The following is a 142561-nucleotide window of genomic DNA, read 5'->3' as shown; positions in this document are numbered from 1 at the left end:
GCGCTGGCAGCTCCCGGTGAGCAGGGCAGGTGCGATGGTTCCCCCGCGGCTGCAGGGGGCGCTCCGGAGCGAGCTCGGGGAGCACGCGGCACCGGTGCCCTGGGATCCGGGAAGGGATGGAACAAAGGCTTCACAAACCCCTGGGCAGCCGATCCCGGTGTCCGGCTGGATCCTCGGGAACGGCAGGCTGGAGCGGGAGGGACGAGCACAAATCCCGGGTGGCAGATGAGGGGTATCCAAATGGGGAACCCCCCAGAGGTCTGGGCAGGCAGGGCGAGCAGGGCTACAACGTAGCAAGGCCTCGAAGCAGTGGCGGGGCAGGGCGGCCACAGCCCGGCCTCCAGCGGGGCAGGGAAGGTGGGCCAGGGATCCTGGGGTCTTTCTCCGCAGAAGGAAAAGCAGCCAACGAAAAACAGCCTCCCTCTCCGGCGTTCAGGACGGACTGCCCACACACCCAGGTGAAACAAAAGAGTAGCCAGATGCACCCCACCCTCAATGGGTAGCTCTTTGTTTTTCTTAAGTACCCAGCAATTTGTCCCCCTAGAAACACATATGGGGAAAATTCCTTTAACAGAAAAAAACTAGGAGAACTCCTAAAACCCCAACATGGGGGCACAGCTGGGGTTGGCACATCACAGGGACCCCGCGAGGCACAAGAGGTGTCCAGCTTAAAACTTAAAACTGTGTGCCAGAAACTGCTTTAGACCAGTGAGCTGGGAGTGAGGCGCATTTTCATGGAGGAAGAAGTAGGTTTTAAGTCATTCATAGAACTATAGAATCATGGAATGGTTTGGGTTGGAAGGCACCTGAAAGATCATCCAGTTCCAGCCCCTGCCATGGGCAGGGACACCTTCCACTATCCCAGGTTCCAACCTTGCCTTGGACACTTCAAGGGATAGGACAGCCACAGCTTCTCTGGGCAACCTCTTCCAGGGCTTCACCAGCCTCACAGCCAAGAATTTCACCCCAGTATCTCATCTAACCCTGCCCTCTGGCAGTGGGAAGCCACTGTCCCTTGTCCTGTCACTCCAGGCTCTCGTAAACAGCGTCTCTCCATCTTTCCTACAGCTCCCTTCAGCCACTGGAAGGCCACAATTAGGTCACTGCAAAGCTTCTCTTCTCCAGGCTGAACAATCCCAACTCTCTCAGCCTTTCCTCATGGCAGAGGTGCTCCAGCCCTCTGATCATCTTGTTTTTAACAATAAAGGAGTGAAGGTATGGGCACTGTGTCGCTGTTTCCCTGAACTTTTGTGCTGCTGTTGGGCTAAACTTCCCCCAGCTCCTTCCCCTGCAGTAATTAGGATTCCATATTTTTTTAAAATCTTTTTAACATTCCTCATTTCAAAGTTAATTTGCTTTGAGAACAACCCAATTAGAGGTGAATCACTCTCTATATGTGCAATTCTGCACTAATTGCTTTATTTGATCATTTTATATTTATAAGGTAAATGCCTTATTTTCTTTAGGAGGGAGCTCTCGCTGCCTCCCACCTCTTGCAGCTCAAGGTCTTTTCCATTTGTGGGTGGCTGTTGGCAATAAAGAACAACGTTATTATACCGTTGTTCAGAGAATTATGTCATTTGCAAAAGAATCACAGTGTGAAGCCACCGCAGACCGTGTGAGGGGAGGCTGCGTGGGGGCTCGGGAGAGCAGGGTGTCCTCTTTGACATCATGGGCGTGGAAGCTCGGATTGAATCCCTGGCCCAGGAGGTGTGGAAAATACTCCCATAGTTTGAAACAGTTGTCTGTGGCCCTGAGGAGAGATCTGGTAGCTCATCATGCCCACAGTTACTGAGTGTTCACGCTGAACTTTACCCGCTCGTGATCCCGTGTCCTGGGGTGTTATTTTTTGGGATTGAAATGGGTGTCTCCAAGTTTGCAGCAAAGATAAAACAATAGTTATCATCCGTTTTGTTACATGGGTTTAGGACTGATTCTGAATTGGTCCACAGTGGTCTTTAAATAAAACTAACTGTAAGACATTTTGCTATCAGCAGGAGTGTGAAGCCAGGCCTGGGTGAGCCAGCTCGGGGTGGCAGCTCCAGCTGCTCACAGCACTTCTTCAGGCGCTGTTAATGACCATCAATCCTCACCGCCAAATTAACGCCCAACATTTACCGTTGGGATGTTTATTACCTAGGTCGGGTGCAGCAATCTTATTGGAAATGTGTATTTTCCCAGTCCTGGTTTTCCCTTGGAGGGGGTTGTCCTGACTTTGTACCCATCACTGTCGTCCCAGTCCATCATCTCCAGAAAAGAGTGAGCATGCTGTATGTATGGATCTAGCAATAGAGAAAATCTGAATCTAAAATATTGAGGAGGAGGGTAAGGGTGAAGCAGAGAATGGGTAAAATTCCAGACTGAGCAGTGGGAGCAGCTCATGAACCAGGCCTGGGAAGAGCCAGATGACTGTGCCAATCCCTGTTTATGTGGCATTAAAAATATCTATCTGCTTAAAAAAATAACACAGTAAGTGATGATGGCATGTTTTGAGGCCTGCAGAAAGTTTTCAAGGGAGAGGAAGAAAGTTCTGTTTGTTAGATTTTTAATGTAATGAATAAATCAATATTTAGGTGAGTTTCCTGGTGATATTTACAACACTGACACTTGAACTTTTGGTTTATTTATAATTCCAAGGATCCTGTATCCAGCTTAGTAATATAAATATTGCCACCTTGTCCCATTTCAGAGCTGCAGGCAGCACTCTCCATCCCTAGCAGAATCCCATCTACCAGCCCAGCAGCAGGGAAAGAAATTGGCACCAATTCAATTCATTCAGGCTGGAAATAAGATCGGGAAATACCATCACCTTAATTCATTATTATTTTCACTATGTGAGTTGTAATCTTGTCATTATCCTTTATGCCAGCCTTAAGATCATTCTGTTCTCCAGGGAGTTTCAAATGTTTCTTGCCAGGTAGCAGCGCTGGAACTCTGCGTTCTGGCTGGCACAGAGCCCTGGGGGAGATCAGGGGGCCCTGGTGTCATTCGGAGCCCATGGAGCCCCTGTGAGGCTGCAGAAGGTGCTGTGCCCCTTGTGCCACCTAGCACCTGCTGCTGTTGTTCCACAGGTGCGTGTTAGATCAGGCTGCTTGTTAATTCCATTGTGTCCCTGGCAATCATAACGCCGGGCATGGAAAGCCCCGGGGATATGGTCAGACCATAAGGAAGTCTTGAAATGTGCTTCCTTACCACTGGCTGTGTTTGAAATAAGGAGATTTTGTAGTAATTTCCAAACCCACTGGACCAAGCAGACGCAGGGTGAGACCTTGGAGCCTGCAGAGCCAAGACAGCTCGAGGAACTCATTGGGAATGCTGGTTCTTTTGGCCTTGATCCAGTGAAGTCTTGTGCTAACTGGAGGGCTGGGACAGGAGGCAGGGAGCTCCGGGTGAAATCTGCCTGCCCTGTCCTGCCCTGAGCAATCCCTGGCAGTTCTGCCCTGCTTCCAGCATCCCTGGGAGTTCTGTCCTGCCCGCGGCACCTCGGGCAGTTCTATCCCAGCCCTGATCAGGGGCCGGGCTGAGGCAGGGCTGGACAGTGGGATGGAGAACACGTGCTGGTATGTAGGACAAGTTGCTGCAGCAAAGCTCTGGAAATCACTGTAATGCAGAGGGAAAATAAACCAAGCCCTGGGAGGTGCAGGTGGGGCGAGTGCCCTGGAGCCACGAGCTGGGACCCTGTGGGTGCTGCTCCCGTGGCTGCCCTGGGTCCCCAGCAGCTGCCGCAGCCCCAGCAAACACGGAACTCCTGCATCCTGCAGGCTATAAAAATCCATGATGGGGAATATCTGTAGGAGCATCAATCTTCATGAATGAGGAGAAGATGGAACAGGGGAGTCACGAGTGAGTTATCCTGTCACTCCTGACAAATGGAGATAAATCGTGTGACACCAGCTATTTATTTATACACTTCGCTGGGTTTGCATATGGGTGTGAGCAGGAGGAACAGCGTCGTGTCACATGTGTCACTGCTGCTGCAAAGGGCTTTGGTCAGGGTGAGTTTTGGCTGGTTTTCACTGTGTATGGTCACAGCAGGCAAGGACTGGGTTCCACAGAGAGACATCAGAGAAGAGCTTTTCCAGCTGATGCTGTCTGGGCTGGATCCCTTTGTTTCCTGAAGCCCACAGTGCTGTGAAGATTGAAATCCGTAATTTTGAGAGCTCTGTATTGTTGGAACAAGGCCCTGGTGGAGGTAATCCCTGATGTTTTGCAGTGCTTGAAGCACACGTCTGACAGAGGGAGTCGGGAAGCTGCGGGATGTGCATAGTGGACTTTGCATTATGCATCTCAGAGGTGCAAATTTATTTTCAAATTAACCCTCAGCTCAGTGCAATCCTGCTAATCCTTTCAGAAAGGCATGAACTGCTAATCCAGCTGCTGCACAGGTCTTGCAGATCTCTGAGCAGTTTCCCAGATTCCTTTCCATGTGTAAAAGGAAATTTGTATTATTTATATCAAGAGTGCAGTTGAAATTGGGGGTGACTTTTGCTTCTCTGGAGGGGTTTCCTGGGAGTGAGCTGGTATGAAACCTTCCTTCCAAGCTGCCTGAAACAGGGGGCCATTGCTGCTGAGTCCTGCAGTTTCCTGGGATGGGGATTGCAGAAGGCTCATGTGTGTGGAGCAGTAAAACGTGTTGTGCTAGTGCAGGACCGTGACTCGTGCCTGCAGCAGATTGTGCAGATGGGGATCAAGGCAGGGAGAGGCTGGCCTGGAATGGGCTGGAATGGGCTGGAATCGGGAGGTGCTGTGCCCTGGAGCAACATGCAGAGACACAGCCTGGCTCTGGTGGTTGCCGTTACCTTTCACGTTGATAAACTGTTATCACTGAATTATCCTCAGCCTGACACAAACTGCACATGAGTCAGGTGTGAAATCCATTACTGCCTGTCTCACACCTGGCCTTTGGAAGGAGCCTGCTTTCCCCATTAGATTTTGGCTGGATATTGCCCATTGTTTCTCCTGGAACTCCTTCTAATGGACTTGGACTAGAATAAAATGACAAAGAATCAGACAAACTGACACTGAATTTGGGGGGCTGTAGAAGCCTGTATTGCCTCTACTTGGCCTTGTTAAGGAACGGGAAGTCTGAGTGGCCTTAAAGGTTTGTTCGTTCAATGACTGATCCATGAGCTGGCTTCTTTGCTAAAAAAAAAAAAAAAAAAAGTAATTTTTGTTTTGGAATAAATTCAGTACACAAATGTCATCACCCAGGAAAATATTTATTGTGACCAGCACAATCACTTCCCTGACCTCTTTGTTTTTATAAAATCACCCAGCAAGGCTGCTTTATAATTTACTATTGTTTTATTAATTTTATCTCACTATTCTTTCAGCAATCATTCCTGTCACAGTCAGGGATTTGTGATCCAAGCCAGCCAGCCAAAAACCCAAACCAGTTTGCAAACACCCAAACAAGAACATTAATAGGCCAGGGTTCAATGCTGTACATGAAGTGTTGGTGTCTCGGCTCTCCTGCCAGCCCTGTGGTGGGGAGACATCCTTGGATGCTGAGGGTCCTGCAGGGCTGGACACGGCTGAATCACCCCTCAGAGCCTCTGATTTACTGTGAATGAGACATAAAGGGTGCCCTGAGGGGTTGGTTAGGGGATGCTGCCTTGGGGAAGAGAGGAAAGGAGCCCACTGCCAGCATAACAAAATCGCTGCCCCTCCCACCAATCCTCCGCTTGCTCTGTGCATCAAGGGTTTCTCTAATATTTCTGGCTGGAGGGTGTGTGTGTTCAGATTTATTTATTTATTTAATATTCCACAGACACATGAGATGAGGCCAAGATGTATAATTTTCTTCCCACTCCCTGTGCGCAGCCACTGAATTCGTCTTAATTTCCTGCACCGGTGCCCATGGACTGGGAGCTGGTTTCTGCCCCCCCTGAAGCGAATGATGCTGTTCAGGAGCTCAGGTGATTAAAATGGGCAGACTCCAGCTAGGCACAGAAAAGGGCATTTTCTCATGTGTGTTCTCGGTGTAATGCAGCAAAAAGCTGAGGGACTGTGGGTTGATGCAGAGAGATGGAGGGTGCCTTCAGATGCCACCACTGGTTTGGTCTGTCACCACATGGAGTCACGGCAAAGCTGAGCCCCAGAGAACCCCCCTACAAACCTCAGCCTCCCTCCCTTGACTGTACTTGAGTTTTTCGATTTGCAACCCCTTTTTTCATGCTCCGGTTGTGTATTTGTGGGGAACCCCGGAGTGTTTTGTGTAGGAAGTCAGAACAAGGCTCCTGCAACCCTTGCACACTGTGGAAATAGGTGCTGACACATTGTGGCTTACAGCAGGGGAGGGATGGAGGGAGGCAGGACATTTCCCATTAAAAGAGGATCTTTGCTTCCCTCTTTATCCACAGCCTCCTGCCCAAGCAGAGCCCCTCGGCTCGGAGTGCCTGGGCCCTTGGACACTGAGCTGCTATCTCCTGTGTAGAGTTAGAATTTCACAGAATCACAGAATCATGGAATGGTTTGGGTTGGAAGGACCTTAAAGCTCATTTTGTTCACGGCAGGGATACCATTCACTGCCCCAGGCTGCTCCAAGCCCCATCCAACCTGGCCTTGGACACTTCCAGGGATCCAGGGGCAGCCACAGCTTCTCTGGGCACCCTGTGCCAGGGCCTCTCCACCCTCAGAGGGAAGAATTTCTTTCTAATATCCCATCTAAACCTGCTCTCTCAGTGTGAAGCCATTTCCCCTTGTCCTGTCACTACATTCTCTTGTAAAAAAAATTAATAGAAATAAATAAAGTAAACAAAGAGTGTTTCTTGGGCAGTTGAAAGGTCGGCAGAGATCACAGCGTATCATTGCTGATTCTCAAGCATCTTCTTCTGGCTTCTTGTTGATCCCCGGACAGAGAAGCCACAAGTGCAGGAGTTGTGTCTGTCCTGCCCCACTGAGCCCCACGGGCAGGGCCTGTCCCTGCTGTAACCAGCCAACGTTTGTGCCTGCTGCAGGGGATAATTTTTTGTTTATAGAAAAATCCATAAGGTTTGAGTTATCAAGAGCTGTGCGCACTAGTGGGAAGGACACAAAATCAATGCTGAAATATTGTCTTATTTAATGGCTGCTGTAAATAGCTCTGTTATGCTTCTTTAGGAGCAGTGAATTATGACACAGGGTGGGGGGACAGTGGGGTGGGCTGGTTTGCAGCCCAGAGCCCCACGAGCCCAGCCAGCCCACCTGGTCCTGGGGGAGCTGACAGGAGTGTGTGACAGAACAGGGGGAATGGCTTCCCACTGCCAGAGGGCACGGTTAGAGGGGATATTGGGAACAAATTCTTCCCTGTGAGGGTGGTGATGCCCTGGCACAGGGTGCCCAGAGAAGCTGTGGCTGCCCCTGGATGCCCAAGGCCAGGTTGGATGGGGTTTGGAGCAACCTGGGGTAGTGGAAGGTGTCCCTGCCCATGGCAGGGGCTAGAATGAGATGGGCTCTAAGGTGTCTTCCAACCCAAACCTTTCTACGATTCTGTGATACCTTAGTTCATGGGGTCATGGGAATGAATTTAGTAGAATCACAGATGCCACATGCAGGGACACTTTCCACTAGACCAGGTTGTTCCAAGCCCTGTCCAACCTGGCCTGGAACAGGGATAGGGAACAGGGATGCCCCTGGGGTGGGGCATCCATAACTTTTCTGGACAACCTGTGCCAGTGCCTCACGTGTTTCTTCTCCCCTTCTCCTTTTGTAAGACGTGTTTAGAAACATCACTGAGGCTTATAAATGAGGCTTTTAAAACTGTTTAAATACCTATCATTTTTATGATTTGTTTCCATGTCATTGAGTGCAATTATCTGCAGGAGAAGTTCTTTCTAGAATGTATTCAGGTATTTTGGAAAGCACTGGCCTTTTCCCCTCTTTCTGGAAAGGCCTGAGGTCTGGGTTGGGGTTATTGGAGTAACCCAGCTGTGTTTCCAGCAGAAACAGTAATCACTATCAGTAAGAAGAAAATAATATTGCAAGATTCTTTGCTTGAAAGTCAGAAGGAATTAGAAAATCCTGCTCTGCATCGCTCCTTGAAGGTCAGGCAGGCATTGCTCAATCCAATCACATGTGCAAACTCCAGCATCTGAGGGCTCACAGAAGCTGATAAAGAGTTTTCCCTGAAGTCCTGCTGCAGCCTGTGGGATCGTGCCGGCATCGCCTCTGTCAATATTTAACTCTGGGTCAATACAGCTTGATGTTTGGCTTAACAGAACTTAATATCTGCCGAATGTCAGCCAAGTTCCTGCAAGTGCAGGAGCTGCCTGGTTCTGTGGGGAAGGGGTTCCTGGCTGAGGAGCAGAGTGCTGGGGGAGCACCCCAGCTCTGCTCGCAGCTGAGGGCTGTGGGAGGCTCCTGCTCCTCTCCACCCCAACAGCCAGGACCGCTAACCCAGAATGGGTTGCTGGGGCTGTGCAGGGAAGAGGGAGCTGAATTTCAGGGGATGAGCCTTTCACTGGTGCACGGGCCAGTCACCAGGCAGGGCTGCAGCTCGAGGAGCAGCAGGCTCTCAAGGCATCTGTCCCTTTCTGTGTGAGCGGCTGGGGCTCATGGAGCTCCCTCTGGCATGGAAGCTGCACAGCATAGAATCATAGAATGGCTTTTGGGCTGGAACGGACCTTAAAGCCCATCTTGTTCTAACCCCCTGCCGTTGGCAGGGACACCTTCTATTAGACCAGTTGCTCCAGTAGAGACCCTCTGGTCCCATCAACATCTCCAACACCTTGTGGGTGCTGCTGTTTTTCCCTGGTTTTTTTGTTCTCATGAAGTTTCCCCTTTCCCTGCCCAGCAGTGATGCCCTGAGGCTGCTGGAGGCTGCTGGCAGCTGCGGTAAGGCCATCACTGCCCCTCTGTCCTCCGCTCAGCCTGGCACCGTCCCCTCCTCCCCACAGCCCATCTCTTTGGGCAGCAGTTAGCCAGAGACAGGGGTTTCTTTTTATTATGATTTTAATATTCATGACACATGCAAATTAGGAAAAAGGTAATTGTCCCAATTAGCACTAAATAGGTTTTTCTCACACATTTTGAATAATTTGATGCTTCAGCTTATCTCATAAAAAGTTTCCTGGTGGAACCACCTCAGCCTCGGTGTTCATACAAGAGCCTGCTGAGCCTTGGTAATTAAGCTGTGATTAGCCAGCTATAAATACGTGGGGTGGAATTCTACATTGAACTCGTAGGGCACCCGGAGATAATAAAGTGATCAGATCAGTGAGCACCTCAGGTACAGCAGCAGTGGTGGGAGGAAGCATTCGCTGTTAATGGCAGGTCAGCTGCCATGGGTCAGTTCCTCTGGGCTCCAAGCTGTGGCTGAGTGCTGGACCAAGGCTGTTACTGGTAGGTCACTTCCACTGAGAGGCTCCCACCAGCATTTCTTCACAGAAAAGGTTGTCAGGCATTGGAATGGATTGCCCAGGGAGGTTTGGAGTCCCCATCCCTGGAGGTGTCCGAGGAATGACTGGACATGGCACTCAATGCTCTGGGCTGGGTGACAAGGTGGGCATCGGGCGAGGTTGGACTCAGTGATCCTGGAGGTCTTTTCCAGCCTCAGTGATTCTGGGATTCTGTGATTCCCATGCAAGGGAGAGTGGTGGTGAATTGGCTTTTTGAGGGGGTGGCTCACTGGGTTCCTCTGTTCCCCCTGCCCCCTGGGGATTTGGGCTCCAGAGATGTGATGAGGGGTCCAGTGAGTGAGATCCTCCTCCCACACAGAGCAGAGGACAAGTCCTGGCCTTGAAACCAAGGGCCATGAGGTTGTGTTCGTTCACCCAGAGACATGACGGATCTCGTGGCCTTTGGACCCAACTGCAGCTGTTTGTGATGTCAGGGGATGGCTCTCCAGTGAATTACAGCTGATACTTCATCACACACATTATTCTGGTAAGGAATAGACTGGAGGAAGCCAGGACAATTTGGAGAAGAAAGCGAACTGACAGTTCCTGAGTAAATGATTCATTATTCACTCAGCTCTGGCTGCTTATTGCACTTGCCCTGACTCCTGAACAAAAGTTGGCTTGTTTCAAACCCTGCTGCACTCCTATTTCTCTGCTGTGACATGACCTGGCAGCTGAAATGTTCATGAACACACTTATCTTACGGATTAGAAGTTCTGTCAAACCCGATTCTGTGAACTGCTCACAGGAAATTTGTATCAGCTGCTAATTTCCATCCCCTTACGTCTCAAATACCATTTGTGAGCTTTCTAACTCAATGCTATTTCTGTTTTAAAAGCACTTCAGGAAAACAACGTGGGATTATTTGGCAGGAGGCAGTTGTCTAAAGCACTGTCAGAACAAGCACTTTCTCTTTAGCAGCCTCTTTCCTCACCATTACAGCTCCTGCAGGGGCTGGTACAGACTCGGCCCCTTTGGGCCTGGCACTAGAGGAACAACGTGCACAAAATCCTGATGATTTTGTAGAGTTTGACATACTGTCCTGGAAGTGTTCCAGTCATGTGAGTGAGGAGGCAAACAGGGAAATCTGAAACTCCAGAACATTGTGCAAGAGCAAAGAGTTGGATGCAAAGAAGTGCAGCAGCAGAAAGGGAATGGCAGAGCCCCTGTGCCCAGGTGAGGGGAGACACAGAGGCGGAACAGAAAAAAATGAACCAGTTTATGTAAAATCAGAACTGAGCAAAATGTTCACAAAGAAGATCCCAAACAAAATTCAGAGGAAGGAAAATAAAGATTCAGTCAGGGGCCTGCACTCAGGACTGTGATGTGTGGGCGGATGTGGTGTTTTCCACGCCGGCCCTCGAAGTGAGTCCAAATACCTGTGAGCAGTGAGATCCAAGCTGCCAGCAGGAAACTTCCCGCAGAGGGCTGTGAATGCATCCCACGTCATCCAACAACTCTGCTCGCTGTTCTAGCCCGAGGCAGTGTTAGAATAACCACAGAGAGCGCTAGCAGGCGTTAGCTTCGGTTTGGGCTGCTTGGCACAAAGAACCGTGTCCCTGTACGTGCTTATTCAGACTGGGAGGGGAGATGGAAATGTTCCCTTTCATTGCTGATTTCTCCATCTGTTTTCTGTCTCTGCTTTGTTCGCCTGCAGCGCTGCGTGGGTGCTTGTTGAAGAAGGGCGTTCCAGAGCCCTTGCACAGTTTTCCTGGTAAACACAATTTGATAGTCACTTCAAGTGGGGCTTTTGCAGGGTTCTCACATTTCATTCCTTTATGCTCTGCCAATCCAGCCGAGTCCTGCTGCTCCTTTTGTTCCTCTGCTATTCCAGCCCAGCCTCTCCCCCACCCATGAATGCACCGAGAAGTATTTTTTCCAATTTAACACTGACCAATTTTTATGCGTAGCTGTAAGTGGGTCCATTAGTGCTAGTCAGAGGAAAGCTGAAGAACATTTGGCAGATAATTGGGCCTGGATCCATCAGAAGGTCCTGATGTGGAGCCTGCAGCTCTCTGTGCTGGTGAAACATCTGTGTAAAGAGCTCTGCAGATGAGGCTTCGTTAGAACTGCCCGTCACGACAGTCCTCTTAAAGCTCTCAATACACCAGGGACTCCTCTGGGTCTACCCAAAATAGCAACTCTCCACTTAGGCAGCCGTGTACTGAAACGGGAGTCGTCTCATTTACATGTTCTCGGCTGTAGGCATGACCTGAGCCTCTTTGTGGGATGTGCTGAGCTATCAAAGCCTCACTCTTCACAGCTCTCGTTAGTCCTGGAGGACGTGGGGCTGGAGACGGCACCCAGCTGTGTCCCCGAGCTGAGTGTATAATTTTCCAGCCACATCTGGAAAGGGGCAGATGTGTAATTGCATGCAAATGGTCATTTGTCACAGTGAAACTGTCTTTTCCAGTACATTATCCTTGAAAAGAAGACTGTACCTTTGGATGAGGAGATAATTGCAGTGTTTGTGGAACTGAGCGACAGCCAGATAAAATCTGGGGCACTTTCCCCAGCTCTGTTCAAATTCTGCTCATTCTCAGCCTGGCACACCCGTGCAGCTGCCCTGGGGCCCCTGTCTCATGCCTGACCGTTGTTTCCCCAGGCATTTTCCAGCTGTGCCTATGCCCAGATCTGCTGCTCACCCGCTGCTCTGTGCTGGGACCTGCTGCTGGCTCGGGACCTTCTGCACCCTGGCACTTGTCCATGGCACAACGCTCGTGGCAGCTCAGTGTGTGCCTCCAGAACCAACATAAGGTTTATTTAAGTGACTGTCAGGGGATCACGGCTTTCTCTGAACCAACAAAATGAACCTTCCGTAAGTCTTTTAAAAACATTCAACACAGAGAAGATGCAGAATGAACCAGAGCTGATGGAAACCCTGACACTTCTCTGCGTTTCTTGCACAGGGCATAGTGAGTTCCTCCTGAATCTCCAGGCTGTTACAGCCTGATCACGTCAACTGTCCTAGGATCATCCAAAGGCATCAGCTCTTCAGAGTCACCCACCAGCTGTGCTGTTCTGCTGCTGTCTGCACCCCTGCCCTCTCCATCAGCACAGGGCAGTGTGTCATGCTGATGGGTCCCACCTCCTTGTCCATCACCAAACACTGCACACGCTTGTGGTGTCAGCCTGGGCTGTGGAGAGGAGGTGTGGGCTCCCATCCCTGCTGATTAATCTGGAAGAGACATTATTTAAGGTTATTGTTGCACCACTGAGATGAAGTCAGAGGATGCTGTTGGCTTGCTGGGATGTGGGATGGTGTTGTGCAGGATGAATACGCACTGAGGGTGATGCTGTGCAGGATGAATACCAGCGAGCAGGGAGATTTCAGACATGCATATTTGTTTTGTGGATCATCATCTGTTCCTTCTATGTGCTACTTAAACTGGCTGTTGTTATGCAAATCCTGTAATGTATTTAGGAGTGCTCTCCGGAGATTTCAAATGGCATCTAATCTGGTTAGCAGATCCATTCCGCAAGAGACCTGGGTAACGTGTTCAGCTAAAGATGAGATATTGGTATTTTATGCATGTGACTAGCGACAGAAGCTGTTTTATCCCATTCACCAAGCACTTACAGCACTCTGACTGACCCCAACCCCGTGGAACTGCCAGGAAGAAGAATAAACACACAAATAATGGGAACAAGCAAGTACAACGTATTTACAGCTCCTGACAGTGCGTCGGAGTCGCTGCAAACTGGGAACTTGCCTGTTCTCCTGAGTTAAACAAGACTGGGCTGAGTCTGTACCTGGATGAGAAATCCAGGAGCTCCCCGTGCTCCTAACTCTCGCCCTGCCTGTATCGCTGTCATTTCAGGCCCCAGTGCACCTTCCCTCTGCCCCCTGGATTTAATTGTTACCGGTTTGAATTGCAAACTACCGGGGAGTTTTTTTGTGCCTCCGGATTGATGAGAGTTCCACGCCCAGGCTTCTTCGTGATGTCCTTCTGTCTGTCCACTACCTCCTTCTTGGGCTGTGGGATGTTCAGCAAGAAACAGATTCCTGTTTATTCTGTTTTTAATACAATTATTTTCATGCAAATAAGTGTTTATATTTTACTGGTTGAACTTAAAAACTACGTGTATCCACTTGGAATGCTCCACTTAAACCTCTTATTTCTAGCCCAAATGACAACCCAGACTTTTTGACCAAATGGCACTTTAGTTTCTGTTAGTTAAAACAAATGTTTCTGACTTTTCTTTTAATGCTGCATTAGAATTGGATTGCGAGATATAAGCTCAAAAGTATCTCACTGAAATAAAAAATGTTAATTGAAAAAGTTTTTACTCTAAATTTAAATTTAAAAGGCAAATGTCTTCAACAAAGCAACGTGAGCGATTAAATAATTTTGATCCACATGAAACACTTTATCAAATTAATCTTTCATTTGAAGACTATAAATATAGTAACATTCACATTTGTGTATTCTGGAAATGCAGAACAGGTTTGGTGGAGTTCTTGTTCTTGGTTTCTTGCGGCTCTGGGCCGGCTCCTCATTCCCATCTCCACCATCTGCTCCGTGTCTCCTACCCCAGAACTGTCCCACGTTCCACTGTAATGTTCCTTGCCAGATGACAGATTTCGGGGAGCTTTAGTAATTAGGAACTCCACTCTCATCAAGGAAAATAATTAGTGTGAATGCTCGTGGTTTACTAAAGCAGCTCAATTAAAGAGAGTAACAAGCTTTTTACAGCAACAAAGGAGAGACTAAGCAGGCCTTGGTGAGTAAATAAAGCTGTAATCAGTGTGATTAATTTAAAGTCTCAGGAAGGCATGAATTGGATTGATATTCCGAAAGTCTCATGTGTCTCATGAGATCTCAGAAGAAATCATTCCACATTTTAGGGCTAACATGAGGCCTCGTTAATTGTGAACAAGAAGAAGTAAAACCTGACAAATGTAATTTGCTATTAATTTCTTCTGGAACACAGATTTTCATGAGTGTTTCCGTGGGGCTCCTAAAAAAAATCTGTGTATGTTTCCTGGCTAAAATAAATTCAAGAAAAGTTTAGGAATGGACTGGCTTTTAACTAGGATCCTTAAAACCCTCTCTCATCTGCATTTTTTTCTCCTGGCACTAGCATGGGGACTCCCCTGTGCTGTTTCCGTTGCTCAAGGAATCGGTGCTACTGGTATTCCTTCTCTTACACCTGAAATTTGGCTTTCCTCCACAGTTAATTTTGGTATGCAACAAACCCTAAACAGCTGGACAGGAACTTGGACTGTAAATCATAACCAGCTTTAATTTAGTTCATTTCCCACTGGTGACTGATGGTTTTGGGTGCTTTACTGCACTTCATAATAATTTAAAGTGGATATTTAGTATGTCTATAAAATCTCTTTCACGAGATTCCGGGGAAGGGAAGCTGTGTAAATACTCTCCAGGTTTTTGGTTGGGTTACAAACTGTTGACAAGTCAATCTACAAAATAAGTTGTTCCTGGGGGTGGAGGAGTTACTGAACCCTTTTGGTTACATGGAACCCATTTACGGAGGTTTCTCAGCTTTCTCTGATTAAATCCAGACCAGCTTAATGCTGAAATCAGTCTTTGAGCCTGGGAAACATCCTGATAATGTTTCAGTCTAGAAATGTCATATCAGACAATTCTTGCGTCTCCTTTTGCTGCAGAACACAAGGATTTAACAATTTCCTTTGGTAAGTATTTTTCATTCTTTTTCATTTTTCTAGTGTTTCCAGCGTTCTCAAATTTTCTCCTCAGCATTTTTTAGTGGAAAAAGAAAAATCATTTGAGTGTCTTATAACTGATGATTTCCACGACAATTATCTGAGAATAAGCACCTCTGATTGCTGGGTCTTTCCCTTTGCAGAAAGCAGAGCTCAGTGATTTAGTGCAAATCCAGCAGCCCCTGTCAGTGAAACCCTGGGTGCACCTGGCTGCGTAGTGAGGTGAAACCTCCTTCTCGAATTACAGCTCGGCTTCTGCTCATTTAGTTTTGTTTCTCCAAGTTTCCTCTTGCTGAATGTGGTAAAATCCTGTCTCGGCTGATGAAAAGAAATACTCCAGCGTTGTGTCAGTCTGCTGTGGCACCCTGGAGAGAGACTGGCATTTGCAGCAGACATCTGAGCAGGGAGAAGCAAAACAGACCCTGATTGAAAATACAGCTGGATGAGGACGGTCCTGATGTGGTCCCAGCAGCCACTGGAGACATGGAAATGTGGGGGGTCAGCGGCTGCATGGGCAGAGGCAGGAGTGATGGTACGTGACAGGGCTCGGGTGTCCTCTGGAGAGACTCTGGTCAGACCAAGGTCAGCCTCCAGTGGGAAACCCAATAAGAACTTGCAGAAGAAGCATAATTCTAAATTCTAAAATATATGAAGTTGTTGCTTTGCAGTGTTGCCTGGACTGGCTGTGGCTCTTGAGAGCATCCTGCCCATGCGATGCCAGCTCATCCTCCATTGGATACGGATCCGGGACATCCCCACGCTGCCACATGCCCTCCTTGCCGTGTTCCTGAAAACACAGCCCCCCTTGAGAGGGAATTTCATTTGCAAGTTTTCAGGTTTTGGATTATCCTTCCCAATCCCCTGCAGTATTATGAATTATTTTCAAATTTAAGTCGAGTGTTTCTGTGAACCTTGCCCATGAACTCTGCAGTAATTTGTATTGTAATGGGGAGGGCAGCACGGCACGGAAAGAACCTTTCCATAAATAAATGCTGAGTGCTGGGGAGCACCTGCAGCAGGAATGAAAAATCAGAGGCGATGGGGCTATTTCACCAAGTTCAAATTCCAACCAACCTCCTTGCAGCAGAGGAAAATACCATTCCAATACCTGCCATGGTGTTCATTTGCACTGGAGAAGGATCAGCGTTTGCATTAGGTTCTCCAAATTTTGATAACCTCATTTCCCCTGAGGGAGTTTTTGGGCAGGATAATGTATAGCCCCATGTTGTGTGTTCCGAATTCCATTTGCGAGAGATCAGGATTTTATTGCCAGAGCAGCGTTTAAAAATTGCTGTCTCTTTTCTCAGCTTTGTGGGAATTTACAGGCCCAGAGTGGAAAGAAAAGGATTTTTTTATAAGATGTAGGCTTGATTTTTATTTATTAGTTTTGATGGGAATCTTTACCCCATGGATGAATCTTGCTAGTTATAAAAAGTAGTTGCTGAGAACACCCGGCTCCTTCCTGCAGTGGTGCTGGAGCTGGAGCTGCCGGTGCAGGGCGGGTTTCCCAGCACAGGACGGGCTGTTCTGGAGCTGAAACACCCGGTGGTCTGAGTGCCCAGCCACCAGCATCGCCAGGCAGGCAGCTCCAAAGGCAGCTCCAAGGGCGAGTGCTCAGCTTTTCCTAAAAATAGGACTTCTTTGAGGCGTTTTAAGTTTTTTTCCTTTATTCCTGCCTTTCTGCCATCATCGAGCAGCTGCTGGGGCAGCCGAGTCTTGTGCTTGGGTACCTCCCTGCAGCTGCTGTTCCGTTGCCGGTGCCGCGCCTTTGGATGCCTGCAGCACCTCGGCATCTCAGCAGTCCTGCAGAGCTCCTCTCGGCATCCTGGCAGTCCTGCAGAGCTGCTCGTCTGTTCCTGCAGATGGATGATGTGCCTCAGTGGCTGGAACAACTTCCTCCTCACTCTCCTCCTTTTTACCCTCTTCCTCCTCCTCCTCCTCTTCCTCCCAAGGCTCCTTGCCCCAAGTGCTCCCTTGACTCACTGCTCCCTGTTCCCTGGGATGCCAGATTTCAGGGAGCAGGTGGTCTCTAGGATTTGCCACCTGTGCCTCGGTGAGGCTGGGGAGGCTGGAGGTGTGAGCAGACATGGTCCAGCGCAGGCTGGGCTCCTGGTCCTGGCCAGATCCATTTTGGGGATGTTTGGGTGCTCCCCGCTGCTGGGTCAGCTCTGTGCTGGGCGCTGTCTCTGAGCTTGGAATGTGCATCAGCTTTCCCACTGAGTTTTCCACTTGTTTTTGAGTTAACCAAGCATCTCTCAGCGTGTCTCCTGCTCACTGGTCTCCTGAAGGATTGAGGCATTGATGCAGATCGTGGGAATTATTCCTGGGATAGTGGTTTGGGCTGTTCCACTCCAACCCAGCCATGGGCTGAGATCCTTTAAACACACATGTTCCTTTCCTGAAGCATTAACAGAGGAACTCATTAATTGCTAATTGCTGCTAATTAATCCTCTATATGGTTTCTTATGTTTATGAACAGATGAAGTAGAACTTTCCTTCATCGGCGCCTTGAGAACATTTAAGCCTTTTGTGTGGCTTGTTATATCAAACTTCCCAGTTATATTTCAAACTTCCCAGTTACCAAAGGAGACAGTAATTTATTGATATCCCAGTGGGACGAGGTAACTGCATGTTGGTTTTCTAGTCCTGCTTTACTTCATGTATTTTCATGTCATATGGCAAATTAACTCCAATTTCCATATTTGCCTCTGAGCCATGGTCCCTGTGAGGCTGCTCTCTGAGGTCCCTTTGCCCACATGGGTGACCTTTTAAGAAGTCTTTACTCCAGCTCTTCTCCCCTCAAAGCTCCATTCTTCTAACCCAGCCAAAGAATAGCAGCACTGGCTCCACAAATCTCATCAAACTTGTTGCTTCTTGGTAGCAACTGGAGATAAAAGCATGTTCCCTTCCCTCCGGGGGTAATGAAACTCCCTCCTGCCTCCACTTCCTGCATTTGGCAGGTCTTTGGGAGTTTATATAATCTGGCAGCGATTCTCCATCTAAACCCTGTCCAGCATTTCATGCAATAAACTTAATGGACTTTTCCATCTTGGAACAGCTGAATCCTTTCAGAGCAGCTGCTCTGGTTTATTGGTGGGCTCATTAGAGCACTGCCACTGGCCCAGGAGGGACTTTGTACATATCCCAGTGTGGAACATAAACTGGGCATTTCCAGATGGTCCTGCTTAAAGGCTGGGAGCCCCGGTGGCTGGGATTGATAGCTGCGATTGCAGGAGCTCAGGCAGGAGGCCTGGGGAGATGGAACTGGCAAGTGCAGGGAAAGCCAGAGGGCAAGGGCAGTGTGCCGGGCCCTGGCTGGCTGGCAGGAATGCTGTTCCACGATTTCCTGTGGGATCTGTGTCTTTTTGGGATAGGAGATTGTGTTGGGAGGCTGAGCTGTGGGTGTGTGGGTCCCCGCAGCCCTGCCAGTGAAAGTGGCACTTCTCTCACTACTACATTTGGAGAAAATCTAAACAATTTGAGATTGTTTTGAAATTTTCTTTGGAGGGTTTGTAATGAAAATTATTCCCCCCAAGCAAGAACATTGCCCTTTCCACGCAGCTCTGTTGTTTACTTCATCCATCATCCTTGCTCAGGAGCTCAATTCATAGGAGTGCCCTGACTGCTTGCTTGGGTGTGAAAATTGAAATTTCAGTTCTTGTCCTTGCCTACAGAAGTCGCCTAGCCTGTGCCCATCGGTGAGCTAGTCCAGACTGTCTCATCAGACCTCAATTTGCAGGGGAATAAAAATTTCACCTTTATTTTCTGAGACTGTTCTGCAGCATTCACCTCAATCACACTGTGATGGAAAACATTCAGGATTGCACTTGTTTACAGAGCCTTTCTAGTGATCAGCATCTCCTGGGAAAAAAGCCTCAAAGGAGTAAGAATAAACTCAAAAGGTTTCCAAATCTTGTATTTAACATTCACTATCATTTTAATAGTTCCTTAGGTCCCAGCTGGAGCACTTGGACATGCAGAACAGCCCTGAATTGCAGCTGAGCTGGAGGAGATGAGAGTGAGAGGAAAAGCCTTGTGCAGCCGGTCTGGAAGGGCCAGGTCCTCCGAGGAGCATTTGGAGCACAGGCTTTGGGATAATTAGGGCTTGTGTTTGGGTGAGCCGGTGCCAGAGGCTGCTCTGTCCAAACTGCCCCTACTGCAGACCACAGTATGCTGTAAATCCTCTTGGAAATGAAAAACTGAGCCCACAAACAAGTGACTCAGCCCTCAGAACCTCAGACGGTTTTGTTTGTGTTATTTTCATTTGCCTGGGTAATCGAATTTGTTGGAATTAGGGGTTTGTCTAGATAATAACGTTTTCTCACCCTCTGGCAGGGGAGCGGGCTGCGGTGAATGCCGATGTGCCTAGTGCTGCATGGATTGGAATAAACTGGCCCTTGATAGCATCAATTACCCACTCCTGATGGATGGCTGCGTGCAGCCTGCCAGCTTTGGACTGCACAGGATCAGCTACTATTTCTCTCTGGTAGAAATGCTCTGAAGAAAATGTAATTCCAGAATTGGTGTAGACCTGTGCACGTGGAGGGACCCCACAGCAATGCTGGGGACAAGGACAGCCTGGCACCCCCTTAGTGTCTGGGGGTCCCGGGCAGTGGCAGCCTGGCCAAGCACCCATTGGTGACAGTGTTCTGCTGCACGTCTGTGCCAGGCCACTCAGTAATTGCCTCTTTGCTGGTGTTCCATGGGCATTGCTGGAGTCAGGCACTGCCAGAGCTGTGGTGACAGGAGCAGGAGCACCTGTAATGGTTTGTGAAGCACCTCAGAGGCTGTTCCCCACCTGGATCTCCAGGGTGAGGCTGGGGAGGTGGATGACAAGTGGTGGCTGTGGTTTGTAGGTGTGAGTGTAGGTGGTGGTTAAGCCATGTTGTACCCGAGCCCAGTCCTGGTGCTGGGGAGGGATCCAAAATGTGGGTAATTGGTGCTCCCCAGCTCTGTGCGGGGGAAAGACTGCAGCAGCCACACCTCTTGGTTCCAGCTTCCCCAGGGTTGCTCAGCCCAGCAGCAGGCTGGGTGATGGTTCCTGGGGCTTGGGTATCTGAGGAGCCCTGGCCAGAGCTGCTGGACTCTGCCAGCCCCACAGACACAGGGACCCTGCTCATGTTCCCACTGGATTTCCAGCCAGGAGGGGAGCAGGGCCTCTCTCTGCTCCAGCCACAGGAGCTCCCCACGGGCTCACTCTGTGGGCTTGGGAGTCTCTCGCCATGCAGGAGCAGCCAGGGGCAGCTTCAGGGAGGTTTGGGGTAGAGACAAGGTGAGTTCTGAGCCATGAAAGTAGCGGGACAGCAAGGGAAACTGGAAATTAGACGTGTGTATGGACAGACTGTGAAGCCTGAAGTGTGAGCAGGGGTGGAGGGGTAGTTACGTTGCTGATCATCAGGGACCAGAATTCTTGCTAGAAGACAAACTATCCCAGTTGTATTACCTATGGTAGCTGCATGACCTGCAGGATGGATTGGGATTAGTGTTGTAGTAACAACCTGCTGAGCAAGCCCTGGCTCCTCCAGCCTCTCTAATGCTGCTGTGAAGCAAAGGAGTCGTGTGTTCCCATGCTCTGCTCCTGTCTGAAACAAGAGTGGCAAAGCCATTAGCTTGGAGCACATTCCTTAATGTGGCATAAGCAGCTAAAGAAGACGTATTTATGCTCCTTCATTTGCAATTGATAATCTCAAGAGTGAGAACTGGTAATAAATTCCCTCACTGGGGCTCCTCTCCCTCCAGCCCCACCACAGAGGGGAAGAGCAGCTCATTTGCATGAGATAATGAAACTGCAGTGAAATAGTAAAATTGCAAAGCAACTTTGTTTTAATAATGACAGATGCTTCTTAAACACTTCAATTATGTCTCTCTGAGCTGTTTTAGCAAGGCCACCGAAAGGGAGAGCACTATTCCTGAAGTACTCGGAATAAACCTCATTCCCTTTCCACAACATCTCCAACTGAAAACTTTTCCCTTTGTTCAAATGAAAGCATTTGGCTTTTTCCTGGCTCAGGACATGCCTGTTTCAGGTCCTGAGAGGGGATAGGTGAGCGCTCCCAGGCAGGTCAACCTTCCAGAGGTGGGGTGGTGTGGGCTGTAGGCCCTGGGGTGCTGGGATCCACCATTCCTTGTGCTGTCCTATGGGAATTGTAAAAATGGTGCCAATCTCCATGGTTCATCAAGACCCTGCAGTGACACAGTGTCTGTACCAGCCTCAAGTTCCCCGAGCAAAACTGGCTCCCGAGGTACTGGGTACTTTGCTATAAAGAAGCAGCGAATGGTGCATCCAACAAAGCACAGGGAGCAAGATAAACACATTAATGGAAAAAAAAGCCATTATGTGAGCACACAGCATGCATGGAGAACAGGCAGAGAGATTCTGGGCAGCAGGGGAGGATGAAAATAAGACACCTAGTGCTGAAGGGTAAAAAGCCTGAGAGACTGGAACGGTCTGTGCCTGAAATCTTTCTGCAGCATGTTTTTGTATTTTCCGCAGTGATTCTCCAACCCTGTGCTCTGCTGTGTGCCCCCTTCCCTCCTCTAATGGTGCCCTTTTCCCTTCTGCTGGGGACCGTGCTCTGGTTCCTCCTGCCTCCCTTTCAAGCCCATGAAAAAACACCTCTCCAGACCTGCTCCTCCTCTCAACCCGTGCAGTCTCTGGGCTCCGAGGTGTTACCTGTGTCACAGTCACTTCGCTAATTTACGACAGTCATTTCAAGGCACATTATATCCAGAGCCCATATGTTACCTCACCGCTGCCAAAAGAGTTCTTGTTTACTAAGCTGATGCTTTCAGCGTGCTCAGAGTGTGCTAAATAGCACCATCGATACTACTTAAAATAAAAGGTGTCAGCACCTTGTCTGCCCCTGCAGATTGCTCAGCGCTCTCAGCTCTCAAATGTCCCTGAGCACCAACACCTCCAGCGGAGCTGCTCCTGCCACTCCCTCCAGCACCGGGGCCTGATCCTGCTCTGGTCCAGACCCATCCCTGCTGCTCTCCTGTGCCCCATCTCCCCACGAGCAGTTCTCGGGCACCATGGCGGCTGTGACAAGAAGACAGTTCTTGGTTTGGGGCAGGATGACACACTTCTAGGTTTTTAATGCTCTTATTGTCTGCAGTTACCAAGGAAAGCCAGGGCACGTGTCTGCAGCTGCCGGTGCTGCCCAGCTCTGGCAGAGGAGCAGCTCCTGGGGCGTGCAGAGCCCGCACAGAGCCTGTCCCTGTCACCCAGCGCAGCTGCCTCCCTAGGGTCTTCCCAGTGCAGTCCTGAGCTGATGTGGCCCTTCTGCTGATGGGCCAGACTCCTGCTCTCCTCCCTTTCCTTGCCCTTCTGTGTAGGACAAGGTCTTTCATTTTTTTTTGGTGTTTTCTGCTTTCTTTCTTTCCCTGTTCACCTGAGCACAGCTCTCTAAGCCAGAGGCTCTGTTTTTTCTAGTTATAAGCATAATGTTAGTGCACAACTCCAGTCCTATGGTTGGTGGGATATTTCAGTTTCTGGTGGAAAGCATCAGATGCAGAAGTTGCACAGAAATTCTTGAAGGGAAATGTCACCAAATTCTTCCAAATGTCACAATCCAGTTTGGATCCAGGCCGTGTGTCTGGAGGCTCAGGGCAGGTTTCTTTTTGTGCTATTCACCTTTCTGCTGGGCTCCACTTCTCACTGGCATCACCCCCTGGTTCTGCAGGCCTCAGCTGACCCTGTTCCCATTCTGTTCCCCCTGGAAAGGAGAATAATGGAGGGGTCTCTGGAGGAGGCTCCCCAGCTCCTGGTTGTGCTGCAAGTCACTTCAATTTCTCATCTGTGGAGCTGGAGATGCAGGTGGCATGAACTGGGATCAACCTGTCATGCTCAGTAAGCTGGGTTGGGATGAGATAATGCCACTTGTGGAAATCTCAGGAATATCATGAAAGGCTCCTGATGCCGGACATACAACAGTGTTATTAAATGGAAAGTTATTACATGCAGGTGCTGCTCCCTGTTTCCATGGTTGTTTGGACCCTGTCTTAGTGTTGCAAACACAGTTCTTGTACCGTGCAGGGACTGTCCTGCCCAACCCACTCTGGCAGGCACCAGAGGAGATAAAGGATTTCCTGCTGCCATCATTCCCTCTGTTCCATCCCCAAATTTCCATTAAGGAAATCGGGTGTATTTTACCTGTGAAAACATTCAGGTCCAAACTTGCCCGAGTCCTCCCTGAGTGGCAGAGACTTTGTCTGGTTTGTTTTGGGGAGAAGGAAAGAGTTGGTGTTCGTAGAGAGCAAGACTTCGTGGACATGGTGGCCAGTGTCAGCTGCCTGTCCCTGCGAGGGGGCACAGGGATGCATCACAGCACTGGCATCCAGGGTCAGGAGAGCACCTACTCGCAGATGTACAATTACCGCTTTGAAATGCGATTTTGCTGGATGAAATCTGGGTTAAAAATTGTTCTCTGCTGAGCTGAAAATCTAAAATGTCTGAAGGTGCCTGGCTGGGATTGGGAGGTGGGAGGGTGGGAAGATGCCTCTCACCATTTCCTGATTTTCTCCATATTTTGCCCAGAGGGATTAATTGGTGCTCAAAGGGAACCAAACTGCTGTTTTATGAGTGAAATCTGTTGTCTCATTCATTATTCATTCGGAGGTGATTGGCAGCTTAGAGGCGGTGGGTCACAGTCAGTAAAGGGTGAGCTGCTGACTGACAAGGTTAATTGCTGCCTCGCGTTATTGCTGATAACGATTTATGTTGACAATTCCTGGTATTCCTGGCGCAGCCGGAGGTTTGTCACGCAGGGTCAGCCGGCGCTGCCCCATCCTGCCCCTGCTGTCCTCAGCAGTTGGGAGCGGCCGTTCCCTTGGCACGTGGGAAGGGATTTTGTTCCCAGAGAAGGTCTCTCATGCTAAGTGATGCAGAAGCAGCTTTGCAAAGGCATCCGTTGCTTTTGCCTTTTTTCCTTCTTCTTTTTGCCATGTTCTCTGCATATTGATCAGGGTTCAGAGCATAAAAGTGAGGCTGGGCTCAGCTCTGCCGATCCCCCCTTGGCGCCAGCGTCAAAGCTTTGGTTTTCTGGGGGCTCAAGTGAATAGAGATGTGAAAGACTTTTGAGGGTGACCCTTAAAAATAATTAAAATGGGAAGGAATTTTCTTTATTTCCCAGTGTGCAGGGTGGGCTGTGCCACTGAAGCCCAGAGCCACCCCTGGGGCTCTGCCTCCACTTTTGGGGTTTGTTTTATCGCTGCTGGAAGGGCACAGCTCCAACCACACTCACTGCTCCCATCCCAGAAACTGCAGAACTCCCTGCCTTGATATAATAAAGCAGAGTCATAAAGATTTCAGACTAATAAACGCTGGCCTTTAGGGTGCTCTCAGCTTTTATCGGGCTAATAAGATTCTTGACTTACATGGAAGGGAAGAGGCAAACAGAGCTTTTATGAACCCGATCGCCTTGTCGGGGCTCTCAGGCTCCGGCACCTCTCTGTGATGAAAAGCTCAGGAAGCCTCCAGGCAAACCACGGTGGGAGAGAGCTCCTGTGGATAGCTCTTCATGGAATATCCAGGCTTAATTACCTGTCTGATATCAAACTGTGGGAGGTGTGTGAGGGCAAGGAGAGCTGCACTGTCTGAGCCTCATTGTCTCTTCCATCTCTCTGGCCAAAATTCTACCTCCCCTTCCCCTCTATGTGTTGTGCTTGAGACCATGACCACCACCCCAAACGTGCCACAACCCCCTTGGTGAGCAGCACCAGCAGCAATTCCCAGGTGTTTGGGTTCAGTTGGGAACTGGTTTTATCATCACCAGCTTTGTGACTGAAAAAGCTGGGATGTCGTTAAACAATGAGAGTTTAGGATAGAATCTAAGCAAAAGGGAAGATGTTGAGTATAAACAGGCATAAACGTCATTATTTTCTAGAAATTATTTATTTAAAATTTAAAACCATATTACTTCATACAGCAAACTGTGCACTTTGATATATCACAGTGTCTTAAAAAGGAAAATAATCAGAACTTTTTCTTTTTTTTTTTTTATTTTTTGGAAATTGTATTTACATCAGCCTAGAATGATCAGCAAGTAACACAGTTACTATGAAACCAAAATTGTTACAAAATGTTTACAAAAAACTATATTCATAGAAATTCTGCATGTCCACAAAGGAAAATCCCCTGAATGTCACGGAGACTATTTTTTCCTTTTTCCCACTCTTTTCTGTTTTGTTGTTTGTTCTTTTTTTTTTTTTTTGTCTTTTTCTTTTTTGAGAAACATGTCAAAGTAAGGTACAGAGCAGAGGGCTCGTGATGCCAATGCCTGGGAATTCTCCTGCCCTGCCAGCCCCGAGCACTCTGTGGACTGTCGTGCCCCACGGTCACTGGGTGCTGGGGTAAACACTGGGTGAAGCCACCAGGATCCACGATGTCCCTTTGCTGTGACCCCCCCAGAGAGCCTCTGTGCCAGCACCCGGCTGAATCCTGCTCCCAGCAGCCGCCACCGAGGTGGAGCAGTGGGTGCCCAGAGCTGGAGCTGGTTCCTCTTTGCATATTCTGTCTCTCTGTGGGTTTGTCCCCTCGACATCAGACCTGACACATGCTGTTGGTTGACTCCAAACAGAAAATCCACCCCAGGGAAGCTGCTGGATGTCCCTGCTCTGTCTCACAGGAGAGTTGAACGGAAAAAGCAAGTGATAAGGGGACGGTGAGCCAAGGTGACAACAGTTTAGATACAATTTAATAACCCAAACCTGCTTTTTCTGTATTTCCTCCTCAGTTTTCCAGTCCCTCTGCCTAAGTGAAGAAAAGAACCAAGTTAAACAGCGTTGGAAGTCGGATGATTTCAGACGTGAGTTGTCGCTAGTCCCAACCAGGTCACGGACGCTCACAGAAGGCTTCGAGGCTTTGTCATGGGGTCTGTCCCTTCCCAATTCTCCCAGCACATAGTTGTGAGGCGTGGGGCTCGCTGCTCCTCCTCTGGGATGAACACACATGGCTTTGGGCTCCAGGACCAGGAGCACACACGGAGGCACGGGAGAGGCTCCGGGAGCTCTCCTGGGTGAGCTGCCCCCGGGTCCCGCAGGAAGGCTGAGGGCTGAGATCGTCCACGTTCCCTCAGGTCACAGTGAGCGGGGGCCAGGGGGAAGGGTCTGTGCCGGGCTGGGGTCCCAGCAGCTCCTCTGCATTGTTTTGGGCGCTGCAGAACGTTCCCTTATCGAATGTCAAGTGTTTCAAGGATCAAAACTTCAACACAAAGCCATAATGTAGATGCAGGAATTTGGCTGCAGTTCGTGGCTGATTTAGGAGTGTAGGGACGGAAGGAAAGGGTTCATCTGCAGGGTTTGATCTGGCTGGCAGTACACCAGTAATTCCAGATGCTCACCTGTCACATTTGTGAGTAAAATCAAATCAGGCTGGTGTCAATAAATAAATGGGGTTTGTGGTATTAACAGTATTTATTTATTTTTTAAAAATCTGCGAAGAAGCAAAACGAATGCTGATTTCTGTGGTATTTTACTCTCTGGACATTTAAAGCCAGTTTCAGGTTTTGTTTTCATCTCTGCTTTTTTTTAGAGCTTAGAAATTCACAAGGAAAATATAAAATCTACTACTCTGACAAGCCTAACAATTTGCAGAGGAGTACAGAAAGCATGTCATTAGCTTTTGGAAGCTGCCCCACACTTCAGTCTGTCCTCTGCTCAAGGTACTTGGGCAGCAAACTATTAAGAATCTGATACCCATTGCATTGGCAGCTTTCACCCCTAATTTTTCATGGTTTTTGTGAAAAGGTGGAAATGAATGTAAATTCTTTGCATATCTTTACTTTAGTCAAAGTATGACAAATCACCTGGTTTTGTTTGGAGTCACTCTGTTGTTTCTTTACATCATGGAAAAGCAAAATAGGGACAAACTGTATTCCATGATGGGGTGGGGGAGCAGCTCTTCCCCCTCGAGCTAATTTACTAATTCTGCTCAGCTCGAGACAACCTTCCTGACTGAGCATGGAGAGGAACAGGTGGGGAAAAATCCAAAATCAGCTACAGATGGGTTTGTTCCTTGGGGCGAGGAGAAACTTTCCAGAATGGCCGTGCTGCTTGGGAGGGCAAACGGGGTCAGTTCAGCGGCCGGTTCCTGCAGTGGCCACAGCACCCGCTGCAGCCATGGCACAGAGCAAGGCTCTGGGTGCAGAGCTTGGGCACTGGCTGCTCCATCCCTGCCCCGCCTGCCTTCCACACAGGTGGGCACAGCTGGGGTCCTGCAGCAGGTCACTGTCCCTCTTACCCCTGCAGAGGAAGGGCGCTGCTGTTTTCTACACCACCAGTGTTTAAATCAGAGCTTTTAAGCACCTTTGCATCACGTGTGACACTCTGGGTTACAGTGGGCAGAGGAATTTCCATTTGTTTAATTTTGTGAATGAATCCACAGTGTCCCACTGGCTGCCTGCGGGTCCCCTGGCAGGGATGGAGCTGAGGGACGCTACTCGAGTGTTACCTTAGGTCAGCAGAGGGCTCTTTGGTAATTCTGCCTAAATTCATCTGCAGGACCAACCTTCTGGGTTAAGCAACCTGAAAATAAGAACACAATTCATGGAGGATTTCCTAAAAACATTTTAGTGTGTGTTTGCTGAAATCCCATGGACAGGCTGCCTGAGGGATGGCAGTTCGTGGTCAGAGCAGGAGGGACCCCAGGCTTGGCTCTGGCAGCTCTGCTCCTCCCAGGCCAGCCCTGGCCCCGCAGGCTGAGATCCATCTTTCAGGTCCTTGATGCAATGGACAGCACTCAGTCCTAAACCAGGCCCACAGTCCCCTCCCAGTCTTGAGTTGCATTTCAGTGGTGCTGAATTTCATGGAAATCGGTAGTTTTGGCTCTTGGAAGCAGCTCTGCTCCTGCTGCTGCTGGAGCCCGTGGACCTGGGTGCTTCCCATGCTTCTCTGCAGGATAGACTGAGCTTTGCAGAAAGAGCAGAGACGGAGCTGAGGACCTGGAGATCACGGTGTCACCCTGGGCTTGGGCTGGAGCTTGGCACGGGGAGTGTGAGTGGTGTCACTCGGAGGTGCAGAAGGTCCTGGGCATGCCACGCTGTGCCCTCCCTGGCCCAGAACTTGGGTCCATTCAGGCTCACTCCCCCCTTCCCAGTCGGCTGCCCTGGATCTGCTGAGGAACGTGTGTCACCTTCTGCCACCATGTTCCCAGGTGGACATCCCACTCTGGATGGCTGCGGCCAGCACAGCCGCGAGGTGAGGGGCCACCACGAGCTGCTTTGAGGGCAGGCACAGCCTCGACCATCCCAGTGCTTCCCAGATGCCTCTTCCTTTCCGGGACAGTGTATCCAAAATGTGCTCTGTGTGTCGGTGTGGATCAGGTGCTGACACCTGACCGAGTGTTCCTGTTTATTGCCGTGCTGATGGAGCCACGCTCGGGGCTCCTCCTCACCCACTCAGGGTTGGCTCAATTCTGCTTCACCTCCGCGTGTTTTCAGTGTGTAAACATCAGACTCCTGGGTGGTGGTTGGACTCCATGAGGCCTGGAGGATCGAAGCATTAAAAAAAAGGAATGAAAAGTAACAAAACCAGCGCAAAAAGCCCCAAGACCCACGTTACTGTCCGTGCTTGGAAGTTCTGGCTCCTCTGCGGTGATGGATGCAGCTGGGTTGCAAAGGCCTTGTTCTTGAAATGAACAAACCAGGCTTTTTTTTCTTTTCTTTTCTTTTTTTTTTTTTCTTGTTTTTTAATCCATTCTTCCCTAGTTAAGGGTGCATCCAGCCTTGTCTGCCACAATTCCTTCCCCCCACCCCCCCACTCCCATTCCCTAGGGAAACACAGGTGCCAATCCGGTGTTGCAGGTCATGTTGTCCTTGCCGGGCAGCCGTCGGTCGTTGAAGGTGTGCATGTTGATCACCGCGTCCGTCTTCACCATCACGGGGGGCTGGGGCTTGTGCTTGACCCGGCGCTGGCAGGTGAGCGACAGCCGGATCTCGTCGGCCACGGCGCTGCAGAAGGAGCGCTGGGGACAGCGGGGACAAAGCGCTCCGTTACTGCTGCAATGTTCTGCTCCCCCTCTGCGAGCAGGGGGGCTGGAAGGGCTCAGCAGAGGGTGAGCATGAGGTTTGGGGCTGTTTCAGGCATCGGCTGAGCTCTGCGGGACCGCGGGGCTGCGTGGGCACCTTGGCAAGGGCTGTACCTTTGACAGGCTAAATCCTGCACAAGGGCAGAGCTGCAGGCGGCTGCTGGAGCTCTGGCTCTATGTGATCCCTGGGGGGAGGCGGGGCCGGGTCTGACCCTCCTGCTACTGGGCAGCTCTCATTTCTCTGTCTAGTCCACCGTGAGGGCAGATCGCTTTGATTTCTGGTCATGCACACAAATAAATGCACGTTCCACTTACTGCATCGGGACACCCACGGAAGAGGAAGAGCATAAAAGCAGTTCTGTTGTTTCCTGAACAGATCAGCCACTGATGGGCTGCGTCTGAGAGTGTGGCAAAGAGTTGGTAAAACAGTGTGAGGCTTCCTGGTGGGCCCTGACTCGTTGCTCTTTGAATGGGAGTGGGGAGAAGGCATGTATAGTCACACCTGGAAGGTGCAAGTGATTTCAAGTGGATGTAACAGCTGAGAAAGGCCCGTCCTAGGGACTTCTGCCTATATTTTAATGATTTATTTGTCAGCTTGCTCTAAACTACCCTACAAACGTGTCCTGGTCTGGCTGCTGCAGCAGCAGATGACCCTGATCAGAGCAGACATGACTTTCCCCCAAGTGGAGGCTGTCAGAGGGACAGACCAGTGAGCCCCTGGGGATGGTGTTTTAGGGGTGCCAGGCTGGATCCCTCTGCCCCCTCCCTGCCTGTCTCTGGGGTCAGCATGCTGGGCTAAGGGGGCTGAGGGAATCAGAGGGAATCAGTACCTGCTCACGCTCGGCCGTTTTGCGCAGCTTGTAGATGAACTCCACCATGGCCACGAAAACAGACAGCACCAGGCCGGCTGCCAGGACGATGAAGATCCCTCCGATGTTCTGGATGCCCAGAGCACTGGCCTCCTTGTTCTCATCCTCAGGGCAGCCGTTCCCCCGCCACCACTTCTCCTTCATGACGTGGAGCTTGTCCTCCTCCTGGAGCTGCAGGATGGCAATGGTGATCTTGTCCCTGTACGGTGACCCTGGGGATGGGAACACCATTATACACAGAGGGAAAGTGGGACTAAAATCCCACCAAGTAGGGAAGGTGTCTGTGTTAAGCAGAGCAGTTCAGACCTCTCTTCAGCAGGCAGACAGTGTAAAGTCTGGTATTTGGAATTTTGCCACTGGGAGTGGATTATCTTAATCACCCCTGTTGTGTTTGCGGTAACCGGCCCCCCTCGGGGTACCTGCAGAGCTGTCACTTACCCATGGGTGTCCCAATCCCATAGCCTTTGGTGTCAATGAGCCCCCCGATCTGGGTGAGGTTGCAGTTCCTCTGGGTGATGTACTCGATGGTGGTGGACTCCATCAGCAGCGCGTAATCGGCCGTCAGGGTTCGCTGGATCCCCTCCTCGTTGTTTTTAACCAGTGCCGTGGGTTTGCTGCTCATGAAAGCCCACATTTTTTCAAAGGTGGAAATTTTGGATTTCTGGAAAAATGATATGCCCCAGCCCCAAAATAAGAATGAATATCCATTTGCTGAAAGCTGGTATCTTTTCAGTAAATAATAATAATAGTTGAGAACAGATCACACAATGGAGCAACCATAAATTTGACTTTGTCTTAAATACCTCTTTTCCTTCACTGTCCAACATTGTTTGGATTTATGTTGCCATAAAGTGAGACATAGGTTGCAGCAAACATCCCACTGTGCATGTGCTTCTGGTCCTGAGGAGGAACTGAGATCCTGCCCAATGCCCTGGAGGCCCCCTTGTCTCACAGGCCATTGTTAGATCTGCTTAAATGTGTTCATTTCCTAACCAGGATTTGTTTACCCTGTAATGTTTCTACATGCAGCGAGAACAGGGAGGGTTTTGGAGGACGTGGTTTTCTCTACACTCTATGATATTTTTGTCTTTCCTCAAGCATGGCAAGGAAACATGTCTCCTCTGAGATATGTGCAACTGCCAAACAGATTTAACGCATCCATGTAAACAGAAGCACAGAGATATTCAAGAAGATTGTCTTATGGCTAAAAATAAACATGGATATTCTTTCACTATCAGCAGACATTCTGTTGCAAAGGAAGGAGTATGTTTCCTAGCTTGCTATTCGTGTGAATGTTTTTTTTCTTCTAGAAAAATGTGTTGAGTGAGAAGAAATATGGTTATTTTACGTCTTGCCATAACATTTGAAATGTACCATTTATCTACGAGCACCTTCTGAGTTGTCTCTGTCAGTTATCACAAAAGTCACAGAATCACAGAGTCCCAGAATGGTTTGGGTTGGGACAGACCTTAAAGCTCATCCAGTTCCACCTCCTGCCATGGGCAGGGACACCTTCCACTATCCCAGACTACTGGTCAGAACTGGCTTTAGTTTAGGAGGATTCCCCAGACAGGCAGAGCAGTGTCCTCTTGCCCCTTCGCTGGTCCCAGTGCTCCTGTGGGTCAGTGCTTCTGTCTCAGACCAGCCCTGTTCCTCCAGTGGGCTCTGGAACAGCACTTGGATATTGAGGCTTGTGTTTCCACCGCTGCCGGCTCTTTTATGCACCGTTCTTCTTTTCTGCCCAATTTCTTGTTTTTCCTAGATCTCTTTTTGCCTTCTTATTTCATAAGAGGCAGCTTAGTCAGCCAAACCTCCTCCTCCACTGTGCTCCTCAGCGAGCCTGGAGCTGGCTGATAAGTCAGAGAGCTGATAAGTCCCTGTGCTTTGCCTGGAATAAGGGCGGCCGCTCAGCAGCCGCTGCACGGGGAATCGCTGCTGCAGAGCTGTGACTTCAGCCGTCGTTTATCTCTCTACTGGTCTCTGTCCTTCCATGAGAAAGCAGGAGATGGAGCCCCAGCCCAGCCCAACTGCTGCTGCCACAGCTCCCCTCCATTTCTTCAGTATCACCCAAAATGTGCCAGCATAGGTTCTTCTGATAAAACCATAATAAATAAAGGTGAGGTAGCTAAAAGTCCCTTGTAATGCTTCGTATTCCAAATGCTTTTCCCATCCACCTCCTTTATTCCAGCGTGTTTAGCAAAAGTTAAACAAAAGCTCATCACCCCAGAGCTGGGTAGTGCAGTGCTGTTCAAACAAAGGCTGTTCCTCTGCCTTTAACCCTGTGGGCCCCTTCTCCTGACTGAAATACCCAGGGATTCATTTCTTCTCCATTAAAGCTCATGCTTGTTATAATCCACTTGATGAATGCACAACAGTGGATGTGCCGGAGCAAACTTCATTCAAGAGGCAGGATAATCTCCCTCGCTTGAAAATCTGGACCAGTGCCTGTAAGGTAGATTTGTGGCATCTATCAAACCTCAAAGAGCAGCAAGAAATGTAGCCTCCAAAAGGATTATTAAATATCTGTACATTACAATGGGTAATTGAAATGAATCGTGTGCTCGGCTGGCTGATAAGGACTTGTTTAACATTTATATAGTTCACATCAGAGGCCTCTTGGTTCCTTGGCTGTCCCTCTCTCTTCTTCTCGTTCTGCATTTAATGCTCCCTGGGTGTTGACACAGAGCTTTTAACATCAGTGTTCTCCCAGTTTAGAGCAGAGAGCAAAATAAACTGGCAAAAAATCAATAGGCTGCATTTAGTGAAGCAAATGGGACTTGCATGAGGCACTGGACCTCTTCAGGCGACTGAAATTACATGAGACAGGGTTCCCTGGAAGAGAAAAACCACTTTTCTCTTCTTCTCTTAAATCACTGCTCCTGACCAGCTTGAAAGGATTTAATTGTGTTTGGGATGCCAGGAAGAGTCCAGATTTCTCACTGCTGGCTGTGCTCCTTTGAGCCCAGCTCCGGCCGTGCCAGGGGTCGAGCACTCCTCCAGCTGGGGCACACCTGGGTAAGGGCTGGCCACGAGAATGGAGCTGCTGGTCACTGCTCATTTGTGCCTAATGAACAGCTGGAACAGAGATCCGGGCACAGGGCCAAGACCCCGGCAGGGAAGATGAGGTGGGGGGTCCCTCCAGGAGGGAGGTCAGGCCATTGGTGCAGCTCACACACAGCCCTGGTCAGGGCAATCTCGGGCTCTAAAACCTAATAAGAACACTGCTTTTCCAAGGGAAAATTCCCCAGCTGGAATTTCCAGCACAGCCCTCACAGGCTGATAGTTTGCTAAAAACCTGGAAGCAGCTGTCAGTCATTGTGAGAGTGATGTCAGTCATCTATCCCAAATCGCAGGAACAGCAAGGGCAGGAGCGTCCCTGCTCCAGCTCACACTCAGTTAAGCCAAAGAACATGTTTTATAGTTGAGGGAAAAGTTCATTTCTCCCTGTCCTCCTCTCAAATACTTGGGTCACGCTGCAAAGGCGTTGCTTATCGATGGGAATTTGGATGTCGTCAGCCAGGACTGCACCATGGAAAAAAGCAAAACAATCTTAGTCGTAATTTAGTAATAAAGAATGCCTTAAATTGTGTTTATTTTGCTGATGTTTTTTTCTGTGTTCTTTATTTGTATGTGCATTTGATTTTGCTGGACTCCTGCTTTTACCACTGTTTACCTTAAAAGATCCTTGCTGGGGTTAGTTACTGGTCTGATCTGGTATTTGCTGTGCTGTAGCTGGGTGCTAATTTCTTCTTGAGACATTCCCCATTTACTTTTATGGGCTTCTTAAAAGAAGCATATCTCAGTTTGTTGTGGATAAAGAGACCCTCCTGTGCCCCCACATTTTCTAGAGGGTCTCCAGGTCCCCTTCAGTGACAACTTTGCTGCCAAAGGTAGATGAGGAGGGACTGCTTGGGTGCTCTGAAGCATTAAGATAAATGGTCTGACACTGGCTTCTTCCTGGCACAGAAGATCTTGTGTCAGGAGCTCCGGGATGTTAGGACTGATGGAGATATTACTAATTATCAAGGGCTGGTGCTGCAGCCATGGCTCACACGGGGGGGTCGAGTCTCATTCCTGCTCACATCTCTCCCTCCAACACATGTGAGTGGAGCTTCTCCTTGATTTGTTCAGGATAAATAATACCAGAATCTGGTCTGCTGTGCTCTGCATCTTAATCACCTCGTGTTAGTGCTAAATGAGATGTGTGTGTGAAAGCCGAGTGCCAGCCCCTCCGAACGCAGCGATCACAGCGACACTGAGAACGCCTCCGAGTTCATTCTTCAGAGTCACAGCTCAGAAGCCACCTTTAATAAGCAGTTCTGCAGGGCCAGTCACCCAAATCAATTAATGGAATCGTTTAGAGGAGCCCCTATGAGGCACCTTGCCAAGACATACACGCTTTTTTAACAGCCAAATTGGCACGAAAGGAACTTTCAGGCTTAAGATTTTCAATTCCATCCTGTATGAAAAAATAAATTGATTTCCACCAACTGAAGATACTTAGCCTTGAGGATTTAACATTTCTGTATGAGTGAGTATCTGTACACACATACGCACACTCACACCCAGACTCCAAACTGCACGTGAGGCCTGGCCTTCCATTCAGAGAGACAGCATCCTCTGTGGGATGGGAAGGATTTCTGGCACGAGTTATAATGAACTCTAGATGCTGTTCCTAAATTGAGTGATCTGTGTTTATTCCTGTAACTCAATCTGCATTGCCAGGGAGTAAACACCTTCTCAAAAGTTCTTTTCATGAAGTCCAAATCTGCCAGTATGGTTCGTAAAACTCTCTCTTCTTCCCATTTGCCATGGCTGGTTTGCTCAGCTGCATGGGGCCAAATTTTGTGGGAAAAGCATCCCTCGCTGTGCAGCTGTCCCAGAGGTGTCTTGGTTCCATTGGGACCTTCTGCAGTGTCCCTGGTGAGCTCTGCACGAGCTCTCGGGCAGCCTGAACAGAGGTCGAACTGGTCAATGCTTTGGGAACCATCTCATGGAACAGCATGGAAAGGCATCTGCCTTCATCTTCCTCCCATTGCCCATTGCTCCCTAAGATCAGCTCCCAGGATGGTGCTCTCCTCCTGCATTCCTGGGGGGGATCCAGCATGGACTGTGATGGGCACTGACAGAGGCTGCAGGGCCCGGGTGTGCTCAGGGTTGGTGTGTGCGGTTTGCAGCTGATTTAACACAGAGAGATGAAGGAGCGCGTTCCTGCTATGAGGGGAATGACTTTGGGGAACAGCCATACAAGGAGCCAGGCGGTAATTTGGGCCAAGTACAGCAGGTAATCCACGGAGCAGGTGAGATCCTCATTTGTGTGCTGCCATCAGCCTTTTGTCCCAGCAGTGACAGCGTGTTCAGAGCTGCTGGAGTGCTCAGGCTCTGGATGTCCAGGAGTGCTCTAGGACCCGTGGCTGGCGTGGGCTGTCTCTGCTGGTGATCCCTGGAGCAGAGCAGAGGAAGGGGAGGGAAGCCATGTGCTGTTCCTCCAGTGCCACTCATCTGAGGGAGTGTGGATCCTCAGCTGACACCCGGTGCCCGGAGCTCTGTGCTGTGACAGGTGTCCCCATGGAGGTGGCACTGACAGAGCAGCTGAACCAAAACTACTTCAGGAATTACCCAGTTGAGGACAAAGACCTTGCTGGGGGCTGGCAGAAATCCTGTCTCTCCCACGTCCCTCTGTACTCGAAGGACAAGTGCACAGAGCATCCCACATGGGCGCTCCCACTGCTCCAGTAATGGAAACACTTGTCAGAAGGGACATTCCTGAGAATTCATCTCCATACAACAATGATAATAAAAAGGAAAAGGAAAATATGCTGCATCAATAAACCATGCCAACGCTGTTAGAAGCCTGAAGTATGATTCTGATGGATAATGATATGAAGCAATAAATATACTGTGTCCTGGTGACTGTTAAAAGAGATAGTTTCCTTTTATTCCCATATAAAATTCATATTGGAAAGTGCAGTTAAAGCACACAGTTATAGCCTGCCTTTCCCTGCTGGCTGTTCCAGGTTTATATGGCTTTGGAAGATACCACCACGCATCTGGCTGTGCCATGGACAGAACTGCATGGACCAGCTCCACTGCAGCAGGCAAATGGGCCCGCAGCAGCAACTGGGCATTCCCAGAATCATTAAAGATCAAACTAACCCCTCCGTGGTTCTTTATCAACCTCTGCTGCTGCCTGTCAGAGTCAGGACAAGGATTCAGGGAGGACAGTGGCTTCTCAGCCAGAGCAGAGCCAAGAGAAGTTGCACAGGAACAATGCTCTCTCTATTATTAAAATCCAGCATATTGATTTCCTTTAATGAGTCTTGGCAATTAAACTGCTAAGGCCTCGTCAAGCTGCCATCACCCCGCGCCTGCTCAAATATTGCAGCAGCAGGCACAACCTGCTTGGTAAAGCCTGAACTGTGTTTGTCCCATGTGTGTCCTTCTGCATTAGGGTGGCGGAGGGGGAAGGAGCCAGAAGTGCAGGGGAGCCAGCCCCCATTCCTGAGCCAAAGCCTGGGATCTGCCTGGGGCCTCTTTCCTTGCCAGGGTGATAATTCCTTAATCACCCCTCATTTCTATCCCTTAATTCTCTCTCTTTTTAAGCTGGGTTTTTACAGGCCAGTAGTGGTTTTAAAGGTCATTTTACATCTCTTAGTTTCTTTCTATTTTTGAGGCAACAGTGGAATCTGACTGACTTCTGAATTTAATTATGCTTTAAATAGAAGAAATTAATGCAATTGGATTGTGATGCACAGGTAGTGTTACCTTGCCCTGGATCTCAAAGGTTAATAAAACTGGATTACCTTGATATGAATACCTGAAGGACAAAAAAGGTATTTCAGCTATACAAGATACTGGTCAGGAAGGGCACTTTGCACCATCTGTCCAGCTGTGGGTTTCATTTGGGCTCTCCTCTGTCCCTGAAGGCTGGCTGGATCACTTTGGGGGCTCCATGGGGCTGTGCTGGCAGAGGCAAGGAAGGAGCTGGGTGGGTCAAATGTGGAAATTGGGAAGATGCTTTAGGGAATGTAAGATTATTCTGTAAGACTTTAATGCAAGCTACACTTTGGTATGTCCTACGTTTTAGGGTGACTGAGCCAATATTGGGTAGAGCCTCCAAAACTGTAAAATCAGTTTAATTTTGTAACTGTGAGCTCAGTTAACAATAGAAAAGGGGAATTTAGCCTTGGTGGGACTCAGGTAAGTGACACTCTCAGTGGGCAAGATGTGAGACTGAAAGAAGCTGTGTGGAAGGAGCAGCAGGGGCGGCTTGGGAAGCTGTCTGTCTTTGGATCTTTGTTCTGGCTCCTGATGGCCTCAGCATGTTGCATCTCTGCCCAGAAGGTAGAAAGCCTCTGCCCGGTCTCACCTTGAAGAAGGTCATGGTAGCTCCATCCTTCACTGCTCCATACTCTATTTTTGTCTGCTTTGCCAAGTCATCTGCCGAGTCGATGGGGGATTCCATCCTCTCCACCGTCAGGAAAGCCGCAAGGTTGGCCGTGTAGGACGAGATGATAATTAGGGTGAAGAACCACCATATGCCACCAATGATCCGTGTAGACAGGGCTTTGGGCATCAGCTCCGAGCCTGGGGTGGGAGAGGGGAAGGAGGGGAGAGGAAATAGAGGGAAAGGACCCATTTCATATATCCATATGTACATTTCATATACATATATATATATATATGAGATCAGATTTCGCTATCAAAACTGTTCCAGCTATGTAATTAAAGCCAACTGGTTTTGAGGCAAATTATCCAGACATCTTACATGCGATGACATCAGTGGGGTTTTTGTAGCATTTGCAGAAAAACCCTCTCCCTTGATTACTGACCTTGGGTACAGTGCCCAATTTACAGGAAACATCCAAACTGAAGTAATTAACTGGGCTGCTTTTATGAGATTTAAATAGCAAGCTATTTATGAACTTTTATAAGTGTTTTGTTCTGCCATTTAAAAAGGGCTTTGCTTTTAAACAGATTATTTTCAAAAGACTCACTCTGGGGAGTGTGTTCAAATACACAAGGTTTTAAAAAAATCAAACAGCGAGAGAAAGGAACTATCAGGGTGCAGGGCTTTGAATGCCAGTTAGAAGTGGAGAAGCAGGAGATGTTACAGCATAAAAGGTGTAGTGGGTCTGGAATGACTTTTACTGAGCAGACATGAAGGGCTGAATGGGCTGTGCTATTTTTCTAATCACCCAAAACACCTTTTAAAGCCAGGCAAGAGCTTTGGGTTTGAAACAGCTGTGCTCAGAGGATTTATCAGCCTGGAATGTGTAACAAAGATTGGGCTTTGCAAAGCAATTTTAGGCAGCATGGCATCAAAGCGGAGCATGGGGCGTAGTTTTGCTCCCTTCAGAGTGCAGCAAGGAGACACCAGGAAGAGGAGAAGTCCTGGATATTGAGGGTGCTTTGGTTCTCCTCAAGATCCTGTTTCTTCCCTCTTCCATCTCCGGCCCTTTGATGCATCGGATGCTGTGACATCAGTCTGGCTTTGAAATATTTTTCTTCTTAGATGCAGAATTGAGTTAAAAAGAATATAGCTCTTTTCATTTATCAGCATCTGATAAGAGAGATGATTCATCCTGCTAAACCATCTTGCTGGGAACTGTCACTGTCCATGAGGGCAGCCGAGATCCAGGAGGAATCTCTATTACAGGCGGCAGCGGTGGCAGTGGAGCTCGGAGCAGGAGCTCTGTGCCTGCCACTGAGCCAAGGCTGTGCTTCTTTTGCTCTCTGGATATAACCAGTGATACACGGTAAATTAAAGTGTGACAAATGTTTGACATTTTCCACTTATTTCTATTCCTGGATTTTCTGCAATTAGATCACAGCTGAATTTTGTTCCTTATTCAGAGCTGCTCCCCAGCTCCCCCCCTGCTGCCTTCTGAACAGATTTATTCTACTCATTCCATTGCTCTATTCCATTCACACACAGGAATGTAATCCCATCCATATCCCGTTTTTGAGGTCCCTGTCATGGTGGCTCACCAGTGCCACTGACAGCACTCCTGAAGGGCTGCTGGGCAGAGGCTCCCAGGGCAGCTCCTCACCTCTGCCCTGGGCTGGGGGAGCTTCAGGGCGTCTCACACTGCTCAGAATGACCAGGGGAGGGGAAAAATGGGGATGGAGCAGAGGGCAAAACACCCTGTCTGCTGGAAAAGTTGATTTAGAACAGAGAGGGCCATGTCAGAGATCCTGAAACTGAACAAATGATTTGAATAAACAGAAATAGGAATCTACAGAGTCTCTGGGATGTGAGGAATGAAGCAGCTGAGGGAGATGAAGGCAGCATACCTCCTTGGAGCAGGCTGGGTGTGTGCTCAGCACTGCAGGGGCCAGGAGGTACCAGGAGGTTGCAGCCAAAACAAATTTTAAATTTAAAAAACCCTAACAGCAGGTGGGCGCTGCCCTACCTTGCTGCATCAGCGCTCCCATCCCGAACCAGAAGCTGTTCAAGAGGGTGAAGTTGTTCTCCACGATATCCGAGCCCGGGTTGCAGGGATGGGCGTCGTACCACTCGTACGGGCTGAACCTGCGGCACGCACGGAAAGCAGAGTTTGTTAGTTGGGATGTGGCAGGACAAGACCCTAAAGGAACTGGAAAAAAGGAGTCTCAATGCCTCTGGTGCTGCTGTGCAGGGGCTGCCCACCCTCTGGTGAGCAGCTTTATACAGAAAAAGGCAAATTCAGCCCAAGTCACCCACATGGCCATAAGTCCATGTCCTGCATTCCGGAGAGCAGAGAGACCTGGGAAGCCAAGTTCTCCTGAGGTGTCTCAGGTTCTCCAGAGCCTTTGGTCACTTTGGATCATCTCTTCAATACTGCATCCTACAACAGCACCCAGAGCTCGTGAGAGTGGGATGGGATGGGATGGGATGGGATGGGGTGGGGTGGGATGGGGTGGGGTGGGATGGGATGGGATGGGGTGGGATGGGGTGGGGTGGGGTGGGGTGGGGTGGGGTGGGGTGGGATGGGGTGGGATGGGGTGGGGTGGGGTGGGGTTGGGTGGGATGGGGTGGGGTGGGATGGGATGGGATGGGGTGGGGTGGGATGGGATGGGGTGGGATGGGGTGGGGTGGGATGGGATGGGATGGGGTGGGGTGGGATGGGGTGGGGTGGGGTGGGGTGGGGTGGGGTGGGATGGGGTGGGGTGGGATGGGATGGGATGGGGTGGGGTGGGATGGGATGGGGTGGGGTGGGGTGGGATGGGATGGGGTAGGATGGGGTGGGGTGCAGACACGTTACCTCCCGTATGTAGCAGTTTGAAAAAATGGGGAAAAATGGGAGACGCCTCAGTCATTCTGCAGCAACAGCAGGGACAAACTGTGGTATTTCAGGAGATTCCCCCACCAATGTGCACGGGAATCAGGGTGGGATTTAGGTCACTGAAAAGTAGAACTTTCCACTATCCTGACAAGCAGGAATTTGGCCCAGTCAGGGCACTGGCAGAACACTGGCGTGTGGTGACAGTTCGCTGTGAATTGCTGTGTCACTTGGCCCTGTGGTGGGTAGTGGGAGAAACTTATTCCCTGTGGGGATGTATTTCCATGGATAGCCCTGTAGTTCTTGAGCAAGACTGATGGAATTTTCTACGCATATCTCTGCAAATTCTGCCCAAGATTGGCAGGCAAGCACTGCCGGGAATGAGCTCATTTAGCCAGGATCTGGGGAGGATGCTCAACAGGAGAGATGTTAATATTTTTAGAGCTGTTTATTTACATTTTCTGAGAGTCCCAAATTTTGCAGAGATTAAATTAAAAACATAATTGGTATAATTGCTTTTGAACCAGGCATTAATTATCATCTCCGCTTCCTTCTGGAATCCCTGGAGATTCACAACAGCCCCTTCTCAAAGCCCAGCCCACAGCCTGTATCAGGAGATGTTTCCCTCTGTAATTCTCTGCCAGATGCGCCACCACCCAAGGAGATGGTTTGTGGCACAATTCCAGGGGTGCCCTCACTCAGACAGTTGGATGTGTTTGGAGAAGGGCCCCAGCTCTCTGCCAGGTCCCTCCTGGCACTGAAACCTGCCCTGGGCATATGCCAATGTGGAGCCGTGGCCCCGGCATGTGACCAGAGCAGTGCCAAGCATGGGAGGGGTCCGTGGGGAAAACCATCACAGAGGATGGACAAGGCACAGCCCACGGCTCTTGTGGCTTTAGAAAAGATTACCCTGGGCACAGCTGTCCCACTTTTTGCTTCTGTTTTCCACCTTCAAGGTACACTCTGATGAGCTCTCCTTTCCTCCCTGGTTATCTCACCTTCCTGAGGCAGGGACTGTTCCCTGGGCTGAGTTTGGGGTGTGGAACCACAGGTCTTGCTCAAGCTGCACCCTGACATTCCTGCTTGTTCATGCAGGTGATGGTTGGGCTGTCCTTGTTGCTCACCCTCCTCTGCTCTCTAAATCAGAGCAAATCAGCAAGGAAACAAGAACCAGGCTGAACTCAGACCTGGCTTTCTTTATATGCTGCTTATTCCTTGTAACTTGCTATAAATCCACACCAGAGGTGGATAAAGGATGGTGTCTCAGTCCTTTCTGTCGGATAAAGCCAGAGTTCAGGAATTAGATTAAAACTTTCTTGGGCTGCCAATGAAAGACTATGAAAAAGAAAGGGAATGGGTAAGATCAATGAGCCTGGTGAGATGACACACTGGAGAACTTCAAGGTCTGAGTGAAAACCTACTGGTGCAGCTCAAATGACAGAGAAATATTCAGAAACCTGCAAAGCAGCAACAGCCTCCAGTGTTTGAGCAGAGAAACCATTAGTGGAAGCAAGAGGTAACGAAGGAAGGAGGGAGAGGAGCTCGTTGACCCCGTAGAGCTCAAATCAATGGGGGAACTCAGGATTCTCCGTGGCTGGCTTCCCTCATCCTCACATCACAGTGGGCTCTGAGAAATATTTCATCAAAAACTAGGATCATTCTCCTGTCTCTTTCGGCCTTTTGGCAGGGAAATTGAAGCATTTTGAAGAAGTTTAAGAGATATAACACAAAATACTTTTGAGTCTAAATTGCATCTCCAGAGAAATTTCCAATGGATGACCCAGTCCTCGCTGCAATTAGGATGAATATTAAACCCACCCCCCCTGCCACACAGCCGAAGGGGCTTGGTGTAATTTGGAGGCCGTGTGAGCCCGAGGACGGGAGGCAGTTCAGGCCAGCCGGGTGCCACAGCCTCCAGACACATCAGCCCCCCAGAGACCTGGGAACAGCCGGCGTGGGTGGCTCTCCGGGGGCTGGGGGTTAGGAGCAGGGGCTCCATCAGTAGCGAAGAAAGACTGATTAAAAAGACAGATGGACCAAACCCATCCTTTGCCTGCCTCTAAATAGTTCCTGAGTCTGTTTTAAGTGGCATTGACCTATGGTTATGGCATGGGCAGAGGACTCTGGGGCCTAGTTCAGAAGACTCATGTCTCTGAATTAAGGCTTTTCTATTTTGATTGCGGTTTTCTTCTGAGAATTGGATTTCAGAGGCCTTGCTGGGGTCAAAAGCAGATATTGTTTCCATTACTTCTGAATGCAATAAATATTTTCCCTGTGAAATCTCTTGCTTTCCATCTCTATGTGTTAAAAGACCATTCCTGAAGAACTTTAATGACCCTGAATACTTGGTGTTCTTTAAAGAATAGGATGACAGCAGAAACATCAAGAGCAAAACATGAAAAAGAAACTGTAATTACAATATTTTATGTGTTAAATTTAATCCAAAAAATAGCCTGATAGGGAAAAATTGTTCTATTGCATCATAACAGATGTGATGCAGGGAGATGCTGAGGCTCATTTCAGAATAAAACCTGAGACAAAGCCCCAGTTCTTCAGGTTTTCATCCCTCAACACCAGCCAAAAGCCAAGGCCAGGCGACACTGCTGTGCTCGGACAGAGCATCTGGACATCCCTGTTTGTGCAAAGTGGTGTCTGAGGGACTTCACCTCAGGGCCTGTCCCAGCATTTCCTTCAGCCTTTCTGCAGTGTTTCATGTGCAGATACCATTTGCACATTTACATGCTTTGAAAGTGGGATCTGGACAATTTGGGCTGGATCTGGTCATTAAGAGCTGGGAAAAATAAGCTCATAAATGTAAAATTGTGTTTGAATTATCATTGCGGGCCACACGAGCAGGCTGGTGCCTGGTGCTGCTAAAGCCAGCGGCGTTGTGGGAGCAGAGCCCACTCAGCTGTGCCCTGCATGGATGACAGGGACAGCCAGCCAAGGGCTTTCTATCAGCCATCACAGGATTTTCCTCTTCATGGACCTTGGCTCCATTTTTCCAGGGGAGAGTCTTTCGCTGCCGGGAGCACCTGGTTATCTCTGACACCCTTGGGTGAGGAGGCGTGGCAACGACAAGGGAGGAGGGCAATTGTAGCTGGAATCTTGATCAGGGAGAGCCCTCCATGTCCTCTGAGAGGAAAACACAATGTCCAGCTCTGCCTCCGTGCAGAGGAGGGACCAGAAGACGTACCTGCCTCTCCATGCACATTTAACATGCTTTGAAAGTGGGGTCTGGACAATTTGGGCTGGATCTGGCCATTATGAGGTGGAAAAAATAAGCCCCTAATGTGAGCATTCCAGGTGCTCACAGCACTCACGCCCAGCTCACTCTGCTGTTCTGTGTAATTAGAATATGACAGAGTGAATGCAGGAAATCTGCTCTAAATGCCACCCTGGACCTGAGGGCTGCTGAAAATTGTAGATTTCTCATACCATCAGGGTTAATGGAGTCTGCTTGCTCCAGTTCTGTATCTGATCTTTCCTCTGACTCTCTAATGTCAGTGGATGAGGGAGGAGGCTGAATGCTCCCAGGAACGTGGAGCACAGCAGACCTTGGGGGAGAGGGTCTGCATGGACCCCCGGACCAAGGCAGCAGGGGCAGTTCGGATATCCCCACTGGTTTAAATTCAACTGGAAATAATGAGAAATGAATCAAACTGCAGAGTGGGCTGAGGAATCTTTCTTGGACATGGAGTTTATGCAAAATATTCCATCAAGGGCTGTGCGTGGTCATGGAGGGCAGCTGACTGCACGAGGGGGCAAGTGCTTTGTTTTGATTTGAAAAGGTGGGATCATGGATTGAGAGCAATCCTGGACTGTGTCTCATCAAAGGTTCAGTGGAATTAACAAGACATGCAAATATATGCAAATTCTTCCTTTAAACATAGAGGATTTAAACATGCTAATTAGATGCATATTAATTTTGTAAACAGACACATTGTCTGATCCATAGCAACGGCTTCTCCATTCTTTTGATATAGGGAAGGGCTTGCGTGAGCTTTACTGGTGGAGGGATCAGAGACAGAAGTGGAAAATGGTGTGGGAGACAGGAGCTCTGTGCCCAGGACCCAGGAGAGACTGGGAAGGGTGTGAGCAGTGACCGAACAGGAGCATGAATGGACAATGATACAGAGCAGGAGAACTACCCTTCATATGCCAGGAGGTGCTGATAAGATGGAAAGGCTGCAAAATTTCTAAAATCATGAAAGAAAGTCCATTTTAAAATTCTTTCATACTGGAAGTGTGTGAAAGTGAGCAGCCAGCCCATGGTGATGGACCAGAGGGGATCTCAGCAGTGACACGGGTTTGATGCTGCAGCTCCCACCAGGGACCAGCGTCCCCTTACCTGGCTATGACAAAGAGCACGCAGCTGACCCCCAGGTAGGCGAGGAGGATGTACATCCAGATGTCGGGAGAGAGAGGGTTGAGGAAGGAGAACACGCTGGGGTTGGTCCCGTTGGGCTTCCGGTACAGGATGCTGACCCCCAGGGTCATGAAGGGCTTGGAGAAATCGATGGCTTTCTCCCGGACATGAGTGATGGTGAGAGGAGCCACGGCCAGGTCAGCTTTCTGCAAACAGCACAAAGGGAGGGGACACAGGCAGGGAGAAAGGAGGAGTTACAAACCGAGGTGTTTCCATCCCCTTGGAGACACCACAGCTCTCACACAGCTGAAACAGGCCAAAATGCCCCAAAGCGCAGCCCTGGGGTTGCCCCCTCCTGTTGCACATGTGGTACACATTTGCTGTGATACACAGATGTTGGGGGTACCATGTGCACCGTAAAAACAGCACAACCAAATGGAGGCGTTACAGCCTCTGCAGCTTCTGCCCCAATGTGACGAGCTCTTCTGAAACGGTCAGAAAAATCAGATTTTACCATGTTCTAAAGTGCCAGTGACCCTTGCTGTGCTTGCTCCTCACCACAAGACTCTACAACAGTGAGTAGGCTGTGTGTAAACCCTGCTGTTGGCAGCAGTGGTTTGTTGTTGTTGTTGTTGTTGTCCTGCCTTTCACGCTGATGCAAGAGGAGAGGAGAGTGTGGAGGAAGGCTACTCTGGATGGAGCTGCAGGGAGCCATACTGTGGCAGCATGAGATAAAAAGGTTCAATTTCTTTTCCCTCAGTCATTTCATGATAGATCTTGAGAGGCTCAGTCTCAGGCAGGAATGCTCGGTGCCTGCTGGGTGGGAGGGAGGGAGGGAGGTGTGGAGGTGAGACCCTCTGAAGAAGCACTATTTAATGATGGACTGCCCAGTCCACCCTGCTGGAATGGTCTGAGCTCCATGAAGAATTTCAGCTGAGCATATTCTTCATCCTGACAGCTTGTATGAATTGTGTTTGTTTCTATTTCTGTAATTTAATAATTTCTGTGCTAATTCAGCGAGTGACCACATACACCCTCTTTCTGTCGGTTAAGAGCTGCGTTCATTCATCTCACTAAACATTCATCCAGGTTCTTAAAAGCCACAAGTAAATACATCCAAGGTTTCCTCAATATCACCCGCCTTGCCTGAGCTTTGCAAATCATTCTTTGGGATTGTGAACTTCCGAGGAAACGCAGACACATAAATTACAGCTCTGAAGTTGAGCAGAGCCTCCCCCCATGCCAGGAGCCTGGGCAAGATTTATTTAACATCTGCTTCTGAAAATTAAAATTCTAAATTACCCATGAGTGATAATTACCTAGAGATATGGTGGATTTGTCATTATTCATGAACTTTAAATCAATACTGGCTGGAACATGCTTTGCTCCAGCAAGAACTGGGGGTTCACTGTAGGAACCAGAGCAGATCCCTGGCCTGTGCTGGGGATAAAGGTTGTACTAATGGTTTCATTTGACGCTGCCAATCTGTGATGAAAGTCAGTGCAATATTTATAAATAGAGGAATCTGGGCCTTTTACTCTAAGAAGAATCTCTGCATGAGCTTTTGTCCATTTACACGTGTGTGTGTGCGTGTGCGTAAGGGACCCCCTCTCCAACAAGCGCAGCCTTAGAGCTCCTGAACAGAGGCCTTCAGGAATTATATAACAAGGGTAAAAATGATGTATTTTTGTTCTAACGTGGTTCTCCGGCTGCATCCTGGTTGGTTTCCTTTCCTTCTCACTTTCCAAATGGAAATACATTCTTACATCAGCCTGGTACAGGAAGAGCCCATTTCAGTAACTGGCATTTGTCAAAACTTGTGGAAAATGGGAACAATATTTTCCCAGTGAGCCCATTGTGCCAGCTGTGGTTGTGGTGACATGGATAGAAGCTGAAGGGGCTTGGAAGTGGATGGGCATTGGTGGCTGTCTAGCCTGAGGTGGGGATGTTCTGCATCCTTGAGGCCATCCTGGCAGGTTTGGAGCTTGACTGCTCCCACCACCTTACAGCACACCTGGAAATTCTGGCTTAGTGCTCCCCACAGTCACAAGGCAGAAATGGCAAAAGAAATGCAGCATTTTCCCTCCTCCATCACTTCTGTGTGGGTGTCCTGACTCACCAGGGAAAAGCGAAGAAGATGTTGAAGGATTTGGCTACGGGGTTTTCTGAAGGAGGGAGCAAATGTTCTGTGGTCAGAGCTCGCTGGCGATGGCTGGGCTGGAGGATCCTCGGCCAAATCTGACAGAATGATACAGTGAGCTAAAGAACGGCCTGGAGTTTGTGCTTTGCCACAGAAAATGAAGAGACAGAAATCTGCATGGATGCCCAGGGATCCAACTGCTTTAGCGCAGAAATAAAATTTTACTGTGTCACTCCAGCAGCTCCTGTGATGTGCTCCCAGCCCTGTGTCCTTGCAGGGAATGTCACATGCAGGCAGGACAGAGCACGGATGCAGGAGCCTGGGCTGGGGTGTGTCCTGAGCAATTAGAGGCAGCACAAGGCTGCACTTCCATATCCTTTTTATCAATGCAGATTTTTCTGAAGGTGGCCTCTAATTAAGGGTTTGCTGACAGAGAGGATCTAAATCAAACCCACCAAGGGTGAAGCTTTGATTTGTCGTGCTCTGACATTCCAAACTGGGCAGTCAATTACCAGACTCTGGTTGCTTCCTTCACTCAGCCCTGACTCTTGTGCTGTTGCACAGTCAGGTGGTTTTTATTAGAGATGAGGAATTAGAGCAAGTGCCAGTGGCTTAAAGACCCTTGTCCAGCAAAACCACTTAAGCCTACACCTCTGTTTTACTGGAGCTCACACGTCTTCCAAGTCTTGTGCCTGTTCTTAAGTGTTCTGCTGAATTGAGGCCAAAAAGATGAATTCTGCCAAGGCAGCTACACATCAAATGCAGACACTTCTCCAACGCACCTCCAAGGCTTTGGATCTCTGTAAGTATCTCCACAGATCTCCTCATTCACCCAGTTACAGCGCTTCACTTGGCTGGAACGGCTGTGAGTTCACTGGGCGTTCAGCACAGGGATGATCGTATTCGCTGCAGAGATATTTGGCTTTCATCAGAAAATGCCAAGTCTTACCTCCAAGTTCTCAGTTATCAGGGAAATGTGGCCTGGGGGTCAGGACAGCTCTTGTGCAGCCACGGTCACTGTGGGAATCCTGCGGCGCCTGACCTCGGCCAGAGCCAACCCACGGGCAGTGGCCAGTCATGGCAGAGCCCACCAACAGCATAAGCACCAAGGTAAATATTTATTCAAGAAAATAAGCTGCCTCTGTGCTTATTTTGCCAATCTGCGTTAGGTATTTACATAAACTAATCATGTGTGTGTTGCCTGCAAGACAGAAATAGTGTGTGTGTGTTTTACTGATTTAATTGTTACCCAGGCCTGGCGGCATCGACGCTGTCATCGCTCGGTCTCTCTTGCCACTGCCAGCGCTGGGGCTTCTGCCTTGGGTCCTATCTCTACTTCCTACTTTAGTTGCTTGGCTGCTGTGCCCTGCTCCTGCTCCCTGGCCCCATGGTCTGCTGGGCTCATGCCTGCATCTCCCTGCACCTTTCCCTGCAGCAGAGCAGCCCTGGGTGTCCTGGGGGGTGGGGGATGAAGGGGCCTGGGCTCTCCTGCAGCTCATGGCTCAGAGACGAGGGGCTGCTCCTGGGGCAGGTGTGGGAGTGCTCTGTGAGAGCCCTGTGCCTGCCCAGGGATAGGGAAGCACTCACTGGGAGCAGAGATGCCCAAGGAGAGCAGGGTCAGTGTTAACTGTCTGATTCCAGCTCTTAATGGCTGCTCTGGCAGTCTCAGTCTTAGACATAATTTTTGTCAATGGATTTATTCAATATAAGAGGTGAATTAAGATGTCAGCAGGAAGAACCTAGCTGTGAGCTGAAGAGGAGGAATGAGGGCCATGAGGTCCTGTTGGGGCTTTTATAATCTTCACTTTAAGGAAGTTCTTCAGAGCTGGAACTGCCATTAACTGTACCTGAGGGATGTGAAGGCTGGAGGAGCCCGGTGAGAATGGAACTGCTGTGAGAGACAAGCCCTATCCTATGGATTCCTGGCAGGTGAACCAGCCAGCAAGGGGCAGGGACACCTGCTGAGGCACACAGAGAACTCGGGGCTCTCAACATACAGATCCTTCACCTGGATCCCCGAGTATGACCCAGTTATGAATCCACCCAATTAAAGATCTGAGCACAAAAGGAAAACCTGTTCTGCCTTATTTCCATCCGGTCCCTAACAGTGAGGTCCTGCAGTGTCTAAATAAAAGGTGGAGGACACTTCATCCAATGAAATTATTTTCTTCCCTATTCCTGGCCCAGCGACATCCAAATGAAGCCCCAGTTCATGACACTTGAGATAAAACATTCGCCAGTGCAGGAGCATTAATGGGGAGCTGGCAATGTGGTGCAATATGTATTTCTGCCAGAATTTACTGTCAATAAATGTCCACTTATTCTGAAAGAGTTAAATCAACTGTCAGGAATCGTCCCTAAGGATGGATATTACAACGCCTCTGCAGTTACCATTGGCAGGGATTTCCATTAGAAACCCCAGTGTTTGCCATATCTGTTTTATTCCTACCTGAAGTTTCAGATTGTGGCAATTTGATGTGCACTGTCGCAGCAAAAGACGAGTTTTATTTGTGAACAAGTTTGTGCAAAATGTCCAGAACAACTCATTCTGCTGGTTTTATGGGATTCTGCCCACAAACAATAGGGAAGATTTGCAGGCGTTGCTTTGCCAGACAACTGGAATTTATAAATCAGAACGGATGGGCCACGGTGTGCAGTGGAGCTTTGCTTGTATCAGTAATAATTTCTATGAATAAACATCAATAGCAGTTCACTGTTGCTGAAAGGAGGAGGTTTGGCAGTTGTCAGGTTCCCTGTTTGTTATGAATAAAGGGCTCAGGAGCTTCTCTGCATCACCTGGGTGCCCCAGACCTCCCTCAATACCTGAGTTCAGCTCTCATGGCCCTTCTAATCAAGGCTCCTCTGCGGGAATGGCCGGAGAGGTGACAATAAGCAGTAGACTGTAGTGAGGAGAGGCTACTTCTCCAGGGAATGGACTGAACTCCTCAAAACAGGGACTTTTTGTGCTGAGGATGAGCAGCAGATGAAAGGCAGCGGGGCAGGGCTGTTGCATTCAGCTGCATGAGGCTGTTGTCTCTGGATCTGCTACTGGGGACCTGCCGGACAGGGTCATGCTGTGGCTGCTCTGACTGCTGTTGCTTTTCCTGTTTATGCTTAAGGCCAGACTAGAAACACAGGGATTTTACAAAGGATCATAGCCTGAGGCATCCCTGCCTGTGGCCAGGCATGTCTGGATCAGAGAGAGGGGAGGGGGAGGATGCGCGACTGCATCAAGTCCAGAGAGCTCACTCTGTAAACACCTCTCCTGGCACATGATTTACCTTTGGGGTGCCATGATCTACCCATTGGTGACAGCACCTTTGTCCCCCAGACACTGCTGTCATGTGCCCACCTGGGCCACCCTATCCCAGCTCCTCTGAGGTGCATCTCCATCCCAGTGAAGGCCATCGTGAGGGACAGGTGCCCCTTGCTTTGCTCATCTCCTCTGAGGTGCATCTCCATCCCAGTGAAGGCCATCGTGAGGGACAGGTGCCCCTTGCTTTGCTCATCTCCTCTGAGGTGCATCTCCATCCCAGTGAAGGCCATCGTGAGGGACAGGTGCCCCTTGCTTTGCCCATCTCCTCCTCTCCAAATTTCAGCCTCAGCTCAGGCCGAGTTGGCTGATTGCCTGTATGCATAATCTGCCACTTCCACAGTTCCCAGGCCCTCTAAGCAAAAATAATCAGCATTTTAGCCTATCACTTCACCCTAGGAGCACCCCCTGCTCTGCATTCAGGGAGCCCATAGCAGCTCTGCCCACCTGTGTCACAGCAGTACGGGGGGCTCCACCTCCTGAGCTAAGTGGGTCTTCAGCAGTGCACTGACCTTCTGCAGTGAATTAATCCTGACCTGGGTATTTGGACCTCACAAAATCCTGCCTGCTCTGTGCTCCCACCTGAATAATTCCAATCTGTTTATGAGAAGGAGACACCGAACACAGAGGAAAGCCAGCTCAGATACCAAACTCTGGAAATGGGCACCCCTGTTTTCATCACTACAACTCGATTTGAATGCTGTCTCTAACACTTTTCCTCCTGTGCCTGAAATAAGCTTTATCTTGCCTGTTGCAGAGTGTCCATGGCTTGTGCCTTTCCCCACACCATGTGAAGATGCTGCTGAGGAAGGACCCATCTGGTTGGAATTTCACTTTTTAAGGCTTTACATAAACACAGCTATAAAAAGCAATGGCATGCAGATAAAGGAGCTAATGGCTTCATGCGGGGCCTGGGCAGTGTCATCAGTCCCTGCAGGCACATGCCCAGCCATGCAGGACAGAGTGAAGAGCAGCATCTCAGTGTTAGAGCACAACTTGCAAGAAGGGGGTTTGGCCCTTTCCTGCTGCTGTGTGTTGATTTGCGTTTTAAATAGTTATCCAAGAAATACTACAATGCAGATTTGACCACGAATTTTGTGTTATTTAATGAGGTTGCTTCCCAAACCTCCTTCTAGTCTATCTCAGTTAACTGACCACAGCTTCAGGAATGGCTGAAGCCTCCTGAGAGCCCTGTGATGTCTTGCAGGACACTGGAAGTGACATGGTTTGGGCTAAATGGCCATCTGGCTTCTACTCCCTTCGGAGGGATTTGCTCCTTGCGAGCCCTGCACTGCAGTGAGAGCTCCGGTGGCTGCTCCCAGCAGCGGGTGCCGGGTGGAGGAGCCGTGTCCCGGGGGGCTCTGCCAAGGGGCGCAGCCGCCGCTCCGCGTCGGTTCCGATCTGTGTCACACACATCACTCGGAGCGGCAGAGCACCAGCGCCTTGCACTGGGACACCGCCACTTGTCTGGCTCTGCAAGGCTGTTGTGTAAGAGGCTCTAAAGTCTGTATTTTGGGCTGCATGGAGTTTTCCAGAAGGAAAAGCACCAAGGCAGCTTTGCAGAGCTGGTGATATGTTTCCCCATGAGGCGGTGTCCTGCTCCCCAGGGCTGTCCTTGCCTGCCCCTGCTGCTCTCCTGCTCCCTGGGCTGAACCAGCCGAGGGCTGCAGCGCTTGTCGCAAACTGATTAAGCGTCACTTTGTCCCTATAAGGGACATAATCATCATCAGCTGCACTTTACAGATGGAGGAAGCAGTGCACAGAAGCAACTTGTCCAATGTCATTTAGGGCAGAGAAGGCAGATCTGCAAGCCCAGCCCAGCTCCCGAGCCACTCAGCAGCCCCTTGCTTGACTCTCCACACACCGCAGTGACTCACTCACCCAGCAAACACATTCCTCTCCCATGGATGATAAGAGCATCACAACTCTACAGGGGATTATTTTTGTGTCTTTGCTGCTTAGGCTGTGGATTCAGAATGTAGCCAGGACCTGGAGGTGGTCAAGGGCTGCCCCCCTTGAGCAGGATACTCAGGAGGAGAGCACTGTGCACTGCCTGTGCTGTTGCCTGGGCTGCAGAGAGCAGGGATTCTTTTTGTCCTTAGCTTTTCTTCCAGAGGCCTTCTCTGGGAATCAGATATTCAGAAAAACACCAGCTTTCCTCACCTCCGTATTTGGGCCCCTGGGATCACAGGATGTGCTGGAGGCAAGATATATAATTAGGAAATTGAGCAACCTCTGGCCACGAGTGGCAGTGTCAGACTCGGTGACGCTTTGGCGGCTGCAGGAGCAAAGCTGCTGCAACAGGTTCCCTGGTGTTTAATGGGCTTTTGGAAGTGGCCGTGGAAGGAGAAGCACAGCTGCTGTGTGGCAGAGGGAGCTCCATGTCCCAGGAGATTTTAGAAAATAAGTTGCTTTTCTAGAAAATAAAAAATTAAACTGTCCAGTGCACACCTGCTCCCGCAGTCTGGATACCTCCTCTGGACTGGGCTGTGTCTGGGACATGGCTGGGCTCCCCAGGCTGCATTGGTGCTGTGCCCTTGCCCATGTTTGTCCTCGGGGGTGAGAGCAGCTCACGCTGCCAGCCTAGGACAGCCAGTGTGCCCCGGGCCCAGGGGAAGCCTCTTCCCTCTCCACATGGCCAGCCTGTGTCCCTCTGTGGGCAGCATCCGGCAGGGAGAGGCTGTGCCTGGAGCCACAGAGCCCACTTCTATGCTGTGAGAATGGCTGTTTCCAGGAATTTCAAATGAATATTTGGAAGAGCCAGACACAGGGATATTCTTCTGACAGCCCGTGTGACAAGGAGCCAGGCGGGGTCAAGAGCTCGCTGCGGGTATTCCAAGCCAGTGAGAAATGGTACCTGTCCCACCCCAGAGAGCCAGCCCAGGGACAGCTCCAGGGACAGCCTGGGCACAACCTGGCACAGATAACCCTCAGCAGCCACCCACGGGCTCACTCACGTGGTCGATGAGCTCCTTGATCATGCCATTCCACTGCCCCTTCTCATCCTGTGCCCCATATTTCCCGTCCTCCACCAGCCGGATCTCGTAGGAGAAACCCAGGATGACGGCCAGCTCCTTCAGGAGGTCGATGCAGTAGCCCTCGAAGCGGTCATTCCCAAACAGGGCTGTGTCAGACTTACGGAACATAACAAAGGGCTCCTCCTGCACAGGGAAAGCAAAAAGTCCCCATTCAGGGTCAGCTGGAGGCAGGGCCACCTCTGCAGATGAGCCCGAGCCACCCGGCACCGGCTCTCCAGGCAGGGCTGGCACTGTGACATGTTGAGAATAAATTAACTTTGCACAGCACATCAGCTAATTAGCAACCTTGTTTACCCCACAAAATTTAATTTTGTCTCTTCTGAGCAGCCAACTGTTTTCCATTTGGTAGGATTTCAGGGAGAAAAATAACCATTTCATGCTCTGAAAATGAAGTGTTAGAAACAGTAAAAGAGGGGGAGGATAAACTCACCCCCGAGCCCTGCACCCGGTAGCTGCCATTCACCACAGTGAGAAGGAGGCTGGTGGGTGAAATTCAGGGTCAGGGAGCCATGCATGGCTGGGGCCACCCCAAAACCTCTCCACTCAGGTCACTGGCACTCCTCTGTGCCGGCACTACCTGACGGACACGGGGCCCTGCTACTGCCCAGGGAAACTTTGTGCTGCCTGCTGCACTTCTGGCTCCCTGGGAGAGCTGGGGGTGTCTGAACCAGAGCAGAGCTGAGCACCAGCACAGGGGAGAGAACTAATGCAGTGACCTGTGGATCCCTCCCCTCAAGCAGGGGCTGGCAGGTGAGCTCACACAGCGAAGCCAGAGTCCTTTGGTGCCTCTCAGGCTTGGGCAGCCACCGAGGACAAGGAACACTGGGGAGCCCGAGGGAAAAACGTGTGGAGGACAGATGGAAATGGGAAAGATGGTGGGCAGCAGGCAAGAGCTGGAAGGCAAGAGGAGGGTGAGGTACCTACAGCGAGTCCCTGGCTCAAACTGGGGGTGTCTGCAGGGTGCCTGTCCTTGCCATGGGGTGGCCAGTGAGGGAGGGTGAGGGAGGGCTACGCTTCGTGCTGGCAAACACCCTCTGTGATTTCGCTCAGGCACAGGGGGCTTGAAGAGGTGGGAGGGCAGGTCTGGAGCCCTCATTAGAGCCCTGTCACATTGCCTGGTTTGGTGGGGCATGGGTGCCCTGCCCGGGGGTGCTCTGAGGGGGTGGCTTGGGGGCCAGCGTGGGGCTGTGCCAGCCTGGAGGCTGGTGGTGCTTGTTTCTGCCCGCCTGCCAGCTCCCAGCTCTGCCCTGGGGTTCTGTGCTCCCACAGAGAGGCAGGAGCTGCTCCTTTGGCCCAGCAGCAGGGTCAGGAGGGGACGTGGCAGCACATGAAGCCCCATTTGCAGAGCTCTAAAGCCCAACTGATCACATCACGCCCATGGAGTTTAACTTGGCACGTGCAGCTCGGCTCAATCCTGCGCTCCCCCGCCGCCTCCTCGGCTTTCTGCTCTGGAATTAGTGCTTTGTTTGTGAATCAGCTGAATCTATGGATCTTGATATAAATACGCCGTCTCCAGAGCAGCCATAAAGCACTATTAATTTTGGGAAGCGCTGTAGGGATTACATACATATTTAACAGCCGAAGCACTGAACATTAGGACGCCACTCGCTTCAGTAATGTATCTCCAGGTCTCAAACATTTCCTAGGGGGTAATTCTGAACTCTGTGAACCACTTATTCACGGACTATTTCACAATTTATTACTGAAAATGGCCAGACATCCAATTCACAAGCTCTCTCAGTTTGCTAATCGATTTCTCAGTGAAGGTGCCCTCAATTTCATAACTTCACAGTTCCCATATTGCTTGGGGAGAGCGGCGCTGGCTGCTGGGGTAATATTTCTCTTCCAACAAGTCACTGCAATATGAGCAAAAGGGGAAAAAATAACCTTTCATGCTTTTTCTTTTAAAGGCTCCTCCTATGGCTCTTCTCTCGTCATTTACAGCAGTGCAGAACTACAAAGGGGTGTTGCAAATGCAAATAACATCTAAGGTTGTATTTTATGTTTTAGACTCCAGCATATGCAGTGCAATTACTGCAGAACTCAGGTCTGAGCACATTCCCTCCTTCCACGGGCACGGGGATTCAGGACAGCTGTGGTTCCAAGGTGGAAGCCCTGTGGCACGTGTGCAGGCCCATGGAGTGGCACAATTAATGGGAACTGATATCACCCTGTGCCTTATGTAATTTGTACGTGCTTGCAGAGCATGAGATGGAAATGCTGCTTGAAAAAATCCTGTCAAAGGCAGATGGCTGACAGTGCCCTCCTGGCTCCATCGTTTTGCATTATGCCCTGGCCTTTGAGGTATGGTAGGTACCATGGCCTGGACCCAGACAATTCCACAGCCATGGAAATGTTTCATGGGAAAAAATGCCATGTGGTGGATGGGAAGTTCAGTAGGAGGAGTGGCTGATTTGCATGGAAAGCTGCAGCATCATCTGTCTTTGGCTTATGTTCTGCTTCCACCCTGCTAACCCCTTGCTGAGGGATACAAGACCTTTGGTTCCAGCCCTTCTCCTGCCCTAGACCAAGAGTTCCCTTCCTCTGTTCCCCTCTGGGCACCTTGGTCCCATTCCTTTTATGATACAAATCCTCACTACATCAAGTTACATCCTTTTGGGAAGGGAAGGACATCACAAGGCTTCACACTGCTCCAGACTGGGGAATGCATCCCCAGCTGGCCCTTTTACATTCCCTGAAAACATGGAACACAAAAGGGCCGGAAAATATCCCTAGGCAAGCCCATAACTCAGGTCCAGATTTGGGCAGGTTGGCCAAGAGCTGATGTGTTTTGTTGCTTCCCGGTGCCACGCCCGTGCTGCGTAACAGCCGTGCAGGAATCAATGCCACCAGTCATGAACTAGTCAATAAAAACTCACTGAGATCCAACACCCGCTGTCAGATCCAGGAGTGAGCAGGAGAACAAAATACAGCGTGGCACTTGGGAGCGGAGCTGGATGACGGCATCAGGGGATGATGACCGGGGATTTCAGAAATACATGCCCAGGAGGGGGCAGACAGACAGTGTCACAGCTGAGCCAGGGGCTCTGGTTGCTCTTGGTATTCTCTTTGGTACCAAGAACACTCTTACCTGAGGTGGGCAGTGCTGGCCAGCTGAGTGCCCACTGCTGTGGCCCTGCCTGCCCGGGCACTGGGGGCACGGTGACATGGGGCTGTCCTGGAGATCAGCACGTGCAAGCCCCCTGTGCCCTCTGGCATGCAGGGATCGATCGACAAGGGACAGACCCCCAGCATGCAGGGATCAGCAGGGGATGGGCCCTCGGGCATGTAGGGATGGGCGGAGGAGGACTCTCCAGCATGCAGGGATGGACAAGGGACAGGGACCTGGCTGGGCAGAGGAAGCAGAAGAGCTCAGCCAGGACGAGCAGCAGCTTCCTGGGCAGGGCAGGCGCCCGAGTGGGACAGGGGCAGCTGAAGTGGAGGAGCTTGGCCAGGATAGCACCCGTGGTTCCCACTGGCCTGTGCCAGCCTTGCTGGCCACCACGTGGGGGCTGGCAGCCTGCTGAGGGGCGGAGGCATCAGGGATGTTGCAGGTCACCTATGTGCAGGGACATGGGGATTGGGTGCGCCATGAGCCCTGCCCGCGTGCAGGGCCTCTCCCAGCAGATCTGCACTGGGGTGCTGTGAGCTTTCAGAGATATTGGATATCCCTGGGGTTCGAGGGGGAAGGACGGTGACAGGCTGGCAGTCTCCTACCAGCACTGTGGTGACAATTAGAGATCTGTTGCTCAGTGAGTCCGTGACGTTGGGCCCTCGTCCTTTGGAGATTTCCGTGATGTTCAAACCATCGGAAGGGCTCCATGCTCCAACCTGAAATGAAGCAAACCAACACAGTGAACCCCCATCTCGAACTCCTCAATCCCTACCTGCATTCCTTAATCCCTACCTTGCATTCCTCACTTGCTCCCAGCATCCTACGGGCCTGGAAAAGGGAACTTCCTTCTTTTGTTTGCAGTAAACAGCAGCAAAACTGGAATTACCATGTAATCTGCATTAACCCTTCAGCTGCAGGTCACTCCCGTGGCACATGTTCCACAGTCCCTGTGCTGCTGCAATGGATGAAACTGCAGGGACTGGAATTTAGGGGCTGAATGCATGAACAGTTTGCAAAGGCGCTGTATAGAGCAACACTCAAACCACACTAAAGAGTCAAATCTGGGCAAGGATAAAGCACAACAAAAGAAAAATAACCACAAATCTGAGTCCATTCTCTTTCTTTTCTATTTCCCTGCCAATTTGCTTTAGTGGGGAGGACTAAAAATGACTCTAACAGCCCTGCAGATCCCTGGTAGGGACCATTCCTGCTCCCTGTGCCGTGGCAAATCAGCTGAAGGTTTCTAACACATCTCTTGGCAGGGCCCTGGGCCCCCCTTTGGGAAATCCCTGCAATGGGGGTCTCAATCGTAGCTGCAAACCTGGAGGAGTTGGTGGCAGCAGCCCTTTCCAGGCATGGCACAGGCACATCAGCTCCATTTCAGGCGCTCTGTTTTCTCAAGCTGTTAAATTTTATAAATTATTAGACTTTAAAGAAGTCTATTGATCCAGAAATGGTAAAACATGTCTCTATTTAAGGAAGTCATCTGGGCGAGGCTAAGCCTGTTAACCTGATCTCCACGGTGCAGGGGAGGCTTTGGGACAAACTTTGAAGGCAGGAGTGGCTAAAGGACTGTGACAGTGAGATAAAATGTCAGGAAAGCTGGAGGAATATGGGAGTGCTGCCAGCAAATGGAGCAGGGTGGCCATGGAGCCAGCCTGACAGCAAGAAAAAAACAAACCCCACCTGGAAATGGGAACAGAACAATCCATCTGTAGGGTCAAACTGCAAGGTGGGACATGGAGAGAAGCCAAAGGCAGCCAGCTCAATCCACTGGGGAGACAGCAGCTTCCCATCTTTTATTTATTGCTGTTTTTAAGATTCTTCAGCCTCTTCAGCAGTCCAAGGGGAGAACTTGGTTTTACTGCATCCCCAAAAAGAGACTTTGTAATGAGCAATGCTGCCTGGCAAAAAAATTGTCATAAATTCTAGAAGAGTTTCCATGAACTTTGTGAAAGGTTTTAAATATTTCAGGTAAAACCGAAGCAATCCCCCAACTCTGCCTTGGATCACACAACAGCTGCAATGTCAAAAATTATTATTACTGTGGATGGGAAAAAACCAAGTCCAAGAGGCCCCAACTTGCTGCAGTGCAGCCCCAATCACTTCTGTCTTGCTACGTTTTCTTTAAGAAAATTAAATGCATGGCACTTAAGACTGAATTAATCAGTTTAAAATATTAAAAAAGGAAGAAAAAGGAAAAAGTGCGTTAAGAGAACTGTGTGAGTCAGATAGTCAAACTATATGTAATTAGGATTTGGTAATACTCCTGTAATCCCTGGAACATCCAGGAGGTATGAGGATCAGGGGTTCAATCCTAAAGCTCAACAAACATAAGCTGTGATACATAATGCACAATCCGGCTGGGATTTGTTTGTAGTTGGGCGTTTTGTTAGTTCAGATTAACTATTGACAGAATTCCAGCTTCAACAGAGATTTGACATCGATACTTTAAAACCCCTCTGGAGCTGACACGAAGCTTTCAGAAAAATAATAGTGAGAACTGTGAAATCTCTGAATTATTGGAGACAAAAGTTGATGGGGTTTGTGTCGAGGTTTGGCAGCTTCCAGTGGGCTTGATGTGACAGAGGACTGCAATAACTCCAGCTGGTGCCAGCTCTGCTCAGCACACCTGAGGGGTGTTGGTTTGACAGGGGATACTGCGGCTCTGCTTAAACATTTGGATTCACATGGTATCAAAGGCTGGCACGTTTTCTATTACCTGACCAACACAGCTCTCCAGCAGTGTGTCGGTGCTGTTGGACTTCAAAAAGACGTGTTGTTATTTTTGGGTTAGACTCTGTAAACAAAATATTTTGTAAAAAAATAAGGCTACAAAGGCCAGCTCCTGCTCAGTTCTTGCGAGGCAGCAGCATCTTCCCCAGCCCCGTCCTGCCTCCTTTCTCAATCGCAGCGAGACTGAAGGTCACTGGGTTGATTTGAAATGGTTTCTTTTTTCCGTATGTGACACCAAAACCTCCTCAGCAGGAGAGGGCTGTGGTGACCTTGAGCTGTGTTACCTGAGGCACCAAGCTGCTGCTGCGGTGGGGAAGTGTGGCAGCCATTCATTTCAAAGCCCAGGAAAAACAAACGGTGAGGAAGGGGGATGGGGCACAGGCTGGTGGGTCCCGGGAGCCTCATGGTGCAGGATCCGTCCCCTCCAAATGGAGGATTGATCCATGGCTGCCTCCAGCCCTGGGGCTGCCTCCCTGTGCCGAGTGATTAACTCCCTGGACAAGTCGCCTGTGCTCTCGGGCCATGCACAGGTAATTGAAATCCCTCCCTGCTGCCAGCCGGGTGTCCTGCGGGCTCAGAACCTGTCCCCCCGCCCAGAGGCACAGACCCAGCACCGTGCCCGGCTGCCACAGGCACCTTGTACCTGTCGGAAAGCAGACTCTGCTCTAGAAAGGGCCTTGCTGCCCTGCCAAATTCCTCCTGTACAGGTGATAGACACCTGTAGCAGAACAGGGACACAGAGCTGCTCACAGAGTAGTCGGAATCACAGAACTTCTTGGAAATCACAACTCCCTGTGTTCCGGCCACTCGCTGCTCTGTCACCAACCGATCTCACCTTGAAACCTGTGTTCTAAGGGCTTTGAAGCTGTGCATGTTGCCTTTTTATTTTATATTTGTTTTTTTTAAGTAATTGAAGAGAAGGAAATTAAGTCCCCAGGCACACCTGGGATCAGATTTGCACATTAGCATGGTTTTACTGTGCCCAGAGGAGTTCTGCACCAATTTTGAGGACCCAAGGCTGCAGCCTTCCTGCCCTTCACCCTCATGACACCCTCAGCCAGCCAGGCAAGACTACACTTTTCTTTTTTCCTTATTGTCCCTTAGATAATAAAAAAAATACCCAGTGCATCCTCCTGCGAAATCCAGGCTGTAATAAACTGGGGCCATTCCCAAGCCTTGGGCAATTTCATAATGGGAAATGACACCAGATGATGATCTCTAGAGCTATGGTCTCCTTGGGGAAGAACTGAGGGTTTGTGAGCCAGGCCAGCGAGAGAGAGTGGGACAGGCGTAATTCCTGCCTGTTCAGGGCAGGGAGGGGTTAATGGATGTTCAGAAAGTTTCTTTTGCCTCCACTATCCCAGGAAAGTGCCACAAGCACTTCTGCAATCTGTAATCCCACGCACTGGCTTCAGGGCGAGTGAGTCATGGTTGAGCATGGAAAAGGATCTGAGAAATCCCACAAAGTGAATATCCTTTTATATAAACCCCAGAAACCTGGAATCAATACAACACCAGCCATTTCTCTGTTGCTGAGCACCAGCATTATCCTAGCCACATGCAGATAAGACAAACCCTACTTACCTTTTCAAGGCCGTCTTCTTTGAGACTGATGATATCCAAATCAAAATCTGTCCGTAAACCACTGGTTTTATTAAAGACGATTCGTCCCGTTAATCCCTCCCATTGGGCCTGTGGAAGGGAGAAAAAGTAGCAGGGCTGTTACTTAGTATCATAAATAATCTTTTGCCCTCCACTGTATGTTCTTTTAATTAGTCCTTATGCTGGTTCTTTCTCCCTAAAGAGCCTGATTAATTAATAATTCCTCCGTCACTGCTCAGACCGCAGACAGAGCTGGAGATTTCCTTAACTGCCTTGCAGTCCTTGCTACAATTTCTGTTCACACCTTTGTGTTCACCAGCTGTTGCAGGACATGATGACTCAGTAGAAAACGACTTGCATTTATCATGGCATCCTTGTGTGCTGCATTTATCCTTGTAGTGCTGATAAACGCCAGCTGCAGGGAGCCGGGACTGGGACACTCCGGTCAGAAGTAATCCCTTAGTGCATGAACTTGCTGTGCTTCCAAGGTGTGTGGAAGCTTAAACGCTGGGAGTGCTTCCTTCTGTCCTTCCAGATGCAAAGTGGAGCAGAAGAGGCCAAGAACGTGTCTGTGCAAGCAAGGTCTGAGGTCTGGAAACAGGCACAGGAGTCTGGGGGCACATGCTACTGGTGCCTCACTTCAGTTTTTGGCAGCATAAGGATGGGGCAGGTGCCCACTGCGACTGGGGACATCCTGTTCCCAGAGATTTTCAGTGCTTGGCTGACTGAGGTCCTTAACAGCCCGGCCTGACTGGGACCAGGAGCAGGAGCTTGGGGTAAAGATGCCTAAATTCAATTCCACAAAAATTACTCTGTGATTCTGTTTCTTTCCCATTGTTCGCTTTGCAGCACGCCTAGAATGAATGTCTCTGATTTAGGAGGTGATAGAACCCCCAGTGCCAGGTGCTCTGTGTCAGCAGAGCAGGAGCTGGGGGACAGCGAGGTGTCCGATGCCTGGGGGCGGTGCTGGATGTGCTGTAGCATCCTCCTGAGGAGGATGCTCCCGTAGGAACGCCAGGCTGCTGCCACAGTTTGCTGCTCAGCAATCACATCCCAGCAGTGGGGAGCTGGGCCTCGGGGTCTCTCCCCTGAGCAGCTCCGTGCAGGCTGCTCACGGGAAAACGTGTTTCCTTTATGGGTGGGAGAGCTTGAAATACTCCAGTGTGATCAAGGTGGCATAATGTATTCTCAGGGGGAATAACTGGCATTTCTCCCGGTAAATACGCTCCTCTGGCTCTCCCTCATTAATTCCCGAGGAGCAGCGACAGCCTGCTCCCAGCCTCGCCGCCCTGGAGTCCTGGGAAGGCTCGTGTTTGCTCATTTGGGCGTGCAGGTGGTTTGCCTGTGGGACGCGCAGCCCGCGGAGCCCCCGGGAGCCAGGGAACACACGGCGTGTTTGAGGTGCGCAGCCGGAGCGAGCTCAGCTGCGCTGCGAGCACCGCGCACTGCGGGAGCTCGGCCGGGGCACAGCGCGTCCCCCGCGCTGCTCTGAGTTTACCGGAGCTTGGAGAGAGCAATTCCTCCGTTCCGGTGGCAGCACGGAGGAAGCCGATCCCTGCAACGGGCTGACACGGTGCCAAGAGAGGAAAACAACAGGCAGGGCTGGAGTGTGAGGCGCAGGGTGATTTGCAAAAGGTGCCAACCAAACAAATTGTGTACACTCTGTTTTGGCAACCAGCTGGTGCTCTGCAGAAGGGAACAAAGCATGCGAAAGGAGAGAGAGGCAGAGAGGGGAGAGATTCGGTCCTCAGTGCATACTGAGAGAAAAGTTCATTCTCTGTCTGCAATGGAAACCACGGTCCCGTTCTCCTCCCGTGGATCCGTGTGCTCCATGCAGCTCGGGCAGTGCCAGGTGGGCACAATCTCACGTCATGGATGGATCTGCTGGGGTCAGCAGGTGACACAGCAGCACAGACCACAGTATCAATTAGCAACGTGCTCCACTCTTCAGTTTGAAAACTTTGGGGATTTCATACCCAACCTTTGAACATGGCCCAGTCAAGTGACCAGCACGGCAGCCAATTCCATGACTTGCAGATAAGAGGTTTGTCACAAATACGGCTGTGGCAGGGTTTGCAGTGTCTCCCTGCAGCTCTGCTTTCATTTTTCCATGGGCAAGGACTCCTTTTTGCAGACAGAGCAAAACCCGAGGTGTGGGTGCAGGGGTGTATGCTGGGGGCTCATTGGGAGGGCTGGTCCTTGTGCTGTGCTCTCTTGGAGTGCCCACTGCTGCTGATACCCTGCTCTGAGCCAACTCGGGGCATTAAGCCAATAAACAATTCCATGGGCTGAACAGAGAAATGGTAATGCCTGGAATCATAGAGGGAGAGAAGCTGGCCCTTCAATCCCTGGCCCCCACCTGCTGAACCCCTCCCTCGGCCAATGCCATTCCCTGGCACTCGGGCAGGGACAGCCCCAGCTCAACCGTGGGGTTCAGAGGCACTGAATGCCCTTTGTGGACCCCAAAAACTGCTTCAATAGAAGACAAATGGCTGTTGCTCAGGTATGGAACAGCCTTGGACGGAGTGGTCCAGCTGCTTGGAGAGGCCAGAGCCAGTCTCAGAGACACATGGGAGGTTTCAGCTCCTCAGGGATGTTTTGGCATGGCTGCACAGGTGTTATTTTGAGGACAAAGGCGTGATTTTTCCTTTCTGGGTGCACTCGGCAGCCTGGTGCATGTCTGTGCTTCCATCCAGTTGTACCCACCCGTGCAAGGGTATGTTTTCTAACCCTGGACCTGCCAAGCCTCCACCACTTGCCTCTGGCACCCCACCAGCTGTGCTGCTCCTCCTGGGGAACATTTATGGTCAAAAAATCACGCTTTTACCTCTTTTATGAAGTTCATGAAGCGGGCGCCGAACCTCCAGGCCTTGTGCCGGTGGCACTGCAGGGAGTTCACGGTCATCTGCGGCGCGCGCTGGTAGCAGACGGACACCACGTGCACCGCGTCGTACAACAGGGCAGCGTCTGTCTAAAGGGAAGGGGAACAGCGTTGGTGGCCGTGGGGTGTCGTAGGAAAAGGTGGAACCCCCTCTGTGTCACCCCCTGCCAGCCCCAGGGTTTCTCTGTCCGTGTTCCCTGCTGATCATCCCTTGGCTCTTTAGACCAAAAGCTCGGGGTTCTGTCTAAAATCAGCGATTCTGGAAGTGTCATTTGTCTCTGATTAACTCTTCGGGTTGTTTCTTGCACATTTCCTGCTGTGGTGTCAAAGAGGGAGGCAGCGACTTCTAAATGTAGAAGGTAGTAACAGAGTTTTCTTGTTGAGTCTGTTTTGTCTGAGTGTAAAAAAAACAACTATATGAGAACATATTTTCCACACTATTTTTTACATGGGAAAATAAGAAACAGAGATGTTTGTGGGCACACAATTTTCCAAAAATGACCCAAACTGTCACCAAAATCAGGACCTCATGGCTTTGTGACATATTCCAGCATTTCAGTGATCTGACCTAGGGAGAACTTTTTTTTCTCCATATAATGTGATGATTTTAGATTCAATTTGAGATGCCCCATCTCACCTCCAAACACGGATCAAGAGAATGTGATTTATTTTTCACTCTGATGTGGTAAGACCTCCTAGTGAAAATACATTATTTGCTGGCTTCACAGAGCCACAAAACAGATGCGAGTGTAGCAGCAGCGTAATAAACCACAATAAAACAAAATAATACAGCAAATAACTGAGCAAACATCTAACAGGACGTAGCCATGGAGAAAATCCTCCAGCACTGGCAGCCATCCCTGTGACCTTCCCTTCCCTCATCGACCAAGCATGAAGAGCAGGAGCCCCACCTGCATCCGTGGGTGGGTATGGACCTCAGCAGGGACAGGTTTGTGAGTGTGGGGCTGGGGGAAAGGGGAGGCAAGGATATGTCCAAGCAATTTCATGGTGAATTACAGACTGTAATGCCCAGCTGAGTCCAGGGCCCCACTGGACAGACACCTGGCAAACAGAAATCCAAGGCAGGATGCCTCTGAGAAAGCAAAGAGGGGCCGGGAGCAGAGGCAGTGCTGCTGCAGGCACAGGAGGGCTCAGCCGTGGGCAGCCTGGGGAGAGGCAGGAGCCTGCAGGAGAATGGGGGTCTCTCCTCTAACAACTAAAACAACAGGAGGAATCTGAGGAGCCATTTCAAGGTGAAAGTCTGGGAGGCTTTGCCACTTTGCAGGGCTGGTTCTGGCAGATCCAAAGGAGAGGGAAGTAGGGAGCCAGTCAGCAATTCCGGGGGTCGGAGACAGCCTCGCAGGGAAGACAGATGGGCGAGCAGGTGCTGTACCTTCTGAGCAGTAACTCAGCAGAGCAGAGCTGCCATCAGACCCTAAAAGGAGTCATCAGAGCTGCAGCACAGCTCATCTTTGGGCATTGCTTTGGCGCTTTCTCCCTGCATCAATCTTGGCAAAGTGCCTGGCCCAGCCTGGCCATGTGCTGTGCTCCCAGCCCAGGGAGCTGGTGTCGCACTGCTCTCGGGGGCAGCTGGAGCCCTTTGGGACAGGTCCTGGCTACCTGCCTTGTCTGGTGGCAAATCTGTTGGCAGCTGGGCCTGAGCAGGAGCATTACCACAGCAGTGGGGTGTGGGCTTCACCCCAGACTTTGAAGGACAGTTATTAAAGAATGCAAGAAAATACCTCAGGGCAGATACCTGGGATGAGGTGTTACTGGTACAAGAACCAATAAAAGTAACATTTAGGCCTTAATGACTGTTCCTGCCCTCCTTACCACCCTGCTCTGCTTCCCAGACCCCTGTGCCCTGTTTGAATTGCCCGTACCATCATCACACCATCGAGAAGCCCCAGCTCTGCCTTGGGCGCCGACTGCAGCCGCTCCATGGACCACTTCTCAATGATGGAGGACACGTACGGGTTCTCCACGTTGAGGATCCGGAAGCCGGTCAGGTTCACCCCAGAGTAGCGATATGGTTCTAGGTCTAATGCATAAAGATCCTTAAAAGAGAGAAACCGGTTTAAACATTTTGTTTAGCTTTGTTTTGTTTGAGTTTTCTGCATCGCTTCATGTCTGTGTTTGGAGTGAGACAGCAGAGCCTGCAGGAGGTGGGAGGGAGGACATATCCCTCAGGAATTCAGAGGATTGTGCTGTCTGTTGCCGTCAGTCGCTGCTTGCAGAGGCCTGTAGGTGTTGGTGGAATTTGGGTGCCGTATGTGCAGGTTCCCCCACACGCAGCAGGAGGGAACTCCTACCAAAGAGCCAAAGAACTTGGTCTCTGCATGAAAGAGGCGAGTGGATTGTGGGGAGAAAACCAGAATCACTGCCTCTGACCCTGAAAAAAGAGACTTGCAACCCAGGGAGGGGGGACAAGGCAGAGTTTCTGTGTCTGAAGCTCCCATGGGCCTTTCCATGGAGGATTTGCTGGGAGTGCTGAGGCCCACAGGGTGCTGCGGATGACAGAGTCACTCTGAATGCAAAACACCAATTTGCAGACTATCAAAGAGGAACTAAGACGCATTTCTTGACATTCCGACCAGCCTACACAGTCTGCAGATGAATGAGGGTGCCCTTTATATGATGTAAAAACCAGAGCCAGGCAGTGCTCAGCCCTGCTGGCTGCCAGCCTGCGAGCATCACTTAGCAGACAGCGAGGGGCACTGGGGGTACTGGGGGGCACTGGGGCAGCACTGCTGTGGTGCAGCTCTTGGCTTTCCACATGTCTGAATATCAGCTTCAGGGCTCAGGAACAAGTCTGAGTAGTTTGGGGTTAGACAGCATGTCAGGAGCATGTGGCAGCTGATCTGCTCCCCAAAGCCAGGCAGCTCACCCAAGGGGGTGAGTGAGGGAGTGCAGTAAGATGGCAGCCAGGGGTGCCTTGGTTAATGGGAACCATTTGTTGGATGGGACATATTTAATCAGTTTATCCTGAACAACTTCTGCAAGTGTTTCATGGCAGTATAAATGTGGGGAGGCGGAAAGGCAACACCACAAGTCTTCTGCAGCAGAGCGTGGGGTGCATATGTGGCATTCATTGCTTATCACAAGGGCTTATCAAAAAGAGGTTCAATATGGTATGAGATGCTGTGGCTGTGGCTGTGCTGGGGCTGGTCTGTGCTGTGTGATAGGGCTGTGCTGCTGGGACACAGCTACACTGTGGGGCCACCCAGCTACAGCACCCATCTGCCCACGGAGGGCTGGCGAAGTCCACACAGGCTGCCCTAAGCAAAGCAAAACAACAGCAGCACTTGCCAGCAACTGAGACATCATTCTCCATGAGGGAGTGAGGGTTCTTACGGCTGTTTTGGTTTAATAAGCTTTGGGGGTTTGATCTTTTCCATAAGCCTGGCCCCAGCCGCTGCAGCCCCAGAGCTCACTGCTGATGGATGCAGTGCTCAAATCTGCAGGTGCAGCAGGGACCAAATCATTAATCACCCTACAATGGAGGTCGGGGCTTGGGGTTTTGGGTTGGTTTTTTTTTCCCCTGAAAAATTGCAAGTGCAAACCTGCATGTTCTGTTAAAGGGCATTGGGAAAACCAGTCCACAATGTTGACTTTTGAATGACTTAAGGGAGTTAAGGGCAAGTAACAGTGGTTTGACCTCAGACAGGTGCTCATGTCTCTGGCTGTGAGGGGGGACAGCAGTTCTGTGCCTGACCTGCTGGAATGGATCTGTTTTTTCAAGATTCATTTTTAATCAGACATTTCAGTTTGTATCCCAGAAACTGTTGTGAGGAAATAATTTTTTGTTGCAAAAGCTGATGATTTCCCCCTCAGAATGTGACCATATATGACAAATCACATCCCCCAAGCTCCAGACCCCATGGTCTCTGTTGCCCATCTGTCAAACCACCAGCCCTGGCCACCTCTCAGATCCCACCAGTATTTTGGGTGCTGTCCCTGCCCTGCTGCTCCCCACTGACCCTTCCTTTCACCAAGTTCCTATAGAAACCAACCTCTCATCAGGTCCCCCCCTTGGTTCCAGTTTAAATCTCAGCTGCAGCCTGATTTATCACCTCCTGGAATCAGAGGATAATTCAGAATACCAGCTGAGTGTCAGGATGTGGGGAGGTGTGGATGAGAATCATCAGATCAGTTTCTTCTGGATTTTCTGCTCCTGCACAGCCACAAATTGAAACATCTGGTTCTATTTTCCACCTCATCTACATTCCCTTTCACTCATTATTTTCTGTACTGCAGATTAATTCTCCCCTCCACCCTTTATTTTACTCTCGGTGTTTCTGTGACGCTCTCCCCCATCTCCAGTTCGCCCAGCTCGGGCTCCTCGGTGGTGGCAGCAATGCTGAGGACTGATCCTCAGTGCATCCTCAGTGGGAAGCTGGGAAGGTGGGTGTCCAGGAAGGGCATCCCTGTTGCTGCCTGCGGGTGAGGTGTCCCCACAGCTCTGCCCCGGGATCTGGCAGGGGGGCATTGGCTGTGTCTGCAAAGCCCCATTTTACAGACTGCTGAGACAGCCCCAGAAAAGTGGAGTTCTGGGCTTCTCCCTGCAGGGGCTTTGGGTGTAAAATCTGCACGTGACAGAGACCAGGGCTCATCAGAGATCCTCCTCCTGCTCCTCCCCGTCCTCCTCCTGTGGTGGAACAGGCTGATAGGGCTCTTCATGCTGGAGTCAGTGAACTGTAGTCGTGCTGCCTAGCAAAATGTTGAAGCATTTCATGCCAAGTGTTGATACACTGTGCTCAGTATTGACTGGGGACCTTTTAGAAACATTCAGTATAACATAATAGACTAATTCATTAGCACCCCATGGGTCTCGTACTGGGGAAGCTGAAGCACAGGCATTGCAAGCTAGGAAAACATTGCCTTAAGGAATGACAGATTAAAATATCTTTCCCATGATATAACTGTTATTTCAGGAAAGTGGCATTAATTGTGATTGCTTATCTATTAATTTATTATAATTCCTCTTTTCCCACCTCCAGGCTGTACCTACACATGAAATGTACTCCAGGCTCAGCTGGGGCTGATTAATAGGAGGTTATCTGGGAAATGCTTAAAGCTGCCTGGAATAGATAATGGCAGCAGGGGTAATTAAAATGTCTTTTGCATTTGAAAAATAAATTTTGTAGTTTTTAAGGGTTAGTTTAGTCTGTTTCTTTCCTAAAGGCAAAAAGATAAATTGGATTTTCAAAATCACACAAAATTCAACAGTAGAGTAGACAATAGCATCTTAAATGGAGACAAAAGTGACCCTGCCAGGAAAGCCAAATGCCTCTCAGAGTCAGAGAGGAACTGGCCCATGCTTAACAGAGGGGAGTTAATGTCAGGCTGAGTTCCCTTCCTGCAAAATAAACCTTCAGGACTGAAGCTTGGATCACAGCAGGGCTGCTCCTGGCTGCAGAGGGGTTTCTGGGGGCTCATCCCCAGCTCCTGCTGTATTGGGGTCCCACCAAATCCTGGGTGGAGGCTGCAGCCTTGCACTCTCCCTGTGCTCATTGTCAGTGCGTGGGGAGCTGCACTGAAATCAAAATGACTGGAAGGGAAAGTAAAACCAGAACCCACATCTGTGCATTCCAAAGGAGTGACCTGTCCAAGGTCACTGGGCTCTGACCCTGACCTGCAGCAAAGTCCAGCCCTGCTCTCTCCTTCTGGTAGGGTCCCAGATCTCCCATTTCCTTGCGTTTCCCACCCCATCACGGTGCCATGCACTCCAGGATCAGACCAGTCCCACCCTCCCGCTCCAGCTGCCCCCTCACATTCCACCCCCCATCAGGAGTGTACAAGGTGTGTCCAAAGACAGATACTTACCAGAGTGGTGAAGATGAAGTGGTAATATTCTGTCATCATCCCCATTGCCATAGCCTTAAGGAGAGTAGGGAAAAGAGGTTAGTAAAGTGGATACAAGAATATAACAACAGCCATGCAACATAAAACTCAGAGCTCATAGGTGAATGTGGCAGGAGAGACCCGGAAGCACTGGGACTGGATTGAGGATTGATCTCATGGAACAGTTAAGCCATGCTTTGTCAGCAAGAGGCACGTGCTCAAGTGCTGCGCTGAGCTGCGCTGTGGTCCTCAAGCTGTTCTGAAACAGTGGCAAAGCCTCAGTATCCAGCTGCCATGAGGGCTGGTGGCATCTCTGGGTGACACGGGTTGTCCCTGGGTGTGCCAGGATGGTGGCACTTCTCCATGCTCATGGATGCATGTGACAATGCAGGATCCTCCCGGGCCGCAGGATCCTCCAGGGCCACAGGCTCTGTTGGCACAGCTGTGAGAAAGGGGGTCACCTTTCCTTCTCCAGTACTAAATGAGCAGCCTCACATAAACCTGTGCAGACTGACCATAAATAGCCTGTTCTTATAGTTACACATCCGTGTAATGGCCAGGAAGCCAGCTGAAAGGGTTTTGATTCCTGACACGTGTGATTCTGAGCCTCTGCATCCCCACCTTCAATCCCATTTGTGCAGTGAGTACATGGAGCTCCTGCCTCTGTCCCTCCTTCCTGGGCACAACACTCAGATCCTAACTTAGGGCCTGGTTTAGAAGTGGGTCAGTGAAGGTGTAGGCACAAGGATGGGGAGTGGGAATACCCCGTCCCTCAGCTTTTGGAGATCATGGTCCAGAGGGCCCTTGGACAGCACAGCTTGAGATTCTCTGCCAGCCCCTGCACGGAGGAGGCCTTCTGCAGATTGCTGGGATTTGCATAAGTGAGCACTGGAGAGAGCAGACTGTCCTGGAAGCTCTTTCAGAGAACAACCATGGGCTGAAGGGCTCTTGGCTGGATGACCATGTCCGGGCCCCACACAACATGGGGGAGAACATTTCAGTCTATGAGAAAGGTCACCTTGAAGCTGGTGGCTGGTGAGAGGAAGACTCCCGTGGGTTTGGCTGGGATGCTGACTGTGTGAGCATGTTTTCTGGAGAAAACACATGCAAGAGCACTTTAGAATCCCCACTGATGGGAAAGCGACTTCAAGTCCCCCCAGGAAATGTTTGCTTCCCTTGGTTTTTTTGCTAAAATTACTAGGGCGGAATTTACCTCCGAGGAAGGAAGTGACAGTCTGAAAAGAAGTGAGATGTGAAAAAAACAGCAAAAAGGAAAGGGTCTGGATTGCAAGCCTAGATATTTTGACTCTGGAGTGTGATTTCACCCCAGGTTTCCTGCTCTGGAAGTAGCTTTTAGAAAGACTGGGGCTGTCCCTGTGGCCATTCACCATCCTGTTCCCCAATCCCTGCCTGGTCAGTGGATCCAGGGGGCTGCAGTGTAGCTCCCTCCCTCCTGCACACCCTGGTTCAAAGAGCTGAAGCAGGGAGTGGTACCTCAGTATGCGAAGCATCAGTTAGTGATGGGAAGCCAATCTGGAGCAAATAATGAGACCCCGCTTCAGATTCTACAGCTGGATCATTCTGGCCATAGCTGAGGAGCCCAGACACACTGCCAGAAGGAAGCTCCAGCTTCCCAGCACTGGCAGCCTGGGGCAGGATGCATCTGGGTTTGTGGGGAAATGAATAAATGATCCTCCAGGTGGATAAGCCACAGGCAGTGGCCAGGATGAGAGCAGGAGCTGACAGGCACAGCTGTGCCCTGCGGAGCACAGCGGCTGCTTGGGACAGTGCGGGGAAGCCTGGGAACAGACCCGGAGTGATAACAAGGCACCAAAACTGAGCAAGGCTGAAGAATCTGGGGTAGAATGGGAAAGCCTCACAAGCAGGACTCACTCTCTGATAGGTTTCTATATGATTTGCTTTCCAAGAGGGCAAAATAATGAATGGTTTGATGTCTGGTCACTCCAAGGGACCCAGGCTAGAGCAGTACTTGACAGCGTCATCTGTACAGTTGTGCCAGCTCATGTGGTGTTACTCATGGATTACTAATTTACTACTCCAGTTAAAAAAAACCTGCCCAAATGATCAGAGGTGTGCTGTGGGAGCATGGAACCTTGAATCCCTGGGGAGCAAGTTCCTGACTGGCATGATGGTGTGTGCACTGCTCAGTCAGAAGTGCCTCAGCCAGCACAGGCTGTAGGTGCTCAAATCTTCTGTGTTATCTGAAGATGTGCAATGAAAATCACTGTGAAGGAGTGGAAATTTTAGCACAAGTCTTGTGAGAACCTTGTTGCCATCCACGAGGCTGCATGGGGGTGGCAGCAGAGCCAAGAGACTCGACTCTGTCCAGCCAAATGTCTGCAGAGCTGGCTGGTGTAGTGACCAAAATGTTACAAAAGGCACATAACAGCAATAAAATATGAATATTACTGATTCTGGCATAAAAAGAAGTCTGGGCCTTTCTCCCTGTTGTTTTTTTTTTTTTTTTGCAGTCCATTATTTGTTCTGTGCACTGTTCTTCTACCACTGCTCAGGGAAGCAGACTCCCAACCTCCAGGAGATGGCTTTGCCTAGCTCGTACTTTCAGTGGAAAAGAGCTGTTTCACAAATGAAGGTGGCACCTCTAGACATGCATTTCTTGCTACAGGTAGAAAAGTGAGGGAAAGATAAGGTTTCTAAGCTTCTTAATCTTCAGCACATGCAGGTGACCTGCAGGTCGTGGTGCACTGCTCTGAGCCTGCCCGATGTTACACACCAGAGTGGCCAGGCATGCAGACCAGTCAGGCAGTGGTTTGAGTTTGTGCAACTTCCCAGACTCTGAAAATACTTCACGGTATTTCCCTGAGTAAAAATACACTGTGTTATATTGCTAAGCTGAAATCCATGGCTTCAGGTCCTGACAAAACCCCGACACACAGACAAACCCAGCCAGAAAGACTTAGAGAGACTTGTCTCCCCTAGTCCCCCCTCTCCTCCATCTTCCTCACTCTGCACTGGTGGTGATGAGCTGAGCAGATGGCACAATAAACTATAATAAACTGCGTAATAAGTGAGCAGCACCAAACACAACCAGCACGGGAAAATAACTGGCAGGAGACAATGAGCTCCTTCTATTGCTTCCCATAATAATCCCTCCCAGGCTTTCCAAGTTCTCTGAGCATTTCCCTTCATTTTGCATCAAGCAGGCTGCAGGAGAAGGCTCTTGCCTTGTGCTCAGTTTCTCATCCCTTCAGGGATTTATTTAATCTGTGTGGTGGTGTTGTGCTGAGCTGATAGGAGCAACACTTCCACCGGCTGGTTTTTAGCAGCTCTGTGAGAGCCTTTTCCTCTGCCTCATATTGACCCTGAAACCCAAAGGCACTTGGGAATGAGGAGGAGCTGGGGCGAGCAGCAAGAATGCCAGTGGAGGAACTTGTGAAGGAAGAAAGGACAGAGCCTAAATGAATGGAAAATCACTGACATCTGGCTTAAAGTCCAAGAATTGCAGACGGTGCTGGGGAAAGGACAGAGGATGCTGTCCCTCCTGGCTGGGCCTGGCTGGCAGAGCCACAGGTACCAATCTGGATGGAGGGGGAAGAGGGAAGAGAGAAGAAGGAAGCGGGAAGAAGGAAGAAGGCTGGGGCTGTGCAGCTGCAGGGAAAGGCACAGAATTGTCAAGCACCAGCCTGGGCCTGGCGCTGCATTCGGCACCGCCCCTTCTCCTCCTGTACCATTTGTTCGTTCTTACCCACAGCCACTGTTTGGTACTTCCAGTTTTTCTGTGAAAACTCCATTTTCTGTAGAAATCCAACAGTGTCCTTGAAGGATGGGCATGCCGTAGCTTTTAGTGTGGCTGTGGATTGTGGCCCAAGGGAAAGCTGCACCCCAGTGTGGGGCCACCCCACACCCATGGGCTCCACGGCAGCCACTTTGCTTTCCCCCTCGTCCCCGCTCACCTGCTTGAGGATCTGAGCTGCCATCAGGTGGCTGCAGTCGAAGATGATGCGAAATTCCCTGCCCCGCTTCATCTCCTTGAGCAGCGGCCGGGCATCGTCAGTGTCCAGCGGGAGCTGGCGGATCTTCAGGCGGATGTTGTAGCGGGACGGGGCCATGATGAGCTCCTGCAGCCGTATGAGGCCTTCAGGTGTCACACAGAGACAAACCCACAGTGTTACAGGTCTGCTTTCCCCACGGGCTGGGCCACAGCAGCTCAGTGCTTCCCCTGTTCCCCATGGAATGAGACCAGGACCTCCTTCCCTCCCTCCCTCCCTCCATCCATCCCACCCTCAAATGGCCATTGCTAAAGGGTATCAAAGCCAAGGTGTCGCACGTCAACCATTAACCCCAGAACAGCTCTTCTAGGACAGAATGGCTTTTCCTGGTGCTTCCCTGCCACTGCTGCAGCCAGTAGAGCTGGATGGGATCCCTGCACTAGGTAGGAAGGGGAGAACAGCAGGTTGGTCCTAACCTCTGACACTTCTGGGATTGCAAAAAAATTTTCTTAAGCAGATGTGCCCTTGAGAAAGGACAGGATATGATAATCAGCTACACAACAAATTAAAATCTGCATATTTACCATGCACAGCAGCAAAAGGAAAAAGTGACTATGCGCTTGGATTTATGAGTCGCGTAGATTGTAACGGTCACTTAATCACAACTCGTAACTTCCTACTACCCTCAGAATTCATTCCTGTTTCCTGTGCAAGGCAAAGAGCCATGGTGGATGCAGCTGAGCAGGAATTATTGGAATCTGGTGTTGCAAGGAGAATTTCAGCAGATGCCTATTGCAAAAGGGAGAAGCGTGTCCCTCTGCATAGTAGAAGAAACACATTAGAATACGCCACGAAGGGAACATACTGTGACCCACATTTGCAAAACAGGAATGTCAAACTGTGTTCTCATCAGCCCTCCCCTAAAGAAACCATTTGGTTTAGTGAAATTAGGTTGGACAGGCTATCCAATGTGGCTTTTGTTTTTTGGGGGGTCTATATCTAGTGCTGTGCAGTGCTTTGCTTTGTTTAACCATCAACAGATTTCCTTACATGAAGAACTTTGCCAGCTCTGTGTTACAGAATTATTCAGAAAACAACAAACTTTCCAGAACTGCTTTTGGTTTTAGCTGGGAACTGCTCCCTCCATGGCCACTGCAGACAGGGGCTTTTCTGGTGCAGAGGGGCACCACAGTCCCAAAAGAGCCAGGATGAGATGGTCACCCCATGTCAATGAACCCCCCCATGACCCTTTGCCAGCTCGTGGAGCCAGGAGTTCCCCACTTTCTGAGAGCTTTGTGAATGAAATGCTGAGAAAGATCCCAGGGCCTCCCACAGCACCACTCAGAACTCCTGGGAACCCGTCACTGCACGGGGCGTCATTTGGCTCCTGAGAGGGTTCATTGGGAAAGTTCCCAAAGAGACCCAAACCAGAAAATCTCCGGGATTCCTTCTTTAACCCCTCCTTTACCCACCTGTGCTGTCGTCGTACACCACCGTGGCTGACCTCCATTTCAGATACTGCACAAGGTCCAGGATGGCGTGGCTCAGGGAAGCATAATCAGGATACAGGTTGACATAGAAAGTGTCCTTGTTATCCAAAGGGTGGTGCTTCCATCGGAGCTGTATGTGGGGGACTTCCAGGGCATTGCAGATAGACTGGACTGCATTGGTGCAGGAGCCTTGGGAAGGTCCAAATATTGCAACGACCCCCAGAGCGAGCTGGTCACAGGCTGGAGGGGGAAGGGAGGGAAGTTGTCAGCAAAGCCTTGGGGAGCTGAGTGGGAGGCAGCCCTGGGCACAGCCCTGCTGCTTGCCCTGGGCTGGGGCAGTGGGTAGACAGACACTTCTGGGCACTGACCCAGCACTGATATTGGGTAATTACAGCAGGGAGGAGGCACAGAGAGAGAGAGAGAGAGAGGAGGAGTTATGCCAGGTGGGTCTGGACCAGTGGGTAGAGGCACAGAGGAGTCCCAGGCTCCTCTGAGGGAGCCGCCAGCACAAAACCATTTGAAAAGGGACAGGGGGTCACTGGGCTGGCTGGGAGCAGGTAGCTCCCTCCTGGTGATGTCCCTCCAGCAGCAGCCAGCTCAGGCAGCAGGTTTCCTTTCTCCCCAACCAGAATCAAACTCCACGAGCCTGCAGGTCACCAGCTCACAGCCTTTGCTGTGCAGTCCCTCCCCTTCGGCAATTCAAGTGTGCTGCTGTTATCCAGTAATCAAAAGTGACTGTTATTAAGAGAACAGAACATCCATGCGATGGATGTGAACACTGCCAGTGATACAGTGACACAAACACAGGCATGGCCTCCAGACCTTCGCTCAGGATTAGAGCAAATGCTGAAAGGAGTTTTGTGAGGTTTTCAGAGGGAAAAAAGGTAGTTGTTCCCCTTGTATTAAAATGCCTCTGGAAGGTCAGCTCCGGCAGGAGTTCTCATCCAGATCACTGGTGAGAGCAGGACAGAACAAGCTGCTGGTCTGGAAACCAGACCTTTCGTACGCTGAACAAATGGCCACAAAGCTGCTCAGAAGTTTGCTCTGCTCTTACCTTTCTTAGTTGCTTCAAAGCTGTCGTGGAAGTGTATCCTCTGGATATCATAGGTTAGGGTTGTGTTGGGCAGCAAAGTTCTGTTCCTGTTAATGATGTTGGCGGAGAATCGGAAGGCATGTTCCTCGGCACTCATCACCTGCGGGTTGGGGCCATCTGCGTACTCAAAGATTCCTCCTGCAAGATAAAAAAATCCACCTTTGAGCTGCAGTTTTTTTCATAAACTTATGCAGCAAGGATGAGAAAACTCTTGAAACGTTTGCAGATGGAGCAGGGCTTGCTTGAGGACCTGTCCTGTACTGAAATGAAGACAAGAAGACTTGGGATTTTCTTACATCCTGATGCACCTGAGAATGTTCAGGATGGCAGCTTTGTGGGGCAACAAGAGGCAGTTTAAAGTCTTGGAATATTTTTATGAGCCAGATAAGTGGCTTCCCATAAAACTATAGGACCAGACCTTGGGAAGTAGACAGGCTTATTGCCCAGCTGCAGGGAGGCTCCAGGTCTGTGCTCTGAGGAGTTACTGGGTACAAAACTGGCACTGCCCTCCTCTTGAAATCCTCCTGCCTCATCACCCACCTCTGGTCCTCGCACAGGAGACAGGCAGGGCAGTGCTGCTGATGGCTATTTTTAGTGCCATTTTCAGTCCCCTTCTCCTGTTTTATTGTTCCTCATGTTTAGTTCTCCATGTTCTTAATTCAAGCCAGCAGAGACCTCTGGATCTGCCTACCCTACAGCTCCTCTGCTCAGTAATGCATATCTCGGATGCAGCTTTCCTGTGTCCAAAAGTTGTTAATGCCATTACACCTCCCCAAGGGCAACAAGCTCATGTCGCAGCATCGCTGGGTTTTTTGGCTCCGTGTCTGTGAGTCTTGTCCTCAGTTCCCACTGACAGCCACGCTAACTGGAGTGACTTGGTGCAGGCATGGGTTATGTAACGATGTGTCCTTGTCTCTGAGATGCAGGAGCCATCCCGCGCCCCTTGCAGAACCACAGAAAGACACAAACCTTGCTCTATCTTATTCAAAAGTAAACCAAAATAATTAATGGATGAGTGAGATAAGCAAGTACAATTGGTAACAGATGGTCTCAGGGTTCATTAGCAGAAGGAAAATCTTCCTCTTCAATTTAAGATAGTCTTCAAATGTTTTGTTGTAGACAACAGATGTCTGCTCAGCCCTCCTGGCTTTCAGGCAACGCCATGAATCCTTCTCCAGCAGCTGGAGCACATCTTCTATAGTTTTGTGGCAGTTTGGTGTTAGCCAGGAGTGCCAGTTTGGCCAGAGACACGCTGACAGCTTCGCTGACGGCCGTGCTCTGGCTGTCCTCCCAGGAATGTGACCAGAGCCATGGAGTGGATGAAGCACAGGAGTGATGGTTGGAGATGTTCTCAGCAAGGAAGCAGAAGGACTTGCAAAAGGCCTCTGACTTTCTGTTCCCCTTGATCGTGACAAGTCCCTTTCCTCCTCTTCCTCTGCAGTCTTCGTGCATCTGTGTCCCCAGTCGTGAACTGAGTGTGGGAATTAATTTACATTCATAGACATAAAAAAGTTTGAGCTGTTCCCTGCATGTCTCTGCTAGAAAAAACCACTGAACTCGGTGCTAATTTTGGTAATAGGCAGAAGAATAAAGAAAAAGAGGCTGAATGCTCATTCTGGAGCGTCATTTCAGTCTCACGTGATTTTCAGCCAGTCACTCATGGGCAGGTTTTCAATCCAGAATGCTGAACAGCGTAGGCAGGAGTGTAGCAGAATTGTCCACGTGCCTCATTCTCACTGGATTATGCCAAAACATTTGGGTTTTGACTGGTGCAAAGAAAAATTATTCATCCACATCAAAGTTTGCACATGCTAGCAGCTCAATTTAAGTTTCTTAGGGCAGAAGAAGGTTCATATACATCAGACACAATAAACAAAACTAATGTGAGTCTGAGATTCACTCCTGTCTTTCTGTTCAAAGCTTCACTGTCCAGACTGTTTAGAAAGGGATTTTTTGTTTTACAGCATCATCCTGAAGTGATAACTGATTCATGTTACATTGATTATCCACTAGCTAGCATTAGGCTTTCTCCCAGCCCAGCACTTTCAGAGTTGCGCTGGAGCATGTCTTATTATGAGAGAGTATAGAGGGGCTGGGTATGTGGATTATCGGTGTTTGAGCCTAAATAAATTCCCATTCCAGACATCCAACTATATATAGTTGGATATAATAGGCTTTTTGACAGGAAAGAATTTTCTGTGCAGCCACCCAGTACCTTGAGTTCAGGGCCAGGCGATGAGAGAGCTGACAGGCAGAAGGGATGCATTTCTGTGTATTTCCCATTGCTGGGAGCACACTGGGAATACACTGAGACATTGGGAATCTCCCACAGCTGCCGAGGTGCTGAGGGCAACCACCACATGCCCCAGCCTGGTCTTTGCTCCAAAACTGGGGAGACTGGGAGCAGCTGATGTGAGATCTGCACTGCTGGCACAGCGCATCCCGTCGGATCCTCACATCCCACACTGCCGTCCCTCTTGGCTGCTGTGCCGCTCCTTCAGAGACGTTCATTCCCATCATTATTTAAAGAGCCTAATAACTAGCTTGAAACAGCTGATTAATGCATAATCTTCATCATGATTACACAGCATAACTGGCATTAATTTGCAAAGCCAGCTAATTATGAAAATAATTGTTGCAGTTCTTCCATTTGAGCAAAATGGAGACGCTCAGCTCGTGGTATTGAGACTGCGAGAGATGTGACATCAGCTGGCTGATGGCCTGGCTGGGGGACCCCAGGGGTCCCCTGCAACCCTCAGCAGGAGAGATGAAGGAGCAGGGCTGGGCAATCTGCTGCTGAGGGCTGGGCAGTGGTGGGTAGCTCCACTGCAAGTGATCCCACATGGGCCTTGGGCAGAAACCTCATCTGGCTTCACTCACAAACGAGAATCATTGGGTGTGAAAGTCCACAACAAAACAGTCTCCACTTTTATACACCACCTGTCAACAAATCCCACCTGAGAGAGGAAAACTAAAGCTCCTTTAGTGTTGCTGTCCCTCCCTAAACCTCTGCCCTATTTTGGAAGCTAGTTCCAGTGCCTTGGAGATCACTGGATGCTCTGTGGTGCTCATGGCCTTTCCCCCTATTTCCTGTCTGTGCAGGTCTCAGCTTCTCATTCCTTCTTTCTTTCCCTCCCATTGCTTGGCAGAGAGATAAAAGATGGCCGTGACAAGGTCTGTCATGCTTTGTGACATCCTCCTGAGGTTCGTGAGAGGATTAGCTGCCTGATTTATCTGTGCTGTTCCTTGACCAGTCAATAGAGCCCGTGGACTCCCCACTGCAGTGCCATGTGCTGTTCAACCCATGCTGAAGTTTATCAATTCAGGTTGACTTTGTTTGCATAGATATTTTTCCCTGGAAACCCTCTTTTTATGCATGTTTGTAGTGCCTTTGGTGCAGTGGGATCTGGGACTGGAGTCAGCCTTGTAGGAGATGCCTCACACAAGCTGTTGATGAAGGCTTTCAACCCTTATCGCTTACTTTTCCATAGTTTTTTATGAAGTCATCCATTATTATATCTGACGTCTTGGGTTTTAAAATCAATCCCAGGCAGGTTAAATAATTATTCAGTTGTCTTTTACTCTTAAAGCAGACTAATTGCTCTCTGGAGAGTGTTAACCAGCATATGGGAAAACACACTAATTACAATCAACTTCATGTCTGACTGGTTTATGTTATTTTATTTGATGACCTCGACATTGCTGCTAAGGTGAGGAGTTTCCAAAATCTGAAATGAGATTCCAGAGCAAATGCCTGAAACTCCCTTTGGATCTAGACCAGAGGAGCAATAGTGGGGCCAGGCTGGCAGAAGGAGCCTGGCCTGGCACAAGGGGAAATTTGGCTGAAAACCACAGAGGGTCTCACTCGGAGTAGCAGAACTTGAGCCTCTCTTCAGGGTAAGACCTGGATCGCACAGAACACTTAAAATCCCTTTGATGACAATCAGAACAGGCCCAGGTCTGTCTGCGTCCAGCAAAGCTGCACTGCATTCCTCTGTCCCCAGGGGTGGTGCTGGAAGACCTTGGGAATGGCCCCAGAATGGAGCTGGAAAGACACCTGGACAATGAGCTGGGAACCATCCTCCACTACTCCAGTGATCCCAGAACGTGGCTGCATGGGCTCAGTGCCAGTGCAGTTATTTTTAGCTTTGTCAAGAGCTAAGTCAAGAAGGAGAATGTATTTTAGGTTTTCATTTCTCCCCTCTTTTGCTTTTTACCAAAACAAACAGCTTCATTTTCAGAAAGAAAATTCCAGCAGCCCTCAGCATGTGGTGTGATCTCTTATCTTCTACTCCTTATAAATCATGGAGTTATTTAGCTTTGAAGAACAACTATTTCTGATAACACTTTTCTCTCCCCCGCTGACAGTGTTGTTCACACATTTAGACAGCTCTGACAGCCTCTTTCCGTGTGACATCCGGGAAGAAATACCTGGTTTGAGACAGCTCTTACCGAGGATGGAGCCAGCGGAGCTCCGCAGGGACACGGGAGCTCCCGTTGCCTCTCACAGCCCTTCCATGCCCAGAACTGTATTTTTTGTGGTTTTTTTCTCTGAGGTTATAAAATGTTTTTCCTCTTGCCTTCTGAGGCATGGAATTTGCCCTCTTCTGAGGACAAATCACGCTGTTTTGGGGACAGTATTAGCAAATGGGCTGATCAGGATAGGTACACAGAATCGAGTGCCTGTTCCTGCAGGATGCTGCTCCACAGGTCCCTGAGGTAGAGAATGGAGAATCTGTGGAGAGTCTTCCTCACAGAGCTGCCTCCCTGGGAAGGCTTGGAGAACGACACTGCTGCTTGGCTGACAAGTCCAGTGGGGAGAATCTCAATGTCATGGCCCAAGACCCCTGAGAGCTGCTGTTTATACAGCAGCATTATGTAGAGAAATGAGACAACACTGCTGGGAAGTGAAAGAAAGTTCCCTGGAACATGAGGTTGTGACTGGGAATGGGGCTTCAACTCCCAGAGCTTGCCCATCCTGAGGGACTGTGACAGTCTCAGGTGCAATAACAAGGATGCAGTGAGAGCAGCAAAATCCAGAAGGTAATAAATATCAGCAAAACAAAAAGGGAAAGCAGTGACAGATTTATTCAGAAGTCTCTCCTTGCACCTTCCCCCAAGGAGCTGCTACTGTGAAATGCTCTGCAAGCATGCTCCAAGGAGCTGGTCCTGTGCTCAGCCCAGCACGGAGCAGAGCCCCCAGGTCTGGTGTCGATGCCAGCTGGTCCCAGAAACAAACCCACCCTATAAACTGATGAGTGAGGAAAGCAGTGCCAGGAGCTCTGGGGGCTCCCACCCTACCAGAGCCCTTGTTACTCCTGGGAAGCCCTTGCCGACAGAGAGGTGCAGTGGATCCCCCTGCCTCAGCCCCCCACAGGCTCCCATCCAGCCCTATGTGCCAGATGGCAGCATCCTGGGATGTGCCCTGCAGCAGGACCATGGAGCCGCTCCATGCCAAGGCAGTAAGCACAACTTGAAAACTGATTGAAACAAACCTTCTGGGAAGGAGCTGAAAATAATTCCCGCGGTCTGTCAGTGGGTTCTTGGTTTTGACAGAGAGGCAGGATCTGAGTCCTTGTCCCCTTCAACTGCTGCTGATCATGCACTGGCCCTGTCACTTCAGCATGGCACTGCTTAATGTGATGCAGCACAGCCACGGATCCAAAGCAATTTCAGGCTTCATCAACACGCATCACGCAAGAGAGCCCCTGTGCAGGGCTCGGCGGCCCGGGGGCTGAGCTGGCCCTGCCCATGGGAGCTCCTCGCTCTGGATGCTGATTGCTAAAAACCCAGGAGCAGGATCTGCCTGCAACACAGGGAGAGGATTAACCTCAGAGCCGCTGTGTCTGGATCACTTACGCTCATACTCTGCCTGCGTTCACTGTGTGTCTCTTACAAAGGCACCAGCCTGTCCCTGAGCTGCTCCCACCCTGGCAGCTTCCTTGGCTCTCAGGTCCAAGGCCTTTCCACCTGTTTTTTCTGAGGACCCCAGTTTCATGCTGCCTCCATGGGCTGATGAAGCCCATGACATACCTGCCCATCCATGAACTTTCCCTGGGTCCACGATACCCTACAGAGAGATGGAGCCAAGTAGGGGCTGTGCACAGCCCCTGTGGGCTTTCGTTTGGGCGTTCCTGAACTCTCCAGCACACCTGACTGGATTTGCTCCCCAGCATCCTTCCAAGAGGCAGAACGTGGAGCTTGAATCCCCCGTGAGCTCAGAGGAGGGACAGGCACAGTGGGGTGGCCGATCCCCACAGTGTCCAGGAGCTTGCTGTCCCCAAACACCCTCAAACGTGACCAGGAACATTTCTATTTCAGCTGCTGTGACTCTGCATCGTGGGGCCAAACCTGAGTGGGAACAGTCCCGCTGTCACCACCCTGCCACAGCCCCCACACTGGTCACTCTGGGGGTGTCCCTCAGACCCCACGGTGGCTCGTAGAGGAGCTGATGGACAGAGATACATTCCCAGTGCCTCTGATTCCACCACATGGTGCAGCAGGAGGAAGAGCCAGGTACTTGCTGAGTAATGCCAAGAAAATGAATTCAACCAGAAAATCAGATCCGCAAAGTGTGAGTGTGTCCCACGAGGAGGGATTTCCCGCCTGCCAGGACAGAAATCCCATCACAGCAGGTTGATCCATTCCCAGGAGACGGTGTCTCCTTCTTTTCTCATTCTGGTATTGAATATGCAAAATCCTATTTCATTTGCTCTGAATTAGGCACTTCATGTCACAGGGGGTGACATTCTTCTATGTATAAGCTGCTTAACAGATGAGCAGTCAAGTGGCAAAGCAATACATTATTAATGCTTCTGGTAAAATTAACTGATTAAAACCACTGGAGCTAAAATGTATGTATCAGCACTTTACTGGCACTAAACGAGGAATTAATGGAACATGGCGGGTTGTGTTTTTAATGAGCAGTAGATAGGGAAGGTCTGGAAAGGTTTGTCACTGCTCCTAGGGATGACCTGTTGCATCCTCGGCTGGACGTTGGCACTGCTCGTCCCCATGGGCCAGGGCATGGCCAGGGCATGGCAGAACAGGCTGTGACTCCTAGAAGCAAACTTCTCCTCATTGCAAGCCCTCCTCGTTTGGCCTTATTGGCAGCGTTTCCTCTGCCATGCTTTGAACAAGCTGTTCTGGTGTTGCACGTTTGACATCTGAGGAAGAGCGTTTACTGCAGTGGCAGAGCGTAACCCCGACCAAAGGAGTGGATCAAAGCGCTAATCTGAGATCAAAAGCCTTCAGTGGTGCTACAGCAGAAATAAATTAAGTTAGCAACAGATTTCTTAATGATATTTAAATTTCTAATTTGCATAATACATGATTAAAATGAAATGGGCTTTTTTTTCTTTTTTTTTAAGCAGGCTCAATTAATTTAAAAAAAGAAAGCAGCATCATACTCTCAGAGGAACAGATTCCCATCAAGATAAAGGCAAGGAAAATGCCACAAAACTTTTAATTTACCAAATATTCAGCTCAGGAAATGCAAATCTCCCAAAATGACTGTGAAGTTGCAGCCTGAGACCTCCCTTAGGGGCAGATGTCCCAGTGACCCCCAATCCCACCGTTGCCCTCAGCACTGGCTGGGAAAGGCTCCCACAGGCTCTGAGTGGTTTATTTCTCTGCAAAAGGGAGATCTGGCAGCTTTGGGCTACTTGTGCTTGTCTTGTTATCACTATGGGACACCTCACCAGGTATCTGGGCTCCCTGGGATTATTTACCAGTTCACATTTGTGTGTGAGCTGCCACAGGCACAGAATTAAACCGTGGTGTCAGTGTCAGCCTCCACCTCACTGCCAGGGAGGGGCAGCTGGACTGGACTGTGCCATCAGCCCCAGGCTCCCCCATGCCTACCCCTGCCCTCCTGCTCTGAGCAATGGGCCCCTCCTCCCCAAAACCTCACTGGAACAGTCTAAACTCAGCAGATGTGTGCTGGGAATCACTGATGGCTGGATAAATCAGGCACACTCAAATGTCACTTCTATGGCAGTGCTTTGGGCTGAGATCACGTGTTACACTGTAATATATGGGGGAAAAAAGGATTTGAAAGCTTCAAATTATTGCAGATCTGTGCCACAGGGTTGAGGTGATGCAGCTGGAAGTGTATTTTCTGCGGTGTTTCACGGCCCTGTGGAGGGATCTGGGGTGTGCATCGGGGCACAGCTTGGGCCAGGTATGGAGCAGGGAGTGAGGCCACCCTGACACATAAATCCCAGCACGTGCCAGGAGCGATCAGCTTCTAACAAAGCCTGCAGGCTAATAGAATACTCTGGATTTCTCTTTACTCTGTGCTGGAGAGCTGAGGGCTGGCCTGTGTCCCCCTGCACACACTCCCCCGTTTGGGGCTCCCCACCCAGCAGCACTCCCACTGAGCAGGTGAGTATTTTTCCCATTTATCCCAGTGCAAACTGGATCCAACTGGTTCATTTGTGAAAATTCACTGTAAACTGAATACAGGGCGCTGGAAACCAAAACCACTTCTTTTGGGAAAAAAAATTGCCTTCTCAGGTAAACTGGATTTTGCAAATCTCTGAGCTCTGCACTGGGAGAGCCCATTGGCCGCACACAGACCTGCCAAACTGAATGAAAATGCCAAGTATTGTATGTTCATTAAATTCTTCTCCAATATTCATTGCTAAGACCCAGCTAATAGATGTTAATACCTACCTGGCATGTAGCATATATTAGACTTAAGAAACCTACATTAAATGCTGTTTTCCATCCACAGTGTAGCCAAACACCGACAGTCAACTGCTTGTTTTCCACTCTTGCATTGATGCTTCCAAAAATTGGAGTCTTGACTAAGACGATGCATTGAATGGCAAATGCAGTTCTGCAAATATTATGACATATTGTTTGTCATCTGCCCTAAATATTTAGCAGTTCCATTTTACAAGATTTTCGTGCCACATGCTGAGTATTTGCTCCTGATAGATGCTAAATTTGACTGATGGAATAGATTCCATTCAGGAGCTGACAGTCCCAAAGCCTTGTCAGGATCTTTGCTGTTGGCATCTTCTGTTTAAATGAAAGCAGAGAAGAAAAAAAAAACACAGCATGCCCTGGGAAAATTGTTTCTGCTTAATCCCATCTCCTCTCCTCAGAAAATCCTTTTTGTAGAAAGAGATCAAAGGTCTGTAATAGATTTCAACAGGTCTCCAGGAAGTGCGGGATGCAGAGGGAGCGTGGGGCTCTGCAGGATTGACCTGCCCCTGCTGCTGGTGCTTGGGGCAGCCAAAGGTGTAATTGGGAGATTCAGAGACTGATTCTGCCTTTTCCTCTTCCTATTTTAATGTTTTAATGTTGTTAAGCAGAGGGAAAAACCAGACTTTGCCAGGATGTGGCGGTTGCTGGGCACAGGAGATGGGGGAAGCACAGGGGCCTACACTGGGACTTGTTGAGAATAAAAGCTCACAATTTTTTACAAATTCCTTCCCAATCTACCTTAACTGATGTCTTTTATAATGGGAAAGATCTGTCTGGGGAGGGCATTTTGTAAACCTACAATCTTCAATATATTTTATGAATTATTATTTTCCCTCCCTTTGTTTTAAGCCTCCCCCCAATTTCTTAATTTTCAATTCTGAATGCCCAGGGTAATTACAGCTGAAAGATTTGCTGGCTTAAAAGCAGCACTTTATTCCAGAGAATGAAAGGGAAAAAAGGAACGACAAAAAGATCTGCTCTGAAAAATGCTTTCATTATTTTCCTGTCATCTGTACTCTTGGTTTACAAACAGCCACACACAGAGCAGGGGATGCGAAGGGACGTGCTGGACCTGCCCAGCAGCACGGCTCCAAAGGAATTCCACATTCCCTAAATGATCAAAACCAGCTATTAAAAGCCTATTCTGTCTCACAGAGGAACAGGCTGCCCACGGAGGAGCAGCTGGCGTGGGGCTGTGCTGGCGCCGTGGGCTGAGCACGTCACTGTGCTGGCCTCAGGGAGTGTGGCCGGGGCTCCCGGTCACCGTGCTGGGTGCCCTGCCTGCTCCCAGCCCTGCTGCCAGCCTGCCCTGGGTGTGGGTTTATCCTGCTCCTGCCTCTTTGCCCAGGGTCAGGGCTTGGCACGTGCCCTTGCAGAGCTGGGTATTCACAGCAGAACGGGGTCCTGATCCCATCTGTGCTGAGCTCTGCTCCCACGGGAAAAGGGCTTTGGATTGTGCTGTGGGAGGGGACCAGATCCAAACACCATCTGCGGTTTCAGCTGCCCCATGCTGAGCTCTGGGGAGGGCAGGACCCCACTGTGGGCACCCTGCTCCAGAGAGGTGACGAGCACCCTGTGCCATCAGCACCGCGTCAGTGCCATGGGCACCGTGTTCCTGCACAGAACTGGGGGCCACTACTCCAAAGGGTGATCCCACTATCAGAGGGACCTACTGCCAGTGAGCCCACTGCCAAAGGGATCCACTGCCAGAGTGATCCCATTGCCAATAATGCCACCGCCAGAGGGATCCACTGCCAGTGATCCCATTGCCAGAGTGAACCATTGCCAATGATCCCACTGCCAGAGTGATCCCATTGCCAATAATGCCACTGCCAGAGGGATCCACTGCCAGAGTGATCCCATTGCCAGAGTGATCCCATTGCCAATGATCCCACTGCCAGAGTGATCCCATTGCCAATAATGCCACTGCCAGAGGGATCCACTGCCAGTGATCCCATTGCCAGAGTGAACCATTGCCAATGATCCCACTGCCAGAGGGATCCACTGCCAGTGATCCCATTGCCAGAGTGATCCCATTGCCAATAATGCCACTGCCAGAGGGATCCACTGCCAGTGATCCCATTGCCACACTTACAGAGCTGAGTGTCTCAGTAGAAACTGAACCAAGTATCTGCTAATGAGGCTGAATATTCATTATTATGACTAAACACAGTGAATCACAAATTAAAATGGGTAAATTATTAATTGGTACATCAGAAAAGGGGGAATTAGAAAAACATTCCAATTCTACAGGAGATGGAAGAGGAAAACTTTATTAAGAGATCCAAACCCAGTTAAAACTGGGTATTAGTCATTGTGCAGTGCTTCACACACCCGTTTGTCACTCGTGACAGTGGATGTCACTGTGCCACTGGCAGCTCAGCACTGACCTGACCCTGTAACTGCTCACACCAACCCCGGAGCCTTGCTGTTTTGTGGAATTTGGAGATTCAACGCTAAGGACAGTGTTGCCTCTGCTCCGGTGTTATGAATTACCAAGGATTATGTGTTCAGTGGCTTCCATTGATTCATGCAGAGCTAATTAATGGGATACATCACCCTATCATAAACATGAGCAATAACTCATGCCTCGTTAGCACCAATGAGCAAACTGCTCCAGGGAGCAGGCAGGCCTCTGGAAGGGTTAATGGATCTACTGACTGAAGTGAAACTTCTTTTTGTTATGGAATAGGGGTTTTTTTCTGCCATTTCTTATATTTTAGGTGTGTCAGTATCTCCTTTGTAATGGTGTAAACTGGGAGCTGTAAACTGGGAGTAGCATGAATTCAGTGGAAGAATGGTTTGAAGAAGTTTGGGAAAAAGGGATACTGGTGAGTGAGAGATGCAAAAGGAGCTGAGCATGCAGTTGAGCTGAATTTGACTTTAATTAAAAAGCATATTGAAGGAAGAGATTTCTGACAGGAAAACTGAGGAGTGAAGGGTTCCTATTTCCCACCCTATTTATAAATCAGTGAATACGAGCTGGCATCCTCCTCTCACAAGAGCTGTACAGTAAGCAGATTGTCTGGGGGGAAACCACATGAAGTTGGGCAAAACAATCCTCCTCCTCTTCCTCCTGTGTGTGGGATGAGCAGCCAGGGAACAGCCCCATGGGGGTCACTGCTCCATGCCTGGACATGGATTGGAATCAGGGAGTGTCCCTGACTTTACCTCTCATTTACAGGTAACTGCTGCAGAACTTGAATAATATCTTCAGTTTCAGAGTTAAGTGACGAAACCCAAGATTAATAAGTAGAACAGTCCATGTGAAAGCAAATGTGGAGAGGATGCTGCAGACACCCCCTGCTGCAGTGCCGAGCCGCTGGTTTATGCAGCACTTTCTTCTTGAGGCGTGTAATATATTTAAAGGCTATTTGGAAAAGATGCTTCTAGCACCTTCTGGCCCAGCAGTAAGTGGGACTGTGCTGGGCAACAGCACGTGAATCTGATTAGATGAAGTGCTGGGTCACTGCCACTTGTCCTCTGCAAAATCCAGAATTAAACTGCTGCAAACACAAGAGTCTCAGTAAGACCCCAGCAAGGGGGCTGGACAGGGGGCACAGGGGTTTCAAGTTGCATCCTCTTGACCTGAGCTTTGCTCTCCTACAGCTGCTATTGACCTTGGCTACTCTGCCAGGGTGAGTGTGTGCAGTTCCCTGGCTTTGTGGGATTTCCTTAGCTAAAATCAACATCTTGGGGCTGTAATAATGAGGATATATGAGGCACACTGGGTGGTGTTCCTGCTCCTACGATGGGCCTTGTTGCTGAAATATAGAAACAATGCAGAAAAGATCTGAAACTAAACCATAAAGTGAGATGGGGGTCTGTCCTTGCACCCCTCACTGCTGCCCTTGTCTTTGGAGCAGGAGAGTGGCAGTTATGGGGATGCCCCAGCCATGGAGGTGACCTTGCCTTCCCTGGAGCAGGGAGCACTGTGGATCTCCAGGCTTTGCTCAGGTCCCTCTCAGGCAAATACTTGTAAGAAATGCAGTGTGAATTATTTTACTTCTTAAATACTGTTTATGGAAATACTTCAAGGCCTGATCTAAGTCACATCTCACCAGACAATGAGTTGGGATAACCTAACCCGCTTAGTGCTTCGCTCGGCTTTGTAGTAGAAAGAGAATTCTCCAGCTTTATAGTGCAAAGAGAAAAACCAGACACCAGCTAAAAGGCAAGGGGAAAAGGGACGTGACTTTTAGAGCTTGCAGCAGTAGGATTAAGGCCCAGGAAGATGATTCTTTGCTCAAGATCAGCAGTGAGTTTGGGTACCCTGGCTCAGTGGGGATCCTCTCCCTCCTGATAAGTATGAAGGAGAAAGTACTGTCTGGAGCTCCAGGCGTGATCCTTTCCCATCCTGCAGTAATAAAATGCTTCTACCCCAATAAACAGGAGTTAATTTCAGTGCATTTGAGCTCTCTGTTCAGTTTTGTGGATTTGGGAGGTTCTTCCGAAAGCGTTCATGCTGAACTAACAAATTTTTATTAACGCTTTCAAATGGAGATGAAAATGATGTGTTATCTAAGAGATGTCAGGCTTGATGAAACCAAAAATCCCACAGCTTCAACCTCTGTTCCTCCTGCTTTGTTTAGCTGAGCCTTAATGCAGTAATGATCCCGCAGTCCCCTTGGAGATGAAGACAGAAACCCTGACTGGATTAGCATGCGGAACTGTTTATTCCAACTGGGCTTCCTTTGCTCGCAAGAGCTGCTCTGAACTTCATTCATTAACATGCTGCTAAAACAACTGGATGGGTTTCAGACTGAGTTTCATCTTCCCCTTCTCCCCTCACCTAAGGAAACCCACAACTCTTTATTTCCTCCAGTAGAGCAGTCCAGACACAAAGCCCAGGAGCAGCCAGGCTGATCTCTTTGGCAATTGCAGCCGGTCAATAGAATCCACTGGAAGGGTGAATATTGGAGTTGGTCAGAGATAACCCCACCCTCATTCCTTTATCCCTTAGTGAAGGGATGGCTGGCAGCACTCGCAGTTCAAGGCTCACCTTGATGGTACAGGCAGGTGGTTCGGGGGCAGGTGGCTTTGGCCACCAAGGATGCCACAGCTCCTGTGTCACACGTGTGGCTTTGGCTGCTGAGGATGTTGCGGCTCCCCTGCCCCACTCATGGCTCTGCTGGGGACACCAGACATGTCCCCATGGGCTGGTGGCTCGGCTCAGAGGGGTGGGCAGTCACAGCTATGGGGTGTGAGCTGAGGAAGGGCCACAGTCATCAGTGCAGCCACGTGTGTGCTGAGGTGTTGCTTTGTCCTTCGCAGATTTTATTGTTAATAATGTTGTTTTTATCTTTCCCTCCCAGAACTCAAAGCAGGGATTGTTGATCTTGCTCAAGTATATTTTGCTGGCAAATTTGAAACGCATTCTTACAGGGTATATTGCATGAATGTAAGAAACTTAATTTTTCCTTGGGTGTTCTTTGAATAATCCCTGCTTTGAAATGCTGAAACAAATACACACAAAGGTCTGGCTCTGCGGGAGGAGTGTAAGTGAAAGGTCACAGAAGAACATGGGAGTTGTCTGTGGAGTTAAAGGGATAAACACAAATGCCTTTCTGAACTTCTCTCCACCTCTTGCTGCTCACCCACCCCCACTGGAAACACTTTTCCAGAGGAAGGGGGGAGACTTTTCTCTCTTCTGAATCTTTCTTCTAATTTTCATTTTTAAAGTGGAATCAGATACTAATAACTGTGCCTTTTCCTGGCTTAATACAAGGAATCCTCCCAGTGTCACAGCAGTATTAGAACCGATGCGGCCAATCCACTCCCTGGGTTTTCCTGTGACCTTTCAAGTCTGCACAGAGCTACACTTTGTATAAATAGACTAAAATAATAGTGAAGGATGTGGGTTGGTTCTTTAGTTTAGAAGCAAAAAAGGCTTTGCTTAGATAAACATGGCAATCGCGTGCAGAAAGGTCAGAAACTGAGCCCCGTAGCCAGCGCAGGGGTTGGAATTAAAACCTGAATTGCCCTCTCAGAGTCACCTCACCACACCAGGCCCACCCTGGCCTGGATTTTGGCTACAGCATGGCCAGCATCCAATATGTGCTGGGCTTTGTCCCTGGTTGGGTTTTGCTGTGCTCTTTGGGAGCAGGCAGAGCCGTGCCTGTGGCACTCAGGCAGTTCAGCTCTCCAGGTGTGCAGAGCAGGTACTCGAGGTCTCCACGCCCACCCCAGGCTGGGGTGGGAGTGCCCAAGCCAGGAGAGCCCTCTGCCAGGGCACAGCTGTGTCCTACTTGTGTCCCTGCTGCCGTGCTATCTGTGCCTAGTAATGAGGAGGCATTTTAGGGCAAAGCACTGGGGAGTTGGTTTAATTAGCAGGTTACAAGGTATTTGTGCTTAAATTAACTGCAGCTCTATTTTCATTCTATTGCACAAACTCAGTTAAAACACTAGCTACTGGTGCAGCCTCCTGACAGGGTCCTGGGCAAGAGGCTGTGGCTTCACCTGCCAAGAACCAGAGGCTGGCCTGAAGGTTGTGATGTGGCATTCTCCGTGAGTGTGTAAAAAACACATGCAATGGCTTTTCAGTAATTCTGTACAGGCTTTGGGCAGGGGGACAGAGCATAAACACGGCCATAAAATCACTGTAACATCACACTGCTCAATGACAATACCTACTCTAATTATGGAAAGCTCAGAGACATCCTCAAGAAGATATAAAATGGAAATGTAGGCCTGTGGATGGATCCAGGGTGAATCCTGAGGAGACTGGGTAAAAGAAGTGAGTATTAATGAGTAGTACAGAAACAAGGACTTGAGGAAATTCAGCTATAAAAAGATGGGGAAAAGGGATTGTCCGTATAAGTAGGAAACAGCTAAAACAACAGACCGAAAGGGAGACATAAAGATGGAAATTGGGTAATAAATCTCTGCCCTCATCAAAGAAGAGACAATTCTATTGGAAAATAAAAATAACATTCTAGAACACAACAAAGTGGAATTTATAGTCCAATTAAAAATTCACAACTGAAAAAAACCAAACCTCAAATACTTTTTCTCCTACTTTAGGTAGAGTGCAGTGAGAGCAGAGCATATGGCGGGGGCGGGGGCTGATCAGAAACTGGAAGGAAAGAATAGCTTGGATGTATAATTTATTCAGGACTTCTCCCTGCCTCCGAGGTGGTTTGCAAAGTCACAGGCTGCCCCAGAGCTGCTGCTTCCCCTGGTCCTGGAAGTCATTTGCTCTCCACCAGCTGAATGTCTGGCTCTGGTACTCCAACCTGAGGTTGAGAGACCATGGAAATGGAGCCCAGGGAAGGGTTTGCAGGGGATGGCTGTACTGTACGTGACAGGACTGTGTGGGAATCTTGTAGGTTTAAACCTGATGCTTTTAAACTCGTGGGTGATGCAGTATTAGAACTGTGGGGACAGGATGGAGGCTTGTACCTGTAGTGGTGTTGTCACAGGAAGCTGTGACAGGAGTCAGGAGCAGCCCTACGGATCTCATCCCCTGAGGAAATGCTGTGCCAGAGCATTAATGTGCCTACAAACCCATTGGAACAGCCTGATGACAACAGATTGTCTCATTATAGACCCCACAAAAACATCTTTAAGCATTGTAAAAAACAGAAGGGCAGGTCTGAGGATGAGCCTCTGACTCCCAAAGAACATGGAAACGGGGGAGAAACACCCATGTGCTGCACAGAGACAACACATCCCTCTTGTCCAGTGCTGGTGGTGACAGAGGGGAGGACAGAGGGGCTGTAGGGCTTCTGTGGGGAGAGAATCCCTGGGTCTGTGGGGGGAGGGAGAGAGGAAAGCAAATACTCTTGCCATCACCAACGCTCCTGAAAACTCAGGGCAGCTTTTGCATGAGCAACAAATGCCACACTGGCCACACAAACCATCTGGAGCTCCCTGTGGGGATTCAATAAACTCCTGCAAATTGCTTCAGACATTTTCCACTCTCTCCACTCATTTTATGTGCAGAGTTCAGCGAGACACTGTTTCCTATTCAAACACTACTTGTCACATATATTTGGGTCGTTTTTCTTCTCTCTGGCAGGACTTTGCTTTCCTGGTTCTTTGGTTTCCTGTGTGCCTTCCTGCCAGCCCTCAGTGTGGAGGGGCTGTGAGCAGTGGCACGGCTCGGGGCCAAGTGTGGGTGCAGCACTGTGGGGTACAGCAGTGTGGGTACAGCAGTGCAGGGTACAGCAGTGTGGGGTACAGCAGTGTGGGGTACAGCACTGCGGGGTACAGCAGTGCAGGGTACAGCAGTGTGGGGTACAGCACTGTGGGGTACAGCGGTGTGGGGTACAGCGGTGTGGGGTACAGCACTGCGGGGTACAGCACTGTGGGGTACAGCAGTGTGGGGTACAGCGGTGTGGGGTACAGCACTGCGGGGTACAGCACTGTGGGGTACAGCAGTGCAGGGTACAGCAGTGTGGGGTGCAGCAGTGCGGGGTACAGCACTGTGGGGTACAGCAGTGCAGGGTACAGCAGTGTGGGGTACAGCAGTGTGGGGTGCAGCAGTGCGGGGTACAGCACTGTGGGGTACAGCACTGTGGGGTACAGCGGTGTGGGGTACAGCACTGTGGGGTACAGCACTGCGGGGTACAGCGGTGTGGGGTACAGCGGTGTGGGGTGCAGCAATGCAGGGTACAGCAGTGCAGGGTACAGCAGTGTGGGGTACAGCACTGTGGGGTACAGCACTGTGGGGTACAGCGGTGTGGGATACAGCAGTGTGGGGTACAGCAATGCAGGGTACAGCAGTGTGGGGTACAGCAGTGTGGGGTACAGCAATGCAGGGTACAGCACTGTGGGGTACAGCGGTGTGGGGTACAGCGGTGTGGGGTACAGCAGTGTGGGGTACAGCAATGCAGGGTACAGCAATGCAGGGTACAGCAGTGTGGGGTACAGCGGTGTGGGGTACAGCAGTGTGGGGTACAGCACTGTGGGGTGCAGCAATGCAGGGTACAGCAGTGTGGGGTACAGCAGTGTGGGGTACAGCAATGCAGGGTACAGCACTGTGGGGTACAGCGGTGTGGGGACAGCAGTGCGGGGTCCACCACCACCCCTGGATCGTCACAGTGACGCGGTGGTCGAGGCGAACACGTTGTGCTCCAGGGCTGTGACTCAGTGCCTGCCCCCTTCCCTCCTCTCCCACGGAATCGCTGCGGTTTTCCCTCCTGCCCCGCTCCGCTCCGTCCTGCCGGGCTCCGGCCCTGCTGCAGCGCAGGCAGCCGTGCCAGCAGCACCAGCTGGTCACCGCGTCCTGCCTGGCTGCTGCTTATCAGGAGTCCAGCCACAGATACTCACACTCCGGCAGTGAATTATGATATAAAAATAAGTACAGGCCTGATTATTCCCTTTGTCTGCTTCTCGCAAACAGATGCTCCATTATTTATCGAGCCTGTTCTCAAACTCCCCGGACATGTACGTGGTACAGGGTATCTTAGATTTGCAGGCACTTTTGTGTCTTAATTTTTAAAGTGCATTCTTTAAAATGCCCTGCTGATGCATGTTGTGTGGGGGGTGTTTGAGGGACCTTCTGCCCCAGGACAGTGCAGTCAGAAGTTACCGAAGGCCAGATGAGCTTTGCTTCCCAACCCTATTGGGGACGTAAATCCCACCACAACCTTGACCTGGAGAAAGCACGTCACAGTATCTACCACAGCCTTCCCACGCTGGTGCTCAAGTGCTCCTCTCAAGGAAGGAGAAACTTTGTTGTGCTGACTCAGACAGTTGTCTGCCAGACAGTGTGGAAATGTGCTGAAGGAATGGTCACTGACCCCTGATCGTGTCATCTCGTGACATACAGAAGGCTGAACTCCTCGAAAGTTGCCCGGTGCATGTTCTCTGCGCTACTGGATGACCAAGTAGGTATTTCTGGGGCCTGCATAGATTTAATTTGCTCAGCTGCAGGTTTTCTGTGACTACAGGAGCTCACATGATGAAGAATTACCTTTGTTGAACATTTTATCCCTTATCTATCTGCATGGCATGTACATGGCAAGCAGATTCATTTAAAAAAATGAGTTTTACATTGAAAATATTTGAAAATGTCATGCCTACCAGGGTTGTTGTGCGTATGATGGATAGAAAAGAGCCCCTGCCTGCTCATCATGCTGCTTGTGACATTCTCAAATCTCAGTCCTGTCCCATCTACCAATGCTGCAAGAGTGTGTCCTGAATAAGGGGATTTGGCGAAACTCTGCAGTACTCAGCAATTTCAGCTCCCAGGGATACAGAGGAGCAATTTCCCTCATGTTCCTTGCCATTTCAGGTTTCATTCTGAAGAAACTTAAAGGAAAATTCATCCCAAATTACTCTGTATTTGCCTCCCATCAGAGCAAAATTGTACGATAGCTTTTACTTGATTTCTGCATGAAACCCCGTGTCTTTGTTGAGTACTTTTTGGATGGATCCCACTAAATAAGAAGGAAATGCAGGTGTTCGAGAGGGTAAAACCCAGCCTTGAATCACTCTCAGCAAGCTTGACTCACTGCAGTTCTCCAGTCAGGGAAAATGAGGGAGGACATCTCCTTTCTAAAGTCCTTTCAGCTCCAGTCAGAACTTGTCCCGAACTGAGGCAGCTGTGGTGCCTCTCTGGGTACCTGGAGCCCCTCAGCATTTGGCAGTGCTGGGAGACGCCTGTGCAGGATCCTGTGGGAATGGAAAAAGCCCAGGCAAGAAACACTGACCGAGGCCAGGCTCTCTGCTGCTGATGCCAAATCTGTTTGTTCTGCTCCTAAAATAATAATAGAACAAATTTTCTGAGCATCTTGGCGCCAGACTTCTCTTCCCTGGGTGCTTCAAAGGAAAAAGCTCCTTTTTTCAGACCTTGCTGAGGTCACTGAGGCTGCGGCACAACAACACTCCATGGCTTTCAAAAGCATTTTCAATTAACACAAAAATCTAATGAAAGCACGTAATCACAGGTGCTCAGCTGCCACGGGACTAATCGGAGACGCCGACTTCAAATGCCGCGTCTTCAGAAACTCGGCTAAAAAAGGCTTTTTATGCATGTTAGTCTGAGACGGGCCTTTCCACTTGTGCCTCCAGCCAGGGGGACGGTATTTACTTCATTCTGGCAGAAGGAGAAGCCACTTGGCCCTGTAGGGACTGAGGCTGGTCCCAGCCAGCAGAAGCCCAGTGGGTGGCCTGGTGAGCAGTGCCAGGTCCCGCTGGGTGCTGCCCAGCCCAGAGCCACCGCTCGCTGTCTGATCCTTCCCACCACCAACCAGGACCCTCATCCCTTGGGAGGTCTGGCAGCAACTCTCTCCTGGTTCTTGCCCTTGTCCTGGAAGAGTTTGACTTCTATAAACCAAATTGAAGCCTTCTAAACTATGTGCAGATGTGCATGCCTGTGTGTGGCTGAGAGGGGAACTCCAGCTCTTCCGAACAGCCACGAATCACTCAAGTTGGGCCACTTTTGTTGCTTTTGATAGCCAGGAAAAAAGCCAGTGCAAATTCAATAGTGACCAGAGTTTGACAGTCATGTATTAGATTTGTGCCTTGGAAAAGCAAGTAAAAGGAACTTTTATTATTAAGTGTCCCTACAGCACAGAAAATCTGAGCATGAATTCACCAGGCTGATTCAATTGGAAATAATGTTTTCAAAAACAAGATGCATCTGTTTTCACCTCCCCTAATGCGATTATTTAGTGCCCTACTATTATACTGTTGCAAGAAATAAGATTCACTGGATGCTAAAAATGACACAAAAAATTGATTCAGGCAGAGGAAGTGTGTCTGGAGCACCAGTGGTGACCCGAGCAGCTGTGCCACACTAGCACACTTCATGGGAAGTGCTTTTTATAGCAGCACCAGTAAATGCTTCACAAATGTGCTGCTCCTGTTTTGTTCACAGTCCGCTAAAGACGGCGCATTGTTTGGAGTTCTTGGTGCAGGGACACGTAGGACGTGTTGCTTCCCAGCGATGGGAACGGTTGGGGTAGGGGGAAGAATGATTAAACCACATAAAGTGGAGAAGAAATAGCCCTTGAGTTCCTTTTCTTCCAGAATACAATTTCTCGTTCTGGTGTCCAAAGCCATGGTTGGTGCTGGCACACTCTAAAAACAGCTTCCCACTCTAAAAACCAGAGACGTCATCCCTTGCTCCCAGAATTGTGTGAACTCTCCACCCGTACCATGGACCCCTCCAAGGCGATGTCATTTCTAGGGAGGCTTCAGAGTTAGTCATACAGTGATTTTTTTTCCCCCCTAAAATTAGACAGGAAAGCAAGAAACGCCAAACTGCCCCTTCAGACCCCTGGCCTGGCCTTACAGGCCCCACCAGGTGCACCTCACCAGTTTCTGTGTCTTTCATCATCCTCCCAAATGGCTTCTCACACTGATTTATGCCACTCGCCTGTGCCAGGCTCATTCTAATACTAAACTCCAACGCTGGTTAAGAGAGGCTGTATCACCTAAATCCCAAACCTCATCAGAGAGCAAAGTCAGATTTATTTGACAACTGTTTTCCATGGAAATGTGTGGAGCAGCATTACACTACTGCTAAACGCTCCAGTCATTGACTTTCCCATCAGCTCTACCAAGCCTATGTTAACGGGTTCATCCTGCTCTCCTCTCCTTCACACCGCTCTCTCCCAGCTCCTTGAGCTCCCCAGATCTTACACATTTTGTTGGAATCAGTGCTTGCACCCAGAGCTGCTCCTGGCCATCACCCAGGCCTCAGGGCACCTGTTGGGTTTTTAGCCTCTCCTTAAAACTGCAGTCTGGGCTCTCTCTCCAATACCCACAGGGAGAAAGGGAGGAATGCACTTCAGCTTCCCTCAGTGCCACTACATGCCACTTTTCTTTCCATGTAAAGATCAGGAAATCTGTTTGAATATTCTTCTGGGTCCCTCTGCACTGGTAACAACAATTACATCATATTCCTCTAATAATGTTCTGTCAGTTCAGTAATGTTTCATAGGGTTTCACCTGTTCTCCTCTGCATAGCTGACCATGGATATTCTATCATGATGCCTTTAGATTTTATCAATTTTTTACTTCTCATTTATCTTTATTGTTACCAATTTGCTACTTTTCCTTTTCCTCAACAATGCTTTTTGTGGTTTGTTTCTGCCTTTTAATTTCATTGCTGGCTCCCATTCAACCATGAGCCAGGGAGGGCTCCCAGCCAAAGCTCCCTTCCTCTCTGATTTGCTGAAGAAAATGTATCTCCATATTCTGGTACATTCCCCGAGGCTGGGGGGCTGCAGTGTCCTGGGAGCTGCTGGCTGGGGCTGTGGTGCCAGTGCTGTGTGAGCAGCTGTGCAGGACCAGAAAGTTACTGAGAAAGATTCACCAGCTTGATGAGCTGCATCTCAGCCCCCGGAGCCTCTGCAGTGACACAGCGATGTTTAAACAACAGAACCTGGGTGCTGCACTGCAGGGAACTCCCTGTGGGCAAGGTCTTCTCCTTGTGTGTCTATCCTTCGCTCCAGAGCCCAAACACAGCTCAGGGCAGTAGAGCTCCTTGGCTGGCACAAAGAAGTAGCTGTCTCTGTGGCTCTGAAGCACATTATCCGGACAGTTTTGAGCAGGTTCTTCCTTTAGCCAGACAGGGATTGAGCTGTGTCCACGCTCATGGGTGTCTGATCAACCCACATCTGTGCTCTGCCCGTGCCTGGATGGAGTCCACAGAGCACATTTGCCCCATGCCCCCGGAGCAGGCAGCCCTGTGGATGGGGAGGAGGCAGCTGGCAGAGCTGCTGCCAGATCCTGGCTCAGGGGAACAGGGACAGTGCATGGAGCACCCACGGGCTGGCAGCGCAATGCTCCCACCTCAGTGTGTGTCCTCCTGCCACTTGGCACAAGAGGGTTTTTGCTAATGGGAATTATAGGTCCTTTCATCTGCACTGCTGGAGGAACTGCTGCATGATCCCACCACTCTGCATGATTCCCAGTGCTCTGCACCCTGGAGGGGACACGGACCCAGCAAGGAGCCACCAGCTGTGGGACTCCTCCCTGTGCTTTCTCCAACGGAGTCCTGTCCCCTGGGTCCTCTCCAGCCCCAGCCTTGGGTTAGTGGAGGGCAGTGGAGCACCTCTGAGAGCCTGCAAAAGCATCTGTGGGGATCCAATTTCTCCTCTTTTAAACCTCCTCCAGCATTTCCTGCCGTTTAGTGAGAGCTGCAGAAAGCTTTCAACAACCATGGAAAATTCAGAGTACTGGGATTTAAAACCAGCAGTCACAGGGGTCCTGATGTACCTGGCTGAGAGAAGGCTCCATTTGCTTTGCTCTCTGCAAGCCCACTCCAGCAGCTCTGTTCTGAACAACACACCAGTTCCTGGAATCTCAGACACAGGCTGAGATTGCAGTGTTTTTAAGACATAATGAAAAAGGTAATTTTCCAGCCTCCCTGCAATCTTCATCATTGGGGAGGTATTTTGTGCAATTTTCAGTACTGGCTATAATCACACTCCCAGAGATGATAGCGTGCTGCCGTGACACTGGGGGTCCTTTGAGCCCTGCCACGCTTTGGGCCCCCAAGTAAATGGAAGAAAAAGGGGGTGCAGCCATTGAGGTGCCATCCCTGCCGGGGCTGGCCATGTATAAACCCCTACACTGAGGGCATGGCAGGTCACCGAGGCAAAGGCTGGCAGAACACCCAGATCTGAATCTCTGCTCACGAGATGAGAAGTTAAAGGAAATGCAGATCAAAGGTGAATGGATCCCTTGGATGTGTTGGCACACAGACCAGACATCCCGTGAAGGGAGCACTGACCTGTCCCTGGCGACACAGGATGGTCTGTTTGCTCCTCTGCTGTGCTGCTGTTCCAGGGGAGACTCCCACAGCTCTGAAATTGTGGCAATGATCATCATAATTTTGGCAGGATTAGTTGCTATGCAATGAAAGGGACACTCAGTCCTTCTGATGTCCAGCACCTTTGAACACGTAATGGGGCTTGGAAAAGCTTCTTGCTTGCTGGGGACTCTGTAGCCCTGGCTTTGTTTGGGATAGATTTGCTGAAGCTGAGGGCAGAGGGGGAGCAGAACAGGCTCTATGGGGGAGATGAGGGCTGGGGTACAAGGTGCAGCTCTGAAGGCACCTGGGCGCTGTTTCGGCCCCCGACCTGGCAGTCCCTTTGGGCGGGTGTTGGGCTGGGGAGGCGCAGGAGCAGTGCTGTGGCTGCCACATGGGTCTCCAGTGGCAGGAGGCAGCCAAGCTCCCCTCACCCCACAGCTGGGTCTGTTACAGCTGCAGACTTGGGTTGGTGGAACAGGATGTTTCAGAGTTGTGGGACAAGAGCTGAGAGGAGCTGTGAGGAGCAGGTTGCTAATCTCTGCATATGTAGATGTATGGGGTATTAATAACAGAACAGCAGCTCTTTCGTCGGGAGCTCCCAGCAGTGAGGCTGGCTGGGATGGGCTCCATCTCCTGACACTGCAGGGATGACTCGGTGGAGGCTGCGTTTCACCCCCCGACTGTTTGTACCCACGGGTGAGATGCTGAGGGGTAACGCAAAGCAGCACAGGGTCTGTAATGCACTTGCAGCAGCAGCTGATGGAGGAAAAGTGAAAAGTTGTGCTCCTGGCAGAACAGAGCCCAGGAGCCCGGGCAGCAGTCTCGGAGCACTCATGAAATAAAAACAGGCTCTTGTGCTACCTGCCAGGAGCCATTAGCCAGAGAGCAAATGATCTACAGAATGGTCTGTGAGAAGAGAACAGCTCGGAGAGGGGGGTGCAGCAGCTCATCTGCCATCATTCACTTCATCAGGACATCTCTGTCACAGCCTCACACCTCGTGCTTCCAGTGTGAGGGCTTGTGATAGATATTCGCAGGCAACAGGATGCAAACACGCTGTAATGCTCAATCAGATGATGTTAAGGATTTCAAGGAAAACAGAAATGAAAATGTCAAACCTGTTAAGCTGTGGAGTGCTTTCACCAGAACGTGGGCAGAAGGGACTCCAGGAGGTTGTTTAAAAGTAGGAGCCAGGGGAGATTGCTCTCACAATGGCACCATTCTGGTGCCCATGCCCTGCTGGGGCACGGTGCACTCTGCTTTTTATAGATCTCAAAAGGAAAAAATAAATCACATGATGCTGAATTTATGAACCCACTCAAAAAGCAGGGGCTCAAAACTTGGCTATTATCTCAAGTTCAGCCTTGATAGTGTCTGTGTCATCGTTCTGAGGGCCTGAACAAAGAGGCAGATGAGGGGAGGTAAGGCACTGGCAGCCGCATCCAAGGCCTGGGGCCTCTTAGCATTGTTTTTACCTGTGTAAGAACAGCGTAGGACACTGACACCTTGGAAAGGTGGCATCTTACACCTTTTTTGCAGCTCTTGAGTACAGATCTCTACTTCAGAACACAGAAGAGCAGGCCAACTGCCTGTACTGCCTCTGCATGTGGCTCAGCTCACGGGGGCTGCTCAGCGCTCTGGATCTGCTTCTCAGCTAAAGCACAGCATGGGTGAGAAGCTGCTGAATTGCCTGGAAGCATGGCAGGAGCAATGAGTACCAGGAGAAGTCTCAGGAAATTTACATGTTCAGGTACAGTTGTTTCTCTGCCATGAGGGCACTGAGCACTGAAGAGATCAGGAAGGGTCACTGAGCAGGATTTTAGCCTGCTTGTTGCAATTTAAGGCCACTTCATTCCGTGTGTAACTCAGAGCTTTGCTCAACTGAAATATGCAGATGTGGTAGAAGTCTTTCCTCATGTTTATTTACATGCAAGGCTTTGGCTGGTGCTGTGCTGAATAGGAGAGGCATTACTACAAATCTGTTTGTTAATGAAACCAGTGCACTGGGAAGGGGAGGGTGCAGCTCACAGGGACAGATTCTCCTCCCTCCGTGGCTCCTCTGGCAGCCCCTGACCCGGGATGGCTTTGCTGCAGGGGCTGGGAGCTGAGGATCATCTGGAGGCATCAGGCACAGGAATCCCATCCCTCCTGCCTCCCTTCCCCGCACAGGGATGTCCTCCCATGTGCCGGGGAGGGGGTGCCAGGGCTGTGTCTGGCAGCTCTGCCAGGAGCTGTTTGGCAGTGGAGGTGGGCTGGGAGAGCAGATGTCAGATGGGGCTATGGCAGGTGGGTGAGCAAACAAACCATGGTGCTGCCCTGCCTTGCTCAGCGGGGGGATCTCCCCTCATCTCCTGCCCCAGCAGTGCTGGTGCCAGGCAGTGACCTCAAGGGATGGCCACAGGATCCCCAGTGCCCTGGCTGGCCCATGGTCACACCCAGCATCTCCTCCGAAGTGTCACAGGAGCTCGGGAAGGTTTCCTTTAGCAGCTCTTTCAGGCCATCAGGATTCCCTAACGGTTCCAGCTGCTCTGGTAACATAAAAGTGATTTGTTCCAAGCCTACAGATACAGAAACATTTTGCCTACCCCATTTTTCTTCTTGCCTGAGAGGAGGCCAGGCTAATATATCATCACCAGGTCTGCAAGCAGCATCACAGCCATAAGTGATGTGTGAAAATGCTCTGAATCCTCTGCCTGTGGCTCCTACTACAGGCTGGGGACTCCGAGTGTCCCTGCCCTGCCTGTTCCCTGTAACTGTCCAAGGCTTCTGCCACACAGGACAGAGCAAAGGGCCCTCAGTCCCTGGGTGGGTAAGGAGAGATGTGCCCGGGTCCCTCTGTGCTGAACTGAGAGCTGGAATGCTGTGCTTTGGGAAGCCTGAAGAAGGAGGGATTCGTGATGTGCCATATGCTGTCCCTTGGTAACCGCACTCCAGCCACTCTTCCCTCCATCTGCATCACAAGGCTCCCACCCTCTCTCTCTTTCCCTCTCCCTCCTTCCTCTCTCTCAGCTATTTACAACCCCAAAAGCTCTTCACAGCCACGGCTGCCTTTTGCCTGAGTTTGTAGGGTCCCTCTGTGACAGGGTCCTTTTGCTGTCAGAGCCTCTCGCTGTCGCTGTCCCTGTCCCTGTGCTGGGAGTAGGGACCATCCCTCTGGTGGCTCTGCCGTGGGTGGTCTCTGTCTTTGCCCTCGGTGCTCCAGAGCCACCCTGCCTCTGCTCCGTGCCCCCAGGGAGAAAAAACAGGGACACTCTGAATGCACTGAGCAGGACCGAGGGCTGGGCAGAAAGAGAGCCTGAGCCAACATCCAGGTGTGAGATGGCAAAACCACAAGCAGCCACCAGTGCCTGTGAGTGAATTGTGGCTCAGCAGCTGCCCGCAGGACCGACGGCTTGTGGAGGGCACAGCTTCACCCACTGGCTTCCCAGTTACCTCCTCACTGGGCTGCTCCATCCCCAAGCACCTGGAGCTCAGGATTTCCATCCTGCCAGCGGGCACCCACAGTGGATCTGCTTTATGCAAAATCAATATTAATATTAATGTACATGGGTGCTGAGGTTGGGTCCCTGCCACCCATGAGAAGGAGCACCCAACTGGCCACCCCAAGGTAGGCATGTGGCTTTGAGTTGAATAAAAAGCACCTCCTTGAGCAGAAATCCCAAAGGTGTGGGACTCAGCCCCTCCTGCCATGAAGGGAAAGGCAGAGCTGCAGTGGCTGTGAATCCCCCAGGGCCGGGGATGGGCTCCATGCGCTGGGAGAGAGAGGCAGGGAAACAAAAACTTCGGTCCCATAAAAAGTCGTAACGTTCACCTTATAAAACACACAAACTCAGTGATTTAAAGGGGGGAAAACTACTATTTGTTTCCAAATTTACAGGCAATAACACTTGATTTAGATCCCTGTCTGCCTCCTGTATAGACTGCAGTATAATTTAAAGGACAATAAAGTCTGAGGCCGTAACACCATCACCGCAATAAATCAGGCCAGCTACCACCACTCAGAACAGAAATTATTAATCTGGGTTCCAAATGATATGCCTGCATATTGCTTATTTGAGCTGTTTATGCAGCAAGCTGAGATAGCACTTTCCCTCATTATTTTTTACTTTTGCAATGAAATACCTTCTCCTCCCACCAAGGGGGCATTTATTACCCAATATATATGGGGGCAGCCAAGTGTGTTGTGTGGAGCATCCAACATCGATACAACTTCCCAGCGTCCACACTCTTGCCTTTCTAGGATGTTCTCAGTGCTGAGGGCACTAACTCACCCCCAGCCAGCGTGGCACATGGCAGTGCTGTGCCCTGGGCAGGCCTGCCAGTGCTGCCACCTCTTGGGTGCCACCCAGGGAGTCTGTCTGCAGCCAGGGACCAGAGACCCTGCTCCCAGCACCAGACAGATCCTGCAGGAACACCCAGGATCCCCAGACCTGTTCTCCTGTCCCAGCTGTAGCACTTCTGGGAGGGGTCAGAGCTCCTGGAGCGTTTGTATCCTTTGCAGTTACAGACCATCAATGGGTTTGGCAAAGTATATTTACAACACTGACAGAATTCAAACTTCAAAAATTCAAATTGGAGACGATTTTTAATACTACAGGGGAGGGAGGAAAGTCTGTTAAATTTTGAGGGAGGCAGCATGTATATTCCTGAAAAAGTGTGCTGGAGATCTGATCAGCCTTGGGGTAATTGCTCAGTGGGGTTTCAGACCCATCTTCAGGGTGCTAATGTGCTCTGGGCTGGGGGAGTCAGCAGCTGATGTCTGCCTGGTGCAGCCACCACCAGAGACAGGGGAACCCATGTCCACACAGGAGCCAGATCGGCCGGTTCATCCCTCTCCTGGCCCTGCAGAGCTCCCTGTGGCCAGACGGGCACGTTGTCATCCTCCATGGCCATTGATACTTTGAGCAAGGCACCCAAAGCAACAAAGGCAAGAATGAGACTTTTCAGCTTTCGGCCCCTGGACAGCAGCTCATTAAGAGCAGAGTCTGTGGTTCCCTGTGCCCCACTGGCCTCGAAAGGATGAGCATTGCAGAATGCTCCCTTTCCTCTTTGTAATGTCACAATTATCACCGGGAATTTCCTCATCATTCCAGACCCAAACACAAAGAGGAGGCTGAGCTCCCTTTCCGTATCATTCCCCAGTAACTCTGAAGCAATGGACTGATAATAGTGGTTTTTTCTAGGTTTGGGGACCATTCACACATCTTTACTGGGGCTTGATTCTGCAAGGTCCACCCTCTTCTAATAAAAATTGTTGGAATCATATTTTGTGTTCCGGAATGGTGAGCCCAGCCTGAAGCAGAGACCACCCCACCAGGGGTCTTCATCTGAATGCAAAATACTATGAGCTTCATGTTTAAAATTAGCAGAAGTGCCAACTCTCCTGAAATCTCAGGGATTTCCTGAGAGGAGGAAGTACTGCTGTCACAGGCAAACCCACTCGCAGCTGAACTCAGGATTTTGTCTGCATTATCCAGGGATTAGCATCATTTTCATTTGCAGGAATGATCTGCTTTTATCTGGTGTAAAACATGAAGATGTTAACATGGATTGTAACATACTCCCCAGGACGACTTAAAAATTTGTGGTTTTAATAAAGTACAATTTATTTGCTAAACAAACAGCATTTAAAAAAAATATTGCCACCTCCCACATTTTCTACAAACCCCCTTCTGTCTGAAGCAAAGGGCTGCAAGTTACATTTGTACATCATGAAACATTCAGCACTGAAATTGTCCCCAGGAATGTCCCCATCTGCTGCTAGCTTTCTCTTCATGCTAATTATTAAATATATCTGAACAGAAATAAATAATAGATTTCCTTTAAAGAACCAGAAGTAAAATTTAATGAGCGTTTGGTGTCAGGATGTGTTTTTCCCTCTGAAGTTGCAGCCCCTTAACGCATCCTGAGCCATCCTGAGCTCCCGCCCAGCACACTGAGACTCCCTTTGGCCATGTGCTTTTGCTTCTTTTCCATTTGCCATCAAGCCAAATGGAAAAGCCAGTCCTCAGCTAAAAAATACCATTTTATAGCTATTCTCAAGCAAACTGCAAGACCTCATGCCCCTTGGGAAGGCCCCAGTTCCCCCCAGAGCCCTCAGTTGCCTCCGTCATTTCCCTTCCTGGTGAACGGATTTCATGCTTTCGCTGCAAGTTCTATCCAGGAACAAGGGAGTGTTTCTGTTACAAACCATCTCACGATATCACACCCTTTCTTTTAAAATGTGATGTGCAGCATTAAGTATAATTATTTATATTGCATCACTTAATGCCACAGGCAGGGCCAGGGCCGAGGCAGCAGCGCCAAACAGCCCAAAAGATCCTGCCCCGTTCCTACTGGTGTCTGAACTCCTTGGAAATCTTTACTGAGCACAAGGAGCCTGAGGTTCCTCTGGTGCTGCCTTGGTAGAGCACAACAGTGTCAGGTCTTGTGGCCGGGCAGTGAGAGATTGGATTCGGAGCAATGCTCCTCTGGAGTGTTCTGGGGAAGGTGTTTTCTCCTCTTCCCTCACATTAAAAATGTAGTGAAATTATTAAGAAATGTGAAGCAGTGACAGTGGTGTACTACAGAACAGAAAATGTGGAAGAAAGAATGAGAAAAATTCTATTTCCCCTCAGTGTAATTATTGACACGCCTCTGAAAATGTTGCCTGAAAATAACTCTGTGCTGACGTGTGTGCCTGTGGGACCCACTGTCACCTCCATCCCACACCAGGCCTGGGTGTGTCAAGCCTGTTCTGTGGGGTTCTTGCCCTGTTTGGTGATGCTGAGGGACTACAGTGATGATGTGTATCCCAAGAGACCTCCATCCCACAGCTTCCCTGGCCCGCTGGTGACACCATCCTTGCACTCCACAGTGGTACATTTTCTCTCTTCTTACTGGAAGCAAATGTGTCCCTAATAGTGCAAATTGCTGCAGAAGTGTTAATGAAACACATTGCAGCTGTAAAGTCAGAAGAAATCTGTTACTATAAACTGCGTTTCCATTTCCTTATTTCCAGTTAGACTCAGGGAGTCAAACGGTTCATGTTTGTGTACGGCTCATCAGGAAGAAGATTCACAGTTAAAATACCAAGAGGAAGAGCTGTTTAATTGTTTGTTCTGCATTTTTCGAGGGAAGGCACGAAAGGGTCTGGTTGGGATGGAAGTGTCTGTCTGTCTGTCTGTGGACTCCTCATCAGTGGCTTGCTTTCCCCAGAATCCTAAATATTCCTGTTCTCAAATAAGGAACCTTTTCCAGCAAATACATCTTCTTACCTCTAGGAAGATTTTCTTAATCCATTATTTATATCCCATGTGTTTCATGTTTTAGGGAGGCTTTAAAAATTTACAGAAAGGCATCTTGTTGATGAAAAATGTTGAAATCAAGTACAAATCCTGTTTGCATCTTCCCCCCCATATGCCATAGGAACTTCCTGCACTGAAATGCACTGAACTGTACCACAGTTCATGAGGTACTTGTACAACTCTACCTGTCCACGAGGCTTTCAGATGAAATCTTAAAACACTTAAAATCTGTTTGCTTCTGGTAGAAACTACAGGTCAGACGGTTGTGATGAAGAAGATTTTTTGGATCTCCCACCACCTGGTGCCAGTGGAGATGAAATCTTTGTCTTCTCCCATGCTGGAATATCTCATTCCTCCTCGCATCTGTTTTCCCCAATTTATTCTAAATGACAGTGGGATTAACATATATAATGGCAAATGAAAATCTGATTTAAAATGCTTTCCGTAAACTTTCTGTCCAAAAAGTTCAGCTCTGTCCCTTCCAATCGGCTTTTTGGTTTTCTCAGAGTTAATCGCAGAGTTGTCACTGTGATAGTCTGTGGTACAACAGGGAGGAGACTGAGGCAGCAGCCAAAGGCTGCTGTGAATTATTCAGAGACGTGCATTTCTCCAGGGGACCCAGGTGATGTCTGTTCATGCCCAAGACCTCAGAAGACCCAGAAAAACTTGGGAGTCAGTGCAAGCCTTTCAAGATCTCCCAATCTGGGATGACATTTTGTCCATTAGCAGGTCGCTGTACCTGGACAGGAACAGCCCAGACACACACACGGCACTTCATGTATATTTAAAAGCTGCTTCTCTGCATCTTTCCTCTTCCCCTGAGCCCAACCCTCCTGGTGCTGCTCACCTTCCTCTGCTCTGCTTGGTCCTGCACCTGCCCCACTCTAGGGCTCCACAGCTTAGCTCTGGAGAATGAAGTTTTGGTGGCTCTGGGGACATGGGAGAGGAGCTGTGATGACCCATAGGGAGAGGGGTCAGGACCACGGGCCGCCGCCGAGCACGGAGCACTGCCCAGCCCACTGCCACGTACCAGTACAGAATCCTAGAATGGCTGAGGTTGGAAAAGCCCTCCAAGAGCATCGAGTCCAACCTGTGTCCGATCCCTGCCTTGTCACCAACCCAGAGCATTGAGTGCCACGTCCAGGCCTTCCTTGGACACCTCCAGGATGGGGACTCCAGACCTCCCTGGGCAGCCCCTTCCAAGGCCAGACCACCCTTTCCATGGAGAAATTCCTGCTGATGTCCAACCTGAGCCTCCTCTGGCACAACTTGAGGCCATTTCCACTCGTCCTGTCCCTGTTCCCTGGGAGCAGAGGCTGATCCCCGCCTGGCCCCACCCCCCTGCCAGGGAGTTTTAGAGAGTGAGAAGGTCCCCTCGAGCCTCTTTTTCTCCCGGCTGAGCCCCCCCCCAGCTCCGTCAGCCGCTGCTCGTCAGACTTGGAGCGAACGAGGACCCAAACGCTGTCACCCGGTACAGCAAAGCAGGGGGGAGCTGACCCGTGCTGGTGAGGAGAGGAGCCGCGCAGGGACAGGAGGGAGAAGGGCTGGGACAGGAGGGAGAAGTGGAAGGACAGGAGGGAGAAGCGCAGGGACAGGAGGGAGAAGGGCTGGGACAGGAGGGAGAAGCGCTGGGAGAGGAGGGAGAAGCGCAGGGACAGGAGGGAGAAGGGCTGGGACAGGAGGGAGAAGTGGAAGGACAGGAGGGAGAAGGGCTGGGACAGGAGGGAGAAGGGCTGGGACAGGAGGGAGAAGCGCTGGGAGAGGAGGGAGAAGCGCAGGGACAGGAGGGAGAAGGGCTGGGACAGGAGGGAGAAGGGCTGGGACAGGAGGGAGAAGTGGAAGGACAGGAGGGAGAAGCGCTGGGACAGGAGGGAGAAGGGCTGGGACAGGAGGGAGAAGTGGAAGGACAGGAGGGAGAAGCGCTGGGACAGGAGGGAGAAGCGCAGGGACAGGAGGGAGAAGGGCTGGGACAGGAGGGAGAAGTGGAAGGACAGGAGGGAGAAGGGCTGGGACAGGAGAGAGAAGTGGAAGGACAGGAGGGAGAAGGGCTGGGACAGGAGGGAGAAGCGCAGGGACAGGAGGGAGAAGGGCTGGGACAGGAGGGAGAAGTGGAAGGACAGGAGGGAGAAGCGCTGGGACAGGAGGGAGAAGTGGAAGGACAGGAGGAGCCGCAGCTGCAGCCGCGCCTCTGACCGTGCCGGCGGCCGGGTTTGGGAAGACCCCCAGCCCCATCTTTCACGGGTCACCTGCCGCAGCCCGGCAGGGCAGTGTTCCCTATTACGGCACAAACTCGTGCGTTGTGTCTTTGTTATGCTAATGTCCCAGCGCCGCACAATTTAAATAGCACTTCCAGAAAAATTAAGTATGTTCATTGACACAGTGAAATGTTTTCACCCTCCATGTAACCTTCACAGTTTCTGTACAAAATCTATCAGTCAGTAAACTATTCATCTGCGAATGCTTACCAATTATTATGCTAATGCATTACAATACATTACAGTGAATTCTTTTTAAATGCCAGGAAATGCAGCTGTCTGGCATCCTACCTCGCCTGTATTATGGAGCTATCAATAAACAGCAGAGCATTTGCAACTGGATTTTGACTGCTTTGTCAGAACTCTGCAAAAAATTCTAATCCTTTAATATTATGAAGAAAATCTGGAATTAAAGTGGTGTAATGTATTCTTCAGGCAGGGGACTCAAGAATGGCACATCACTACAAAGCCGAGGCTGTTGCAGGGGTGTGCACTGAGCCAGTGTGTGCAGGGACATGGGGTGTGTGGCACAGAGTGCCAGGGCCCATGGGAGCCTGGACATGTGCAGCATGCTCTGATGTGTAACTGCTCCCCTAGTCTTGTCTCTTTTTGGAACTGAGTGATACTAAAACTTCGACTGGCATATGTAGACTGCAAATGGAGATACCAGGTTATATATGGAGTATGGCTTAGTAGTAGTTCACACTGAGATGATTCCTTCCCCAGATCATGAGAACTGCTTCCAGGTACCAAAAGGAGCTGTCTCTTTTGTCTCCTGAGAGAAGAAATATTCAATATTAATATAAATCTGGCTGTACTCTAAATCATCCAGGAATCATATGATAAAAATCCCAATTTATTATCTAGAATTAATATCGCTTGTTGAAAAGATGACATTGCTTAGTCTGTGTATTTTAGATTTCTCTGCATTTTTAGTGCCCTGCCTGTGCTGTTTGCAGAGCACTGAGCACCCGAGTTTGCATTCCCAGCAGCACTTTCCGTTCCCTTCCCTGAGAACATGTGCCAATCCCCATCCAGCCCCTCACAGGGCTGTGCTGTGTAGGCTCTCAGAAATGTACGTACTTGGTATTTTTAAACATTTGCAATTGCGTAATTCTTTAATGAATTCATTTATTCCTCTGTAGCACGACACAGAATATAGGAGAGAGACTGAGCATACATTAGAGCCTCAGAAACCTCCTGGGCTCCGAGGAGCCCTGACCATCAGGGTTTGGATCCCTGGAGGACAGCAGCTGTCCTGTAGGACAAGCTAAGCCTGGCTGCACTCAGGGCTCTGTCAGATACGATAATCACATCCTTGAGGCAGAGGAAATCTCCATTTTCTCAGAGGAGGTAATGCCTGGGGCCAGGAGATGCTGCCAGAGCCTGGTGTCCCATGGAGCTGAGCTGGCTGAGCTTGGACCTGGCCTCCAGCCGGACCTGCCAAGCGTTTCCTAGCTGGCAGGAGGTGGTGGAGCTGGAGAGCAGGGCAGGAGCACTGGCACTGCCACACAAGCAAATCTTTCTGTAGGTACCAGCTCCACCATTCCAGCAACTCTGTCTCCCCTCCAGGATGCCCAGCCCTGGGGCTTTTTGGTGCAGGGGCAGTCAGGGTCCTCACCACTCCTTGGTCCTGGGATGCTCAGCTTTCTGCAGCAGCAAACATTGTGGACATTCTGCAGGAGCCCCTCTTGCCACCAGCCCCATAGCTCCAACCCTACCTTGCCCTTTCAGATTACAGGGAGTTGTCTCAGTGTGGGAGATGTTTGGGAATTTTAAGTCAAAAATGCAAAGTAAAAAAATGCAGCTAGAGGCATCCATCGAAACTTCTCTGGTTCCTCTATTTGTCTTTTCTCAGAAGCTAATATCCATGAATTTGGTTATTAGAGTCATAATGTTATAATTATTTCATTTAATACTCTAATTATCCCATGTGATTAATCCTGACCATAACAGGAATGGCTGTGAGTCTGGAAGGCATGTTCCAATGGCTTCTGCATTATGAATGTTAATTTGAGTTAACAAGTATGAGAGCCAGAGGAAAAGAAACCAAAGAGCATGAGGACTCTTTGCTTACGAGTGAGTGCAGAGTTTTTTCCTGCCTGTTTTTGGTGGTAACTGGGCCAGCAGCCCCAGTTTCTGCTGGCATGGATTCCCTGACTGTGGTGTAGCATTGGGAATTCTGTCCATGTGTGAGGGCTGTGCAGCAGCTGGGGCAGGGAGGCAGAGGTGGCACAGGCTTCGGACAGTCCTATGTCCATGTGTTGTTTTGGCAGCACTGTCCTGCTCATCCCCTGCGCTCCTGCTGTAAATGTCCACAGGCAGAACGTGAGCCCACAGGTGGCACGAATGTCCTCCTGCACCTCTCTGTTCCACTGCCCCGTTGCAGATGGATGTGGTGTAGAGCTTCACTTTGGCCGGTTGGTATTTCAAGGGCTGTTTCAGAGCTGTCTGATTCCATTGCCCTACCAGCTCCCATTGTGTCAAGCTACAAAGTCACAGAGAGAACAGAAGTACCTGAAATTTTTAACCTCCTTCAGTGTTGATGACAGCAGGCCTGCTGCAGCCACATCCAGGAACGGCAGAGCAGAAGCTTTTTCCTAGTATCTGTTTTTCAGGTCCAAGGACCTCAGTGCATGTGATGAGTATTGGCTACCACACACTGGGATTTCTGCACACACCGTTCACTGCAGCTGTACTGAGCTGGAGGACTCCCTGTGGGCCGGCACCAGCGCAGCACCAGCTCTGGCGCTTTGGGTAGTTCCTTTTGCAGTGGCAGCAGCAAGCGCAGGCTCCGGGCTCTGCTCAGACAAGTGTGCATTCACACGCACACCCAGCGCGCACGTGCCCTTGCAAACCTCGGGTGCCTGTCTCCAGGGCTTGGCCATCTGTGCCTTTATGCATGGGGAAAAGAAACGTATGGACAAAGGGAGTCGATGCTGCTGGCAGAGACCCGCAGCTCTGGGATCCCTGGAGAAAGGCTTTGCCTCTCAGAGCTTTAAATGGGATCGTGTCAAAACCAGCCAGTGGTACCTCGTGGGCTGAGACAGTGGCTGCGAACAAACCTCCGTTCAGGATGCAAAATGAGGGTGTGGGAAAGTTTCTGACCTTGTCTCCTACGTGCAGCAGTTGGACAGAGCCAACTTGGCCCTTGTCACCATGTGCTTCACCTGGTGCCTGCCTTCACCATTGTCCCTCCTGCTCCACCTCCTCAGGGCCAAAGCAAACCCTGCACAGGCTTTTCTTATATACGCAAACCATGAGGCTGCAGGAAAGAGCCTTTCAGGGTGAGGAACCATGACTGGCTCCTGGCTTCTGTGTCCATCTGTCCAAAGAACTGCTGGCAAAGGGGGAAGGCTTTTGCCTCGCATGCCCTGAACAATGCAGAGCAAGAGAAATCCCATTGGATGACGTCACTGCATGGAGAGATTTCTGGGGCCTTTACATTCCCGTCACTAAAACAGTCAGTCTTTCAGGAACCAGGAATCCCAAAGATGATGCTCCTGCTGTCAATACCTGAGGCTGTCTTGGAGCTCCAGAGTTTTCCTGTTCCCACTGGTGTTTTTTGGCTCCTAACCCCCATCCTGGTGAGACTTGAGCCCTGCAGGACCAGGTTCCTGTTCCACTTGGGACTGAGTTGGACAGGGAACTCTCACTCTCTGAGATGCTACTGCTTAGAAACCATCGCTGCTCAGAGGGAAGGAAAAGTAGCTAGTGGGGAACCGTTTTGTCCTGACTACTGCCTGTATTTTATCAGCTGCACAGTTCTGAATCCATTTGCTTCATTTGTTTCTGAAATCAGCTGCATTGTTTTGCAAAGCAAGTTACCAGGGATAGACAAATTACCAAAATTTACTAAAAAGCATAAACCACCTGCGTACACAAACTCACTTTTCCTCTAAATAAAGGAACACCTGGCAGTGTCTGGCTTCCAGGGGTCTGCAAATGTTGTTCTTTAAATATTTCTTCATGTGCATGCAGACATTTGCGCATCGACCTCCCTAGAGCTGGGAACTCCAGGAGGGCAGGGATGGAGCACGGCGTCTAATTTTAGGTACAGAAATGTGAAAGATTGAGCTAAATGTGGCAAAGCCTCCAGTACAGCCTGAGGTGGGAAGTGACGCTCAGGAGAACCTCCTGAGGGGTTCTTGTGCCCCTGGATGGCTGAGGGCAAACAGGGAATTGCCTCAGGTCTGTATTATGGATAGGAAAATAAACGTTACCTGATTTCTTATCTACTAGTCCCTGACCTACACATTTGTTCTCAATTTAGATCCCTTTGTAGTAGGCCCACAGCAACTGGATTTGCCTCCTCTGCCCTGTTGGCTGCACTAAGCTCGAGTTTCTGCACACTTGCTGCTGCACATCTATGCACCCCGGGCTCCCGACCTTCCCCTCCCATCTCCTGCAGCATTTCAGCCCCCTCAGATGGTTTCCAGATCTGCCCACAATAATCTCCTGGAGACAAACATGTATCTGCAGGGCAGAGCTCCTGGCTGGAGCGGCTGTGCTTCTTCCCAGTGCAGCCGTGCCCCTCCCCAGTGGTCCATGGAGAAGGTGGAGCTGTTCTGGTGTTCTGGCTGTGGTGCCCCTGCCTCCTTAGCATGGACAGAGCCAGACAGAGATCCAGATATTGCACAGCTGCAGAGGGCACACACAGTTGGTGCAGAAGGCAGGCTGGTGGGAAGAGACTCTTCTGCAGGGACAGACAGGTGACTCCTAATCCCTCCCAAACTCTGTTCCTCATTCTACAAAGTGGCTGCCCAGGACAGCCACCACACAATGGAGCTGCTGCCCTCAGCTGTCAGAAAGACAACCCCACTGAAAAGTTCACATCAGACAAAATACTTCTGCTGGGCTGTCTCAGGTATCCTTGGGCTTGTGGAAGCACTTCAAGAGCAGGGAAGGCTGATGGAGGCACTTGCTGTGCTCCACAGTGCTGTTAAAGGTGTGCTTGCAGCACCTCCGAGGGAATTCTGGTGGATGCTTTTCAGATGGAGCCACGTTAAGTTCCCCAGAAGGAGCAAACCTCATCCTCTGTGAGCAGCACCATTCCCTGGACTACCCAGTAAGGCTTGAGGGGCTGGTTTGCAGTAAGGAGCCCCAGCGAGGAACAGGCACAGTGGGTGCTGTACCCAGGGTGACCCTCACCCCATCGCAGTCTCCTGGAATCACCTTCCTTGGAAACAATTGCTCACACCGTGCTCAGAGCTGAGTGGGGGAGTTGCACCCTGGGCATATGAGGGAAACACTCACACGGGTGTTTTCCCCACCTTGATAAGGGGCAGGACGTGCAGGGGACATGGGAGCACACACAGCCGGAGCTGGAGGAGCACGGGGAGCCAAGCAGTGCCCACGCAGGAGCCACCCCACAGCCTGCCCTCATTTGACTAGTGAGCACATGAACTTGGCTCCAGCGTGAGCCCTGTGTACAGAGCAGCCAGTCTCAGGGAAGCCAAGTCCCCTTCTCTGTGTCTCTGGCAGCCAACTACTCATTTCCAGTGCGACAGTCTGTTCCTAATTCGGCCTGTCGGGGGTTGTTGAAGGAAATAATGCAGCAATGTCCTCTCAGAGGGAGTCTCAGAAACGATATTCTAAGAGACAGAAGAAAATTAATGCAACAATGTGGTGTTTACCAGCCCCTGTCACTGCCCATGCCTGAAGGACTGACTATTAACACCTGGTCAATAAGATCTTTCTCTGCAGATTTTTTTTAAAAGGCATCAAGGATGATATTTAGGTGCATGAAAATAACCTGATTAGTATGATGTCTCCTTGAAACATTTCTGAAATGTGTGAAATGTTACTTTTACTGCAGGGTACTTTTCTTCACAAAGTGGAAATTGAAGTGCAGAACAACACAAAAAGCAGAGATCCTTACGACACGGAATAATGAGGCCATAAAACCAAACAATAAAGTTAAATAATTTACCATAAATATCGAAAGCTCTGAAATTATTCTCTACATTAACCGCCTATGTTTCAAATGATCTTTGCATTCACCATGTCACAGATGGCAACATCAGACAAGAGAGTCCTTGACAAAATCTCGCTGTAATTATTCTTTCCACAGCTGCAGTTATTTTAATGCCTTTTCAGTTAAGCTGAAAGAGACGCACACATTTTATAAATAAGGGCTTTTAACCAGTTTGACAATGAAGCATTTGAAACGTAGTGTGAAAAAAAAAAACAACCCAAAAACTTTCGCTGCATCTTGAAACCTGGGAGAGCAACTGTGAAGACTTGGAGCAGAAAGACAACCAGTCTTTCTACAGCAATACTTAGCAATTAAGACTAAAATTATGTTGATTTTGATGGTCTGAGATAGCTGTTACTGGCAACTTTCAGAGTTGCTCAGACACAATGCAACAATTAGGTTTATTTTGGCTGGCAGCTCAGAGGAGTCTTTTCTCCATTGAGAAACTGCCCCTCAAGGACAGGCAGGGACTGACTTCAGGAGGAAAATACAGCTTGGATGAGGTCAAGGTTACACACTGCTCAAGACCAAAGTGTCCAGCTGCAGTCCAAGTTTGGTTGGCTTTTCTTGCTTGTTTTTGGCTTTTTCCAAAGTGCTTTAAATCACTGTGGAGGGCACTTCTCCCCAAGGAGCACCACAAACCCATCTCCTCTCCTGCTCTGAAGGAATCTGGCCAGCTGGCTGACCGCAGGGGCTTGGCTGTGCTCTCTTGGCCAAGCTGGGACGCTGCGCACCCCCACTGGAGCTGCCCAAGAGAAAAAGGATGCGCCGCCCTGGGGCACCGTCTGCTCTCCTCAAACCCCCTTTCTCAGCCAGGTGACCAACACCTCCTTCCCCAGCCCTGTGGTCCTGCTCCCTCTCGCCCAGAATTCCCATTCTCTTCAGTGCACGGCTGCTGTCCCAGCTCAGCCCGGCCCTGCCACTGCAGTGATTCCACTCGGGACGTGGCTCTGAAAGCCCCGGCATACTTCAGCACGTAAATAAAAGCAGGCTCACTTTGGAGTGATCCTGCATTTTGTCATTCCCATTCGCTCAGAGGAGTTGGGGAGTTTGGGACGTATCGAACAGCACAGCTGAGGACTCCAACAGAGATGAAAACTTGAGCTGAAGCACCAAAATTTCAGTTCCCATGGGAGTTTGTGGAAATGTAGCCGAGTACAGCAGACAGTGGGGCTCTGGAGGATCTTCATTCCTGCTTCCAGCTCTCTGGAAAGCCTGCAGAACACCTCTCCCCTGAATCCATGTTTCAGGACCCTGAATGAGTGGCCGTATTTTTTAAAGCTCTGAGCACTCAACAGCTCTTGTGGAAAACAAAAGGAGCTGAATCCTCTGGAAGTGAAGTTTCCGTGCTCCCAGCAATTTGCAGCTGCTTCTCCTTCTCACCATAAGCTGTCGGTTAGTTTAAAAGAAATGTGTGGCGATGCAGCTAAAGCAGTGGGAGCTGTACTGGGAGGATATTTTCCCATTTAAACCAAATAAAGGAAAAATGAAAGAGCAGGAGATCGGTGGGAGGTTTTTCACTGTGGAATCCCGGCAAGCTTTGGTGTACAAAGAAGACATCGCAGTCTCCGAGGCTTGCGGACTGGGGAAGCCTGATTAATGGAGGTTATTGTCGGGGAGGCCTGGCTTTTATGCTCAACACTGAAAGGCACCAACCCTCAAAGTATTCAACATCACACAATAACAGATTGTATGGAGTTAGCCTCAGAAAACAAACGTGTTCTCTCTCTATAGGATTATAGTGCATCCATCAGTGGCTGGCATTAAATACCACCCAAGTGTTTGTAATTACCAATACATGAAATCTAAACATCATTTTAAAGCAGTTGGAACAACAAAAACCACACCGAGGTTTCTGTTTCCCTTTCACTTTGAAGCATCCTTCCTTTCCTAGCCAAAATCCCAGGGAACAGCTTCCTCTGGCCCATGGCTGGGAGGGAAGGGCTGCCACCCCGGGTTTCCCTTCTGCAGCCAATATGTGGCTGCGTCGGTCACCGCTCTCCGGACTGGCACCGTTCCCTGCCAAAACCTCCGTTGATCCTCTTATTAGACTTAGACTGCAAACTAAATACGACTGCAGAGCTGAGAGGGGAAAATGGGATTTTTATGAGACACTGTGCACTGGGTTCATGGGCAGCTCATAAACCGGGGCTGGCCTTGAAATCCCCTGCAAAACCCTAAGAGCTGCCACACACAGATCCCTCTGTACTTGTTTTATCAGTTCTCTGTAGGAGAAGTGTTTGGTTCGCTCTGGGGTTTGCTACCCCTGAGGGGCTGCACAGGCACCACAGTGAGGGCTTGGACAGTGACCCAGGGAGCAGAAGGATCTCTTATCCTGCCTTCCTTTCCCTGTACTGTAGGATCAGCCACACAATTAAGAGCTATATTTAAGCAGTTGGATAAACAAGCTCCACCCCTGAAAGATTCAAGCATTCCTCATTCCTCCCTGTGTTCCTTGGTTTTGAATCTCAGGCTGATAAATTAAAAGCAAAAAAATAACTTATACAAATTAATTTCATATCCTGCCATTGAGTGAGCACAAAGCTGTTGTCAATTCTGATTTCAAACAGAATTAAAGGGGGCTTGGATTATTATTTTTTATTTGAGAAAGGCAGAGCAGTCACTTGGTGGGATGGCAAGCAGCTGGCTGCAGACAGATGTCCGAGAGCTCTTCCATGGAGCCTGCCTGTGACAGCCTGGCACGGAGCAGGATTATCATACCAGCATGGTACTGTGTGCCAGATTTATGATTCCCAGCTGTGGGAGAGACCAGGGCAGAGCAGGGCAGACCATGTGCTGCTCAGACACCCAGCAGGGAGGCAGCAGTGCAGGATTTCCAGGGTTCCCACAAACATCAGGCAGTATTTCGGCCTTGGTGCACTTTCCAAGGCTGCTCCTCCACATCAGAACTTCTGGTCAAAGCTGGAGGGGGCCCCTGCAGGGAAGGGCCTGGTGCTGATTCCCATGGCAGCGATGAAGCCAGAGCTGCTGTGATGGGCAGCTGCTTCTGAAGAGCACCCTAGACCTTGCAGTGACATTCCAGTCCTGGGGAGCTCTGGAATCCAGAAGCGGAAACTAAACATGGCCCAACCTCTCTCCCAGAGCATCCCGGGACTGAAGCCAACCCATATGGAGTAGGAGCGATCCCCAAGGCCTGAGAGCCCTCTTGGGTCATCACCCTGCTGATCCAGCCCCACACAGACCCAGCTCCAAATGGACCAGCCCCACACACACCCTGCCCCACAGGGACCGGCCTCACAGGGACCGGCCTCACAGGGACCGGCCTCACACAGACTCGGCCTCACACAGACCCAGCCCCACACACACCCAGCCCCACACACACCCAGCCCCACACACACCCAGCCCCACACAGACCCAGCCCCACAGGGACCGGCCTCACAGGGACCGGCCTCACACAGACTCGGCCTCACACAGACTCGGCCTCACATAGACCCAGCCCCGAATGGACCAGCCCCACACACACCCAGCCCCACACAGACCCAGCCCCACACAGACCCTGCCCCACACAGACCCAGCCCCACACACACCCAGCCCCACACACACCCAGCCCCACACAGACCCTGCCCCACACAGACCCAGCCCCACACACACCCAGCCCCACACAGACCCAGCCCCACACACACCCTGCCCCACACAGACCCAGCCACACACACACCCAGCCCCACACAGACCCAGCCCCACACAGACCCTGCCCCACACAGACCCTGCCCCACACACACCCTGCCCCACACAGACCCAGCCCCACACACACCCAGCCCCACACACACCCAGCCCCACACAGACCCTGCCCCACACAGACCCAGCCCCACACACACCCAGCCCCACACAGACCCAGCCCCACACACACCCTGCCCCACACAGACCCAGCCACACACACACCCAGCCCCACACAGACCCAGCCCCACACACACCCTGCCCCACACAGACCCAGCCCCACACACACCCTGCCCCACACAGACCCAGCCCCACACACACCCAGCCCCACACACACCCAGCCCCACACACACCCTGCCCCACACAGACCCAGCCCCACACACACCCAGCCCCACACAGACCCAGCCCCACACAGACCCAGCCACACACACACCCAGCCCCACACACACCCAGCCCCACACAGACCCAGCCACACACACACCCAGCCCCACACAGACCCAGCCCCACACACACCCAGCCCCACACACACCCAGCCCCACACAGACCCAGCCCCACACACACCCAGCCCCACACACACCCTGCCCCACACAGACCCAGCCCCACACACACCCTGCCCCACACAGACCCAGCCCCACACACACCCAGCCCCACACACACCCAGCCCCACACACACCCAGCCCCACACACACCCTGCCCCACACAGACCCTGCCCCACACACACCCAGCCCCACGCAGACCCTGCCTCACAGGGACCAGCCTCACACAGACTCGGCCTCACACAGACTCAGCCTCACATAGACCCAGCCCCGAATGGACCAGCCCCACACAGACCCAGCCCCACACAGACCCAGCCCCACACAGACCCTGCCCCACACAGACCCAGCCCCACACACACCCAGCCCCACACAGACCCAGGGACCGGCTCCACGCTGCCACCGTGTCATTCCTGGATGCGTTTGGCACCCGCTGACAGGCAAAATCCTGCATCGTGTGGGTCTGGCTGAGGAGCCAAACCATCGGGAGCTTATTACAGCCTCCCTTTTAATTAAGTGTCTCAAATAGGATGTAATTGCGATGTAATAGCACACGCTATTGTACATTAGTTAAATACGAAGGGATTATTAAGAGTATGTTTTAAAGGCTTTCCAGTCCCAGATTGAGTAAACAGTTGCTAAATTTCGATAAATAACTTCTAAAATCTACATTAAATAAGCAGTTAAGTGTATTTAGGATATTCTCATTTTTCCCAGAATTGCTCCAGTCAGAGAGGCCCGGGTTATAATCTCAGTATTTCACTGGTAATAGGGTTGTGCCTGCTCATATCTGTTTGTTCTGCCTCAAAGATCCTGCTGGGTGTGGCAAGCTCGGCTACTGACATCTGCAGGCTTTAAACCGTTCCCATTCCCACAGCCCAGAGAAGCTGGGAGTATGCTCAGCCCTATTTTACAAGTACGGAATTAAGGCACAGAAGAGCAAAGTCATTTGTTCAAAGTCATGCAGGGAGTCTGTAATAGAGCAGAACAGGAGCCAACAATAGATCAAAAAATATTTCTCTAAAAATAAGGCTTTGAAAATCCATAAAGGAAATGTGGCTCTAACAAACTCCTCTGTTACGATCAAAAATGCAATTAGTCATTACTGACTTTGATAATGAAAGTACAAACATTCCATGACCCCCAAAACCTAACAAACATCTCCATCCATTTGCTACTTGTTCCCAGGGAATGCCAGCTGGAATGACAACGGTGGATGAGCACCACTGAGTCATCCTTGGAGGCATCTTTTGCCTCTGTTGCACCAGGAAAGTCTGTCCAAGGTTGCACATCACAAAAAAGAGGTGTCATCACCCTGGAAGCCACGGCAAGGAATAATTTAGGGCTCCGTTAAACTTTGTAAGGCTGATTTTGAGCTCCCTGCTGCTCCCTGCAGCTGCGGTGTTCCTGCTGTGAATGACCAGAGCATCCCGAGGAGGGAGTGGGTAAAAGCGGCTGTCCTGTAAAGTGGCACGGAGGCACCCATGGCATTTGGGGGACAGGACATAACGGGTGGCACAGCTGAGCTCAGGCTGACAGGGTGGGAGCAGGAGCAGGGATGGCTGCACCGGAGGCTCTGGGCACAGGAACCCCTCAGTGATGCGGGGCTGGAAAAGCCTCTGTGTGCCGGGGGCTGGGACAGCTGGACTACCCCGGAGGGTGTCCAGGACAGCTCAGCGCTGGCAACCAGCCCTGGGCGATGGGACTCCTGGCAGGCTCAGGGCACTGAGCCCCTGCACCAGCCAGCCCTTCTGGGGAGACTAAAACCTCGCCAAAATCTTGCCCCTGCTCCCACATTCTTGCCTGGAGCTTCCTGCTCCTGTTCTCCCCCTGTAGAGCAGCCTGAACCGAAATGCTCCTTTCTGAAGTGTCACCTCCAGTGCTCCACACTGTTGAACAGGTAACACTAGTGAAGAAGCCAAGAAGTCGGAACTCTTCAAGCAGGTGCTCTGAAAAATTAATGAGAAGCTGCAGAAGAACATAAATAATCCGTGCTCTCCATTAGAGGTAGTTAGCACCATTACAGCGATCCGGGGAAAACCTGCCCAGACACCACCAGCCATTCTCCTCTGGAATCACTGTCCTGTAGATTTTGACAGCTGGAATCAAAGGACAGTTAACCCTTTAACACCCGGGCTATTTTGAAATAATTATTGTTATTATAAATCAAAAGTGACGGCTTAACTGGTCACAGAAATGGATATATATAAACCAAAATGAAGCTGCATGGCCTCGGAGGAAAAATCATTAGCTCCCTGGTGGGTTTACAAGTAATTTGCCAGCAATAAAAATGCAAAAACACATTTTGGTGTGCAATGATCATAAATAATCCTTGGACAAGAATTCTTTCTAGGACTCACAAGTCCACTCCCTTAATGGCAAGTTTTATTACCCTGATTTCCCTGTGTTCTGTTACAAAATGTTGCTGTCAGAACAATTTACGAATTACAGTCCTGTTGGTATCAACTTCCATAATTCATATGGAAATTGGTTTCCCCACAAACACTCACAAAGCACAAAGAGTCGTGTAAGCACATGGAATGACCTTAATAACACAGTCAGAATATAGAGACCAGGTGCCTGGGCCAGCACTAAATATCGATGGTCACCAGGCTGGGGGGAAACTTCCGTGTAAACTCCTTTGCCTGTGGTGGTGAGGTCAGTGTGGGTGATCAGTGTCACCACTGCTGTCACCCAGCCTGGTGGCATCTCACAGCATCTTTAGGAAGCCAGGAACATTCTGAGGATTCTGTTCCCAAGCACTGGTGATAAGCAAAAATCCCATCCAGCTGCTGAGGAAACTCTGAATTTTCTTAAAATTCAGAATTTTCTTAAAATACCAGGAAGTACAGCTTGTTCAGGATTTCAACTGTGATCATCTCTTCCCTCTTTTGAGGCCTGGGGATGAGGAGGGGAGTTCAGCATCTGAGATGAAAGTCATAGAGGGAGTGGCTGTGCCAGGGGCCCAGGGCTGATGTTTAGGGAGCACTCCAGGGCAGGTCACACCTGCCAGGTTCAGCCCTGAGGAAGGATCATGGGGTTTGGTTGTGGCTCATCCATAAGGATGAGTTGTTTCTTCACACCAAGCCTCTGTGTGTGATCCTTGGAGTAAGAGAGAGAAGGAAAGTGAGTGACAGTCAACTAGGTGCGAATTGCCTCCGAAATATTCTAAAAGTAAATGCAAATCCATGGTGTAAAGAGGGGGGATCTGCAGCTCAGGCTGGATTCCGGGTGCTGTGTGCCATTGCTCTTCCTCCAGCTGGAGGAAATGGATCCAGCAATTGAAATTGCCACATTTCATAGATGAAGTTACACTGCAGAAGAGAAAACGTTCCTCAAATAGAAACCACTGCATTAATATCTAAGAAAATTAAGTGAAGATGGCTCTAACTATTTTTTTAACTGATCCTTTGTAGATAGATGGGCACACATCCAAAGTCAGTTCTGGCTATTGGAATACACCACAGGGTAGAAAGTAGCTGCTCAAAGAATTGAACATTCCCTGTATTCAACACTTCATTTGAAATTTTAACCTAAAGGGAATTTGGTAAACTGTGCAGGGGCAAGCCCTACATTTCAAAAAATATTATTGGCTTTATCTAAGATCTTGCAACACCCATTCCGGACAACCCTTTCGCTGTGATGTAGATGAATAGGAAAGAAAACTACAGATCCTGTTTCCATTCAAATATTGTGAGCCAAGATGAGACGCCACCCTGAAGCAAAACATCCAGGGTCTTGCTTTGAATTTCGTCTAAGCGAAGATGACAAAAATTGCTTTTGCAGAAATAAAAATTCGCAAGAAGAAAAGTGCATAAAATGAGGAAGAAAATGGTTTTCTTTCCCTATAAAGGAAGAGCAGGTCTTTAAGATTTTATAGACCAGAGATTTAAACCAAGAACCTCCTTTTTACAGGTCCCTGGTTCAGCTTAAAATGGTAATGGGCATTACTGCTGAAACAAATGGCACCAGTGATGCCACCTGGAGCTGCAGGAGGTGCTGGGATGTGCAGAACCGTTTGGATGGGAGGGACATGGGTTCAGAGGATTCTCCTGCAGCTTCCTCTCCCCTCCTCCCATCCCAGGGACATTCTGGAGAGCTGCAGGACACCGGCCATAAGCTCCTGCTCCTGGGAACTCCAAGGGGCTCTGCCACATCGCGAGGTTTTCCATCTCAGTTAGGTTCTCAACTTCTGATGAGATGGTTCAAATCAGGAAAATCCTGTCTCTGTGCCAGACAGTTAAAACTGAAAGTAATTAAGGCAAAATCTTTTCCTGCACAGAAAGTACCGAACATGTGGCAATAGCAAAATCATCAGTGTTTCTGCCATCGTGAGCCCACAAAACAAATTGGATTTTGAATGAAGCACATGGAACAATGACCTTTGTATACAACTTATCTTGACCTCTGAAAGTAATGGCATTTTGTCTCCAATTCTACTGCTAATTGCAAATGCTGAATTCTGAATATTCACATTTGAGAGGGATTCATGGCTTGATTGTTTCAGACATCTAATAAGAGCAAACTGCCCCGAGAAGTTCCTCTCCTCATATGAACAGTGTTTGCTGAAGTTCCCAGACCTATTCTCGGAACAGTTTCCTGCGCAGCTCAAACTCCAGCAGCGAACACCCAGACTGTGGGAGGCTGCACTCAGGCTCCTCTTCCCCAGTTAACCACCCATAAGCTTCAGACTTGGCAACTGTGACTCCTCTTCCTTCCTCCTACGGTTCTTTCTCTAGCTCAGCCCTTTCCCAGCTCACGGAGGACAGACGCGTCATCTTCCATGCACCCCAGTCCTTGAGCTGCACAAGACCAATGTACCACCCAGGTGATGGGAAATCACATCACACCTGGGCTGAGCCCCCTCCACTGGGCCTGGACAGAGCTCTGAACCAGGGCAGAGATCCCAAAGCACATTAAGAGCAGTTAAAGCAGCCAATAATGCAGCGCAGAGCAGAGACCAGGGCACAAGTGACCTGAAGCATGATTTGCAGTGAATGTCTTTTCCTCTCATAAATAGGAGAGACACAGTGGGACGATTATCCGCCCAGATTTATCTCCTCAGCTCCGTGTATATCCTTCTGCGCTTAAAAATGTCTCAGTGCCCTTTGCGTTATTGCATTGCCCTTTACATTCATAGCGCATAAACCTCTCAAGTACCGTAAAACTTACAAGGTGTAATATAACGTCGGGGGTTTCTTTTACACACCATAAACAAAAGTCACTGGAAAAGGAGCACAGAAAGGGAGACATTACTTGGCCTGACAACAGTGCAGGAGGAACATATATATACAAGTATACATATATACACTTAAAATCCTGAGCTGGATTGATTATCTGGCATTGATGGATCACCTGAATGTATTACATAGATAAGGAGATTGATTATTCAATAAATCGCTGTCTGCACTAAGAATCCAGCATTAAAAAAGAAAGAGAAAATATTATAAATCTGTCTCACACAGGCAAAGAAAAAGCTTAAGCTTTTAAAGTTAATCATGATGTACCTCTTGCTGCACATCCAATCAAAGGACATCATCCTAGAGTTCTGCAGTGCTAAAGGACTGGTGTCTTTCCCAAGGCTCTCCCTCGTGTGGCCAAGGGGCTGTTTCTGCGGAGCGCAGCGTGCCAGCAGTGGGCAGGGTGATCTGACAGACCTCCAGGGATACATCAGCCCCATCCCTGGAGGTGTCCAAGGCCAGGCTGGACAGGGCTTAGATCAACCTGGTCTAGTGGAAAATGTCCCTGCCCATGGCAGGGGGGTGGAATGAGATGAGCTTTGATGTCCCTTCCAACCCAAACCATTCTGGGATTCTATGACATCCAGCCTTGTATCCTCTACTGAGCAGGTGCTGTGGCTGTTTGCTCCATTCAGAACAAAATCCACCCTGCTCCCAAGACAAAACTTCTGCTGCAGCCAGGAAAAAGCCCCCTCAGCCCATGTGCCCAGGCAGGCATGGTGTCTCACAGGGGGTGGAATTTAAAATCACTGCTGTGACTTCGCTCAGAGTGCTTTGAATTCACTGCAAAACTAACCAACAAGTCTAACACTTCAGTCCCAATAGACAGCCATAACTCAGCTAAATTTGTGGGTTATACCAGATTTTATTTACTGCTTCCTCCTGGGAGAAAAGTACGAGCTGACAGCCGTCTATTCATTAGAGTGGGGGGAAGTCGCCCACGGCGATGCTGGTTCTCTCACCGTACACTTCCACGTCTCTAATCGAGTTTGGATTCTGCAGTACCAGCTCTGTTATTTTGGGAATGACGTACGTTCTTACTCACCTGGGAGCTGGTGAGTTCAGAGATCTGGTCTGTTCACCTCCAAGTCCCCAGTCTGAACAAAAGACATGCTGTAGCCATCAGGTGTCATTACCAGCTGATGAGTGCCCAGTGGCCTCTGTCAGAGCAGTCAATGGCCTCATCCCAGTCCTTACTGGAGGTAGGAACCACCATTTCCACCGATCTGCTACAGGGACACCACTGCTACTCCTAAAGCTGCTGCTTGCAAGAGCCAAGGAAGAAATTGAAGTCTGTCTCAAAAGCCTGTTTAACAGTGAGTGCTCTAGTCCCAGGGGAGCTGGGTACCCCTCAGAGGGGATCCCCAGTGCCATTTCCAGAATGATGAGCAAAGTGCAAGGCCCAAATTCAAGCACTTATCTGAACACTTATGTAATTTTAAGTCTTTGTTTTGTGCCTTTGGTATTAGCTGGTTTATCTGTCTGCTTAAAAACTTCTCTGAACACACTCACATGATCCATGCCTTTGGAAGCCCAGTCCTTCCTGCTGCTTTCCAGGTCACGCTGCTGTGCTGAATGTCCCAGGCACAACAAGCTGATACAGAATGTGCCAGTTGCTCCCTTACTACTTCCCAGTTCTGATTTTTATTCTATGAATCTGAGAGCACAGAGAGGTGCTGCTTGTTGGCTGGGGCACAGCAAAAAAGCCAAAGTCTAACGAGGTCCCTGGACTGAAATATTAAATAATACAGATACAGTGTGGTGGCCGTTCTCACCAACGGCTGGTGTCTGCTTCCCTCTCTTCCTGCCGGTGCTGCAGAGCTGAGCAGTGTGGGGGAAGCTCAGAGCAGCGCTGGGGTTGCCTCTGACGCAGGGGTACCCCACGCTCTCCTCAGCCGTTTGCAGCTGAACGACGTTTCCCTGATGATCCTCCCTGCCAGAAATAACAGAGCAGTCACATCCCTATTTGTGTATTCATGCTCAGTGTCTCACTGCAGATTAAAAGCACAAGGACCCAGGTAACGCTGACATGGTGAGAGTCTCATAGTGCAAAACTGAGCAGTGAAGCTGTGGGTTCCCTGGGGGCAGCACAGCGAGGGGGTGAGAGGAGGCAGAAGGGGTTAACAAAGGCAACCACAAAGAAAAGCTGGTGGAGGAGCAAAGACAAAGCAATGAGCTGAGCTCTCCACCTGCTTTAAGAGCTCTCGATTGTGCTAAGGACCTGCATCTATTTTAGTCTTTATTACAAGTGGTAAATGGCAGCACATTATCCCTGTTTTCGCTGTTAATAACACAAATCAATGTATCAATGCATGAACCCCCATCCCATCTGAATCCCCTCTGCATCAGCCCAAACTGCAGCAATCCCTGCCTGGCAAACGGAGCTGGAATATCCAAGAGGCACAGCTCTCCTGTTCCACATCTATTCCCTCCAGCAGCACCGCCGTAGAGCAGTTCTTATCCTCTCTTTCAGCCCTCAGTTCTTCTCAGTATTTGCCTCTATCCCACCTCGCCCATGGTTCTGGTGCTTTCAACTCGCTATCTGCCTTTCCCAGAGACTTTTACGCCCGTCTTCTGGTGTGCAAAGGGAAAAGCATCGCGTTAAAGCTGCAGCCAAAAGGAGGGGAAGGAGACGACGAAACTGGTGGAGGCGCACATTACACTGGATTAGGAGGCTTAATGCCGGCTACAAACAGCGCGCCGGGCGTGTTTGATACCGTGTCTCCACGAGAGACTCCAGCATCGCAGCTCTTCTGGCACAGCGGCGCCGTGCAAGTGCCGGGAGATCCGTGCTGGAGGCTGGGCCGGGAGGAGGGCGGCGGGAGCGCGGCGGGGCAGTGCCCTCTGCCGATGCGGGGCCCGGCTGGGCGCCAGCGGCATATCGCGACAGGCGGCAAAGCTGAACTTCCTTTAGGAGTGCTAGTTCCGTGAAATTGCTCCTCTGTACCCAAGGAGCACTTCGTTTTCCGGGAAAAAACGGACCCAGCTTTGCTGGAGACAGAATGGCTTTAGCGTCGCTCTGTGCGTGGCTGCGCCGTGCAGGCTTTACAGGAACCTTTTCCTTACATCAACCGCTGCTTAGTTTCATTAATAAAAACATCAGAGATGGAGAGATTAAGTTCATAGAGGTGGATTTGCACCTGCTGGTGATAAAACCAGACATGACACTGCAGCACAAGAGGCAGCTCCCATGCCACAGACGCATGTGTCTGTGTGTCCCAGTGTGTCTGTGTGTCCCGGTGTGTGTCAGTGTGTCCCAGTGTGTGTCTGTGTGTGCCCCAGGGTGTGTCAGTGTGCCCCAGTGTGTGTCTGTGTGTCCCGGTGTGTGTCAGTGTGCCCCAGTGTGTGTCTGTGTGTCCCGGTGTGTGTCAGTGTGCCCCGGTGTGTGTCAGTGTGCCCCGGTGTGTGCCAGTGTGTCCCAGGGTGTGTCAGTGTGTCCCGGTGTGTGTCAGTGTGTCCCAGGGTGTGTCAGTGTGCCCCGGTGTGTGTCAGTGTGCCCCGGTGTGTGTCAGTGTGTCCCAGGGTGTGTCTGTGTGTCCCAGTATGTGTCTGTGTGTGCCCCGGTGTGTGTCAGTGTGTCCCAGTGTGTGTCTGTGTGTCCCGGTGTGTGTCAGTGTGTCCCAGGGTGTGTCTGTGTGTCCCGGTGTGTGTCAGTGTGTCCCAGGGTGTGTCTGTGTGTCCCGGTGTGTGTCAGTGTGCCCCGGTGTGTGTCTGTGTGTCCCAGGGTGTGTCAGTGTGTCCCAGGGTGTGTCAGTGTGTCCCGGTGTGTGTCTGTGTGTCCCGGTGTGTGTCAGTGTGTCCCAGGGTGTGTCAGTGTGTCCCAGGGTGTGTCTGTGTGTCCCGGTGTGTGTCAGTGTGTCCCGGTGTGTGTCTGTGTGTCCCAGTGTGTGTCTGTGTGTCCCGGTGTGTGTCAGTGTGTCCCAGGGTGTGTCAGTGTGTCCCGGTGTGTGTCAGTGTGTCCCGGTGTGTGTCAGTGTGTCCCAGGGTGTGTCAGTGTGTCCCAGTGTGTGTCAGTGTGTCCCAAGGTGTGTCTGTGTGTCCCAGGGTGTGTCAGTGTGTCCCAGGGTGTGTCAGTGTGCCCCGGTGTGTGTCTGTGTGTCCCGGTGTGTGTCAGTGTGTCCCAGGGTGTGTCAGTGTGTCCCGGTGTGTGTCAGTGTGCCCCGGTGTGTGTCAGTGTGTCCCAGGGTGTGTCAGTGTGTCCCAGGGTGTGTCAGTGTGTGTCTGTGTGTCCCAGTGTGTGTCAGTGTGTCCCAGGGTGTGTCAGTGTGCCCCGGTGTGTGTCTGTGTGTCCCGGTGTGTGTCAGTGTGTCCCGGTGTGTGTCTGTGTGTCCCAGTGTGTGTCTGTGTGTCCCAGGGTGTGTCTGTGTGCCCCGGTGTGTGTCTGTGTGTCCCAGGGTGTGTCAGTGTGCCCCGGTGTGTGTCAGTGTGCCCCAGGGTGTGTCAGTGTGTCCCGGTGTGTGTCTGTGTGTGCCCCGGTGTGTGTCAGTGTGTCCCAGTGTGTGTCTGTGTGTCCCAGTGTGTGTCTGTGTGTCCCGGTGTGTGTCAGTGTGTCCCAGGGTGTGTCAGTGTGCCCCGGTGTGTGTCTGTGTGCCCCAGTGTGTGTCAGTGTGTCCCGGTGTGTGTCTGTGTGTCCCAGGATGTATCAGTGTGCCCCGGTGTGTGTCTGTGTGTCCTGGTGTGTGTCAGTGTGCCCCGGTGTGTGTCTGTGTGTCCCGGTGTGTGTCAGCGTGCCCCAGGGTGTGTCAGTGTGTCTCGGTGCCAAGTATGTGCATCCACCTCTCTCCGCGCACAACAAGCCCACCCAAGGCTCCTTCACCCCTCAAGCTGTGCACACACCCTGCTGCCTCCAGCCCGAGGGCTGTCCATGTGCCCCGAGGCAGCAGCCCAGCACTGAGCTGTCTGGTTTGGTGTCTCTCCTGCCTTGTGATAAATGAGAGTCTATTCTCTCCTGGTTTGTGGTTTGATCTTCATTTCCTGTATGATGTTCTCAAGAGAACGCCAAGATCAAATAATCGGACTATTCTGCGATAAAGAGTTAACATTGTTATTCAAATGTATTCAGAATTAATTACCACCAAACAATTTACACTGCCGCCCTCCTATCCTGCTGAAATTACCAGAATGTGTTATCTGACACACAAAACGTCTCATGACCTGAAATAACTTTATCAACCATTAAATGCTTGAGCAGTGGGTGCATGGTCACAGAAATGCCCAAGGGAATGCAGGAGAAGCTACAAGGGCAATAGAGTGATTTAAAAACACCCTGGTGTCATCCAACGCTGTGCCATCCTGCCAGCCTCCCCAAAGAACACTAGCTACTCTGGTCACCAGGCACAAGCTGAGCAGAAAAACCCTTGAGCTGCCTTTCTGAGGATTCCCACTCCAGCATTCATGTCCCCATGGCTGTGCAGCTCCCAGCCCCTGGGTGCTGCCTTTTCAGCCTGGAAAAGCCTGTTTCTGCCTTTATTTTTAAAAATACAACTTCATTTGCAGAGTGTGGGAAGGTGGTTTCAAAATAAAATTCCTGACAGGCATAATAAGCTTCAGAAAAGTCAGTCACATAGAGCAGGATAATTATCCACAGAATTTGTTTTCTATGTATTTATATAAAATAATCAATGATATTTTTCTCTCACAGACTCCAATTTGATTGTATTTTCTGTGTTACTTGCAAATCATACAAACAATCAATGCTCTGACCCCTTCTCTACACAAATACAGCTTAGAAAGACACTACAAGAAATAAAATCCGATAAATTCCTCATGCGGGATTGTTTGTTTAAAAGCTTTGCTGAAGACTGATCCTGCTCACAACGACTACAGAGATACAGCAGTGGGACTGTCAGACATGCTTGAGGCGGGATTATTGCCACAAATATCAGCAGGAATAGAACCTTAGCAAAAAAACTGGCACAAAAGTGGAGGAGATGCCTTTTAAAATATAGCAAGGAAAATGAACTCATTCCCTGGCCCAGCACACTCCTCCTGCAGAGGGGCAAGGGGAGCACACAGCTGGGGTTGGGATGACCCAAGGGCAGGGTGGGCTGGGACCCTCCTGTCCTCCTGCCCACGGCGGGGGCAGGCACCACATCAGCTGCACTCCTGGCAGCAGTAGGTGGCCAAGGGCAGTGATGGCAGCGGTGTCACCTTCTCAGCAGCACCTGAGTGCAAACCCACCCGGGAATCCCAACATCCAGCTTCCGCTGCCTGGCTGGTGTCGGGGGTCTGTCCTTTCCAATTTACTGATCTCAACCCATTGGCATCTGATCCGCACGTGTGTCTCGCTAACACATCATCCATCAAAATAGTCACTCGGAGTAATTTCTGAGGATGCTTCAGCAAAGCAGAGGTGCCTGGAATGGGTCTGCTGGAGCCGCCAGTCCTGCTCCACCTGCGCCACCGATTCCAGTCATCCCGCCCTGCTTTGTTAGGGACGGTGCCATCAGCTCTGCAAAATGGCATCAAGCTCTCGTCTGTCGCGTTGAAGGGTGCTACTACCGCTTTTTAATCCAAGTGAAAGGTTAGGCAAATGGGCTCTCTACGGTACCGTAATCACCTCGCTCTCACTGCTTCTAGATACGAGGGGCACGATATTGCAAGTACTCAGCTGCTCCGTGCAGCTCGTCATGCCAGGTGTAATCTCCCGGAGCTCAGCCGCAGTGAGGACTGGCGGCAGCGCAGGCTCCGTCACCGGGTGTAAACACGGGGCAACTCCTCACACCACTGCCCTTATCTGTCTCTATTCCGGAGTAACTCGGAGCCGAATTGAGCACTTGGAGCAGCTCTGGATGGTGTTTCTGATACGGCATTTTCAAATATTTAACAGATTGCGTAATAACCGAGCAGCTGTTGAATAAGCTTCAGCTACAAACTCCTGCTTTAAAAACCCATCCAGTAACAAGGCACAGATTTTCTTTGTACGAGTGCATGTATAGATTATGTTTAGATGTGTAGATTAAATATTTATATTTTACTGGTGAGAGAAAGCGCTTTTGGCTTTTCCTTCCCTTTCTTAGATATCTCTCCCTGTATTTATTTTAGTACTCAGCTTCACAGGGGAAAAAAAGAGAGCTTTGAGAAGTTACCTGCTTTCTCTCTGGTTTGATTTTCAGTGCTAAACCAATAGTTACTTAAGTTTTCTCCACTTCTTGGCATAACCTAATAATTAAAATAATTACTTGAAAGCCAGGGCAGCTTTGCACAAATTAATGCAGGGCAAGAAGCTGCAGTTTTTCAGTGGGCTGAAAAAGAGGTCACAAAATGATGCCAGCTTTAGCTGAGAGAGAAGGTAAACATAGATCTCCCTGCAGCCCCGATTAAAGCCCTTTTCTTATATTTTACTTTTCTTATTTTAATGATCAAGAAGGTAGCTCGATGAGGGGCTGACCGTTGTGGGATTTCTCAGCAGGTAAAGCGAGACCGTTCCTGTGGAAGGCACGGCAGTGCTGGCAGTGTGCTCCTGCAGCGGGCAGCCCTTCCTCCCTTCCTGCCCGCCTGCCTCCACCCCCCCCTGCCTGCCTCCATCCCTGCCTTCCTGCCTGCCCACCCGCCTGCCCGGTGAAGGGGAGCAGAGCTGCAGCAGACCCAAGTGCTTCCGTGGAGGGCTGGCAGCAGTCTCTGCCTTGAGGACTATGTCCTTTCGTGCAATTGCTTTGAGCCTTGCCTAGAAAATCCATTTTCAGGACAACTGAGGCACTGAGAGACTAAACATCTCCACAGAGCCCCAGGGACACTCCTGAGCCTGAATATCCGCCCCATGAGCCACGCGAGTATTCCCGGGAGTCTGAGCACCCGCCAGCCCCAGCGGCCTCAGCCCGTTCCCCCGCGAGCATCTGCCACAGCTGCAGCTGCCCCTCGCCCGCCTCCTCGGAGGGCCAGCCTGCCAGCAGCCGAGTCTGCCCACCAAGAATCAGGCCCGCTGCTGCCAAGCCGAAAGCAGGAGGAGCTGCCAGCCCAGCAGCCCAGCTGCGACAGCCCCCCCGCTCACGGTCACGATGGGGATCTGAGCCCTGGGACCTGTCGGGAAGGGAAACTCCGCCACAGCACTGCGGTGCTCTTGGTGGGAACAGGCTGGTGACAGACGAGGGGGGGCTCACACAGTAGGACGCCTCCTCTCCGCTCCTGCAGCGGGACTGGCGAAGCCCAGCGCGCCCTGTCAGCAGCAACGGAGCCTTCCTGGGAGTGGGTTTCTATCGCACAAAACATTTCCAGCTGTTCCAGGCGGAGGCTGAGCATACTAAGAAGCTTGGCTCTAGTGAAAGTTCATCAGCCGCTAGGGCCCAAGGCCCCGGAGGCAGATCCATTAACCTTTTCCACCAATATTTCTGGCACTAAGATGTGCACGGGACAACATCTGCCTGGAGCGCCCCATTCACAGAAGTCTGGGGGAGACCAGATGCTCACACTGCAGGAATCAGGCCCTTGTCCATGAGACACTCTGGGCCATGCAGCCACTCCAAGCCGTGTTGGAGGTGACAGTGTTTCACTTCAAAAAGCACCTGTCCCTCAGGACCAGCATTTTTCTCTTTCTGGCTTTCATATTGCTGCTGTGCAGTTGCACTGGGATAAGTAAGACCCATTTTTTCCAGTTTAAAATATTCACAAATCCATTCAGTTTTCACTGGTTTCTCTGAGTTAAAATTTGATCCCTGAAAAGGCAGGTAAACCCGTCCTTATAATTTTTAGTGGGCAGACAGCAAATCCCTAGGAATGTGTACCAATGGCAAAGTGCATGGGATGTAACAGAAATCAGTGCTGTTCTTTACATGACATGATTAAAACAAGTATCTCGTTTAATTAGAAAAAGAAAGATCGCAGACTCATTCCCAGGATGTTATCTGTGCAATTACTTTATGTAACATTATTAAAAATTAATTTTCCCCAGAACCTCAGCAATTTAATGAAACACGCCTGGTTCTAAGCAACAGCTGCAGTGGAGCCAGTCCACTGGCATCCTCCAGGCAGCGGGACTCGGTTCCGTGGGCCCCCCCGGGCTGTCTGTCCCTTGTGCCGGGCACATTCAGCCCTGGGTCAAAGCACCTCTGCACAGCACCCTATTGCAGCAGGCTCAACACCCCTCCTCACACCGGGTACCGCAGCCCTCCTCGTCACAAGCTCAGCATCCCCCCGCTCCGGGGGCTCGGCATCCCCCATCTCTGTGACCAAAAATCATCCTTCTCCAGGGAATCAACATCCCCCCTCTCTGGGTGCTCGGCATCCCTCGTCTTTGGGGGTTCAGCATCCTCCCTCTCCAGAGGAAAAGCATTCGTCCTCTCCGGGAGCAAAGCATTCCCCTTCTCCGGGGAATCAGCACCCCACTCTCCGGAGGTACAGCATTCTCCTCTCCTCGTCGCAAGGTGCGCAGCACCCCCATCGCACCGTGCCCGGGGCGGCTGCTCTCACCGAGAGCGCTGCCCGATCCGTTCTGGGGCACAGCCCCCGCCTCGCCGCGCCGCCGGCACCTTCCGCCCCGGCACCAGGCGAAGCGTCCCCAGCCCCGGCCAGGGCATCCTTCGCCGGGGGAACCTCCGCCCCGGCATCGGACAGCGCATCCCGCAGCCCCGGTACCGCATCCCCCGCCGCGGCCCCGGGGCAGCGCGTTCTCCGCCCCGGCCCCGAAGTTCTCCCGCCGCCGCCGGCCCTTACCGATCCGGATGACATGCGGCATCCCGTGCGAGCTCTGTCCCCAGAAGCCGCCGACCAAGAGCGCTGCCCAGTATTCCCAGAGGACGCGGCAAAGCGCCGGCCAGAGATGGGGCATCGTTGGGGAGGGCGCGGGCCGGCGCGGCCCTACGGCCCCAGGGGCAGCGGGGACGCGGGCGGCTGCTGCCCGGGGCTCAGGCGGAGCGGCCGCTCGGCGCCGGGGCCGGGCGGCTCATGGCACATCTTAGAGCGGCCGCGCCGGCCCGTCCCGCGGCAGCCGCGCCGAGCCCACAGCTCCGGCCGTTTATTCCGCGCCGGGCCGAGCCGAGCCGGGCCGAGCCGTGCGGTGCCGGTGCCGGTCGGGCGGCACCTGCGGAGCCGGGGCTGCCGGTGCGCCCCAGGAGCGGCTCTGTCCCCTCCTACCGCTGATGCGCGGCTCGCGCAAAGCCCCGGAGTGGAGCGTGCACACACCGACACACTCACACCCCCTGACACACACCCCCGACACACACCCCGACACACTGACACACCGCTGACACCCCGACACACAGCCCGGCACGCACCGGCACCCGCCCGCTCCCCCGGGGCGAGGGCAGCGCCGGCGGCGGGCGCGGGGCGGGAGGCGAAGGGGACCCTCGGCGGGCACCGCGGGGCGCGGGGCGGTGGCGCGGGGGTTCCGGGGGTCCCGGCAGCGCCGGGTGCTCCTGTTCCCTCTGCCCCCGACGGGCCCCTGTCCCGCAGATCGCGGGGTGCCCGGTGTCCCTCAAGCTCTCGGGGGTCCTTTACGACCCCAGGGTTCCCGGCGTCCCCGCCGGCGGACGCCGGGCAAGGCAGGATGGGGGTTTTGGGGCCGGGGCCGGGGCCGGGGCTGGGGCCGCTGCAGCAGCGGTACCGCGGCGGGCGCCCGGCCCGCGCTCCGCAGCCGGGAGTTTAATGACCTCGGTGACAGAGACAAAGGGCTGCCCGTGCCGCGGACCGGGAGCTGCTTTGTCAACGTGCTGGGCCAGGCTAGGGCGAATTTCTTTTTTTTCTCATTTAAATAATTTGATCTATTCCATCATTTCCAATCGTTCCCATTTGCCAGCTGTCTCCTAACTCCAGCGTGGAACAGCTGAAGAGCAAATCTTTAATTTTCTTACAAACATACTATTACTCTGTATCGGCTCATCTTTTAAATTTTCTTTGCCCGTCGCTTTCCCCAGCAGCAAGCTCGGCGTGCTCCGTGCTGGGAGAAATGCTGATTGCCGTCCTGCACTCTGCTCCAGAGACCCATCCCGGAGCAACCTCCGGGAGCCCCGGTGTGCGGATTGGGGAAGGAACACTGCAAGTCATTACTGGTCTACAGCTCAAAGAGAAGTTCCTGGGTGTTGCCTCTGCCAGCAGGCAGCGAGTACGGGGACTGCTGCAGGGAGGTGGACACGCGGGGGATTCCCTGCGTGCCCACTGCAGTTGGTGTCTGGGCTCTGGCTGTTTGTACAGCAGGAGCAGTGGGGGATTGGCCAGGGAATGTGACAGCCGTCATCAACACGGAATCATAAGGAAAAGCTGGAAGAGTCTCTGGCAGATCTGCATGCCCGGGGCAGGACCAGCCCCTCCCAGAGATGTTGCGGGGCCTCCCTGGGCACCAGTGATGTAACAGGTGCCTCGCCGGGGTGATGAGAAGGTGCCCCTGAGCTTGGGGTCTCAGCACTGTGTCATGGTGGAGGGGATGTCTTACTCCTACCTAAGCATCGAGTCAGAGGGGCAGAGGTACTGCTCAGCCTCCTCCAAGCACTGGGCACGAGCTCAGTCTCAGAGGAGGTGGTCATTGGTGTTGATTGTGGACAGGGCCAAGGCTCCAGCTCCCAACCCGAACCTTTCTGCCTATGCCAAAGATGGTTACAGAAAAGAGTGGCTCGTGTTAAGGATATTTTTATCCCTCCTGACACCAAAACGGATAAGATTTAACGAAAGGGCATGGAAGAAAATTTCTTTACATACTGCTTAAGCGAAGGACAGCTGTTTCTGTGAACTTGTTATAAAATTAAATGTCACAACCTGGTGACTCTTTGCACCTGGAGATAAAAAAGCCCCACAAAGCTATTGGGAGGGAGCAGGTAAAAAGGGCTGTTTCAGCTGTGGTTGTTCTTTGCTCTTTGCAGACTCCAGCACATGGAGAAGAGGTTGGATTTTGTGGAGTGTTTAAGTTCAACTGTAGCTGAGATGAAATATTCTGTTAGTTCAGGATGCTGCTTCTTGCCTTTCTGATGGTACCAGGCACTGATAAGGCTGCAGCCTCAGCTTCAGCCACTGGATCCTACTGCAGGGCCAGCACAATTAGTTTATTTTGTATTAAATTATTTGATTAGTGACGGATGGGTGTATGGAGGTCATGGATAGTCCTTGTCTCATGCACGTAGATCAGAGAGGGTAGGACAGGAGCAGTCCTGTACTAGAAATTGCCACAGCAGTTGAGCCTGGGAACAGGCAGAGGAGTGCTCCACAGCTGCTCGTCTCCTTACTGGGCTTTGCATGGCTTCTCCTTCCCAAAGCAACCCGGCGGCATCCAGCAGAACAGCCCACCGTGGCTGTGTCTCCCTTCCTTCGTATTCTCAGATTCCCACACTGTCCCCCAGCCTGTCCCTCACGTGTAACTTGGCAATGCTCCTCATTCTGGGCAGCACCCTGGGGATCCCAGGGCTGCTCTGGGGCAGGATTACAAAGAGGGCATTTTTGAAATTTCTCTTAGATGTTGTACCATAGCTGCTTAGGGGGTTTTTGCCCCCACACAAAGACTATTTGATTTCACCTGATGCCCATGGAGGTGCTGCATGGGCCCAGACCCGTGAGCAATGACCTTCAGCCTCCAGGCCAGACTCCCAGCCAGAGCCAGAGCCAGGCCATTATGGATAATTACAGCACATAAAGGATGGCTGGACAAAAGAAGGAAGTAGCTGGAAGGTTGACAGAGCTCCTCATGGGACCAAAGCTCCGGCTCGGTGCTGCTGCACAGGTGAGTGCTGCCCAGTGGGGTGCTGGGCTGAGCTGCATGGGCCTTGGGAGCAGGATTTATACCAAGCTGAGTCAGGACTTTCTTCAGGAATCTTTGGCTGTGCCTTGAAGGATGATCAAAGGTAGCAGAAGGGCATTGGCATTGGACAACTTGTTACAGTGATGCTAAAAATACAAGATATTTGCCCAGTTCATAAGTGCTGTGAAAATAGCTTTAATGTGGTAATTCATCATTTAAGAGTGTATCAATTAATGCAAAATCTGCTGTATTTATAACTTGTGAACATGGTGTACCAGTGAGGAGAAGTCGATTAGTTATTTTAAGTTTGTTGTGAAGATATTTGGATGCCATTTTTTCGTGCTGCTGTTTTTACAGTGAATATGTGTGGTATTTAGAGCTCTGGGTATTATACAGGTCAGATTTGTAACTGTCTACATCTTATGGGGTTTTTATATACATAAAAATTTCAGTCCTCTCACCTACAAATAAAGCTATAGGTTTATGGGTGCTCTTAAGTCACTGATGTAAGACTTCTTATTTTTGAGTATGAAAGACAACCACTTGCAAAAATGGAAAATAATGTTGAGGTTATTAATATCTAGAGGAAAATGCTGATTAACGAAGGACATTTTCAAATCAGAATAATGCTTTAAAGCAGCAGCAGAAGTATGAACCTGGCAGAAAGAGACATAAGCATTTCTGTAGCTATGGCATTTTTCAATACTAATGAAGAAAAAGAGACTTCTCTTTATTTTTGTAATGATATCTAAACTGGTGCTTTTGAATTAGCTCCATCCACATGTGTTTTGTTTAGATTTATATGCATCAGGTCTAATAGAACCACAATCAATCTGAGTTACGAGGCTCAGTGCTCGCATTACCGAGATTCATGTGCTGAAGCCGTCTCCTAAAACATCAGAGCGAATATACCTGGTAAATGCAGATTTCTGGGACTTGAGTGCCCTCTACTGAAACCGTCCCGGCTCCGGCCCTTCGCTGTGACACCCACAGCTTGATTGATGGGTCGCTAAATTGAATTGAAGCCTGCGATTCACAGATCCATTAGGAAGGATCCCTCCTTTCCTTCCTTCCCGGTCTCATCCTGCACTCGCTTCTTCTCTAACACTCTGGTTAATTCTGACTCCTGCAGCTCTGCCACAGCAGATTTCCTGGTTTAAATGGCAAATTTAGATACTGTAAGGAGGATTCATTTCGCTGTAATAATCTGGGAACTGGGATGGCGTTGAGGAGCGCTCAGGGCTGCGCTGGGTTGGGCACGGCAGTGCCGCAGGGAAGAAGCCGGCTTTGCCCGAGGAGTTTGGGTCTGCTCGGTGCCTCTTCCTGGGAGAGGCATCAACTCCGTGCCAGCAGCCGGGGTGAGGCGACGCTGCCACCCACGCTCCAGCCGCTCTTGCAAAAGCAAACACCAAGTATCCACATTTGCCCCCGCAAGCTCACTGCAATTTGTGTTACATTTTGCTTGTTGTGGGGTGGAGGGAAGAGGAAAAAATTCCACTTCCTTCTCGGCATTCCATCTGGAAGGGAGAGGCATTGTGTTTCCCCATGCTGTGCCTGCATCACGGGCAGGGTGTCTGTGGTTGGGATGGAGGCACCGGCAGCTCTGCCGTCCCTGCCGTGGGGCCAGGGCAGAGGGAACTGCTGGGAACTGCTCGTGTATTGTGGCGCTAGGCAGGTGATTTGAAAGTGGGGAGGTTTCCCACTTAGATTTTTATGAGGTTTATTCTCTAAGTAATTCCCGCTGTCGTGGTGTGGCTGCTCTGTCTGGGGCAGGTGGGGCGGGCAGGGAAATGTGGGGTTTCTGCAATCTGTGTGATGCTCGCAGAAGGATTGTTGCTGCACTTCACTGCATATATTTGTGTTGGAACATACTGTGGTGTAATAGCTGGTTTGAAACGTATCCAGTTCTGCTGAATATGTTATTGTGAAAGTCAGGAGAACGCACTGGGAGAACGCGAGCTCCTGTCAAACGGAGAGCGGCGACGCCCCACCCAAACTGGGAGAGCGGGAAGGGGGTCGGGAGCAAGTGCTGCACTCCCCTCCTTGGCTGGGCTGGCTGCGGGGGCCCGGGGCTACAGGGAGCTCAGATCAGAGCCCTGCGTGGGGCCCGTGTGTCTGAGCAGATCAAAAGGCGCTGGCGCTGCTCTCTGAAGCAGTTGGCATCACCCGCACCGTGCAAACCCCACCCCGCAGCAGTGGGAGCTGGGACCTGGCGGGTCCCACCGTCAGCTGGTCGCTGCCAACAGAGATGGTGGAAGCAGGTACGAGGTTTTGTCCCGAACGTCCTCAGGCTGGCAGGAGGTGGGAATCGGCTCTTCCTTCCCCCGGTGGTGTTTGCAGCACCAGTTTCTTCCACTGCCCCCTTTCCAGCCAGGTGTGGGGCCGAGACAAGGGCTGTGCTGGGAGAGCCAGTGCACGACCCTTCAAACAATGGCCAGGGAGGTTTACCAGACTTTCCTGCCCGGAGCTGGCCTAACTGAGGCTAATGGAGACTCTTTGAATGAGGCAATGACAAAAGGTGGAATCTTGTTATTATTTTTAATCAGTTATGCTGCAGTTTGCCCTGTCCAAGGATGCCCTGCGGGCTCACAGAGTGTCACACACCTGGCACAGACCCAGCTGGGTCTCTGCACCAGCAGCAGCACCCAGGCCCTGCCACCAGGGATGTCAGACCTTGGAGGTCTGGCTGCTCCCACCTGGCAGGGCACAGTGGGAACGTGGGACCCTTGGGTGGCATTGGAAGGTGGGAGTTTGTGGAGGTGATTCAGTCACCCTGGCTCTGGCGCTGGGGCAGCTCCATCTGTGCCAGCTCTTGAATGGACACCGTGCAGCCAGACCCTCACTGGGCACCTCCAGCAGTGCCCCTTTGATCAGCCCCTTCCTTTGAAGGGATCTTGGTTTGAACCCGGAGAGGGGCTGGTGCTCTTGGAGTCTGCACCAGATGCTTCCCAACATCCCCATGGACAGAGTCACCCCAGGCAACAGGAACAGGGGAGGATGCAGAGACCTGCCCAGCCTTCTTGGATGTGATGTGGTGGCTGTGAGCAGGGATGTCCTGGCACCTGATAGGTGACAGGTCCCCCAGGGCTTGCGGAATGGAGCCACGTGCGTCCCGGCAGATTGTCAGCCTCGTGCAGCAGCAGCCAAATTTGTACAATTGCAGCATGTCATTGGGCTGAAAAGGGCAACAGGGAGCAAATGACTAAGTAAGACCAGTTAAAATTATTATCTTTATCACCCCCTGTGCTCATCTCTGACAGGAGAAACTGTTTTGGCCAGTTGGTTCCATCAAGGTCTCCTGTTTCTGAGCTGCAAGACAAGCTCTTTGAACTAGCTGAGTGAAAATACATATTTGTGCCAGACAGCCTTTGCATGTATTTTTCATCCTCTTTCTGCAGAGGTAGGAAATAATATTTTTTTCTTTTTTTTCCTCTTTAAAAAAAAAGTCCTCTATCTTTAGGATTGGTGGGAGAAGCCATTTGCAACTGATGGGTGTAAATTATGCCTGCTTAGTCAGACAAGAAAATTAGAGACTGCAGAATTAGCCTCTGCTCACTATTATCTTTGCATGGAACCAGTTTACAAAGAAACTTGGTATGCTCCGTGGTGTTCTGCTCAACTCTCACGTGACTTGTTTGTGACCTGTCAGCCTCAGCGCGTGGTCCATTGTACAGACCCAGCCAGGGCAGCTCCTTTTTCTCCTGCACAAAGGTACCACCTGGCGGAGCAGAAGGTTGGGCACCTGCCAGCCCGGGAGTGCACAGGGCTCTTTGCTCCCCACATGGCTAATTACCCATGCAAGATTGGGAATGAGTTGTTAATAAGTTTTTTTTTTTTTTCCTTCTACACATGCAAAGGGCAAGAAAAGATCACGTTATTTCAAATGCCTGTTAAATTCCACTTCAGTGGAATTATGCTGGGAATTAATTTGGCCAGCTGCAGCCAGTTGTTTTGCCCAATCCCTGCAAATTCCGGCCTGTTTCCAATTCACAGCAAATTTCTTGGTTGTTCCAGCATGTTCAGAGGAAGTTTAAATGTTGTGTGAGAAGCTGTGGGTGGATCTGCCTGTACCTACTGGGAACAAAATCTGGCCTGATGTGCAGGGACAAGGGGGCACCTGATGTACAGGGACAAGGAGATCCCTGCCTTGGGAAGGGAGTGGGGGTCTCCAGAGGACAGTTCACCCATGGCAGTGGGTGTTGGGCCAGGCAGATGCTGTGGAAGCCTGAGGAGGGTTAAATGTGTGGAGGCAAAAATTCTGTGTCTGGCAGAGGAAAATGACCTGACCCTGAGCTATGGAGGGCTCCCACCTTTGGGCAGGGGTGTGAGAGAGCGGGAGGGGGCAGCAGGAGGGGGTGCCGTGTCCTGCCCTGAGGTGACTCAGGGGGCTGGGATGATCCTTGTATTTATCTGGCACCCGCACAGCCAAACTCTGTGTTGTTACCTGGAATCACCCCCAAGCATCTCCTACAATTTCAGCTTAAAACCCCAGTCTCTGTAAGATTTGCAAAGCCCACTTTTCCCTCTGTCCTGCCTGGATAATGAAATAGCAATTCACAAGACCGTGCCTGGTCCTGGCTGTGTCCCTGCTTCCTGCTGCCACAGGCTGTGGCAAGCCCAGTGCCCGCAGGTCTCATGGGCAGTAGGGCTGGGGGTAGTGCAGAAAACCACCCACAAATATATCCCTGTTTGGTTTTTCAAGGCTTGTTTGTGACCAAACTGTGTCCTGTGAAACCATGGGGCTGGTCTGGCAGGGTCCCTGCATGGAGGGAGAACCTCTCCATCAGCCACTGCCACCAGCTCTTCCCTCCCAGCTCAGATCACGGGATGTGAGGAGCCTCTGGAGCATGGATTTCCAGTGGCCTTGTTTCAAGCTGCTGTGAGACTCCTCCTGAACCAGACCACTGAATCCCTGTTACTCCCAGTTGCCAGTGTCTGGGCACCAGGTTAATTTTGGCGCTTTTCAGCTTAGCAAGCAAGGAACAGGTTCATGCTTTTTCCCATGGGAAGGAGATTGTGCAGCATGTGGGGATTTGTGGGTTGAAGGGGGAGTGTGGGAAGCTTCCTGTGTGTGTTACTATTGACAGGAAGAAATAAATGCTGTGTTTTATTTTTAAATCCGATATTTATTTGGCATTTTAACAGTGGTAGGAAAACAGAGAAAATTCGTTTCCAGAGATGGAAAACAACCCGGGTTTTAAGAATGTGCTGCACTCTGGTTTTCCTGGCTCTCCCAAGTCACACCAGTGATGGTGGGGATTGACATGCTGCCAGGGATGGCTGCTGCTGATGGGAGACATTTTCCCCTCCAGCGCTGGCCGGTGCCACTGGGAACCTTGGGCAGCTGCTGACATACCCGTGGAGGAGAGGCTGGAAGATGATGTGCCTCAGGCCAAGCTGAGGGTGGCTTTTTTTGGAAACCATTTCCAGACAGTTCCTTATGGCTGTGCAGCAGATGCAGGGCTCAAAGATCCCCCAGCAGAGGCTCTGGAGGTGCCTCACACAGTGCATTTTCTTCTCATGGCTCTAAATTGGAAGGTAAATACCTTAATTTAATTTTGCTGCTCTTTCTATGTATTGTTTCTGTTTGGTGATAAGGCAGAAGAATAGTACATTTAAGCAGCTCTTAGCACAAACAAAACGAAGCTGATGTGGCTTTATTTTACACAGTGTACGCAAAATCTTCACTGGATTGTA

General features: G+C 50.4%; 1 protein-coding gene across 1 annotated transcript; it reads right to left on the bottom strand.

The window, feature by feature from the left end:
* Window positions 1-28729: 28729 nt before the first annotated feature.
* GRIK3 (glutamate ionotropic receptor kainate type subunit 3) lies at window positions 28730-134190 on the bottom strand. Its single transcript, XM_032132384.1, has 16 exons — window positions 133858-134190; window positions 75777-75953; window positions 74705-74962; window positions 73197-73378; window positions 69244-69297; window positions 65301-65474; window positions 63364-63507; window positions 60519-60626; window positions 56801-56914; window positions 53003-53206; window positions 44575-44798; window positions 39375-39493; window positions 37328-37545; window positions 30397-30619; window positions 29920-30170; window positions 28730-29026 (listed from the first exon to the last, which is right to left on the bottom strand). Exons 1-16 carry the CDS (start codon window positions 133970-133972, stop codon window positions 28832-28834), a joined length of 2760 nt encoding a protein of 919 aa, XP_031988275.1. The 5' UTR covers window positions 133973-134190; the 3' UTR covers window positions 28730-28831.
* Window positions 134191-142561: the final 8371 nt, after the last annotated feature.

The sequence above is a fragment of the Corvus moneduloides genome, chromosome 23 (assembly GCF_009650955.1).
Source record: "Corvus moneduloides isolate bCorMon1 chromosome 23, bCorMon1.pri, whole genome shotgun sequence".
Taxonomy (NCBI): domain Eukaryota; kingdom Metazoa; phylum Chordata; class Aves; order Passeriformes; family Corvidae; genus Corvus; species Corvus moneduloides.
The sequence above is the reverse complement of the archived record's forward strand: the minus strand, read 5'-3'. Positions and strand labels throughout refer to the sequence as shown.

Coding starts and splice junctions, on each gene's coding strand:
- GRIK3 (XM_032132384.1), bottom strand. CDS start 133,972: ATGCCCCATCTCTGGCCGGCGCTTTGCCGCGTCCTCTGGGAATACTGG. Junction 60,627..63,363: donor TCATGAACTTCATAAAAGAG/GTAAAAGCGTGA, acceptor TCCCTTCCACAG/GCCCAATGGGAGGGATTAAC. Junction 39,494..44,574: donor GTGCTCTTTGTCATAGCCAG/GTAAGGGGACGC, acceptor TGCGTGCCGCAG/GTTCAGCCCGTACGAGTGGT.